At 37.6% G+C, this 108,224-nt stretch overlaps 2 protein-coding genes across 4 annotated transcripts; one reads left to right on the top strand and one right to left on the bottom strand.

The window, feature by feature from the left end:
* Positions 1-13,522: 13,522 nt before the first annotated feature.
* Positions 13,523-32,702, bottom strand: DCLRE1A (DNA cross-link repair 1A). 2 transcript variants are annotated; one of them, XM_062580634.1, is made up of 9 exons: positions 31,799-32,702; positions 28,637-30,181; positions 26,563-26,696; positions 25,463-25,581; positions 23,566-23,709; positions 22,502-22,647; positions 21,305-21,459; positions 14,910-15,051; positions 13,523-14,267 (listed from the first exon to the last, which is right to left on the bottom strand). In XM_062580634.1, the coding sequence occupies exons 1-9, from the start codon at positions 32,220-32,222 to the stop codon at positions 14,101-14,103; spliced, it is 2,976 nt and encodes a 991-aa protein (XP_062436618.1). In that variant the 5' UTR covers positions 32,223-32,702; the 3' UTR covers positions 13,523-14,100. The 2 variants fall into 2 exon arrangements, with proteins under 2 accessions (XP_062436618.1, XP_062436619.1); XM_062580635.1 differs by having other exon boundaries at positions 28,637-30,106.
* Positions 32,703-32,963: 261 nt separating this feature from the next.
* Positions 32,964-73,813, top strand: NHLRC2 (NHL repeat containing 2). Of its 2 annotated transcripts, XM_062579925.1 has the most exons (12): positions 32,964-33,372; positions 35,597-35,749; positions 43,166-43,621; positions 45,948-46,069; positions 47,384-47,513; positions 58,180-58,279; positions 58,740-58,971; positions 59,417-59,539; positions 60,529-60,738; positions 62,283-62,508; positions 65,325-65,543; positions 73,738-73,813. In XM_062579925.1, exons 1-12 carry the CDS (start codon positions 33,210-33,212, stop codon positions 73,755-73,757), a joined length of 2,154 nt encoding a protein of 717 aa, XP_062435909.1. In that variant the 5' UTR covers positions 32,964-33,209; the 3' UTR covers positions 73,758-73,813. The 2 variants fall into 2 exon arrangements, with proteins under 2 accessions (XP_062435909.1, XP_062435908.1); XM_062579924.1 differs by lacking the exon at positions 73,738-73,813 and having other exon boundaries at positions 65,325-73,602.
* The last annotated feature ends 34,411 nt before the right edge of the window (positions 73,814-108,224 follow it).

The raw sequence follows: 108,224 nt of genomic DNA, 5'->3' as shown, positions 1-108,224 counted from the left end.
GAATGTGTCTGAAGCACCTTTGGATTCTTTGGCAGTTGAACCAAGCCTTAAATGAGAAATGCAGGAACCAGGAGCATTTGGGAGAGTACAGAGCTGACCTCCTTTGGAAAAGTGTTTTTGATCAAGAGAACTGGGAAAAACAGAGAGAAATGATGACTGTGAAGGCATGTGCACACAGCTCCATGCAAACAGAGTTCACTGAAAGATATTTTTTATTCTACCAAATACTACCACGAGGACATCCCAGATACAGTGACATTTCCAGAATAAGTGTTTTTGTTTCCCAGACAAATAAATTTCCTGTAAATATGTCAATGTTTGTTTGTGAATATTCCTTGCTTCCATTAGTATCATAGAAACATGACTGATTTTCAGTTACTGTCATACCAAAATATATTGGTGTCTGATATGGACATCTGCAGGGGTGCCTTTAGTAGCTGCCAAAAGGAAGTCTTGTCCTGGACTATAGTGACCTCTGATGCTTACAGAAAGATAGTGTAATATAGATTTTATGCAGAACATATACCTGTTCTCTATATGAATATGTACACATTTGTATATATGTGTGCATGTGTGTATGTTTAGATACATACATGCATTAATGTACAGTGATAGGATAAGAAACCAAACCACCACTATATCTAAGAAGAGATCATTTTATTTTGCCAGATACTGCCAAAATAATTATAGATTTTACCAGTCATAGTGTTACTAATATTGGCAGATTTGTATAAGCTTTGATCAAGGTTGGTTTGGTCAAAGGCAACATTTGTCCAGGTCCCAGTTGAATTAGATAGACCAAATCAGACACTTTGTGTAAGAAACTGCTCTTATTAAAATCAGTGGTGGTGCCACTTACTCCAGTAATAAATTTTACAAATTTAATTTGTATCCTTGCTTTAAAATTCCATCTCAGCTTTCAGCTTTTTCTTTCTTTCTTTCTTTTTTTCTTTTTTTTTTTTTTAATCTTTACAAGATGTTACTTAGCCAAAGATGAAGAAAGCATTGGTAACTTGAAACAAAGATATTGGTACAATTAAATCAAATTGAATTCCACCCCCTATTCAAGAGAGGCCTGTCTTTTCTTCTTAAAAGAGAAGTGTTTGTGATGTGCTTATTTCTGAAGGTGGGAAGGGATCACTTTTTCATATTTCTGTTTCAGTCATGTTCAAAGGCCCTTTTGTGCTGAATCCTGCATAAAGACAGAGGGAGATACAAGTTCTAGAACTACAGACTGAAAGTGGAAGAAAAAATATTTCTTAAGAGCTCTCCTCCAATGTTGCTATAGGAGTCCTTGGCTCTGCACTGTCTCTCTGAGCACAATACAGCCCTTTCTGTCCAAAAAGTCTCTGACTGCTGGGATGACTAAGCCATAACTAAGCCAGATAAGGCTTGTTCAGCTCTGTAACTGTGTCAGCCTTTTAGGACAGTCCTTTTGGCCTGAATACTAAAATCACAAATCATCCGGCTAAGAGTACCCACTGAGGACCTCTCCCTTGACTGTTCCTGCTAAAGGTTCGCCTAAACTCTTGTTAAGAACTCTAGAACAGGAAACCCTCCTGCATTGCTCCAAGACTCCTCTCTGTATGATTAGGAAGTTCTTTCTAATATTTATCCTAGATCATCTTTTCTGAAAATGAATTGGAATTTTTTTCTTGCCTTGTTTTCAGTGAAAGCTCAATCTCCATTGTCTCTAAAGAAATCTTCATTCTCAAAGATGTTTTTTTTTTCCGCTTGTTCTTCCGTCTCTTTTCCAGAACAATTATCCCCAATTCCATCTACCTTTTTCAAGCGTTTCCTAAAAATGGTTATATGCCACTGAACTGCAACATGAAGTACTTTTTGTTTCCAGTTATGGATGAACAAAAGAGGTGAGAAAGTCTTAAAGCAAGACTTTGTAGAGAAACATTTCCAAAAAGAACTGAACTAGCAAAGAAACTGTGAATCGTACATGGTGGTGAGTGGAAATCTCCCAGTGGAACCTGAATGCATCGTTGCTGTTGAAGCAGAAATTGAGCAATGCACATTGCACCTTTCAACCAAAGAAGAATGTTACCTTGGGGCAAGAATATGGTTTGGGCAGGTTTATCAAGCACAGGATAGTTCCAGAATACTTCAACAAAGGCAGGTGCAGGGTCCTGCACCCAGAGAGGAATAACCTGATGTGTCAGTACAGGCTGGGTGCTGACTTGTTTCAGCAGGAGAGCAGCTATTGTCCAGGAGAAAGCAAGTCCTAGAACAGAGAGAATATGATGAGAAGAAAAGGTGTCCAAACTGATGTGATACCACTGAAGCTAAGTACAATAAAAATCACAGTAAGCACAAAACAGGTCACACAACCCAAGTACTTCCTCTTGGGGGTGACACCAGAGTGTTAGAACCATACATTGATCAGAGAGGGAGCAAGTCTTGCAAGAGAACAAATCCAGCTGGGGAAGGGAGTCCATGTTGACTGCATCTATCCTGAACCCAGCTACCAACAAGTTCTGCGTAGTGCAATGCGTAGCCACAGTGCTTGGGACTGGATGTTGTTTAGAGTCCCCCCAACCTGGGATACACAACCAGAGATGCTGCAATGTTTCTGGACTTTCAGCACATGGAAGCAGTAAAGGAGAGTAATATTATCTCCCATACTAGAGAGAAAATGGACCAATGGTGAAGTGGGAACACTAGGCAGTATTCTGTATTTTGCCTCAGATTTTTGAGGGGTGACCTCAGGAGATCCATTTCCTTGCACTCCCTCATTAGAATTCAAAAAGTGGCTTCACACACATTTGCATCATGCTGTTGTTTACAAAGAATTTTATCTTCACCATCAGATCCAAAAGAATTAACCATTTTCACTCCCAGAACATCTGCTGAAAGGTGCAAACACAGGTGGGGTCGGGGAGAGTCACCAGTGCCTGTCTTGTACTATGAAGAGGTGCTGATGTTCAGTGATAAGAGAAAATTCATCCTCAGTGCAGAACAGTAGCTTATGCTCAGGTGCCCTTCAGAGAGCACCTTCATGAGCAGACATTAGGTGATGCTTCTCTACAGGGAACTGACTCATCCAGGGTGTGTGCTGCTTGCAGAGAGCAGCACCACCAAGTATCTACAAAATTCTCAGTAGAATGGCTTCTGCAAGTTCTTCAGGCTCTATTATTAGTTATATTTACAAGGGTATTTCCTTGCTGGTGCTCCTTTTATCAGGGCAGGGGCTAGAGAGTGTTGCATCCTGGCAGGAAGTCTTAGCCACAGGACAATCCACCTTCAGATCTGGGGAGCTGACAGGGTAATCTTAGATGTGCTGTGGGCTTTTTTGATTGGTTTCTCAAGGAAAAACAGCCATCCCACAACCATGCCTCTCTGTAGCTACCCAATTCCCTTCTGCTGGTTAGCCAGCAGGTCATTGCAAAGAACTTTGAACGTGTGAGGAAGCTCCTAGAAATGCCACTGGAATGTCAAATGTTGCTGTTGGGCTCTTATCACTTTCTAATTTATTGCGTCATTTCAAGAAAATGAGAAGTTGGCCAAGGTTAATCCAAATCTTTCACTCAGCAAAAACACCTTAAGAGAAATCCCATCTCTGTGCTCTACGACAGTGAAGATGGTCAGCAGCCAGAAGCTATTTCCTTGCTACCAGCAGCTGCTCAGTGACTCAGCCTTCCCACTTTGAAGTCACAGCAGGGCAAGCTCTTTAGTAGGCACAAAGCTACTCTGATGCCAGCAGGACCAGACTTACAGCAGACGAGAGTCTGGCATAGTTGAATTTTCCATCCTGGAGTGACTGGAATCAAACACTGATCAGATATGTGCCCGAGAACCAGTTTCTTATATAACCCAAAAGTTGAGGACAAAGAAGTTAAGCACACAGTGGAAGTGCTTAAGGCTATGGTTAGCAGTTTTGCTAATACCATGTTTTAAAACACTGTATCTGTTATTATCGTCATTATAAGATGTGCTTCAGAGCCCTAGTCACAGGCCAGAGGTTTGCAGCCCAGGGGTCTCTTCCCTGAAGGACTCAACATGTCCTCGACTAACAAGAACAAACAATCTGCATGTCATAGCTTAGGTCTGCAAGGTCTCACTTACATTACCCTTCTCGGTTTGGCTCATTTCCTCAGTCACAATGAGGAAATGGGTTTGATAAAGCTGATCAATGGATATAAAAGCAAACTGTCAAGTGAATCAGACACATCAGATATAGCCACACGCGCTCCGTGTCTCTGGCCCTGACATTTTTAGATGTGGATGTTGTCAACATTGTCTGTGCCAAACAAACTGTGTGCTGGGGCATAAAGTTAGTTTAAGTATACATAATTCTAAGCAGTGCTTTATTATAATTACACAGTTTGTAAACAAGCCTATCATCTCAAACAGCTACTGCCATGCACAATAAGGATGCTGCTTTCAGTAATGTTTTTGTGAATGCATACAGGCCAAGTAGCCAGAGGAGGGTGCCTTTCCTGGGATATTCTGTTGTAGCCTTGCCCTAGTCAGCGTCTATCACAAACCAGCACAACTGGATGTAGGCTTGTCTCTAATGGCCTTTGAAACAGGGAAAAAAAAAATCAAAGCAAAAAGGAGTTTGACCTCTTTCCCCATGGCATAAGTTTCATTTGAAAAGTCATATATCCTCAAACACTTGCTCTAGAAGGCAAAAACAAGTTAATCTAAGCCTCCATCTCTGTAACTCCAGAAGAAAAATGAGAAAAGAGAGAAAAAAAAAAAAGATTGAAAGAACTAGAGCATATGCCTTGTCTGCCTTTATTTTTCTGTGAAATCACTGAATGGTGTGCTATGAAACCCATTTGGAAATGAAACCACATGTTTTCATTTCTCAGACTTGTCCTTTTCTACCTGGAAATGTTGCACTGGCAGACTGCAGGGAGCTTGTATAGTTGCCCAGGGTATCTGGGCACGTGGACATGCTGAGCACTGATCAGCTCCAGTATGAAGCACCAAACCTAGCATGCCTGTGCTGCAGACATGGTCTATGCAGGCATACGAAAAACAGCAAACCAAAGCAACCGCCCTATATGTGCACCGGGGGAGGTACCCTGTGGCTGAGGGTCCCAAGAACCATTGCTACATATCCACTAACCAATTCTTCTGCAAACAGTCCTAGACGGGGAACACCAGGCTGAAACTCCCAGTACTTGAATTACTGACACCAACAGTAAATTTTGGGAAGCAGTCACTTCTGGCAGTGGACAGGAGGAGAGCTGCATTTTTTGTAGGCAGAACAGACCTCAAAAAGCCACAGAACATCCTCCTGAGACCCAGCCAACAACACCACTTGTCATGGCTTTCAAGAAATCTGTCCATTTTTTTTTCTGTCTCTGTAAGTTTTCTCATAAAATCTGTTTCTGTTTCCAGTCTGTGTCTATAAAGCACAGCATAAAGCTGTTCATATTTCTCCAAGGGTTGTTAGATGGCTGCTGCTACCATCAGCTATGAAGATTGCTCAATTTTTTCACCAAAGAGAAGCCCATTTTTTTCAAGCACTCAAGCTCCTCAGCAGCCCCTACTGATCAGTCCTAGGGAAGCTGCGTATTTGATGTCAGGACACATTTTGCCAATATAACCTCATTTATATTCTAAATGTCCTTGAACTGATTAGACGCCCTGAAGGCTTTCTGGCCTTCTGTCCACAGATTTGCCCCTCCTCTATCTTATTTGATGCCCAAAATCATTCTTCACAGAAGTAATTTTGCTTCAAAGCAAATGTTCTTGTGCTCCTTTTTCTAAGAATGAAGGTGAGTGCTCGCAGGGAAACATTTCCGAGAAAGTCCCAGTAGTGGGGGGGTAGTTAGGAGGGCAGAAAATGATAGAGAGAAAGGAAAACTGAGTCAAAAGTAGATATAGACAGCAAGGGGGAGGAAAAAATGAAGTCAAAGCCTGTAAAAACCAAAGTACTCTGCTGTAAATAAGTTTTGATATATTCAATGATTTGAAATAAATCAGCTTAAAATTATTCCTAGCATCAGGCTAGTGGCAGTACCTGCTCTTCAAGGGCAGCTGAAGCATTGAAATGACTCAAAACAAATATGTGTCCAGTCTGTCTGGCACTGTAATGAAACATTGCTAAAAACAACAGCCCCATGGTCCTGGCACCCTGAGAGTTTCCATTCATTTTTATTTGTCTTGTTTAACTCCTGCAAATGGAATTCACTGATGCTGATGAAGATCAAGAGGCTAGGAATAGTCCAGAGATATTTTGGCATTGCAGCAAGGAGACGGATAATGTGACAGAATGTACCCACGCAGAACTGAATCAATAAGCAAATGTCATATCTGAGGGCAAGTCAGCCAGCAACTAAGCAAGTGCAGAGCCTCTGGGAATAAATTCGTTATGATAATCCAATTATTATTAAATGCTAGCAGGATTGCTTCTGCCAACCACTGACCCCCTTACAGGTTTGAGACACCAAGTATGGCCTAGACAAGAGAGCACCCCGGTAGGTAGTGGTGCTCTTCTCCCATGTATGGGCCAGGAAGCACATACCCTGCTTCTTCCTCAGGATCTGTGGTGTGTGTATTATAAGATCCAAGAAAAGTAAAGTAAAATGTGTATCTGAGGGCATGATCTGAACCACAGTTCTTTGTCTTAGTAACCTGCTCTCCTCAGTGACTGTTTGCTGTTTGCCTTTACCTGCTCCTGGTGCTTTCTGAGGAACAGCCTGGGGCCATGGCCAAATCTATTAAAGAGGAAGGTAAGATGTTTATTGTCCCCAGCAGACAAAGGAATCAGGCTGCTTGTTTGGAGGAACATCCTGGAAACAAAATAATAGGAACCAAACTGGGAGATGAGAGCCCTAACATCTGCTAGCTTTCATTGAAAAGTCACTGAGCATCCAGATCTGATGCTGTGTAATCACTGAAATTTCCCTAACTGATTAAGCATTTCATTTATGGCTGGTGCAGTCTGCAACCTGCTCAAATCTTTGTTCGCTCCAGCAAGCTCTGCCACTATCATATTCATTACAGACACAAATGCGGTCCTTCATTTCCTTTTCTGGACTTTCTCTTCTGTGCATTAAGCTCCTTCTGCATGCACTGTCTACCTTCGTACTGGACTCTCTGATTTGCACACTAGTATCTCCAGCTGCAATTAGTACTGTCAAAGGATTAGAAAGGAGAGAGATGAAAAAGAAAGAAGAAAGCAAATTAGTTGGCAACAGAATGAAATGGCTTGATTATAATCATTTAGTGGAAGAGCTGTTTTATGAGTTTGCTGTCCCTGCTGGCATTCCCTAGGTTCTTCCATGGCCCTTTTGATTTCATTCATGAGTGAGAAAGATCACTGATGGCTCCTTGTAGGTTTGGGTATGACAGAAGTGATATAAATCAGGCAATGAAAGCAGTAGAGTGGATAACAGCCATTTCTTTGGTTGTGTTTGGTGTGTATCTCAGGAGATCATTAATGTGGTCCATTGGATTTCACAAGCCGCCCCGTGTGCGGCCCTCACAAAGCTGATGATAGACACAAGAGTGGCTGCTGGATCCCAGACAGTCCATCTCTCCAGAGCAGGGAAGCTCACAGCAGGGTCCTGCTTTGGTCCTGTAAGGGGGATATCACCTGCTCTGCTTTCTGCCAGGGCACTGTCAGTACGCAGAGCTTAGCAGGTAGGTTTAGAAATGCCACGAGTTTGTCAGAGGGAGCAAGCATACACTGAATAACACAGCCAAGCGGCTGGAGGGGCTGTGGGGGTGCTTGCGTGGGGACGCTGTGGACCCACAGCTCCCGCTGACACAGCTTCGTGGAGTCATGCTCTGAACGTCTCCCGTTTTGCGACGCACCTTTCTAGCCACGCACAGCCCTTTGCCAAAGCAGTGTGGGAGGTAACACTACTCTTCCTGCTCCCGTGAGCTGCCCACCCATCTCCTTGCCATCAGTCTGTTAGGATAGCTTGGAAAGCCGGTCATCACCTAAGGAGCTACCTCTGAGGGTCCAGTTGTCCCAGCCTCTCCCCTTCTCCCTTCAGCACCTTTTCTTCTTTGTCAAAAATGGAGGGCTTTACAGTGGGAAAGCTTGTTGTTGTAGGGCAGAAAAACAGGGACTTTTACGTGCTGCTGGGAAGGTTCTTCAGGGTCCTGTGAGCACCAGCAGCATCCTCTGCCCCTGCCCACCCCCTGAGCCTCCCCCCACAGCCCAGCCCCAGCCCCATTTCAGCCCAGCCTGGAGCTGGGGCTGCCCCAGCTGCTCCACTCCCACGTGGCAGCTGGATGGGTCCTGCCCCACAGGCACCCCCAGCCCGTGTGGCACCCTGACAGCATTCTCAGTAACAGCTTATCTGAGCTGCTGTTATCACTGTTTTAATCACAGCATTTCTCCTTCAGCTCACTGGCTGGCCTTTCCTTGGTGAGATGACCTGAGGCGTCTCTTGCCCCAAGACATGGCATGCTAAGGTGCTCTTTGGCTGCTAAGCAAGAGGCAGTGCTTTCTCCCTGTTTAACCAAGGCATCTCCCTTGGGCACGCTGCAGTTTGCCTGATGCCCCTGAGAACTGCAACAGCAATAGAACAGATGCAATAGCCAGTGGTGTCTCCTTCTAGTACTAGGAAAATTGGCTTGGAGGCTGGCACTATCTCATCATACCTCTAAGAAGATGACAGTGTTTGCAAACATGGTTTTACTTCCAGGCGGTGTCATGTGGTAAGACAAGAAGGAACTAAGTGGGTAGGTAAGATGATTATTCATGAGAATTTCCACTATGCATCTCCCAAGTCCGGGAGATTGCGTGGACTGAAGCCCAGCAAGTGCAGACTGCTCCTCTCTGACAGTAACTTCAATCCACCTATTCACTAAGAGTCATGTAGGTAAATTAGCTAATTGCACCTAGCTCTTAGATGGTGCTTTTCACCTGCAAACCCAACTGTTATACAAAGTCTAGATCACTATTGCAATTTTAGCAATAGGAAAACTGAAATGAAGAGTGAAGCGTCTTGGAGCAATCCAGGCCCCTGTATCTCCTGAGCTTCAGTCTAGTGCTTACTGTGTAATTTGCCCTGCCTGCAGAGCTTCTTAGCAGCAGCGGGACACTCCGAAGGACAGTTATGACTTTCCTGCTTAAACTAGGGTCTTTATTGAAACATTACCAGTAGACAATCCATAAATGGTTTGCAATAGGAAGAAAGTATCTAGTTTCCTGTGGCTGTAGACACTCTTCCTGTAGAAGACCTGGGAGGAGCTGTCCCGTGAATCATTATGAAGGTACTATTAGAGAAAAACATGTTTCTGTTGTGCTGCAGAGCTCAGTTCCTCAGTCACTGGATATCAGCAGAAATAACTGAATTTCAGCTTAAGCTCCCTTGTTCAGACAACAGGTCCAACGAAAAGCAGGGCAGAGAACCAAGCAAATAACACAGCTCTGATACTGGGGTACCTCTGATTGATGAAGCCCTTCTGGGATAACTGCACCAAAACAGGAGCAGAGAAATGAGTTAGATCTTGCAGCAAGGAGTCTGCAGTGGTGCTGGTCAGCACTGCACACATGGAGGTCTCTACTGGGAGCTGACAAGGAATGGGAATGATCAGGTAAAACTCAATTTTGCTTGTCACAACACAGTTCACAGAAGTCAGTGTTTTCCTGCATGGAGAAAGGCTGGTGGACAGCCAGGAGAGGTGGGGGGCAGCAGCAGTCAGTACATGCAGAACTTTATTGTTGGTCCCAATCTTGCTGAGCTCAGCTTCAGATCATCCTTGCTGTGTCCTTGTATCACCTTTCCTCAGGTGCGTTACTTGTAGCTTTTTACCTAAGACAGTACATTTTTCCTTCTCCCATGCTTAACAATTAATACAATGTACAGAAAAAAAGTGAACAAAGTTAAATTCAAACGCCAAAGAGGAAAGCTTGCAGTTTTTAAAAACTATTTGTTTATATAAGCACTTACTGGAAATGGGCACAGACAGACCACTATCTGCTCTAAGATAGGACAACACATGTAAATGTGAGAGAGTGGAAAAGCCTCTTCCCTGCCAAAACATTCACTGGGGATTTGATAACAAGGTGCCACTGTACAAGAGCGGGTAGAGGTTCAGAGAGGGAACTAGAAACAGAAAAACGCATCTGCACAGTGCAGGGCTCTGCCTTTGCAGACCACCATTCCTTCACTGACATCCCTGCAAGCATCATCCCAGGTCTATGCTAGCTAACCACAAATCCTAAAAGGGTGAAGCATATCCTGTCCCACCCTCAAACAAGACACTCTTGCTTGTTTTGACTCTGAAATGAGAAGTAGCTGCTTTTCTGCAGCTAAGGAAGGATGGGAAAGTTTGGGGTGAATTTTTGTGTTCACAAAACTCACCTGCTTCTTGTCCCCCTCCCACAAAAAAGATCACTGTTACATTCAATAGACACAGAAAACACCAAGACAAAAACTGCATCTTTAGCCTGACATGATACTAAGGCTCTTACAAAACCCCGAGAAGCATTTAAAATGCAGTCTTGGTACAAATCAGTCCCAAATTGGTTGAAGGATGTGTTGGAAGCCATATTATCTTAAAAAAAAAAAAAAGAGAGAGAGAGAGAGAGAGAGAGAGAGAAACAAAAAGCCATTAAGCGTCAATTTAATTTGATAGCCTATACCAAGAACATATAGGTAGACAGTTCTGATTGCAGGTAAGAGATGTGCTTTCCCCATCCCAGTGACATCTCAATTCCTTTCCCCATTCAGACTAACTGACAAACTTAATTTGATGGCATGGTTTTAAAGATAGCCAACACCTTGAACTTCCCCTTAATTGCCCATTCGTACTTTATTCAGCAACACCTTTGAACTTGCCTTCCCGGAGTCCTCTTCAGTGACGACAGTGGAGCATGATACACAGAGGTTTTCATTTACTGCAGCAAGTCCATCATACATTGCCTGACTCGGTAGAATTACCGAGTTCTTCCTCTTTCCTTCCCCTCCCTCCACCCTTTTCAAACAGTGTTGCTTTTAACTCGCTTATCTGTTTATTGGGGTGATACACGATAGGAGCAGGGAGTCCTGATGGGAAACGCAACGTGATTCCTTAGAGCGATTGGCCTTGAAAACCATTCTGAGCACTCGAGAAGCTAGTGCTACGGCTGCCCTTTTGGTTTGCTTTGCCTTCTGCCCCAAGTCTGTCAGCACTGAACAAATTAGGAGAGCATCCAGCTATCTTTAGTAAAATATTATTTATGTAAATATTTGACACACATTTGATGTGAAGGGAAGGATAGAGTCTGACTATTTTACCCACTGCATACTGGACTCTGCTCTAGTTTTGCTGCAACTTAATGAAGATCAAAAATCGTCGAGTCCTTGCCTTTGAAAAATGATGCCTTCTCTGTACATAGAGCCAATGCTGTTTAACTTGAATAACAAATCTTTAGACTCCTGTAACACCAACACTGTCAAAAGACTGAAAACACACTCAACTCCTTCACATGCAAAAGCAGACCTTTCCCTAAATCCTAATTAATTACACTTGGGCCACAACTCTGAAATTAGGTTTATCATGTCTGTGCTTCCAAAAAGACTTTATATGCTGTGATCAGAAAGCTTGCCCTAGGAATAATTTAGAAAAGGAAAGAGAAAAGGTTTTATTACAAATCTTTCTACAAAACTCTTGTTTAATTAAATTGTTTTCCACATCTGCTTATATTTCCTCCCTGGTAATCTAAGCAGACACTTTCTGTGATTAACCTCCTTCCTTTACAATAAGATGAACAAAAATAATTTCTTCCTGCGTTCAGATTCTGAAAAGATTTTTTTTCCACATGAAGGCGGCCAAGCAAAGAGCTTGTAGAGCAGCTACTGTGAAGGTGGATGAAATGCTGTGGAGTTTAAGTCCACCCATGAAAAACAGCTGGTAGAAGTGCAAATACCAACCAGAAAGAAGGAGGGATGAAAGCAGCTAGAGGGCTGATGTGTGAAGACTTGAAGGAGAGCATGCAACCGAAAACAGACCCCAACATATACAGACAAGAAAGGGATCTACTACAAAAGCCATTGCACTTCTGCTTTGTGGACTGCAGTGAGAGTTTCAGCATCTGTTCCAGATCAGGACACAATTAATGGCTGAAAACCTTCAAGTCAGCCAGTCCAGTAGAGGACAATGTCAGTGAATGCCAAGCTACATTCTTACTGTGGTTAATTTCATAAAGAAGTTTGCATTCAAGCTATGATTTCCCACCCTCTTTTTGTTTTGGATGACATTACCCAGAGTGGAGGATTTTTTTTTTCTTTAAAGAGCAACAGGTTCCTGGAACAGACCCGTTGCAGTGAAAACTAGTTTATTTTTGGTTCATTAACAGAGGATAATGAATTGAATTGCAAACCTCTAACAGCACCATGTTGGGACCACATAAACATACTCACTCTGTAGGGATATTCATTCCTGAAAATGGGACAGTAGAAGCGAGAACATGCCAGAGCTGTGATTAGGGTTTTAACTTTGGTGTGCTTACTCCAGACCCCTGATACGTGGCACAAAATTGGCCAGATAGAAAACCTGCGAGGCAAAACCATGAATGAATCCTTAATGATGCAACCATTGAAGACACAACCATAATGATGCAATAATATTTTCCTGCCAACGTGAATCTCCAATTTTGCTCTGAATTGTACAAGGGGCTAAAATCAGGTTCAGTGTTTGTATAGACTATGGAAGACGCATTTTCATACACCTACTCCAACAAGAAGTAGAGTGCTAGGAATGAACAGATCAAATCCAGGACAATTAACAGTTATTGTGATAAGGGGAGGTAGTATAATGAATTATGCTTCTTAAGTCGCACATAAAACAACAACTTAGATTCCTTTAATTGCATAATTCAAATAGTACCATTTAACAATGCCATATTTCAATGAATGTACCAGAAGTATTGAGAATCAGCACAGAACTACTTTTCCACTAGTTTCACACCATCATACTATTTCTCAGAGAAGGCAGAAATAAAACGAAGTAATGTTGTATTACAGAGTTGATCAAAGACAAGTGCCTGTTCATACTACACTGCTCATTAAAAAAATGTTTTCCCACCAAAAAGCATACTGGAGATTTCAGATTAGCTTTTTTGGGGGTTGGGAATAGTCCATTATGCACAATGCAACTTTTTTTTTTTATCTCCTGGATATTTGGAATGAATATTAATGTACTGTTTGAAATTGTAATAGTGTGACTGCATACAGCCACATATCTCAGCATCATAAATACTGAGATTCAAAAAAAAGCACCACTGAGAATCTTGTAGGATTCATGGGAAAAACACAAGCAGAACCAATCTTTCTGTTACTTATAATAGTATTTGCCTTTCTTATTTTTCCAGAAATCAAGTGACAAGCCTATATATGCAATCTACAAATTAAATACAATACAGAAGGCTATTTAGAGAGCAACCACTTTATGCACTAACATCCTTACACTACATGGGACTAATCTCATACAGCCTGTGCAAACAAGCAGTATTTACATAATGGTCACTGAATATTTTAGAGGTTTGTTGGACTGGCAACTGAAGTACTGAAAACAATACTCTTCCCTCTAAATTACAAAGAACACATACACATCAAGTAGATTCTTTATTAAAAAAAAAGCGTATAAAATCTTGAGTAGAATGTAAGTAGCAACATCTTTTTTTTTAATTATTGTTCAAGTTGCTGCAAGTCCACGCCAATCCTATCTTAAGCTAAATTTTCTTTACAAGCTTTAAATTATCATTGACACAATAGCCTGTTCTGCCTAATGAAATGAGATTGTCTGAAGCCTGTATTGACATCATGCCACGTAAGCTTAGTATCACTGTTTTATTTATTACCATAACTTTCCTTCAGAAATCTTTAACCTGGAAGTGTTCTATCCCCCAGCATTTTACATCTGAGCATCTCGATGATCTTGGGAAAATAAAGAACATGGAAGAAAAAGGAGTAAGATAAAATCACTTGAAATATGCATTTGCAGGGAAGTTATTAATTTAGCTTCTAATAAGTACATTAGAAGTGTGAGATGTCCACTTTTTCTAAATACTGCTTTTTCATGAGAACAGCAGCTTAGTCCTACTCAAAGAGAGCTTCACAGAAAAATGAGGAGTTAAAGATAGGAACATCAATTCCCTATCTCCTTTGAAGTATGCAGTATTCCTTATTTTTATTTATGCCCATCGCCCTCAACCATCCAGTCTCTAAACTGCTTCTCCATCAAGCTTCTGGCTCTCCAGTCACCAATGTTTACAGTGGGGATGATCTTCTGTGGCTTCAACCATTGAACAAAACGCTTCATTTCTAGGTAACTGCTGTGTTCACTGTAAGGAATCCCTGAAACGAAACAAATCAGAGATCTGTCAGTCTACTTAGCTTGTTGAAAAAATACTTTAAAGCAGCCTTCCAGCTAAGAAATACTTCAAAGAACGTTTTAATTCAAACTGGAGATACAAGGATTTTAGCAAGGGTAAAATGAAAATCTAGACTTTATTACTGGAAAAAATACCTAGCATTCATTTTATCAAGTCAATTATCAAACTGAGCAACACATAATATTTGGTTAAATTAACATTAAATTTTTAAAAGATTTAGTTCTAGTCTGTGGGTGGAGTTAAAAGGAAGAGGAAGGCCCACATTCTCAAGTGGAATGAGATATGGAACGAAATCCTGACTCTGGAGCTGCACTGCCACCATCATTAGTGGGGCCAAGACTTCTTTCCTGAAGTCTTTGTTTATATTAGATAAAAATCTTTATTTGCAAGAGGACAGTAGGAGAGGAAAGTATGTAAAATCTGTATTTACAGGGTTTTGGATTACTCAGTCCACAAACCTGTCCTAGAGAGATCCATCTTTCAGTTTCTCACAGAAGAGTTATCAGAAAGCACTGGTTACAATGAACAGTAGGAGTTTCCAAAATAAAGATATGAAAACCATCCATACAAAATTAAATGCAGAGAATCTTTATCACACTTATACCATATATGGTGATCCTTCCTCTCGTCTGAGGTTTGATATCCACCAATGAAAGGCATGAATCTGAGTAGGTCCACCCAGTAGGTCTGAAAGCCAGAACTTGATCAAAATGCTCAGAAAATTTATTCAAGTGATCTTGCAAGCCCTGTTAAAGGAATACAGCATATACTGAAATCTACCAAATAGCTCATTACTCTAAATGGTTGAGAATTTGGTAATGAAGAGACTTCAGACTAAATTTTATTTTTAGTAAAAAAAAAAAAAATTCTTTTAATACCATTTTCCTTCAAATAATGACAAATACTTACATTTGCAGAGCACCTTATACTTTAGGATCCCAATTGCCTCACCTGAATACAAACTTATTAAGAGCGCGCATTACTGATCAGAACACAGAATTCTGACAGTCACATCCTCTTATAGATCTTGAGGAAACAGTATAATTGCACCCAGGCTACTCATTTCCTCCTCTCAGCTGCAGGTCTGGACTCCAGCAGCTGAGTTGTGATAAAAGATTGTGAAAGCCTGTTTCAGTAAAAATTGTCTGTTTAAAAGTGACACCGACATTCTGACATCTGCCTATGCTCAGAAGCACTCAGAGATAAACTAACAAAAAACCTCACAGCAAGTCAGTGCATGAACTCAGTAAGGAATCTAGGTCTTGCTCTGACCACTAACCAAGCTTTACCACACCTCCAGTCACAATCAGAAGAAAACCACCTCACATCAATTCACTTTAGAAAAAATTAAATTGAAACTTTTTCAAGTTGGCTAAGCTAGCCTTCAACACTGTTGAAGGTAGGATAGGGAAAAAGATGAGAGGCAAGTACAAGGAATATGCAATCCCACTTTTGAATAAAGTGGGGTCAGTATTATTTCAAATCAAAAATAGAAAATCTATTTCATGTGTCCTGTATAAAAACTTAAAGGCACATTCTCCATTTGAAAGTCCAATATTTTAGTTCTCCAAAGCATAAACATTATGTTAGCAGCAGGCAGAGGAATGTAAAGTAAATAAAGATTGCCAAAAGAAAAAAAAAAAAAAAAGCTGTGATAGAACACCAACTAACATGTCTGACATATGAAAATTGGAGTAGCGAAGTGGAAAGCTGCCTGTGACACTGCCACATTTAACAGCACCTTCAATACAACATGCATTAGTAACATACATGACCCATTAAACTGGGCACATTAAAGAACAATAATGAAAAATCCTACTATAAAACACATTTCATTCAGCAACAGGAATTAAGACTAGCCTCCGTGACTCTTAATGCACTACAGAATTCCTGTGTTCACTAGAATAAAAATACAACTGTAGCATTTTACCTCTCCTTCACGCTTCCTTTCAAAAGGACCAACACTGCATAAGGAACAATCACAAAATTCCATTTGCTTGCCTTGCCTCAAAGAAATCCAAACACAGTACTTCAAATACAATGATTACAACATTAACCAGTCAATCGGGTGTGCAATGTTAACACTAATGATGCAATTTCAATCTCAAAAATGTGTGTGTGCATTTCAATCACAGACATTTTTGAAAATCCCACCTTAACGGAAGCACGTGATATTACTTGGATAAGCAATACAAAAGGGGTGCACAGACAGTTTATGTGCCACAAAGACTTAAATTCTCTGGAAATGTTCCACTGCATATTCAAGTGGCAGAAGTCTCTACTTTTCACTGTTACAAAAAGTTGTTTGTTGCAAAAGAAACATATACGCATTTTAGAAAAGATGGCATCATTCCATGAAACAAATGCTTATTCATAACAAATACATCTCAAATACACCTTCCAAGTTCTTTTATTTTTTTTAGCCAATGATATTCTAACAGCTCCATATTTTTAAAATGGAAAACATATTCCCTTGCTAAATCAGCCTCCTTCAATTACCATAATCTTTTACCTACTGCATTGCTAAAGTCAGCAGTAAACTGAAGTGGCTTCCATATGGTATAAGAAGGTTCAGACATGATTAAATGGTTAATTTATCAGCTCTAACACCACTTAACCTCACTCAGTTTATTCAAAAGGAGCTATTCATGAATATATATAGTGATCTCTATATTTTACTGAGGTAAAACCCAGCATTGCAGTGAAATGTCACATCTCTTTGGATTAGTATTTTTTAAATCCTTCTTTCTCATGCATCACATCCACTTTCAATATTGCAGCAATTAATGTTTTGTTTGTCATTTGTTCAAAGGATATCCATTAAGAACATCCAAACGTTAATCTAGAGTATGTCACCTCTCTTTTGACCCCAGCAGTTACTGAAGAAAGTTATATTTAAATCCAGTTCCATCAAGTCCTATAAATAAACTCCTAGAGAAAGACAGGGACATATGTTAAAAAAGAAAAAAAAAAATCAACAGTAGTATTACAACACAAAAAGCTTATTCCTTTGCCACTGTATCTCCCCTGCCTCTGATCCCCTGATGCTTTTTCTTTCTACTTTTACTCTTCAAACTTCACACACATTAGGCAAACACTAATTTTCAAGCACTGGTTCTCTTCAAGGGGGCAGTCATAAGGCCTAGATTAAGTACATTAAATCTGCTGATAGTTGGCCAGGTATTTAATATTACAGACAGGACTGCTTTCATCCTAACTACAGATGGTGACTATCCACACAAATTCAGCCAGACAAGGATGTCACATATAAAGAGAAAAGACGTACCTTCTTTCTAAATTTGGACTTCTTCAGTAGATTTTTGGAACATTGATACAAATCTTGATGAAGTGATAGAATACTGCACTGCATTTATTATTCAAACAAATATTTGAGGATAAAAAGTGACAGAAGCATTCAAGCCATGTAACAGTCTCCTCCACTGTGGATGCATTTGTATAGAAATGTGCACATCTTTACACAGACAGCTCAAGCATGAAAGGGAAGTACGCTGTGCACTGGATTTGTTGCCAGGTATTTGGCTAAGTGAAAAGCTAGGTACAGCAATATAATTCTGAGGATGCTGGAGGTTTACAGAAATAAGCTTTCAGCCTCTTCTGTCATAAAACCACTCAGTGATCAGTCTTTTTTTCATATTGGATTTAACACAATTGTGTGTTAAACACTAATTACTTTTTGTTTGCTCCAGCTCTAGGCAAAAGGCACTCAAAAAAAAAAAAAAGTAACTAGGAGAAAGATAGAAAAAGAGGTTTGCAGTTTCCGTATTTTCCAAAGTGCCTGTGAAATTTAGGTGAGTGAGGCTCTCTTGAAACAGTGTCTATAAATCATATGTGAACAGCTAAGCTGGTTGTTCACAAAAAATAAAGCAGCTGTCTCCAAAATGAAAAATGAAAAATGATGTTCGACAATACCCCTGAAAATCAACATGTAAAAGAGCAGGAAATTTCAAATAACCCTAAATCTAGAACAGCTGGATAATGCCACTAAGAACTTTTTTTAAAAAAAAAAAAAAAAAAAAAGGCAACATACACAGACTGCAAAAATACTTCTAAAATTTAAATATATATTTGTAAAGATAAAAAACTATAGTTATGTACATTAAATATATATATTATATTCTATATATACATAAGCATATGAGTTATAACTACATAAAATTATTACATAATTATATATTACATGATTATTCAACTACATATATATAGCTGTAAGTTAAATTTAACTATATACATATTTATAACTTATTTCCCAGCAATTTGGAGAACTGTCATCACTGGAAACTTGAAGCTGAGAAAAAAAAGTTTATGAATACAGTAGAAGACCTGTGAGCAAAGTAAAAGTAGAATCTTTTTGTAACAATGAACTCATTTTTGTTAAGAACTCATGAGTTAAATTAGCCCATTCCCTGATAGATTGAATTAATATTTGACAAATAGGAGCAAGTTAGACTCAACCGAGTAGAAAGGAAAGCTGAGGCTAGATTTGATCTTGGGAACTCTCAGCTCTGGAAACATAAAGCCTTCCTTGGCTGGGTACAGTTTTATCAACAGTTATCACAAACTAGACTTCAGTCATGGTAAGCTTGTGTAGATTATGCAGCTTCTTGTCTGTCCTTTATCTAGAATCAGATCAGAGATGGATTTTTGCATTCTATTAAAAAGGCAATTGATATTAAAAAAAAAAATCACAGCTCTAAATAAGGACTAAATCTGATCTTTTGATTGAGAATACTCCCATAAGGATTTCATGGATTTGTAGGTTTCTCAGCTACATGAGTAGATTAGCCTGAATTAAGAAGTAGGACTGGGTTATTAAGCAAAGCTAATGACCAAATAAAATATAAGAGGTAGAAGAGACCTAAGAAGAAGCTAATGAAAGCTAAGGCTTACTCTGCTGAAAACTATTTGGTATTTAGTGATGAGGTCCACTAACAGATTCTGTAGTGAGTCAGTAACTCAAGATGAAATTGTGTAATCTAGCACACAAGAAAAACACACAACCAGAGATAATGACATCAAGATTTACATGGCCTATAAAAACAAGATGTATCATTTGTTATTCTTTAACTAGAACAAGGGACTCCCAGTGACCAGATAATATATCCTCAAAATACTGTGTTTCTGAATTCATGTTAACTGATGTTGCTGGAGCAGACAAATAAATGGCTGTATGAATGGCTGAATTCATCTTTAGATATTTAACATTCTCCACTTCTTACTGATACTACATATCACATCTAGTTATTGGCCGTGTTGGAAGATTAGTACTCTGGAAGTCCACCTGGCATAACTAGTTTATATGGACATAATATTACCAATCATAGCTGCAGATCACAGTCAAACTTCATACGTGACATTAAAGCCCCAGAACAGAACACTGCAGCTGTTACACCAGTACTGTAGTGCCTCAGTCCAAAGGATGTCTGTGCCTTTATCTTTCCCTGGGCCTGATGTGGGTCCGGGCATCACTCCTGGCAAGCTGCAAATTTGTCCAGAATCTCCATTCTGAAAGACGAGGCCCTGCTAGACAACACAGCCACTTCCCTCTGAGAAGTAAGGCTGTCTACAGATCCTTGCAGTTTATGCACATCCTCTACCAGAAATCCAACTGCTGAGTACTCTACAAGCACAGGGATACATGATAGAAGTATCACATAACAAACCCTGTGCAAGAAACTAAAGTGTATTGCTGTTTATTAAGATAATACAACACATTGAGCTGAACAAAATAAATCTATATGCATTTCTATTACTCATTTTCTCCCCTACTACAGAAAAGATTATAGAATAAGTTTAAGCCATTAAGATACTAAATTCCTTCTCCTACAGCTCCTGTCCAAATCATACAGCCATTTTTTCTCCTTTTTAGGTCAACTCCGACCTTGGCTGGTCCTGCAGCTAAATACTATGTTGTTATGAAGGATTTGCTTGAGCTCACTGAGTAGACCTAAGGCAGAGCAGGAAAATAAATCCAAGTGAGAAACACTGCAGTGACCATTTTTTTTCCCTTCTTTCTGGCTTCCTTTAAACTAGAACCTGCTGCTTTGCTCTAATGCCATTCTGTATTTTGGGGTCTATTTAAAAAAAATGTTTTCCCACGAATCTGTCACCTTTCCCAACTAAGAAATTCCCACAGAAATCTCCACACTGAAATCCCAGTGTCTCAGTTCTCTTGAATAAAATGTCACTAAAAGTCAGCTAAGATGAAACAGTATCTTAAACAAAAACTGTTTTATTTCCTTTTGCTACAAGTAGTAGAGAAAAGTCTTGTACGTGGAAAAAATAAAGAATGTATATTTACACGGTGTCCTTCAACCCACTCAGTGCATATACAAACTTATACACAAACAAGTGTATGTTGTACATGAGTTTTCACTGTTTTCAAGTTTCTATATCCCCATCTTTGATCTTCATCATGGGATGACAGAGAATATCATTTTATCTGTTGAAACTATGTGGTAAAGCCATGGAAATAGAACTGAAAGGAAAAGGGAGAACTCGATTCTTTCATTTTGTTAAAAAACAGATCGAAAGTTTGCAGTGCTCACAGGCTGCCTCTAAACAAAGAAATCTTCAGACAGAAAATCCTTCTAGTCTTTTTCTACATCATACAAGGTAAAAGGCAGGCCAAAAACAGGGACTAAGTGTCAAAATAAATTAATTGTTAATAGGATAGATCCTGCAGTCATTACACAAACCTGCTTCAAAAAGGCCTGCAAAGAGCAAGCCTTTGAACAAATCTCATCTCATCTTGTACGAACACTGCATTAATGTGAAATTACACTTTCTGTGCATCATGTTTGAAGACAGTTATTAATACTTAATTGCATCTCATTTTCAAGGTATTGCTGTATGTCAAAACTTTACTAAACAAATATGATCTGACAGGTGGTTAAAAAGCAACAGACAACACAGGTTGGGATGAGCCAACAATAAAGTTTGCCCTCAGGTTAATTAACATATTATATTTTCTAAACTTACCTTAAAATTAATTTGCATCATAGGAAGAACATGAAGCAAACTATTATCCCAGTCCATACTGATGAGGGAATTAACAGCTGCTGATTCCAAGCACTGCAGTGTTTTGTACTTATCACGGGACATACTTGCTTTTGAGCCCAAAACTTCAGCAATTGCTTTAGAATGAAGTTAAAAAGAAAGAAAGAAAAAATGTTAAGTGAGAGTTCTTACATTACTTGTCTTGGAGATATTCCTAGTTATTGCACTGGAACATTTTTACTATTTAAAAGAAAACTCATATTCAACAAGATACAATATTCCATGTTCTAAAATTAAAAGCAGAAAACTGTAATGACTTCAAATACACAGCTTCCTATATTTTAGTTCTAAAATTCTAGGACAATTGGAAAGAGAAGCAAAACAGAAGTATATTCTTCAGTTACAAGGTGTGTTTTGGGGATGAACTGGTATTTATTTCAAAGAAGCCAGAACTGTGTGTACTTTTTGGAATATGGGACGAACAGCCCAAGTTAACTACAGACTGAATTTCAGAGAAAGTCTTGCACCGATGACTTTAAAAATCTACTCAGAAACACAAATAGCACACAGCTGTCTGCTCTAAAAAATACATTCAGTTAATCATTATGGTTTCTAATGATGTAATTGAGTGAAGCATAGCACACAGATGATTTTCACTGACACGGAAAAGATATGTTTTGTTTTTGGGAATGCTTTGTTAAAATTGATCCCATTAAAACTGGTTACTATAAGAATTTACAAAAAAAAAAAAAAAAAACTTGAGGGAAAATGTGTTAACAAGACAGATGGTTCAAGAATAATTAAGATTGCCCCTTTGCTGTTTCTTGACAACATTTGAGATTATTAAAACTAAAGGCATTATGAAGATTTCATTTATGGTTTTTAAATTATTATCAGTGCTTTCCTCACCACCACCACCAAAGCTGTTCATTCATCTTAGTATCTGAATAGACATTTCATACATTCTGGGGGCTGTAAATATAGCAGAAAAACATTCCTTTCAGCATGCTAAAGCGGGGGGGGGGGGGGGGGGGAAGACTGCTGGCAGAATTCTACTAAATGTATTTATCTTCTTTATGTGATATTTGACCATCAAGCTTAAGAGATCCTGTAAAGGTCATTTAGAACAGTTTCAGGCAGGTATTTAGTCATTTGATGTAGTATATTTATTTTACATACCTAAAAAAATTTTTTCTTTTCCAATAGAATAGGTGCCACAGACAACTAGAGTACGTGGGTTTAAAGTTACTGTTTCAAAAGCAGTATTCACAGCAAACTGGATAACCTCTTGCTGAGAAGGGAAAGTATATTCAGGACTACAGTATCTGAGGCATAGAAACAAGATGTTTATGTTAACACTTTGTTATACAAGAACGAAGGCATGTTAGTTTTCCTAAAAGACTTTTAAAACTTCATGCACTGAGGATTACAGAAATGAAAAAGGTGTTACCTATCAATGTAATTTCAAACTATTGGCAATCTGTTTGTTAGAAAACACTGTGGTACGCAGATGAAATTGTTGCAATAAAATTTATGTTCAATATATGCATATTTTTCTATATAACTATTCACTGTCTGAAACTGACACTGCATTTTGTCATTTTTTTCTTTTATAAATACCAAATGCTCTTTCAAGCTAGATATTTGTATCACATAATAATTACATCTTTATGGCTACTTTCTGTCATGCACACAAACCATAACATAAAGTATTATTCATTCACAGAAACATATGGAACAGAAATAAAGACTGCAGCTGGGCATTAGTCATCATATACAGAGAAACAATTTTATATAGATGAGTCAGAAGAAGTTCTAATGAAAACTTGGAAAACTGACCTAACTATTTTGCATTCTTTCAGTCTCTGAATTTTCTTTTTCCTTTTTTCTACAATAGATCTGAATCTACCTAAAACCATTTGCTCCATAAACCTCTATTTTTAAAGTTGAACACTCAAAATATGAACTTTGACATCTAGAATTTAATATCACTTATAAATAATAAGGCCACTCTGGCCACTTTTCCATCACCCACTGTTATTCTCACTCCTATAACTTATGAAGAGACCAGACATACATAGATTTTTAATAATTATCTGATTTTATATAACATTGAACACACCTAATGGAGTGTTAAAAACAGAAAGGTCATTCATACTACAATTTATCTGATTCATATAAAGTCTTACTCAACTGAAACAAGGGTTATATTGAATAAATAATAATAATAAAAAAAGACCTACGTGGTATCAAGGTAAAGGGTATGGACTTTTCGACCAATCAGAGGAGGATAGCGCTCCATAGAAGGATCTGCCCTAAAGTCTCCTGTGTGTAGAATAACATTTCCAGTAGGCAGATAGAAAAGGATCATTGTTGCACCCGGACAACTTAAAAAAAAAAAGAAAAAGGATTTAATTTTCTATATCGATGAACTGCCTTAAGACAAGAGGTACACTGCGCTCCAGTAGCAGGAAGGCAGAGAGAACAGATTTTTAAATTATGGGTATTATATGCAGGCCAGGTTTGCTAGAAATTCCTAATTTCTAAAGGAAATCTAAGGTTATCCTCATGGCCATTGACAAGCTAACTTTATTTTTTGGCTAAGATGAAAAGAAGAAAAATAAATCAACAGTAAATTAATCAAGCATTAACTGCTTCTTTAGGATGCTCTGTCTTCCTCTAGGTATGACACAGATGCTGCCTCAGTTCCAGTCTCTGTGGTTCCCATTAGACTAGATTTAAAGGGGAAACAGCATGCTAAAGATTCTTATTTTGGAGAAACAGAATTGTGTTATTGCAAAAGCCATCTTCACTCCTTTAGAACTTAAAGCTTTTGCTTTTAAATTCTATTTGCAGATTTTAAACATTATCTTCCATCCAGAATTTACTGATTATAAACACAATTCTTTTGCAGGCCACAGCTACAGGGAGTCCTTTGCATCTTCTCCAGTTCTTCACTAAAAGCAGGCAAATGCTCAGACTGGGAAATGAGTGGGACTATTTTGAACATGAATCATCCATAAAGGATAAACAAAATCTCAAAAAAGAAACATTGTCAAGAATCAGAGCTAAAAATGACAGAATTGGTAAGCGCTCAAAAAACTTGAGCTTTGTGTCTAGGGTTTATATGCCTTTTAAATTGAAGCAGAGGATTGAGGAGCAAATCAAGAAAAATGAGAAGCGTCCAATTTACATAAGCAACAAGGCTTCTTTCATTCCCAGAAAGGGTTCTCAAAGGACTTCATACAATCTTATCTCTCCAACAAAAAACAAAACCAGAGATAAGTAATATTCAAACCAGCTGTGACACAGTGCATTTCAATACATACTTTAGGGAAAGAACTTTTCTTTTATCTCATAGCCAAATAAGGCACCAAGAGGAAGAAGAGCAAGGGCACAGGACTGGAAGCCAGAAGCTACTGAATACTAATTGAAACATTGCTATATATGCTGCCAGTGTAAACCTGGGCAAAATCTAACCCTTTGTCACTGAATCCAATAAAAATCTTATTATAGATCTCAACAAGGTTTAGAGTTCAATTTTTAAATTGTTGGTTAGGATGGCTGGATGAAACTGTACCAGGATCCAAAGTACAACACTCTTATTTACCTGAAGATTTCACTATCTTCAGGGGAAATAGAACATATCTGAAACCTACCCACAGAAACCTAGCATACACAAAAATCAGGTCAAGGACGTTCCCACTAGACACCAAAGACTGAAGTGTCCAGACCACTGGAAAATCATTCAGCCTCTCAGCAAATGTAAAAAGTTAAGGAACTGTGTATGGATGACACCATGGACTCATTACAAGCAAACAAAAAAAAATAAAAGCTATCCAAAAAAGCCTAGGTTTCATTTTTAAAAGCAACTCAGCTATTTCAAAAGCTATCTACTTGCAAGAAATTTAGGCTCCTATGCTCTTAAGTTACTTCTGAAATAAAAATTTGTGTTATTAAGTTAACCCAAGTATCTGAAGTATTTTTGGCCTTAATTTTTCAGGTCCACTGAAATCATCAAGATCATGAAATCATTAACTGTGTGTGTATATATGTATATATACATGTATATGTATATAGCTATTTATCTTTAATATTCTATATATACAAACACTACTCAACAAACAAAACGATACATACTGATTGGCATCAAGCAACAACACTTTGATTCCATTTACTATACATTCTGTGTCCATTGGCAATACGTGGATGTACTGCTCTTTGACTCGGAGTTTGCTCTTCACCAGATTGCCAGTTATCTGTAACGACAAAAGGATTTAATATCAAACAGATACAAAATCTTCAAACTTCTCCCCTCCCCCATTATTTATTTTAGAAAAAAAGGCTTTCTAACTCAGCCAGTCTGGCTCAGAGAGAAACTATGAGATCCTGGTATAATCAAGCCTTTCAGTAGCATTTCACCCCTCAAAAAGCAAAATGAAAAAAAAAGTTGCCTTAAAAAAAAAAGCAAATTTTTTAAAAGCAAACTTAAAAAATCCTGTCAATGGGTGATTACCCAACTGTGATTACCCAACATCATGGGGGACTGTAATCATCCTAACACTTGCTGAAAGGACAACATGGTGGGACACAAGCAATCCAGGAGACTTCTGGCATATATCAGAACTGGTTCTGTAGGGACTGACTAGGTGAGGTGCTCTACTGCATCACAAATAAAGAGGCGCTGTTGGAAATACAATAGTCTACGGTAGTCTCAGCCATTCAGAAGGTTAAGATAACTACATTTACTTAATGTGGAGAAGAGATGGCTTAAGGGGAATCTCACTGCAGTCTTCCACCATCTGAAGAGAGTTACAGAGAAGATGGAGCCAGATTCTTCTCCATGATGCACACAAAAAGAACAAGAAGCTATGGCTACAAGCTGCAAAAAGAGACATTTTGGTTGAATATAAGGAAGAAGTTTCACAGAGCGGTTAAGGACTGGAACAGGTTGCAGAGAGGTTCTGGAAAATGTTTTCAGATATTTGGAGATTGGACTGTATGATCTTTAAACCTATTCTCTTCCATGTTATTTAGTAAGGGAAACTTCACAGATCTTCCTTATCAGACAAATCAGGATAAGAAAATCTCTCACCACAGGATCCCACATTCATCTATATGAAAACTGTGTATACTGCCCCAGAAGCGGAACCTCCTCTCCTACATTTATCATCATCAGTATAACAGTGATTATAGTTGCATATGGATTTGATAATATCTAGTAATCTTGGAAATTTTACCTTATTACAGTAGATTGGAAATACGAAGTTTTTTGTTAGCCCACAATAGTGATCAGAATGAAAATGAGTGAGGAAATAGGCTGTACAGCCTTCAATTTCTCCATACTGGAAGGCATCAACTGTAAAACCAGTTCCTACAGAAAAAGAGGAAGAGAAGTGAGTCAGTAAATATGCATAGTTCGAAACTGTTTTCCATTTTGATTTTTTTTTCTTCCTTCTTTTCTTCCAAAAAAGGAAATACAGTTTAAAAAGGGAATATGGTTACAAGATATGCAATTAAAGAAAGCATTTGAAGATGAACATGGCTTGCATATGAGTTAACAGTCACAAGCACTTTTCATTTATTAAAATAAAGCTTAACAAAATGTCTGTGCACAAACAGCTTTACAGGCCACCCAAATATCTATTGTTCATATGTCACCTTCCAGAGAATGCAACTGGTTAAGCAAAATACATCTATCTATATTCAGCTGGTATTTCTGAAAGTCCATGTGGATTCAAGTCTAATATCAGCATCTTAACACAAAATACAACAGACAACTACAGCTTAAAAAAACACATTTTGCAGTCAAACTGTAGTTTTTCAACTATTACATGTTTAATTTTTCTCCTAAAACATGCTATTGTATAGTTATCAAGCAAGTGATCTGCAGTCTTTTAATACATTTGCTGAGATAAAACTTCACTGATTAGCCAATGTATATTTTCAATATGGCATTATTTGTATAAAGCTGCTGTACAGAAACAGCTGTATAAAACATAGTCCTTTTCTCTGCAATTTTTTTTTAATTCAAACATATTGGTAAATGGTCCTTTTACATTTGGCTCTACTTTCTCAAAGCCATAAAATATTGCACAGAATTAATCCATCTGCTGGCAAATACTTTTAATTTTATTTTATGCAAATTGTTCAGCTCTTCCAAATAGAACTATTTACTTGACTCTAGAGCTTTAAGTACTTGCAGCTCCAAAAAAAAAAACCCCACAGCAGTCCAGAAATTAAAAAACAAAAGCCAAAAAATCCCCAACTGTTAGAGAAGTATCAGGTTTTAAACTTTAATGAGACTGAATCACAGCAGGCCGCAGGACAAATGCATATATCAGCAATATAGAAAATAAAGTCAAATAAATTTCAAGTGTATTAACAAAATTCAGAATAAAAGTGATACAGAAAGATCATAGCAAATCAGCTTGAAATTTTTACTGTAGGAATCAATCCGCCAACTTTATTATATATAGAAAATTCTCTCAACCCATGGAACCCATGATACTGGTATAACTTTGCAAAGGCTTAAAGGTCAGTCTCCAAAAAGCAGCTAGGCATTTAGTATCACAAATACATTTCTACTTCGCATCTTCAAATTTCTATCTAGGATGCTAAAAATCAAACCGTACAACTAAGACAGACCTTTAGTAGTAAACTGTGAGGGTCTGAAGTTTTTTAAGCTGTTGATCCATCAGCAGCATCCTGTATCTCTGATAATTGTTTGAGATTCTGAGAAATTCTTGGCTCTTTCCCTAGCTATTTCTTTTTTGTTTTTATAGTTGTAACACTTAATATTTCTAATACTACTTGTGAATTCCAATAAAAATGAAATTCAGTTTTTTTATTTAGTGTAAGGAAATAATTGCTATTGACAGACTTATTTTCCAGGCACAAACAGAGTTATATAAAAGACTAATTTGGGGAATTAGAAGAAGGGAATATTAAGAAGGGATATATTCAAAATAATTTAAGAAAGTACCTTTGTCTTTCGAAACTCCTTATGTTTCTTACTCTCTTAAATACATTTGAAAACTTGTCTTTGAAATCATTTTTCAGAGACAATTATTTCACTATACTGACAAAGCCTTTGATGATTCTAATTCTGCCATCAGCTCCTGGAGACCTACACTTTCACAAAATCTGATCGACTTAGGCGGGAAAGGAAAATTCATTAGGGACTGGAGTCCCTAATTGCCCCCTAGGGACAAATGGTTACAGAGAGTAAAGAATACTGCCTAAAATGGGGAAAAAAATACAACACTCCAGACAGATTAATTAACCACTACAAAAGCAGGAATTATCTCTCACCTGGTATTTTCTTGTAGAATGGGCACTGTTTTTTCCTTGTTCTTTCCTCTGTAGCAGATGATTCTCTAAATTTCTTTCTCCACCTTCGTTGGCCACCAGAACATGTATTTGCAAAGACTCCGTTTTCATTTGAACGTTCTGTAACTGTTTCTAGATCCTCCACAGATCCTTCAGCTTTCCTTTTGCACTGTCTGGGCCTCTTTCTGTCGGGAGTAACTGGACTCGATATCTGTGTTCTTTCACTTGAACACATCTCTTCTTTGCTTTTCTCTTTTACTTTGGGTTTTAACCCAAAGAAAACACCAATGTCCATTTGTTTGAGTTCTTTGGCAGAACTGGATTTGGTATTCATACTTGCTAAAGAAACAAACTGCACTGTTTTAGAGATTGGGCTAGGACAACATACAGCAGCTGTATTAGGAAGATTTCCTTCTTTCTCCATTACTGACTGGAGATTGCCCTGGCATACTGCTTTTTCAATTGTGTTAGCAGTCATTTTATCTGTAATAGTTAACAGGTTACTTGGGTCCTTCAAAATATTACTTTCCTGTGACAGGAGAGAACTAGCACCTTCTCTGACTTGCAGCAATGGCTTGTCAGTAAGAGTCACATAGGCAGAATCCAAAGCACAAGTAAAATGGTCTTTAGACTCTTTATTACCTGCATTAGCAACAGAGGAAATCAATTCTGACTGTTCAACCTCCTCCCTAATTATATTATAATTATGAGGAAAAGAAGATTCTGTGGTTAGCACCTCTTGCTGATGCTGATTATCTACACATGCTGAATTAGAGAACACACCATTCATGTGACCCCAAGAAACAGTTTTTACACTATGATCTAGATAGCTTGATGTATTTGCTTTCTCACAGTGTTCTTTTCCTGTTGTGAAATTTACCATTTTAATACACTCATACTGATTCATCTGCTCTAAGAGAAGCCCATCAATTTCTTTAAACAATACATTGTTAGATTCTTCATTTTCAGAGCTCTGGACTTCAACTAATTTCTTTTGTGACACTTTTACTTTCTTCTCCTCCTCAGCTTCCTCTTCACTTTCCTCACAAGTACTTAGTGGAGAATAAGAAATTTCACAGTCACTGAAGTCAGCTTTTGACTGTAGCAGACTTAGCTGATTTGTATCCTTCTGACTATCAAAATCTTCTCCTATTTCACCTTCTTGAAAGGATGCAAAGTCATAAAATTCAAATTTGCAATTATTATCTCTGGTATGTATAAACTGAAGCTTTTGTTGAGACTCTTGAACGTTTGCAGAAGTACTTTCAGTGGTCATATTAAGCGATTTCATTTGTGTCGAACTCCGTACCATCAATGTATGCTCCTCATTTGAGACATTACTGGATGGCTTCTCATTTTGTGAGAGTGCCTCCACAAGAGTTGGAGAACATGTGATCTTCCTCTCTGAAGTATATATTGAAGAGTTTACAAGATAATCTCCTGCCCTGCTTGCTGCAAGTAGAAAATGGGTATAACGCTTGTAGTGGGATGGAATGGTAGAAGTACATAGTAAACCATCAGGACACTCTATGAAAAGTTAAACAGAGAGCACTGTTAATCTCTTCATAAAGATGTGCACTTGGCACAAATATTAAAATAAAAATTATATATGTCTTTTCATTTAAAGGCTTTTTCTTACAGAAGCAGTCATCATAGGATAAAAAGCACAAATACAAAACAATCTTCTATCAGCCAAGAGCTCCTGCTCTAAGCTGGCTAAAGACTGCTTCCCACCTAAAACTGAATAGCTGCTGTAAACTCAACACTAAACCTGACTTAATATACCCATCTAACAAGGAGGGTGTGTTAGCTTGTTCCAATGTGCTAGCATAATTACACAGCTTCTAGTTTAGAGCCATCCCATGTGCAAGCAACGACCTCAGAGCAGTGGCACTTCAAAAGGCAATAAACATGTTTCAAAACAAAGCAAAGCTATGTTCTGAATCAACCTGAAATTCCATTTCAAAGTTGTCCAGTGGGTTACATATTAAATAAATAAAATTAAATTAAAAAATAATTACTTATGTGCAAAAAGTATTCGGGATTCAGATGCCAAGAACACCTGAAGACTTTCTTTGTTGAAAGTTTGTTGGCCTAACTTTTGAAAATTTAAAGGTGAATGCATACAAGAAATCAGATTTTTCATTTCTTAATTATAGGAGTAAGAAATGGAAATGAAATATTAACATCTGCCTTAGGTTAAGAACACCAGCAAACTCAAGATTAAGAGCTCCTATTCCATTGCTCTGAAGGTAAAGCCTCGAGAAAAGTCAGTCCATATGAAATGGAAAGTGATTATATTAATTAACAGTAGCCTTTACTTGAAGTTTTCTGACTGTACACCTTCTGTTCTTCAAAAGTTATGAGGTATATTAACAATGTAGGTTGGATGCCTGGATCTGTTCAGATACTTGTAAATGCATGGCACTTCCTCACATAAAACTAGCTATTTGAATGTTTCAGAGTTAATTTCTCTTGTGAACTCAGAAAAAAGTGTGAGATCCTATGATCATGCCTTCACATGGCAGACAAGTTTCACAGGCACAAATATAGGAATGTTCACATATAATTCTGTAAAAAAAACTTCCAAAATACACTGTGCCAGGGGTTAACACTTCAAGTACATCAGCCTAACCAATTTCAGCTTGCAACTGTCCATAGACAACTGGAAAAATTGCACAGCAATGTGGATACACAGTAATAGAATTCACACCCAAGGAGAAACAAATTGTTTCCAAAGTAGCCATCTCTTAATTGAAAGAGGCTTTTTCTCAACATTGACTAATTGAAACAGGTGTCAAGATTGATCACATCCATTTTTTTTACAGTGGTAAATATGCAATATGCTGAATGCTTTTTATTTCTTAATTAAAGCCAGTAAAAGGGGACTTTGAAGAACAACCATTAATCTTTATCAATACTCCACAGTTTTGAAATAACATTATTATTTTCGTATCAGTTCCATGTTCTTTATAAAGAATCCAAAATCTGATATGAAAATAATGCTGATAAATGATCAATAACAACATATACCAACTAGCACCTCAGATTTTGAGCAAAATAGAAAAAGTAGAGTTTACAGCAACATTGTGTGATGTGTCTTTAGCATCTTTTTTTAAAGACCTTTTCTTATGCTACTCATACCTTTTTCCATGGATCCTGGAGTATCCAAACATTCAGCAACATGCCACCGAGGTGTCTGGACTAACAATAAAGAGAAAGGCATCTGACAGCTTGGACAGTATCCATCGTGAACAGGCTTTGCATTTTGTGAGCCTTCCTCTGTCAGGCTACTAACACTTTCCTGGGACTGCACAATAGTATCATCTTTACTTTGATCTAGATCTTGATCTGGTGTTGATCTCTGCTTGCTTTTCTTAACAGTATCATTTTTTTCCACCGATTTTTTTTTATTTCCATTTCCCTTTCTTTTTGGCCTGCACTTGTCACTACTTATTTTCTGCACAGCTGTAGAGATGCACTCTGAATTATTCTGACGCACAAACTTTTGTTTTCTAATGGATTTGTATTCCCAAATGTCCTCTTCCAGTAAAGTGTCTTCAGACATGGCAACACATGAAATATTTTCCTTGCTCTTTGGCAGCAGTCCTCTAGTCTAGTTTTCCTTCTGTTAATATGTTTTCTCTCTCCCCCTTCCTTTACCAGCTGAAGAAAAGCACTTGACCTCCATTTTAGAAGAGCAAGACTGGTCCACAAACCAAACAGCGATCCCTGATAAGATAGAAGCATGGTGACTCCCACCCTAAAAATAATTTAAGGAGCGCCTCTCTGGACATTTGCAAACCCAGCTGTCAAACAAACCCCGACGCTGTAAGATGCTGAAACATTCGCAGAGCGCGCCATTTCCTTCGGTTACTCCTCTCGCAAGCACCTAACCCGGCCTCGCAAGGCGAAGCCCAGCTACCCCCGCCCCCGACTGCCACCTCGCTGGCCGAAGCGGGGAGGATTTCAACAGAAAACGACGCAGCTGTCCGCGCCGGAGCCGCTGCCAGCAGCCGCCACCCGCCGAAGGCCGACACGGGCGGCGCTTCCCGCCGGCGCTGCCGCGCACCGCGCCCGCCGCCTCCCGCCGCATTCGCCGCCGCAGCTTCGTCACGACGGCCGCCGCTCAGCTTCCTGGATCTCCCGTAGCTTCCGAAAAAAATAAAAAGCTCTATTTAATTATTGGTGCCGTGCTCGGACTGTATCTCCAGCCCCTCGATTTTCAGGTTTATTCCACTTAAAAATAAATCAGTAACTGGGCGGGAAAAAAAAAGGCTGTGCTGAATCTGCGGAACTGAAATCACCACTAGGGATTGTCTTCGCGAATATGCTACTGCCGAGAATATGAGCGCTATATAATAACGCGGGTTTATTGGAGGCGGTCGCCCTTCAAGGCACACGGTTTATTTCGTGTTTGTGATTAGGGGATTTTTTCTTTTTTTTTGAGCCCTTTTAATTGCCTTCCCGGTGTTGCCGGAGCTGTCGAATATGGGAAGGGGAAAAGGCAGGGCAGAAAGGGCGGCGCTGCCCGTGCGCGGGCCCGGGAGGCGCCATGGCGGCGGCGGGCCTGGCGGCGCTGCTGCCTGCCCAGACCCAGCTGGAGTACGCCCTGCTGGACGCCGACGCCGCTCAGGAGAAGGAGAACTTGGTCTACCAGTACCTGAAGAGGATGGACAGCCGGGAGCGGGACCTGGCGGTGCCCGAGCTCGGCAGAGGTGGGTGGCGGGACCCGAGCGGGCCAGGCCCCCTCGCGAGCGGAGCGGAGCTCAGGCCCGCGGGCGGCAGCAGCTGCCCTCGACCCCCGGGTCTCCGGACCGCCGCCGGGTCCCGGGACCGAGCCCTGGCTCCTGCGTCTTCCTTGAAGCCTTGTCGCCTAGAGAGGCGTTTTACTACGGCCCGGTTAACTTCAGGCCTCGTTAACTACTTTTTTTTTTTTTTTTTTTTTTTTTTTTTTTAATAAAATACTTGTCCTCGTTGCAAGAAATATCCTGAAAGAATGAGCAGGAAAAGACGAGCGCAAAGAACCCATTTATAAGCGCTTTGCTAATGTTTGTAAAAATGTGTTCTTTAGAATTTGTCTTCTAAGTCTCTGATATGTAGCTTCACTGTTTTATTATTTTTAGTGAAACATTTCTTCTCTCTGAAACATTTCTCTTCTCTGCAGTGTATTGATATCAGCCCTCAGACACTCAGTGGTCTTGCATTACCCATTCTGTCAGCTTCCTCTTGAGCTCCTGTAGTTTCATTGCACCCTTTGAGATGTTTCCCAGCTCTCTTCCTGCTTCTTAACCACATTTGTCAATTTTCATGTTTTTGATTAATACAAACCATGCTGGAGGTGTTTCCCTTTTGCACGCTTCTATATCTCTTTTGCGCTCAATGTGAATCAAATGTTAAGTTTTGTAAGATCTTTTAAGCCCTACTTGGAGTCCTGATAACCTGGTGAGACACTCTGGATGCATGAGAGCTCACGAAAGAAGTTTACAGGACAAAGACCTAAAAAGATAAAACTTCAGGGTTAAAATCACATATCGTGGAACTGAATTCTGGGTTAACTAATGAAGTAAAGTTGAATACTCTTTCTGTCTGGATTAGGATTCCTGAACTTTCACATTTGTCATTAGTGTCATTTCAACTTTCAGCTTTTTTTTTTTAGCTTTTTTTTCCCAGCTCTTGTGTTCTTTTCTGAAAGCAGCTCAGATAAATAGTCAACTCTTCTAATTTGCAGTATGTTTTGATGAAAGATGCTGTAGTGAAAAAGGGAGCAATACCATAAAATAAATAACCTACTCTTTTAAAAACAAAACATTTTTCAAACTGATGCATAATTTCCTCAGTGTACAGTTTACTGAGTCTTATTATTGTCACCAAAACAATGACTGTGTGTGCATCCATTTATGCTTATATCTATGTAAGTAGTGAACAACCCTTCTCTTAATGAAGCAGAAAACAGACTTGAGTAGCAATAACTTGTTCTGGGGATGTGGGAAGTAAAAATTTAGTTTGTTGAAACTGTCGGGGTGGAATTTTTGGATATTTTTAGGTTCCCAAAGCACACTTGTACATTTTTTTTAAAGTAGCTTTTCAAAAAATAGTTTGGTTATGATATATCACACCTATATTTTCCCCCTTATTTAAAGAAATGTTGAGTGATAATAAGGGCCGAACATATTCTAGGATTTTTATTTCCTGCCTTGATACCATTTTCTTATGAGATCAGAGGAATATTAGTTACTTCTTTGTATGCACGTAAAATGAGAAAACACTGCCTTAATGTCTTGTATCAGGTGGTTGAAAATAAACAGAAGTAGTACCAGCTGTATCTGAAAGGGTTTTAATTCTTCAAAATAACAAATAACATCATTAATTTATATCTGTTATTTCAGACTGTTCAAACTCAAGATCAAAACTCTAATTACAGAAATCCTTCAATAGTCTTTGATATTAGTTCTTTACAAAAATGTAAAATCTTCAAAAGTTCAGCAGGTTTTTATTTGCTTACTAGCATGTATTTGTTGAATTTTAAATAAATAAGCATTACCCATATAACTTTCTTAGGGGCTGGATAATGTAGATTGTGCTTTACAATAGATGAAAATTGTTCTGAGGCTTGCATGTACTTTCCATTAAAAGGTACCTATTTAAATATATAATCTATAGTTTCAACATTACATTAAATCTTGTTAACTTAATAATTTTGCTTAACAGTACTTTATATCTAATAAATTTTGTTTGCTAATTATGAAAATTTGTAGAGCATAAAGGTGAGTTTGATAAATGTAAGACTTCTGTTTGCCTTCCTACCTGGATAGAAAGTGATGTTGAACATTTTTAAACAATATTAGGAATGTTGTCTGTTTTCATGGTAGTTAGGTATAAAGGTGTTCCTTGCCCTACCTTCCCCCCCTAATTTGGATACCTCTGTTCTCTGAATTCCAGATTTACAGTGGCTAAACACTGAAAGTCCCATTTCTCTTCACAAAGACCTTTGTGGAAAAGTGGTGGTGTTGGATTTTTTTACTTACTGCTGCATCAATTGTTTGCACTTGCTGCCTGATCTCCATGCCTTAGAGCACCAGTACTCTGATAAAGGTAAAAGTGCTTTGGCTTGCTTAGAGTAGAATTTCCTGGCAGTGCTGCAGGTGGAGTAGCTGAGTCATTTTGTTACTTATTACTAAAAGCTGGCAAAATTTCAGGGGAGCCTAAATGTCCTATAATCTTTTATCTTACCTAGTAAAAGTGACTGTACCCTCATCACATTTTAAAATGGAATTAAATATGGTAGCTATTGTGTCTGTATAATTAAAGAATCTGATCTTATGAATACAGCTATTTGAAAATGCTACACAAGGATGTAAGAAAGCCGCTCAAAATTAGTATATGTATGTAACCCTCTGCCTTTGACTTAGGAACCAGCTCTGAGCAGGACATAGTACAGATAGTAGAATCGATGTAGATAAAATTACCCCCCACACCCTCTCCCGACCCACCCTGTTCTAACCAAAATAGCAAGATACATAAACTTGATTTAGGATTCTTTTGGTATTCCCTGCAGCATCACCTTATTTTCCATTAGTAGTCATCTTTGCTCCGGAGAGAGATTTAAGAACATTAAATTCAGGTCTATGAAAAAACCTCCATCACTCTGTGATTAAATAAAAATGCAGGACAAGTACTATTTAGAATTTAGTCTCTTGCTGTCATGATGACTAGGCAGAGGTGAGATTTATTCTTACAGAACATTGCAGCAGCCACTAACTTACCAGGGATAATTTAGTAAGCTGAACAGTGAGACTTGAAAAAATATCACCTTCAGTCCTCAAAAAAATATATTAAATATTATAATAGAATAGCATTACTTTATAATGCTTAATAAGGTTCTGATTTTCTATTAGCCTTTCTGATTGGTTTTCATTTTGCCAACATTTATTTTCGTGTACTGCCTGCTTTCACTGGAAAAAGAAATCACAGTTTTTCTGTAAGAAATGTCACTGTATATTGCAGGATTTACATAGTGCTTTACAAAACACTTAATTAGACTGATTTTTCTGCCCTGAAAAACTTAGCTGTTTGCTTCAGATTAGTTAGAGATGTGCTATGATGGTTTCAGATATAAGGAACTTAATATAATGAAAAAACTGGCATTTTTAGGGGAAGGGAAGCTCTTTTAAGTGGGGAGGTAGTTAACGAATTATAAATGGGCTGCTCTAAATATCAGGTATGCTGGGAAGAAGGTCTAAATTGAGATTTCAGAAGATTACACTGATTAATGATAAACATTCTGTACTATAGTGTTATTGTATTCTGTAATACCAGTATATCTCTAATCTGTCTTTTTAAGACCAAATTGTTAAAACAGTTGATTACGGAAGGTTGGTTGTTAACAACCTCTCCCTACAAACTTGCTCGTTAAAATACTTGAACAGTTCTATTTTCATGTAGAAAAGGCTAAAGCATTCTGAACTGAATTTGTAGTCCAGTTGTTTTTTTATATATAATTTGAATTATATAAAGCTTCCTGTTATAGGAATTACTACTTGAAGAAAATACTTTGCTGATGGATGATATGTCTTTTTTGTATTTGAGTTATCCTATTGTTTCCTGCAGGAACTGGTGATAGAAAAAAGATATTTGGGATGAAAGTGGAAAACTAAGGTGGAGATAGAAGGAAATGAAAACAGATGTGTGGGATGTTAAATTTAATGTGGTAGGTAAAAGAGGCTAGCAGCTGGATTCAGGAAGAGATTAATATGTTTGTATAGTTCAAACAAAAAAGGAAGATAGAATTTTTTTTTTAACTGTATTTTTCCCTTTTGGTTTTTTTTCTGTTATTTTCATGTGTATATTGTGAATCTTTGATAGATTTTTAAATTAAGTATTAATTGCATGAATTCTAGCACTGAAGTAGTATAAAGCTATAAATGGATATATGCATGTATACAGATACCGAAGCAATAGAAGTCGAGGGTTTTTTTAAGCTGTAGACAAAGACAGGGTTTTATGTCAATGTGCAGTGGCTGCGAGAGCTGGGCCTCTTCAGCCTGGGGAAGAGAAGACTGAGGGGAGATCTCATCAGTGTGTATAAGTACCTGAAGGGAGGGTGTCAAGGGGACGGGGACAAACTCTTTTCAGTTGTCCCATGTGACAGGAGAAGAGGCAATGGGCAGAAATTGAAGCACAAGAAGTTCCACCTGAATGTGAGGGGGAATTTCTTCCCTGAGAGAGTGACGGAGCACTGGCACAGGTTGCCCAGAGAGGTTGTGGAGTCTCCTCTGGAGATCTTCAAGGCCCGCCTGGATGCAACCCTGTCTACCATGCTCTAGGTGACCGGGCTGAGCAGGGAGGTTGGACTAGATGATCTCCAGAGGTCCCTTCCAACCTTACTGATTCTATGATTCTGTGATCTTCTCTGAAGGGGGAAATTACTTACCAGTCACCAGGGAAAAGAGGTGAGGAGAGCTAGCTTGAGAAAGTTGAGAAAATAAAGGTCAGACAAACAAGGTTAAAGAGGAAAGGATATCTGACGTATCAAAAAAAAAAATCCATATACAGTAATGCAAGTGTCTTGGTGTTCAGTGCTTTACACTGAAGTTCAGTCTGTTTTAGTTAAGGGAAGTCCCTTCTGTTGGGCGGAGGGGAGCAGCTTCACTTTCAGTTGGATGGTTCTCCAGTGTTTGTCACCTTGTGATTACACAAATGCTAATTTTGATGCAACTGAATGGCAAAATCACTCCTTTTGAGAGCTGCATGTCAGGTTAAATAGATAGTGAAACTGCAGCTTTACCAAACTTTACGTGTATAAATATAGGATGTATTTGCACATTTCATCTATATATTTACAGTGCAATGGAAGTGAGAGAGTGTGCTGACCTAGAAGACGATATTATTTGGAATGGAAACAATCATCTTATTTTGCTAAAGCATTTTGTCTCAAAGTGCTTTTAGATCTGTAATCTGTTGTTGGAATATCTGAAGGAATGTTTCCTGTATTTTTCTGCTTAACTGAGGACATGTTTCGATATAGATATAATTCATAGCAGTGTCTTTTTCTTTGACTCGATATCAAGTACATAAACGTTTGATATTCTGATAATGTTTTTATTGTTCTTATGGTGTAAGTACCCTCTTACGCAGGAGTATGTTGGAACGTCAGCAATGTGATAATCAGACATGAGATATGCAAGCACAAGAAGCTGTTTTAGGATGATCATAACCATCAAATATGTTTTTGTGCATATGTACACATTTTTATTGTGTGGAACTTCAGTAGATTTGTCTAGAAGACTAGTTTCCATAGAATTAAATAACTGCTTAGCATCTTTATCTGATATGCTCTTGCTGCTATCTTCAGTGGTGCTATTTCTGTTTTCATAGTGACATTCAGAAAGTTATTTTAAACCTCAGTGCATATTCGGTTCATGTTATCAGCAGTCCAGAAATGACTTCTATAAGAGGGAGTACTTTTTATATATTCAGAAATAGCTTGGCAGAAGTCCAGTGTTATGCTCTGGTATAATCCTGCAAATAAAGCATTTTAAATGGTATGCATATTAATATACCCTGAAGTAACATTTGTGAGTTCACACAGGAGTTTTCCTCATGAGGTGGTGTTTTGTCTTATTTGCGCTGTATAGGTGTTGAAAATAGAGTTATTCTAGCTTTGTTGATACTTCGGAAGGACAAGTGTAAGCACTGCTGCTGATGCTATTACAGTGGAAATGTTTCACATACTGTTGGAGTTCAATGGTTTACGGTATTAGGACTTCAACTATCTGATATTGCAACATGCTGTACCTGCAGGATTAACAAAGACTGTATCAGTTACAGTGGTTTTTGTAATCCATGAACCTGTTTTATTTAGCTAAGTTTCATTGCTCTCCTACTGTGCAGTTCTTTATCCTTTTCTGTTCTCATCTTGAAATACTGCCATTCCTGGACGTGCTACACTTCTCCATTGATACTGTGTTATGGTTGAGGGAGGAGAAAGGCTAGAAGAGAAGAATTGTTTTCCATTTTTCTGTAACCAAAGAAAAAGCCAACCTGAGATTGAATTAGTTTTTTAGGAGGAAGGAAACTCCTCTGAGCTCGAATAATATAACTATTTAAGACTTGAAACAACTGCCTTTCGTATGTTTCCACCACAAAACCAACAAAGTAGATTATTTAAAATAAAATATGGATTTTGCTGCCAAAACAATAATGATGCTGGCAATCCTCAATTATTATAGAGATTTGCTCATGTGCAAGCAATAGAGTGTACATTACAGCAGAAAATTTCTTTCCTTGAATAGGTGTCAGACAGCCATACTGTATCTTGGAACACTGAGTCTCTTTTCAGAACAAGGGAGTATTTATGCTTTTTTTTGTATTATATACTATAGTAAAAAAAGAGAATAATTACATTTTTCTGTCAACTTTTTTGTATGTGGTTGTATTTCAACTATTGTTGAAGTTGTATGTGGTACTACGGGGTAGTCAATGATCTGTTTTAAGTAACTATAGATTTAAGCTTCAAAACTTTTAAAAGTACAGTGAAGGCACTAGAAATGGCAGCATAGTTGTTCCTGGTGGGAATGCTTTCACAAGTGGAGCTGGATTTTTACATTAGAAAATAGAGAAATTGAATGTGTGTTCCCATACTGCCAGCAGTTTGGAACAGCAAAGAAGAAAACATACTGTTAGGATTAGAAGGAAAACTGTTGGGAGGGCAGCTTAGATAGCAAAGCTGTAAGGATTTAGTAACAGCTGAATTGCAGAGACTTCTTACGTGTGAAAAGGAGAACCTTAAACTATACTGGGTTATGTGTTTTTACACACACAGTTTATTAAAAAAAAAAAAAAAAAAGCTCTCCAGAGCAGCAGGAAAGGGGAAGGTATTTGCAGCTGTGCTTTTAGGTAGACTGAGGAAGAATAGCCTGAAGAAAAAGAGGACACAGTCTTAAATTCAACCCAACTCAACTGGGATTGCTATTTTGGCAGTAGACCATTAAGGAATTTGAAATACTGTAGAAAAAAACAATGGCAGGATTTTGCAAAGGCCCAAATATAATCAGTAGCTCCAGGTAAGGGAGTCAAAGATTTCTTAATGGGAATGGGTTTGTATAACAGGAAACATTCTCTATGTGCTAGGAAAATCAAGAATCGGGAATTTAAGAAGAAAACCCTCCATTTTAGAATAAATTAGTCAAATTCAATGTTGGCATAATATGGCATTGCTGACTGATTTTTAAGTATTTGCTGAAAGAATGAATGGCAGTGATTTTACTCAGTTAAATTGAAGGGCCTGTCTGATCAAAAGCAGGTAGGACTATAGAATTGAGTAGGAAAAAAAAAAGTTAACAGATGGCAATCACTAATGATAGTAGAGCTGTCAAAACTGTCTGGGAAGAGCAGATTATTCAGATAATAAAGAGTAAAACAGAGATGTCCAGCTAACCAGACTCTACCATAAAGAGAAAAACAAAAAAAAATAATACTATATTCCATTCCAAACCATGTCCTTGGATGTAATTGAAGTATAAGCGTTATCAAAACTGGATTAGATTGAATAATGTTTCTTCTCTCCCCACAACCTTACAGTGCCTCCTTGGCTTTGTTTACTTTTGAAATAGTTGCTGGTTGTATTACTGAAAAAATACGATACTACAAGGAATCCACCTGTAGACTTTGGTGATTGGAGGAAGGAAGGAAATTCTACAGATGCTACTGATAAACAAAATGCCAAATATTTTTATAGATGTGATGATGGCAGCCGGGGGGGAACTACATTCATTTTTGTTGTCAAAATATTTTCTAATACTGAAGTAAAATTAACTGGGAAGGGCATAAACTATAAGAATATTCCTATTTCCCATTTAATTTCACTTAGAATGACAGAAAAGGTGAAAATTTAGAACTTTTATTTGCATAAAGGTGAAAATTTAGAACTTTTATTTGCATAAAGAAATAAAAAGATCCCAGATGTTATTGTGGTTCCAAAATGCTAGTGCTACCCAGAAACATGAATAATTTTTGAAAATGTAGTAAGGTTAAGTTCTGGTTTAAAAGTGTTTTATTGCAGCTTTCTACAACCGTATGGTTACTGCTGTAACTTTTTTTTTACTTTGGTTAATAAAAATCTTAAATACTTCATTCTATCATGATGACTGTGAGCAACAGACTCTGTAAATGAATATGTTCTGAAATTTAGTCCAGTGCTACTCAGATACCCAAAGTTTTAAAAAAATCATCACAGAATTGATGGCTTACTTTGGCTATACGAAGGTTATGTTTATGCTTAATAATATTCTCTAAGTATGAAGTGAGATGAAGTATAATACTGATGTCTTGTATATTGCTTGCTTCATTTGGTAGAAATTTTGCAAGTAAAACATATGTTAAACTCCTAAAAAAAAGGATGTAAACTTCCTTTTGCTTCTAGAAAGTTTTGAAAAGTGACTTGATTAAAAGAAGGCTCTTCATTGTTTTCTGTTGGGTAAGTAGGGGGAATGGAAAATTTGGGGCTGCTTCCCTGATGTCTACATGTGGTAGGAGTAAATTTGCTTTTACCACATGAATAAAAACAGCTAAAGTCTGACCTGTAGATTTTTATCTCTGTGCTTGATTTCGTGAAACTGAGAAAATAGGCAATTCAGAGAAGCTGATTGCTTCCTTGTGTGCTTTTGATGGATTTTAGGATTGGTGCTGTATATGCAATGTATATAACTTTTGTTCTTATGCAACGCCTTTCATATTAGGATCTCAAGTGAAGTTATCCTTACTATGGAAAACCTAAACTCTTGGTTGTCTTTGCAGGTCAAATACAGAAATCAGGTTAAACATGTGAAGAGGAGGGGCAAAAATCCATAATGAATCTTTTCTTTTGAAAAAAAAGGAGGTTTCAAGCTTGATTTGTCACAAGCACTATTTGTCATAGTTTTCAGTGCCACCAGTTTAGTTGAAATATAGAATACAGGATTGATTTTATAAGCTTACGTATTTTTTCACTATGTATCTTGAGTTAGATATTCCAGGATAACTCCGCACTTCTAGAGTTCAGTGTTGTATTAGTGACTTCTAGCTAATAATGGAAGATAATTCGTTTTCTAAAAAAGGATAATTGTGTTGGGGAATGAAAAAGCAAAGAGGAATGGTAAACACTTGAAAAAATAAAGTATCAGGTGAACTGTTCAGCTTACTTTTAATTATTTTGAAAGTATTTTCTTCAGCCTTTGTATGCTAAGGTTCATGAATTAAGAACAATTTATGCTGTATTAAATGTCAGCAAACTGGGGAAGTAGTAGTACTCAAGTTCAGTAACTTTACTGATAATTTATTTTTGAGTTTCAGTGTTTTGTATACATAAGATATGTATTCCTACTGAGAAGTAATCATTTATTATTTGTTCAAATCTTCTTTCATTCTGGAATGCAGTAAGTCACATAGTGAGATAACTGTACCTCATTTTAACTTTTTTATTGTATTGAAATATATTTATATCTGAATTCAAATCTTTATTTTTCTTTTCAGATGGTCTTGTTATTATTGGTGTCCACTCAGCAAAATTCCCAAATGAAAAAGTTTTGGATAACATTAAAAGTGCAGTTCTGAGGTATAATATTACCCACCCAGTAGTAAATGATGCAGATGCAGTACTTTGGCATGAACTAGAAGTGTCCTGCTGGCCAACTCTTGTCATTCTTGGGCCCCGTGGAAACATGCTGTTTTCCCTTTTTGGAGAGGGACACAAAGAGAAGTTGTTTTTATTTACTTCTATAACACTAAAGTTCTACAAAGAGAAAGGACAAATCAAAGATAACAATATTGGAATAAAGCTATACAGAGACTCCCTCCCACATTCTCCCTTGCTATTTCCTGGCAAAGTGACTGTAGATAATTCAGGAGAAAGGTTGGTGATAGCAGACACTGGACATCACAGGATTTTGGTTATCCAGAAAAGTGGACAAATTCTACACACTATTGGAGGTAAGGCTATGCAAGTTTCTTATGGTAATTTTATTTTATGAGTGGAGTATATTCTCTGGGGCTACTAGCCTGATTCTTTTCTTTGAGCTTTTATGCTGATTCTTTTCTTAGAGCACCTTGCATTTTATTTGTATTGGTAGCAAAAAAAAAAAAAAAAATCTAAAATAACTTTTAGTGGATACTGGGGGGGGGGGTATAATACAGTACCATCAATAGGATTGCACTGTTAATGCAGCTGATTTAGATGTCTAATGTTTTTTTCTATGTTTTTTGCTAGTTTTAGTATTTTTTTATATTGTGTCCAATGTGAAGCACAAATGGCATATTCTGCATTCTTACGTAAGAGTTGCAAATGGGTTTAGATTTAAAGTAACATACACCCATATACCTACCAGCAGCAAAGCATGGAAAAGAGACAATAACACTTCCCAATTAAAAAAAAAGTAGGGTTTTTTGTTTGTTTTTAATCCAATCCCTCAGTAGTATCCCTGTCTGGTTTTGAGAGGATCGGAGAGTTATTGTTAAGAACAGTGGTGTTGTACCAGTGCATAGGCATCTGAAAAGGAAGTTACCTAAATATTTATGAACAGGCTTATGTTCTCATCAAAATTCAAGTGTAATGTGTAAACAAGTTATCCAAATAGAGAAAAGTTAAGCATTTAAATTTTACTTTTATTACAAACCCTTTATTAGTAATTCTACAGTAGTGTTTCTACTTTAAAAATCTCTTTGTTTTGATAAATTACTATCAATTCTACAATACAAATCAAGAAAATTCAGTTGAACTTGCTCACTTATTATATGACTTATTTTTTCATAAATGAAACATTCAGAATTGTTCCTTCATATCTAGTATGCTGGTCGAAAGTACAGCTTAATGCACCAAGTAAATAGCTGTTAGGACAGTCCATTTACAAGCAGCCATTATAGACAGGTTTAGGAAAGGTTTGTATCTTCAAACTGTTGAAAACAATGGTTCGTTTTTGTCTGAGAATCAGGACCAGTATGTTACTTAATCTAGTATTGACTAGGTCAGTACTGACCCGTGGTGGGAATAGTACAAGCTTTATAAAAATACCATTGGCACTGCTGTTTAAGCAAGGAGGAAGATCTTTCATTATTTGAAGAATACTCCATTAAATAGACAAATTACCCTAGTTAACCTGATAAAGACATCAGCCTTAATGGCCTTCTGTAAGGAAATTACAAAAGAATTTCTTATGATAAAACTCAAGGAATTTGATTTCTGTTTGATTTGTGAGATGAAGCTTCTGTCAACAAAGTACCTTTTTGTGTTCTGGGATATTCATTAAACAGCAGCTAAAAGGGAAGTGTCCTAACTTCTGTGTTGATACCAGCTGTGGAACTGTGTGCTCTTTAGGCATTTGGACCATGGTGCTTTCCTTTGGTAAGCAAAGGAAACTAGTGGAGTCTGCCACAGTAGCACCCTTGCCCTTCCTGTTTATTAATGTCTAAACTGTCTTCTGATAGTTAGTTGTACAAGTTGTGTATTTTAGTTACTCAATTAAATGATTCTGTGCTCAGAAAGTAATATAATGAAGCTGATCATACAGTAATAAATGTGGGAATGCACAAAGGTTAAAATTACTATAAATGATGCAAACATAATAATTCATATATCTAAATGTCTTCTGTTGACACATACTGCTAATGCACTTTAAATGTTACTCCCTCTAAAGTATGATGCTTATCTTCATAATGTTTTATTCAGCTCGTGTTTTTTTTTCCTGTCTTGATTATGCTATGCAGAAGACCGTCACTCCATCATTCTCACTGTTCCTCCACATAGTTAGTTCTATGTCATCTTTCTGCTAGTTATTATTCATGAGAAAACACTGCTGCACTTTGTAACTTGCACCAAAATCTAAATCATTTAAATTAAATTGAGTTTTGGAATTTACGTTTTTTGCTGCTGGCCTGCTTTGATGCAATCAGGAATAAAAAGACAGAGTTTCTTATTTTTGTCTTCTCTTTTTGCTGTTGTTTCTTAATGCAGTGAAACAGGAGCAATTCAGACCCTTATTAAGACCTTTCTTTAGAGAATAAGCCAAAGATGCAGAGAACTTACGTAAAAAGAGTGAAAAACGTAATTGCACCTGATTGTTGTCATTGTTGTCACAAACCATAGTGACTAAAATGAGACTACACAAAATATTAATAACTTAAGCTGTACAAGGTGCTATGAAAGCATGAAGTACCTTTTAAAATATGTAATTATCTTTAAGATTTAAATATACGCACTTTGATTATTTTTTAAGTTCCTTTTTTTAAAATGACTTTTGAGTTTGCTCTCTTTCATTGATAGGTCCAAACAGCGGAAGGAAAGATGGAAGATTTTCAGAGGCAACTTTCAACTCACCTCAAGGGATTGCTATAAAAAATAATATTATTTATGTTGCTGATACAGAAAATCATCTAATTAGAAAGGTAAATTTTCCATAAAACAATTTAAAATTTGATCTATTACACCTTATCCCACCCACACAGATGAAAATTTGCGCCGAATGAATTATTTTACAAATACCTTCTGTATCAAGAAGGAAGGTTAGACTAATATCTGATAAATAAATGCTGTAGTGAAGTTCATTTTCTGAAGAGCTACATTTTTACATCCTTTCAAATGGAGATGATATGCACTACTTGTTCTAACATAGCTAGGTTTGTTTTTGTTTTCTTTTTTCCTAGTGTTTATTGCTTATGTTGTGAGAAATGTCTTTTTTTTTTAGTATTGGAAGCAGAACTTGTTTGTGCTTCACTTCCAGAACTGTCAAATTCTTATCTAAAGTTACTGTTCTCTTATGGTTCAGTGGACTTCTACACCGTTGTTACTTAGCTGTTGGGGTCTGCAAATGACAGGTAACTGGTTTAATTTGAGAATTGTCTGCATGTGGATTTTTTGGATTAAGCACGAGTGTTTAGCAGGTAGGAACGTTAGTCAATATAAATTGTAAGTGGTTTGGGTAACAAAGATAGTGCAGAGACAGATGAAGATTTGGGCCATACAGCTTCATCATTTTTCATGGTTTCTAAACATGACATCAGGATATCCCAGGATTAAAGAATTAAGGTAATATAACAGCTATAGGTACATGCTTTCAACTGCTTATGTAAGACACAAGCTATGTAAAAGGGAGGCATTTATTGCTACAAAAGTTAGAAGATGCTGTGTCAGTAAGACTCTACTTTTTTACATAATCATCACAATAAATTTATGAGACTTACTAGAAGTGACTTAAATACACAGAAAAAGTGAGGGAAAGAGGAAGACATTTAGGTGACAGAAACGAAATAAGTATTTTTCCCTCCAGGGCGTGAATTATATTTATGTCTTGCTAGTGAAATAAACTGCAAAAATTATTTGCTTTGTACAGATTATTATATAGAGAGATGTGAAGTACTGTTACAGTATTTGAGTTTTTATAGTATATTCCATTAAAACTAGTTTAAAATGAAACAGCCACATTTGTTGTCCATCTGAACACTTCTCTGGAATATTTTTACTTTTTTTCCAAAAGTTAGACTTAACCTTGACAGACTAGTGTTCTTTATGTGCAGTTGGACATAAAAGTCCAGTGCAGTTTTTTCCTCCTATGTAAAGAAATACCTGAAATTTTGGGGTATTTGGTTTCTTCTTGTCAGCAAAGATTATCTGGTTTTGTGTTTTTGACATTTAGCTCAGATTATCTGTATTGATTCAGCTTGCTGTTGTACACTCAATTTATATAATTTTGTTTCATATAGATTGACCTAGAATTAGAGATGGTGAGCACTGTAGCAGGTGTTGGGATACAAGGTGATGACAAGGAAGGTGGAGCAAAAGGAGAAGAACAGCCCATCAGCTCTCCATGGGATGTGGCCTTCGGAAATTCAGGTATTGTATCAGTTGAGATTTTGACTTGTTTTATTTATACGTGCGTGACTATTTATTTTCCCTTTTTTGGTAATCTGAGATACCAAAAAGCAAAGATTTACTTTACTGTATAACTGAGTTTAAAAACAGTGGTTTCTTCAGAAAAAATATCACCGTTATCAGCTGAGATCAAGTTTCTGTTTTGGGTCCTGAAAAAATGTGGACCTCTATTATCTGAGATAGAGGCAAACTTTTTGTAGCAAGGTATATAATTACTGTATCTAAATAGAAAAGAAAGTTGTGATTGCTGTTGCTAGGTTAATGCTTTATGCCAGCATCACTAAAGAAGTATATGCGCTTTATAGGAAGTGCACATTGTCTGTAAGTTTCTTTTCTTGACTCCACAGACATTCTGACTTTTTGTAAATATTTGAGTTTGTGACAATATTTATTAACGTTCAGGTGACATAAGATCATTAGACTGAAGATCATAGTAGATTCAGACTGATAGCAGAGGCGTTTCTCAGGAAAAACCTTGCAAGTTTCAGAGGTAAAAACAAAATCTTTGTATAACAGGAAAGATGCAAGTACCGTCTTCCAAGGATTTAATAAGCTTTTTCTCTCCTGATCCACCTAACACATACCTGAGCTTGAAATCATGTAACTGTGATGCTGTTAACTGTTAGGAGCTATGAGTTAATATTCTTTCTCGTTTAGTTTTCATTTCAATATAATTTAAGAGTTGGAACTGCAAATCTCTTAACAATGAGCAATGAATGTTTAAATGTGGCATAAAACTCTGTAGCCAGCATTTTTGGTGTAAAATTTGACGGCTAACACTGGGTTTCCTTGAATCTGCAGATGAAGGGGTAAGGAAGAGCATAACAATTGTGGTATGATTTATGTTTGTTATCTTTAAATTGGAAGTGCTTTGCAAGGGTAGTAATTAGAACTTTTTAATGACCTGAAAGCATGCTATAATCTTGGATGAGTTACCCAGGAGAAAAAAAAAATCTTTGGATTTAGTTTAAGGGAACATAAAGCTATTTCATAAATGCAGAGTGTTGGTGCAAATATGTTCTCAGTGTAGACAGTGTACTATGACTACTAAGACAAACAAGAGGCACCAATTTTTAGATTTAACATTTTTACTAATGTGTCTTTACAAAAAAAGCCCAGCGCTATATTGGAAGTCCCTACCAGTGACCTTCACATGTGGTCTATGTTAAGGATATTGTGGAAGGTACGCGGAATACCTGAGAGTCCCACCAGATATGGGTGACTATAAAAGAGTTGCTGCATGAGTTCTGAATATTATCCAATCTGATTGTGCTGATGTGGTCCAGTAGACTGTTATGTGGTCAGATGCTATGGTTTTCATGCTATCCTGAACTGGCAAGCTGATCTCTTTGGGATGTCGTGGCAAAGCTGTTTCACAGATCAGCAAGGAAGGAGACTAATAACTCATCATAGGTTATTGCCCCAGTGCTTCAGAAGCTTAAGCTGATTAACAGACCTGTTTGAAATACCCTGTTATTTTACTTACTGATTTTCATGATGCTTCCTTTTACTTCTGCCAGTATCTGAATGTCTTGATATTTTTGAGAGCTCTGCTTGTTAAATGAAATGTTAATTGATATGATTGTTACCAACATGAACATAGTCATCACTCAATCAGTCATTTGTAGAGAATTAGTCATCTGTACCGTTTAACATTGACTACTGAGTTTTTATTACTGTTTATGAAAATCAGATCTTCTAAACTCTGTTCAGAGTATATATTCTTTTCATATTCAATTAGATCCTAGCTGTCAGTTGTGTATTTAGATCTCTATCAAAATACAGTATAACCTGTGAGTTAAGAGGAGTGAAATCAATTTAATTTCCTTCTTTGAGAGGGTAATAAGCCAAATACATAAAACTTTTGTTTTTAATTTATTTTTAAGACTTTTATTACCAACCTGTGTGAGCAAAAGAAGCTAGGGAAAAAGACTTAATGAAATTACTATAATACTTACATAAAATTGTTAGAAAACTGTGACCAGAGAGACTTCGAAACAGAGGAGTATATTGAGTACAATGTTGGCAAGAGTCTGTTTCTGATCCTGGTAACACCTGAGTGGACAGAATAGCCAATAAAATGATGAAAAGATGTTCAAAATGATTTAGATTCCCTGGAAATATGGCCTGGAAAAATTTGATGTAACTTACTGGTGTAACCTAGTAGGAAGAAGGACTGGGTCCTTCACATATAAAGGAATGATCAAATGTATAGAAAACTGCTACCATGTGAAAGAGAGTAGTTTTATTTTCAGATCTGTGGTGGGTTGAATTGGCAAAAATTTGCATAGGGGGAAAAAATAGGTAAAATTTCCTGCCTGATGAAGTTGTAGAGTATTCTCTTTACAGGTATTGAAAAATGGGTTAGACAATCTTTCAGGAATGAGCTGGATGTATTTAGTATCTCCTTAGAGAAGAATAGTGAACTAGATCACTTTTTGGATGCTCTTTCAGTCATTATTATTTGGAAGATTTGCACTGTTTCATCCTCTCCTTGGAGTCCATGGTAGTTTGTCACTAAAAGACATTTCTTCCTCTCCTCCTCACTGACTGTTACCCTGGAGTAATATATACCCTGGATACATACTCCGGGGTAATGTGTTGGGGAGCTGGATTTTAGTTGTTTCAAGATGAATTCAGTTTTGAAAAGAAAATACTTCATGTGTGAAATCAGTCAGCCATTTTTAATGTTGGAGAAAATACAGAAATACTTTTTTAAAAAAAAAAAAAGTTTGCATATAAAACTATAATGGGACAGTTATATTAATTATTGAGATGACTTATAAAATTAACCTCTTGGCACTGCTGCCTTCTCCCATTGTCTTTTGTTTTTGCAGAGAAAATGTGGGAGAGTTGGCATAAAGCACAAACAAAGACTCTTTGACTGTACCATCTTAGGGTAGAGCACCTCAATCCTGCTTATTTTAAGATACCTTCCTTCTGTATTCCCAGAGACTGAAAATCTGCTGCAGAGAACCACCTCAGTTCCTCCCTATCGCGTTCTTCTAAAACAGGCTTGTATTGTCAAAGCTTAATTAGTTCAGCCGCAGCTGCTCTTCTCAGTGTAGGCTTCTTGAAACCTTGTATGTGGCAGTATCATGCCACATTTGTTTTAATAGATTTATAGCTGTTTTCTTTCTGTAAATGTTTTATGAAAATTAAGTGACATTACAATGGTGAATTTCAAATGGAGTGCTTATGGTTGAACTCTGCATAACAGTCTGTATTCTCTGGGTTTTAGAGAGTCATTCTGGGGGATTTAGCATGCTGACCTAAAATGAAATGTGTCAAAATATACCCAGCAATGGTGAGCCACTAGCAAAAGTACTTGATGTGTACACATCAAGTGTTCTTGATGCCTGTGCAGAATTTTGGCAGTGTCAGTGTATAGATTGTAAAATAGGTGGTTTTTAGAGGGCCAGGACTCCAGCATGCACTTAAATCACGAGTTTCAAGAACCTGTTGGAGGAGTCAAAGGAGGTTTAGATAGACGTGTGAATGATGTAAGCATCTAAGATGTTGTCTCAAGATACAATGCAAACACAACAAAAATGTGCATGAGTAACCAGGATTGTCTGTTGTAGCCTGCAATGCATTTGCCTTCAGCATAGATATAGTCACGAGCTGCAGTAGCTTTTATGTGTGTGTGTGTGTCTGTGCGTGTGTGTGTTAAGCATCAAAATAGATTATCACCATTGCAGTAGAATTTGTCAAAGTTCTACTGTTACTGGAAATTGCTGGAGACTGGTAGGCTCTTCTCTTACTCTCTGGTATGTCATAGCGTACATTCGTTATTCAGCAAATGCGTAGGAAGCACAGCTCTGTAGGAAGTCTTCCTTGTCCTGGCCAAACGTATAGAGCTCTGTTCCTGGGCAGAGACCCAGCCTTCTGTTGGTTATTCTCAGTGTGCTGTCCTACCACAAGTAGATATGCTGTTGTTAGCATACCGAAAAAATAACTGTGTTAGTGTCTACTAGTGAGTTTGGATGGATGAGTTTGTGTTTCAGAAGTTACTTCTATTTGCATCCATACAGTGATGCCCATTTGTATTATCCTTTTTTACACATGCTTATATACATCTTTGTGCAAGTTTGAGGAGGCTGCATATAATGCAAAAAGTTACAGTTCATTATTACATATTTATTAGATTGACTTTTGTGTTAACTGGCATGGCATAGATTTCCATTTTCCTTAAATCTATATATGTTAAGCTGTGCACAAGAGGATTTTTTTCAGAACCTAGATCTACGTTTTTCAGATTTCTTTTTAAACAAATGATGCTTCCGTAAGCCTCCTTTTAATGCCCAGAGCCATGCTGTCTAGAACATGAAAGGCAGAAGAAAGAAAGCTTAGAAGTTTAAGCTCTTTGTGCTGTGCGAGATACTTACAGTATTAAACAGCTTATACTAACCTTTTTCAAAATCTCAAAGGAAAAGGTTACCCTCCTAAAAGATGAACTTCTTTTCCATATCAATCATGTCTCTTAAAACATTACTTCTCTACATACAGTTTAGAGTATGTATTGGTCTATTAAGACTTCATTGTTTTCATTTGTTTATTTTAATTTTAGATTGTTGTGGGATGAAACAAACTTTAATTATGGTCTAAAAGATGCCATTTAAAGAACTAAGAAATATCCTTGCTAATCTTAGAACACTGTATTCACAATTGCTTTGATTCATTATTGCTTTGAGATGGTTGATTTCAAAGATATGAAGTAAATACACGGTTTAGTTATTGGATTCCAAAGGACATCAGTCCTGATCCAGAAGTCATGTAAGTCATTAGATCTGTTCCTGACATCTGGCTTGAAGGTTTAGGAAGATTATTTTGTATTGTCAATAGAGAATAAATCACCTGTAGGTTTGAGGTGTAGTTTTGTGAAATTGTTTAAGTGAATGACATTTTTACATTAATTTGGCTCCAAGTATAGTAAGAATTGGACTTCTCAGCTTCTTACGCAGTTCAGCACTGTGGTATCTAATCTTAGTGTGATCACATTGAAAATATTTTTGAGTGTATTTTGAGGATAAAGTTTTCAGATTAACAGACAAGCAAAACCAAGACCTGATAACATCTTTACCAAAACCAACTATATCCATTAGGAGTCAATTTTGTGATTGGAATTTGCTTTGTATACATTTGAAAGATAAAAATATTCAGAAAAATGTAAATGAGGGAGCAGATCATTTGATTCTTAGAACAGATATTACCGAGTATCTCAGCATATTTCTAACCAAGGCTCATAGTATTTGCATGAGATAGTAAGCTTTGTTTCCCCATTTTGTATAGAAGTTGAAGACTGAGGCAAAGAGTTTAAGTGGTTGTTAAATACCATTTAAAAGAAAGTTGACACAATTGTTTCCCTTTAAGGTAGGGGAATTAATGGAGACAAAACAAAGGCTAGGATTCAGGCAGACAATATTCTTCTTCATCATATTTTTAGTTACTTTAGTTATGGCCACTGAACTTTGTTTTACCCTCCTTTAAAATTCATGAGTGAACTCCATGGATTAAATTCTGGCTTTGTTGAAGCTGATACTGAAGTTTGTATTGGCATAGATTGTATAGGAAATGCATAATATAGGGCTATCAATTTCAAAATACATTATTATATTACTGTGTGTGGAGAGGTGGGCTTTTTTTTTTTTTTTTTTTTTTTTTTTTAAGATTTCTCTATTGTCCTGTTCTATTTTTATTCAGTGGGTGTTGAAAGCAAGTGATACTTAAATGCACAGCTGATGCAAGTGTTAAATGTTCCTGATAGCTGTATTCTTACTGGAAGAAACAACGATGACCTGTGCATGGTGACATAACTGCAAAATCCAGTCTTCAATTGCATGTTTGAAAGCTATTTATAGAAATTCCCAAGTACAGCATTGACCATGCTTTCAATAAATGAGTTGGAAATTTGTGCTTTAATATACGTTTTACATAGATTTTATTTAAATGGAAGTGTAGTACCTGTCATCCTGGTACAATCTTTATAACCCTTAAAAAGCCAAAATATGTAAGATTTTCCATGCTTCTGCTAGAGGATTATTTAGAACATTCCAAAGTAAAGATTTATTTTTTCTGAATTATTCATAGTGATTCTTCCATAATTTTACCAAAAAAGTAATAACCAATTAACTCCCTGGGTGAACTGAGCATGCATCTTAACTATCTGATCTTGAAAGTATGCTATCTATGTGTCTTTTTCCTTTTAGTCTTGTCTCATTCCAATGTTGATGCTGTAGCCCTTGTTATGTGAAAGGAATTTCCACTGGTAATAGCTGAAAATAAGAACTGGTTTTTGAGATCATCAGGGATTAATTTTGAATCTTATTTCTTTACAACTCAAAATTTGAATTACTCTAAATAAATGTTTTACACTGCATGATGCGTGGTGCAGACTCATTTGGAATGCAGAAGACTTCATCTTTTCAGCAATTCCCCATGCAAGGTACAAACTCACAGATACCCCGTTCAGTTTTGTTCTGATGCAAGTTCAGTTCAGAAAATAATTTCTAAAATATCATTGGCATTTAACAGCATTGTTTGTTCTTCTCTTGTTTAATCCTAAATTTACTTGTAAATGAAGTTACTTTTTCTTTAAAATACTCGAAATTTCACAGGAAAAAAGTAATTTCATGATTAAAGATAGTGCTAAAGTTAAGCAAAAGACTTACTATAGTGTTTCATTCCCTTATATGAACTGTTAAAGGAGAAATGTCTTCTGAGAAACATGATATTAAAAAGTTGCAATGAAGGACTGCAGTGAAGAGAGTATTATCTAGGAACGTTTTGGGAGGACTTCTAAAGCACATGATTTTCCTCTATATATTGTCTGAATGGGTCAAACAATCACTTCCCTATTGAATCCCAAAGAGGGGCTGATCAATTTAGCAGAAATTTTCATGTGTCCTAAAGTAATTTGTGATAGGTTTTGTCATCTCTAAACAGCTTTTGTTCCTGCTCCTAAAATGGCATTCTTCTGAGATTTGTGCGCTCTCTCTTGCTGAAGAAAGAACACTGAATCTCCAGTCAGATTCAATTTATTAAACTTGCACTGACTTAAGTGAAGATAAGACTTATTTTCATACGTGTCTGTAAGCAGGATACCTTGTTACATAAAAATAGTTCCAACAGATTACTTCTTTAAGGTAAACTTTTTATATGGGAAAAATATTTTCAGTTAGTCTATTTAGAAAATGTCAGTGCTGTCATCCACAAAATGTGACTTTGATTCCCAGACTTTTAACTCCTGAATTGGAAGTAAACATGCAGTCCCCAGACAGGGAAACTGGAAGTATTCAGTATTCCTGGGAATGGAATCCTTGTAAATAAATATTGCTGTTTACTGCTACTAAAGAAAGTCTTTCTCATCCTTTATATTAAACAAGGAAAGAATGTGGCATCCTGCACTGAGTATCTGAGTAGGTACTTATCTGTGTTTTCAGATTGACTTACAGTTAGCCTTAGAAATGTCAACATTACTACTGACATTTTTAAAATTGAATATGTATAGGAACAGGACTGTGAATTGTTAAAAGCATGGATATGTAACAAAGGCAGATTTAGGAACTTGAAAAGCACAGAAGTAAAGAATAGTATAGTGCTGCCATATGGAACAGTAGTGCATTCAACACTCTAGTTCGTTATGTGAATCTTTGTAATGTAAGTGTTTCGTATTTACAAGCCATACTTTGCTTTAATACAGAGAGCCCTAAAGATAAGAAAGTACATATCCTAATAAGGAGAAACTACACTGAATTTTAAGAACAGCTTGAGATAGGTTGGAATGTGGCTCTTAAAAGAACAAAGTAATTCTTTTACATTTATTCAATTACGTTGTTTTGTAATAAGTTCTTTTGAAAATAAATTCTTTCCATTCAAGGATGATAAGGAGTAGTTGGTGGCAATATCATAACTTCTGGCATGCTTGTTCTCCCTGTCCCCTCCTTCTCCTTTGAGAATAGTAGAAGGGTGATGCTGGTGACACATCCCCAAATTGTTTTCTCCTCGAAGAAGAATGTTTTCTCTCTTCTGCTTTAGAACATTAAACTGTGTGGTGTCAGGACCATCATGTGATAAAATAGGCAACCACAGGCATTGTTTTTACTTTTCTGTTTTTTTATAGCTTTCTGGTTAAAGCTCTGACATATTTTTTCTGATTCAGTATAAGCATTCTGTTTCCATTATTATAGCTATTACCTTTGTTCTACTGGCTATCTGGAAGAAAATATTTAACTTGCATTAAAGTCTATAGCAGTTATAAGTCTTTCTTATTTTTCTGTCTTATTCTCTAGTTGAAGAAAGTCTTTTCTCTATTGATCTTACGTATTCAGTAAAATTTGAAATTAATATTGATACATTTGTCTTGTATTTTGTTTGATGAGCCTTTCAGTGTGTATAATTGGAGTAAGGTGTCTCTTCAGTTTTTCAGCTTCTGACTGTTAAAAGATAGTTCTCAGTGTGTGGAACTACGAAATTTGATTTATGCATTAGATTTTCTGAAGTGCTCAGCTCTATTCTTACTGTTCCATTTCATTAGAAATAATTAACAAAGCATTTTGAGATCCTTCAGAATGAAGTGGATAGCGTAAATGCAAGTTTAAAAGCCCATTTTCTGAATTAAGCAGTGATTTTAGCACTGCTCATTCTGGGGTACTCAGAACAGTAGCATCTGAAAAATGCAAGCTATGCAGCATAGAAACAGAAAATCATGGGAGTTGAGCATGTGCTATTTAGGAGGTAGTCAGATGATTGCCTAGCCTATTTTCTTAATTAAGTCCCTTTAAAAAAAAAAAAAAACAAAAAAAGATTTGAAACTAAGATCATTCTGTGGTTTGGGGATTTTCAGGGGATATTTTTTGGCATTGCTGGTACTTTCTTAGCATCTCTTATGATTTGTAGAATATTTGTTTTACAGCTCATTTTGTGAACCTTGCCACTCATCAAAAGTTTTTAGGTGCTGTGGAAGTTTAGCTTTTATTATTGTGATTCCAGTTTGCATAAAAACACAGAGCATGCGGAGATGCAGGAGAGATTCGGCAGAGCTCTTTTTTGATCACATGCTTGGAAACGTCTGTCTTGATCCCAGAAAAAGAAAAGAATGAAGATAAATTCCATTAAAATCATATTAATACTACTCTTAAGAGTGCTTACAGTAGGAGGAAATTGTTTCTGTAGATAGAATGGTACTATTTTTTTCCTCTTCTAATGTATGATGTAAGAATGCTTGAGAAGTGGAAAATGCAAGAATCTCATTTTGGAGCACAGTGATAATTTTATTTCAGAAGAGTGATTTGGTCTAACTTTTCAGGTTTAAAAGTTTGCAAACATCTTACATAAAATTATTTGTATTCTGAAACTACAAAATATGAGGAGCTGCTGTTTGTTGCAAGGAACAGTGCTATGGGACCCACATTGTTTTATAAATTCATAGAAGTAAAAAGTCTTTGTGAGCATTTGGAAGATATTTTTCAGTTAATTGGCTAATAGTTATTCCAATATCTGTTACGTTTTTTTAGAAAAACTTTTTAATTTTGTTTCTGACTAGATGAGACAGTTCTGTAGTGTGTATAGACTAGTTCAGTATTAGGAAGATAACTCTACCTGTTTTAATAAAGTTTTTAAATGTAAATTTTCTGTTCCTTAAATTTTTCATAAATGCTAAGTAAATTCATTTTGTTTTTATGGCCTTTCACTACTTCATGCATTCTTTGTTATGCTGCAATATGATCTGTTTTAAGCTGTAGAGCACTTACTTGTTTTTCTATTTTCATTTATATCATTTTGTTTGGAAAATAAAGTTGTCAAGCTTTGTTTAATTTTACAAATTTGGATTGGTGAATAATAGTTTTATACTTCATGAGCTGAAAAAAACAGATACACATTTGAACACTTTTCGGTCAGAAGGTCCCTGTTCTACAGGAACACGGATGTCTGCATTTTGCATTTGTAATATCACGTATACAGGTGTACAGGAAGAGATTATCACTTGGAAACTGGTTAGAGGAAAAATGGTGATTGCACACATCACACCTAACCGTTGAATAAACAGCAGTTTTTACTTTCTGTTGCATTGATCTACATGACATTCAAGCACTGGATTCTGTTTTCTTGAAAACAGTCATGTACCTTATCTTTACTACCATTAGTATTACCACTAATTTCAGTGGATTACTGGGATAAGAGAACATGTGAATTTGCAAGATAAAAGATCTGTAGTTAAAATGAGCATATGGTCTGAAATGTACTGCCATATTATTTCTCATAAACCCTGGAAACAACTGCCAATAATAATTTGGATTATCGAACTTTGTCAGCTAGCTTAATAAAAAAAAATACATTTTTAACAAACATATATAAATATTTATTGGCCAGTATGAATCCAAAAATAGGTGAACCCAACAACAAAATCATGTAAAACAGCAAATCTCATTTGAAGTGTTGTCTTTACCAGAGATATCAAAAATAATTTTTTTATAATCTTGGAAAGAGAATAGAAGAAGAAAAGCAGAATGTCTTATGGCAAAAGATGTACTAGACTGGGAATGTCAGGGCTTGTTGACTTCTTGATTTTGTAAAACATGTCCAAAGGATTTTTTTTTCCTCTGGTTTTTATACCCTTTTTTAAAAGTTTCAGGCACCCAGGAAGACGATGTTTTATGGATAGCCATGGCAGGCACTCATCAGATCTGGGCACTGATGTTGGAAGGTGGGAAACTACCAAAGGGAAGGTAAGCAGCTTTAATGAGAGACATAAAAATTGCTGTTTGTTTGATAAATAGTGTTCAAACCCTGAAGAGAGATAATCACATTAAAATCAAAGTAATTTTCCTAAGCCTGTACTTAGCTTGAAGTTTACTGCTTTTCTTCAGACTTAAAAGGCTTGTGTACTTTAAAGTCTGCCTGTTTTTTTTTCCCTACATAAGTTAGATAAATGGAAGCTGTTACTTTTGCTATAAAGCTATGACTTAGTAAGCTACATTAGTATAACTGGGTGTTACTTTGCGTTGCATTTCCTGATGAATGATAAACTAAGGTGAAATAAAAGTTAGCACAGAGGCAATTCAAAGAATTCTTTGTGCTGCTGTACGGTTGTTTATAACTCACATGCTTTTCCTGTAACTTCAGTTTATGCATAATGTCTGAAGCATTTCGAACTTATTCTTGGTCTTGGATACTGTTTTCCTTCAGCAATTTAAAGAAAGGAACCTGCATTCGATTTGCTGGGAGTGGGAATGAAGAGAACAGAAACAATGCATACCCGCATAAGGCAGGCTTTGCACAGCCTTCAGGTCTGTCTCTGGCTTCTGAGGATCCATGGAATTGCCTTTTTGTAGTAGATAGCGAGAGCAGCGCTGTGCGAACAATCTCTCTGAAAGATGGAGCAGTGAAGCACCTTGTAGGAGGAGAGAGAGATCCACTGGTAATCACTTCAAACTTCCCCACAATGCCCTGCTAATATTCCTAGAGCCTGACCTGGAAGAGCCACTTTTGGGGTGAGCGGGGAGCAGATCAGTTTGCATGGCCATCCATTTCTTAACTTTGCTGATTGGAATACAAATATGTGCCAGTCACAGTGCTTAGATTGTAGTGCAGATTGTTGCTGCAGGGATTCACTTATTTATAAAACAGCCGACCTGAGATGGCATTGCCTAGTTTTTAGTCAGCTGTATTCATATTGATAGTTTAACTGTCTTGGCCTCTATTTCCATGGTCAGCATCATAGTTCCCAGTTCTTAGTATCCTTATTTCGAAGTTGTCTTACTTCTGTTTGCCAAAAAGTCAGTTCATTTCCATTTAATTATAATCATTTAATTTTATGTCAGCATTGACTAATCAAATTTTAATTTAGTAACATACTTCTTTAGAATTTGTTTGCCTTTGGTGATATGGATGGAGCAGGCATAAATGCAAAGTTGCAGCATCCCCTAGGAGTAACATGGGACAAGAAAAGAAAACTGCTCTATGTGGCTGATTCCTATAATCATAAGGTAAGCATACGGGAGCATATTGTGTATGGTTTTACAGTTCTTACCACTATGGGAGATTATTTTGGGAACATACAAAGGTTGTGTTTGGAGGAGTTGAGAAAACAAATGATATGTGTTATTTTGTGGATTCTCTTGTTTTTTCCCTTGTGGTTCTTTCTCTTGAGTTATTGTTTTGTTATCACATATTATTGTATGGATATGATGGCAAGTTTGCTACTGCAGGTTTGCTAAAATTTGTAGTCCAAAGGACTTACTTTTGGACTTCCTTAAAAAAGCTACGTATGGTTTTGAGAAAGAAATACTATGCGTTGCCCCCATGGAACTCAGAGTCACTTCAGATGTAAGAAAGGTTGTGTTGTGTGTTTCTCCTCATGTGGTGATGTATAAGCTTTTATGCCTGTAAGTTTGTTAACATTTACCTTGATTAGATGCATTAAGAAAAAGTAACCTGTTTAATTTGAAGAGTAAAATATATACACTAAATACTCATTAAAGTTTATACGGCAAATTACTATTTTTCTTGAAGCAATAGCAAAATAAACACTGAAACTGCATTTTGTACAATACTTGAAACAAAATTTAACGCACTCATTTTTAGAAAGAATGATATCAAAGTTAGCCTACCAGTTTTGTTATACTTCAACCACTTCTCAGATCTTTCCGGAAAGGTAGCAAATATAAGAAGAATGTGCTGTTCAGCATACTTACATAGCATGGGATTATGTAGCTTAGAAATGATAAAAGAGAACACTAAATGGAGACCAAGGAAAGCAGTAAAGTCCAGCAGGGAAATAAGGGAGAAAGAAGGGAGATATTTTTATTAAAGGATGATAACTAGCAACGATATAGTTCCGAGGAAGGATGCTTGTTAGCTAAGATACTGAAAGTTAATGCTGGCTTCTGAAAATGTTGAGTGTAAGATAATGTAGAACTTTTAAGTATTGGTGAATTTTTTTCCTCAGGTTGGTTGGTTTGTTTATTTATCTTAGATTAAAGTTGTAGATCCCAGAACGAAGAACTGCGCCACTCTGGCAGGCACAGGAGAAGCAAGCAATGTTACTGCTTTCAACTTTACACAGTCAACTTTCAATGAACCAGGAGGCTTATGTGTTGAGGAAAATGGCCGCTTGATGTATGTTGCAGACACAAATAATCATCAGATTAAAGTGCTGGATTTGGAAACAAAAATTCTTTCCGTGGCAAGTAATATTTATTAAATGTACTGATAGTGGGGTTTCTTGGTATAAATTACTATTACAGACTTTGGGAGGTGGTATAAAAATCATATAGCTAGGGAATTTTTGGTACAATAGTTATATTCACATAATATTTTGTGGCAAAATATTAAATGGTTTGGCAAACAAACATTGTTTATTAATGCATTTGTTGAAAATGTTTAGTCTTTGAGAAGGCTGCGTAGAAACAGAAAGTGATGATCCTCTAAATAATATGGAAACGTGAGCTACCCTAAAAAAAGTACAGTGCAGTTTTGCACTGAAAAATCACTTCATGAGCCCTTGCAACTCTCTTTGGAATGAGTGGAAGTTGAAATCGTTTGCCAAGTCATGTAGCTAAGCCACAAAAGATGATTTTGAGAGATCAGCCACTTCAGGCATGGTATACAGATGATCAGATTATTTTCAGGACACACTAGGGTGTCATTTATGCCAAAATTCAGCTATTCTACATTTACTACTATGTGAACTGTACAGCAAAGTAAATGTGAGGCACCTTACCCCTTGTGCTTTGTGTTTGCATCTAGATTACCTTGCAATATCTTTTTTTTCCACATTGTTTTTACTAGATCTTTTATCTATTGACATCATTGTCTCTAATTCTGCATCTGTATGTCTGATCTTTAATTATTTCCAGAAGCATATAGAATATTGAGATACATAGAATAAATTGCAACAGTGAACTGGAGAGAAATGTCCTCAATAGATTACTTAATATGACTGCTATTGAGAGAGCAGAAGAGCTCTCATTACTCTCTTGTAGGGAATTCTTCTAAATCTTTCAGAAATGTTGGTACTACAAAGTTTTTTTTTACTATTACATTGCTAAACATTTAAAACTTATTTTTATATGATGTCTAACTTTTCATTATATGCAATGCAGAATTTTAATATTCTTTCTCTTGGGCTTCCAAGTTGTAAAATCAAAACCCCTTTCAGAATTCAGCAGTGCTCTCTTTGCTTATACCACATGAGGGCAAAACAGCTTTGAATTCCTGTCCATCTTACAATGGCTCTATGTCTTACTGTTTTCATACAGGTATGACAGAATGGTCAAACCATCTTTCTGTAGGTTTAAATTTTCATAGGAAATGTAACATTCTGAGAAATAATCCTTTGCTTTACTGTGTAATCTGCATGGCTAGAATCTTGGATTTTATTACCTAAGGGTACAGGTACCACCAGATTAAGAGAAAATAGCTTTAATGTTTGTTAAACTAAAAATGTGATGAAAGTATACTGTAAATAGTGGAAACTCCTAAGCGGTAGATTTTATGATTTTAATAGTGAATATTATTTTTCTCAATTTTATATATCAATTTTATGTATTTTTAACTTTTAAAAATTCTGTCCTTTTTTATTTCTGTCAGTGCAGTACTGGTGCATTTGGTCTTGTCTTATGTTAGTTTTCCTAACACATCAGCTATGAATGTGTGATTGTATTGTGAAAGCCTACTTGTGCTACGGCACAAATTAAAATTAATATTTTGTTTGATTTCTGCTGATAGTTGCCTGTCCTGAATCCAGAAGCATGTGATGTTCCAGATCATCTTTCTGTACAAGGGGATAAGATAGCAAACCTTCCAAAACTGCCTAAATCTGCACCAAACATTCAACTTCCTTCACTGGCTGTAACTCCTGGCCAGACAATTCAATTTCTGTTAAAGTTGACTCTTCCTGCAGATACAAAACTGCATGAAGAAGCACCTAGTTCCTGGTTCATCACAGCAGAAGGTAAATGCCTGTGTTGTCACATCAGTTGAACAAGAACAGATAAGATATGATCATGACATGCTTACAACACAAGGAGTCTCAATCTCACGGACCAAAATATCCCTAGAAGGCCTATATGACATTGTGATGTGATGTATAATATTTAGAGTTGCTACTTTTAACAGCTGGAGTGGGAAGATTAAGAAAAAAACGATAATGGCTGGTTCTTGCATGAATTAACACGTGCTACATTCACTTTTTTAGAATTGCTTGGAACAAACTGCCAGTGAGGGTTGGCAAAGATACTGTTCCCAGAACAGTCAGGCTTTTTGATTTTTAGATGCTTGCTTTCTCCACTCTGTCTCTATGAATAGATCATCCCAGGCCTAATGTCTGTGTTTTTCTTTTTTTTTCTTTTTTTTTGAGAAAACTTAGCACAAACCTGAAGTATTTTCCTGAAGGAGATTCACTTATTTTTCTTTTTCTCTCTTCAAAAAATTATTTGAGGTATATTTTTACCTAACTACTTTGAACCTACTTTGTTGTGGTTCATATTTTCATATTGAATTATTTCTATAACAAGGCACAAATTCTTACATAAGAGGTAGATTGTTATATCAAGGAAACAGAAATGACTGGCCTTTATTTCAAGTTCTTTTGCTGACTTCCTGTGTGACCTTGCACAATTTTTTTTGGTCACTGTGTACATTAGTTACTGTAAAATGGGAATAATACTATTTCATGTCACAGAAGTGTTGTGAAGCTAAATTAATCAGTATCTCAACTCTTAAGTATTTGAAAAGAATGCAGAGAACCTGTTTTTGTGGCCTGTGATTGCAGTGATTTAATTCCATCCATCATTGCTGTTCTTACACTGGAGATTACTGTGCCCACAGGATAACTGGCAGAATGGAACATGTGAGCATTCCCTACAATTTCCTTCAGTATAAAAATAGCAAGGTTATCTGAAGCTCCTCCTTGGGCAGGGTGACCATTAATGAGTGTTTGGAGACAGTGTTTTCCAGTGTTCCAGCTATACCCAGAAGAGAACATGTATCGGTGTCCTCGAAAGTACCGTACGAAAGCTAGCATATAAAATAACCTACGTGTTTTTCAGATGCTTTGTGTGGTGAAACAATTTTGCCTGATTATTGAGTTACTCAGGTGCAACTCCTTTGCTTTAACACATTTAAACTCTAGAAACAAATTTTTGGTCTCACTAGGATGTTAATGCTTCTAAAAGATACCATATACTATGGCACTGTATGTCTAAGTAAAACTGCTGCTGTAAACTAGTGTTTCTGGGGATGAAGGCAAGACACTTAACAGGCAGATGCTGAGAAAAAAATCTGAACCCTATAAACACATCTGCTGTTAGTCTCTAGGTTCCCTAGAAGTATGTCATGCAGCGTACCGAGTACTTAGGAGGAAGTGAACAAGTTACCCACTAAGCAGTACAGAGCAATAGAAAGCCTAATCAGCTGTTTAGAGTTGCTAAACAGTTAAATACGTATATTTGTGCAAATGTATATAGGATGTCGTTTTTCTTTGGTTTTCTTTGACAAGTTTTGGATATAGAAAATGTCTCATTTGCACCTTCAGATGATTTTTTGGGAAGTCAGAGAGAAAACGCTTATATTTAAATTATTTTTCACTCATTTATAGCACTACATTGGAAAACATTCTGTTTTAGAAATGCTACTGGATTTTAAAATTCTGCTAATTATTAGTAATTATTCTCAGGCTGAATTGTCTGTTACAGTCTATTTATACTCTTAGTAGTCATTAATGCATGCAGATGCGATTGAACAGATCTAAAACTAAACATCTTATCTTTTGACTAGTCTTTTGCTAGCCAGCTTTCAAAGTGTTTCTTTATCTATGTGGTACCTTAATTGGATGAGTTGTTTTTAAAACAGTCAAAATATTGTTTAGCACTGCAATTTGTTCATGTACCTTGTGATTTGAAGAAGTTTCTTGTCCCGATTTGTACCTTTAGAAGAACACACAGACTTTTTCCAGGAGTATCAGCATACATTTTGGCCTAAAAATCTCCGAATATTGTTGAAGCAAAGAGATATGTCATAGTTGCAAGAGTTAGTAAAATTGCAGAATTTAACCAACTGAAACTCAACAAGCCTTTTCAAGCTCATGTATTCTAGAGCCAAGCTGTAATTATTTGCTGTAAAATGCCAAAAAGAACACTTCATTCATCTCACAGCAGAATACAGAGTACAATGCGTTAGGTGCATTTATTATGCAGTTAGTTTTTCAGCTCACATACTCTTAAATATTTAAATAAATACAAAGCTTGGGTCCCATTGTAACAATCAGCCTGAACAGTAGTAAGTCATAGCAACCCGCTTATAAAACCAGCATTTCTGTTTGGAGATGTCATAAAGTACATGCAGTCACCTTGCCTTGAGTGCTAAGCCTCTGATACAAATCTGTAACAGCCCATTAATTTAAGGAGTTTTGATTACATATCTCAGAATAAATTTTAATACTCTTTTTAGAGCTTATAGGACAAATTGCAGACGCATTGTATTTAACTAAGGTATACTTCTTAAATCAGAGCTATGGATCCTTCCACCTTTAAATGACAACCAAAAGCACTTATAAATCACTTTTCCTTTTTCTCTGTGACTGGAAAAAACAGATTTTTCTAATTTCTCCTAGTATTGCACAAGGAAAGAAAGACTATGTTTTTTGATAAATAATATCAATGTTTTCTATAGGTTTTAGACACAATGTTGAATGTCCTAATGATAAAACCTGTTTTTTTTGTTCCTAGTGAGAAAACCTGTATTTTTGTTTTTGTTTTCTGTTTTTTGCAGATAATGCATGGTTGCTTCAAGGACAGTGCCTGTCTGGAGGAATTAAGGATGTTTCCTGTCAAACTCTCATTCCCTTTCAGTTACCCAGTAGCTGTCTATCAGCTGAAGCTATCCTGGCTATCAAAGCATGCCTCTATTACTGCAGCAAAGATAGCAGTGCCTGTATGATGAAAGGAATCTCATTCAGTCAGCCTTTACAGATAGCTAATACAAACCGAGGTAGTTTGACTCAAGTTGAACTGACGTACTCATTTTTAACTAACTAATACAAAGACAACTAATTTCATACTTTATTTTAGCGTTTGATGTTTCTGTAGGAAAAAATACAAAAAGATAACTTCTCTCCACTGCTCATTTTCCTACAGCTTATGAAGAAGCTAAGTAATATGCTTGATAAATCGAAGTATAATTCCTCACAATTTAACATGAAAATGTATAATCACCACCTCAGTTCTTTTCATTACTGTAGCAGCAATAATGCAGTAACACTCTAGATTCTGTTGCGTTGTGAACATTATGCCATTTGGAGCAAAGAGGAACTATTTCAAGAGTACTTTTGGAAGAAGTAGTATTTCTTTGTGATATTACTGTAATAAGTTCTTTGCACTGTGTGTACCGGTAGAACAGCTAGATCGTTTGAACCAGCAGTGCAAACTGCTTTCATGCCCTTGATTTCTAACAGAATGTCACAACCAGTGCTTGCTTTCTCCAGGTTATAAAAGAATTTTTCTTATTTTTCAATGTTGGCATTTATGATGTATGTATTTTGAAAACACATCTTAAACTAGGTGCAGCTTTAATTTTATGCAAACTGTGTTTTACTTAACTAGATATGACCGCCTTATATGAAAAGCACAGTTTCATGAAAAAAATTCTGTGAAAGAACGTGTTTAAGTCCTTCAGAAGCATTTCATACTGATTTCTAACAAAAAATGTGCCTCTCTCTAATGTGTGTATTAAAAACATGTCAGAGTTTTCCTGTTATCTACCCATTTACATTTTATAGTAAATTGTAGGTAATAGTTGACTATCTAAACCACAAAAATTAAGCATCAGACATTTCAAGAAGGTAAATCACCAGTTCTTCCCCCTTCTGTGATTCCTGTGGAAAGACCTGTCTTGCGAACGCTTATGGTTAAGAATGGTATTGTACTCTTGAAATCTAATTCAAAGCCTTTTAAGTCATTTGTTATAGTGGCCTCTCAACCAGAACCATACATTTAATGGTGGATTATTCACATTCATATTCATTTGTGCAGGATCTGAGCTTTTGCTAGTAAACTGGTATTCTAGTCTTTGAACAAGGAACTTTAAAACTGTATTCCAAAAGCATTCAAAACTGCATTCTGCCTTTGCTGTTTAAATGTTTTGCAAGTAAAATCCTATCAATTTGCCATAGCATATAGCAGGAATACTGGAGTGTGTGTGAGTTTGAATTGGTAGGGTTTCCACTAGGCTTCAGTGATGCTTAGATTGGGCTCAGTGCTTGAATCATGAAGATCCGTTCTAAAAAGATGAATTTATCCAAAGTTTGAAGATGCACTTTTTACATATGTTTTGAAGATAGACTTTTATATATATTATGAAGCACCACAGTAGTGAAAGAATTAAATAGCTTTTTCTAAAAAAAAAAAAAAAAAAAAAAAAAAAAAAAAAAAAAAAAAAGAAGAAGAGAGAGAGAGAGAAAGCCATTGCTCCTGACATCTGTCAGTAAATCCTCAGTATGATTTGTTGTTGCTCTTTGCTACTTAGAAGCTGATTGAAATGTTGGTCATGAACTTAAGAGACTTTTGTTTTAAGGAAACCATATGCACTGGTGTGTTTTCCTTCCATTGAAATGCCAGCCAATCTGTGAGCTCTGTAGTACAAGAAATGATAATTATCTCATCTGTTAACAAGGCAAGGACTGAGATATTATTTTTCTTGTGTTTTTTAAGCAACTTTTCTGGTATAGCCTTTCAGTTTACATGTAGTCTTGAGGAACAAGATTTCCTACTTTGTTCACAGTTTGTAAATACTATTTGAAAGATGAAAGCAAAGAAACTGATCCAGATTTTTTTTTTTTTTTTTTTTTTAGTAAAACTCCTTCTTTCTGAAATGCTTTTTGGTTAACTTTGGATGGTAGCCAGGAAGCCTTAGGTTAGCTTCCAATCAGTTCATACTTTTTCTATTGCTTACTGAAAAAAACAAACACTAGTTTCACGAATTCAAAATGCTCAATTCAGCTTTTACTGTTATCTTGAGTATATCACTCAACAGATAGATTTGTTCTCTAAATTCCAACTAGAATTATTTGATATTTGTCTATTTGGCAAGATAATCAAATTTGACCTGTTTAACTTCCTGTATTCAAAAAAGTAATCCATATGTCAATATATGTTACCTTAGTGGCACTTTTTAACATATTGTTGAAGGGGGAAAAATTGTATTCCTACCTTTCATTTAAATATAATATGTAGCATTTAAATACAGTATTGTAGATACATTTTCTATCCAAACATGCACACATTTGCACATTTAGATAAATGTGCATAGATGTGTGCTTAAGGGTCATAGCTGTTTTGTTTTTTCAAGTCTCAACTTAGAGTTATTGTATATTTGCATACTCAGAACCACTGTAAGCTTATTGGGAGAGGACGTGAGTAGCAGCAGGAAAACTGTTGGGTAAAATCAAGCTGAAGTCCTGGATGTGACAGTAAAGGACCTTTAAATATTTAGTCATGGCCAAATTTTAATAACTGTATTCCAGTGAAAACAATTACCGCTTAACTAGCAAAGGACAGGAATATATCCATTTGGACCAAGTTTTTCTTTCTCTTTTCTTTTAAGTCCATGTCTTGCAGCAGTGAACTGAATGTGAAAACAATTTGGTGATGCTAGTCCAGCACCAAAAGCTTTTTCATTAAATTTAAGAACTATTCTCTGCTTCCCTCATGCATTTTTCATGAGCTTTGTAAAGATACTATATCCTTGCTACTGTTTTGCTTTCACTGCTATAATGTTTTTATGCTAAAAATAGAAAACAGAGGCAGAAGGTGTGGTTCCGTCTCAAAAAGACATACCACCTATTATTTAGAAGAAAAGCTATATGTTGGAGATAGCAGAATCTGGTGGATTTTCCTACCCAGATCAATTCCTCCTGGTCCAGTCAGTAGCAATGCTGAACATGCGCTCCTAGTAGGTACACTTATGTGTATGTGTACAGAATACACTGTATACAGACTACACACACAGGCAGCTGCATAGACCAGCACAGCCAGAGGGATGTCATTTACTGACACCCTCCTAAACAGACACAGCATTCGCGAAAAAAGGAACAGCATGAACAGCCCCCTCTTTGGATGATCAGGATTGAAGTGGAATGTATTTGTATTGAGAGATGTATGTATATACATGTGTGTGTGTGTGTGTGTATATGTGTACACCTACATACATTATGGGATTCTTCAGTAATTGCTCTTAGGCACTTGATCTATCCAGTAGCTGGCCTCCAGGCTCCTCCAGCCACTGGCACCTGAAAGTGTGAGCCCCTGTGGTTTGTTTCCCCTCCAGTTGTTGCTCAGCGCTCTTCTCTAGCTCACTGGCTAGTCTGTCCTGAAGCTTTTATAGCATACACACATAGAGTAGAGAATACACCTCCCTCCAGAATAGTTGAAAGTAGAATTTAATACAAATGTATGCTAGACTGGTGATCAAACTACAAGACTTGATCAAGACAAGTGCTGAACAGTCATGTTTATACTCAACTAGCCTTTTTTATCCTCTTTTCCCTGTACCTTCCTGTGCTTGTTCCTCCTCACTCCACCTGGATCCCTCCCTTTCCTGACCTTTGATCTTCCCCTAAACATCCTGTAGTAAGTTTTGTACTTAAGGGACCCTAAGTCCCTTTAAAGCACCCCAAAAACATAGTCCTGAAATGCTTTTTCTCCCACACCCCGTAGTAAGTCACCCTATACCCTACATTAGCCCTAATGCTTGCTCTCCTAGAAAGCTTTTTTTTATGAAGGAATATATAAAAGTACCATTAGAACATCTTAGGAATTGTAATTTAATTACAGTATGATTATTTTTTATTAGAAAAAAACAGGAGGGAAGATGATATGTTTTATTAACTTTTTCATATTGTTTGAATTCAATAATATCTTCATATAGTTTGTTTCTTTATGTTGAAAAAGGGTTGGGAAGGATACTGGCTGTGTGAGCTTATTGATGTAAGCATATTTCATGCGTATGTATTTAGTTGATTTCCTTTCTGCGTTCTCTTCTCACATGTTATTTTGGGCTGTTCTGTTGGATGCATCCTGTCATAGTCACTGTTTTGCCCCTCATGTCTTCCACTTGTAGAACCTTGTGCTTGTATAATACTACAGCAATGTAGTGATTCAAAGCAAGTACAAACCAGATGTGTGATACACAAGAAGGTAGTTTTATAGCATCGTATAAATCTGCTATAAATCTGAGAAAAGGTATATATGGGTTTCAGTATATTGTATATATTCTTAATGCACTTTTCTTTCCAGTGGGCAAATCTTGTAGTTGAAACTATGGGTAAAAGTATTATTTGTGAGAACATAGAGAGAAATATATTCCTTATCTATTGCTCAGAAAAGGGAGATGATCAGAATCAAGTGATTTTCCTTCTTGTATGGGGAAATGTCATTCCATTCATTTGATTATTGTTTATTTAAGCAAAGATAGAGGTATTACTGACTGCTTTTGCAAATTTTCTTGAATTTTTCGTTCCTAACAAGGTTTGTTACATAGATGAAGCACTTAAAACTCTACAAAGTCAAAAATTATTTAGCTGAAAGAACTTACAAATATCTCTGCTATTGTCTGCTAAATTATTACAGTCTTATGATGCTTAACTTTCAAAAATCACTGTTACTCATTAACACTTACCTCAAAGGTACATTGCAGCTAAGGTCCCACAGAAGTGTATGCGTAAACTGTGTGTTGCAAGTCAAAAGGAAGTTTTCCTTCTTGTATAACATGTGACAGATGTTGTAACAGGCCATGTGCATGTGTTCTCCAGGCAGCAGTTATGTTACCTGAGGAATTTACCACACAAAGCAGCTTATCACCTGCCCTTCCTGACAGTAACTCTCTGCGTAGATCTGCCAGAAGAGTTGTTCATATAATCAATTAAAATAATTCATATATGTTAGCAAAAATCTAGTATTTTAAGTGAAATTTAATAATTTGCATTGGAATAGGTTTGTTGGGGATTAAATGAGCTTGTTTGTCCCCAGATAGAAAGCTGGAAGAATGCTGACAGTTATGGATGGTAACCTTTACAGTCATGCAAAAGTGAGACGTGGTTATTTTGAATTATTCTGCCACGTCTGTATTTGTATTCTACAGCAGATCATAAATATAAAAAGATTTCCAACAATATTTCTATTTTCAGTTATGTTCATATAATCAAACTTGACCACTGTCTTCTGTCAGAACCACCTGTTCCTGTTTTTTGCAGTTTCTGTACTCTTATATGTAAAATCACTTGCTCCTGTTAGGGATTCGATTTCCAGGTTTATTTTGGCTTCTTTGTCATAAAATTGTTGTGTGGGGTTTTGGTTAGGCTTTCCTAACCATTTCCCACAAGGGTGAAGTCCAGCCAGTTTCTTGATACCTCAGAGGGTACAAAGCAGGACAGTTACCTTGTCCACTTTTCCCTGCTCCTGCTTTAGGGAGGCGGATGTAAATAGACAGTGCAGTAGGGCTGTTCCATATAAAGCTGATGTTCTCTGGCAGTGCACGCACAGTGGTGCAAATGAGTTGAGAGTGTGAGGATGAGCTACACCATGACAGTGATTCTCAAAATGTATAGACTCAGTTTCTGAGATTAGCTACTTCCAAGGTCCTGTTTACATTCTTTACAATCTTGCTCTGTACTGAAGGCAGCAATGTTGCTCTTACTCTGACTGCAGAAATCTGCCATCATCTGATCCAATAAGTATTCTTTATCTTGAGATAATTACAGGTAATAATTACTGAAATCTAGGTGATATCTGGACACTCCCCCACTGTTCTAGGTAGCATTTGAATAAGATTATGTTCTCATGTCAGCTTCATGAAGCTTTGTACTGATGCAGCTACCATCAGCATTTTTACCATTGCCTTACTATACGGTAAGATGGTACAGTTGTTTCGAGACCTCCCAGAGAGTCCCAGCAAACTTGAGTGGCCTATGCAGGGATTTTGATGGCTCTCAGTTTCAGGAAACTTCAGTGTTACAGAAAATACTTTGAGTAATAGGTGATTTGAAAGATACTCCAGCTTGCTTTCTTGGTGCAGATTTTGCTTTTTATTGGAGGTTAGCATATTTGTGTCGCAGCTGAAAAGCTAAAAACCGTGGGTTTAAGTTGGGGACTGTCTGTGCAGCTATAACTACTATTACGATTGTCTACTGTATCTCTTCTCTCTTCATCCATTGCTTTCAAGCATACTGGAGAACATTTTGTCCAACTGCAGGCCCCAGGGCTAAGCAGAAGAGTTGCAAGTGTTTTTCAAATCTTACCTGGTTCGTTTTGCAACATTGACAATTTTAAGTTAAAGAAACACCACTTGTAAAAATCTGTTCTTAAGTCTACCTTAATTTAATGAAATTTAATGTTTTGGACTCAACATTCCTCAGTTAAGCAATATTGCACACAAAACTTCTCCCCTTTGGAGTAAGTATTTAGAAACACAACCTATCTGGCTGTTAACAGACGTCATAGTAAACAAGATGACTTCCCAGTTTGATTTTACATTACCTGCATTTAAACAATCCAGTCCAGTAATCTGTCCTGAGAGTTGTCTATATCGGATAACTGACTTCCAAATTAAAAAAAAAAAAATGGAGTTGAGACTAAAGTGGAGGAACAAAACTACTAAGTGTTTTACACGTTTAAATGTTTAACTTCAAAGTTATCCAATTTCATTTTTTAAAGGAGGATTAATGCAATAAAAACTTTCTCATATGTAATCATTGTACGTTTGTTAAAACCTGTAATGGGCTTATTTGATTTTATAAGGGCACTAATAAAAATGAGATAATTGTGAAACTGTAGGTGAAATCCTGGCTTTTTAAGGTTAATGGTAAATATCTTTTGGGCTAGTAGTTCAGCCTCAGATCAAAATATCACGTTTTCCTTAAGTCATGATGACTGAATAAAATATCAGTGCCTTAAAATATTTGAATGCATATATTTACAGAACTGCTGGAGTATTGTTTGAAATATAGTATTCATTTAACCTTCATGGTTTGTAAATTTGGAATTTTTTTAATTCTATATTAATTTGGAAACTGTTAAGAATTTTCCCTCTTCATTAGATTTTTCAATGAAGTAGAAAGGAAAATGCTTTCTGTTCAATCTGTTCTTACTAAGTATTTTTCTGTAAAACATTTTTTTATCAGTTTGTGAACCTGCTTCTGAGACTGTTCTTACATTTTTATGCACACTTCAAAACACATTTGGCAGGGAGATTGCAAAAATCTTGCTGAAATTCTGATTTGAGTAAAATGAAGGACAAAACTTTCATTGATCTAAAAGGGTGAAGATTGTTACCTTGGTATTTGGGTGTGAGAGGTTTGTTTTAGGGTTGTTTTGTTGTTGTTTTTTTTACTTGTTCTGAAGAACAGCAAAGATGCTGTAAATGGCAGAGGGTTGTGCATACAGGCAGCTATGAAGGGTCAGGTTCTCTCACTGTGTAAAACCATATAACTTCATTTAAATTCTGATGTTGGGATGTCTGAAAATCGCAGCAGTTTACCACTGGTGAAGAAAGTCACATTTGAGCACTTAACACCCTATAAATGTCTCAGTGTTGTTTATGGGGAAAGGGGGGGGGGGATTTTCTTTTGTTTTCCTTTCTGGAGTGTTGCATTGTGGACATTGGAATATTTTTGTTGCTGTTTAAGATACTAAACATCTGTTTTTCCATTACATGTGATGCAAAGCCTTTTAAAAATCTGAATATTTGAAAGATGTTTTATATTTACCGCTGTGAAGTGTACACAGAATTAAACTGAAGGCACTTCATCTGCAGTGGATACAGTTGTTCACATGTAGCATTACCTAATAGAATTGTTAACAACGTCCAAGGATTATAGTCCTTTTAAATAAAAGGTATACATCCTGTAATATTATGAGATGAAATACACTGTAGAAGTTGCAGCCTCAGATATAAATTTGACAAATAAACAGTGATTAAAGAATGTACTTTTTCTCTAGTAAAACATGCTTCTCCCTGTAAAGCTTTTTTGTGGAAAAATAAACATTGAAAAAAATTATCTTTTACGGCTTGTCTTGTCTGTCAATGTTTATATCAATGTAGGTGTGAAAATAATAAAATAGGTATGTCATAAGGGTGACAGCTTTGTTAAAATCCTTTAACTAGCAAGTATTGTTGTTTCACATTTCACCAGGCTCTGCAGACATTGAATGATTGGTTGAAATCCATGACCTGAGGTTCTACAAAAGAGTATATGGATGTAAGGACTCCCCAGCTTCAAATTTACACAGTGATCTGGAAACAAGAGGTCTGATGTCTTTCCTTTCCGCACATGAGAGCGATGAGGAACGGTATACTGCCCGCGTCGTAGACTGGGTATTGCGGAGGTAGCAGAGCTAGCTTCGATACTGGAAGAAGTCTAGCTGCATTGAGGCTCTCCCTGGAGATTTTTGGCAATAACCATATGCTTGGTTTGATTTCCCCCATATCTCAATGGGGGGGAATATGCCTTCCCCTCGCATTTCTGTCTCACTTGCCTAGGGAGGTGAGCATTTTATTCTGTTCACAACAGTAGCTATCATAGTGAAAGCATTTAATTTGAATAATTATGGCTGAATCACATTTCAGCAGCTTTGAATAAAACCCTTTGGGATGCTGAGTATTAATGTAGGCTTTTCGTATGCACTGATACAACTGAGGAGCAATACCAACATGCCTGAAAAGATGATCTCTTACTTATGACTCCAATCATGTTTTTACTGATACAGTGATTTAGCTTTAATGAAAATATTGTATGCCAAAAACTCTGGCTTATTTACCATAGGTGAGCCATATGATTAGTAGTGTAGTTATGTTGATTTTTTTTTCTCTGCTAAAAATTTCTCTGTGTATCTATTCAAATACTTAAAGCATTTACAACTCCTACCTATAAAATTTGATTAGTTTTCTTTGATTTCTATCCAGATTAAGTATCAGCTTAGCCTGATGCAAGTCCCACTTGGAAAAACATTCAGACAAATTTATTTGCAATTTCTATGGTTTGTTATAAAGTGCATATAAAGCTTCTGCCAAACCCAACCAAATTACACAGGGTCATGTGATCTCTCAGCATTTGCTTCAACTCATAAAGCAGAAAGTTTGCTTGCTTTTGGACATCCCTTCTGAAATGAGACCTTCCCCCCTCCCCACCTTTCACCTAAGAATTATTGAAACGGGCCTGTGCATCCTACGTGCAAACCCGGAGATGCTGACGCAGGAGTGGGTGCCGCTGTGTACAACGGCGTTTGTGTGACTCTGCTGGAGTCGCTGCCCTGTTACGGATTTCCGTGATGTCAAATTAGCTGTTCTAGGAAAGGAATCGTCCTTTCCTCGTTTCTGAAGGTGGAGGGAAGGAGCCTTTTGTTTGAAAGTCACCAGCGGGGCCAAGATGTTTTCTAGTTACTGCAAGGGACTCTGCCATCTGCCTCCTAGAAGAATGCCCAGAGATTGTGTAGTTGAGGCTTTAGAAGGCTTCTTTCCTTACCCTATACTTCCAGTCGAAAGTATAGTTTTCTGAGGCTGCTCAATGTTTTGACCCTGCTGCCTCACCTGAATTCTGTCTTTTTGACCTGCCACGCCAATACTCCTTACACGTAATCTTACTGGAACTTGCAAAGTGGTTTCTGATGACTGTTGCATGCTGCCTGTATGTAGTAATACTGTACCCTAGTTGTATTTGGGGTCTCAAGAACTTGTTTATGATTCCTTGCCCCTTCTTAAGCATAGAAATCAAAGCAGAGGTGATGATTTCAACTTTTATATGTGAAAGAATAGCTTTCTAAAGTTAGTGTTATAGGAGTATGTATTTTCTCTTTTTTGAAAAAGCATTAGCAAGTTGTAACTTAGTGAAATCCCTCCAAGTTTTTGCTATCTTAGGTATTTCCTTAAATGGACTATGTGGGACTATTAATGCTTGGAGAGCCTAACAACAGGCTGTAAATAATGGGTATACTTTCCAGAAGTGGAACAAACTGCAGTATTAGGGAGTAGTTAGATGATAATGAAAAGATTGCATTGGTAAAACCAAATACTTTATTATATCAAATTTGTGTGTGCTGTATTGCTATTTTTAAGCTCCTCCTATGCAATGTTATTTTTGATCTTTGAAGCTGAAGTTGCAATGACAGTAATTTTGGAAGCTGAAAGTTCTAATGTCATCTTTATATACTAATGAGAAAGCAGTAAGTCAGGTTTATTATCTTCTTTGTATCACAGGGCTTGGAAAAGCATATCACTTCCCTAGCGATGTCTGAATCCTAAGTCTGAAATGAGTGCATGTAAATATGAAATGTTTTAAGCAGAGCAAAGTACGATACACAGTCTAAAAGCTAGTAGCAAGTATAATAGTTAAAGCCCGTGCACTTTCCCTCCCTGCTCTCTCCGTACAGACAGTGACACGCTAATGATTGAATAAAGCTGTAATGTTTTAAAAGATGTTGTTTGGGGTTATGATACAAAGATCCTTAAGAATGAGAGATGTAGCTGTTCTTCGAGATCTTAACACAGTAGGCAAATGGATATAAAATTTAAGTGTGTCAAACAGTGCATGGGAGCATCTATATTTAAATGGCAGTTCAATCCAAGGGAAACTTGCTGGGTGCTACTGAAACACCCATCATTTAAATTTTTCTCCTTTATGCAGTTGAGTGAAGAAGATGGATTTAATTAGCATTTTTGCCATGCTGTTAGTAGTGCTGTAAAATGCTGATGTTATTGTACACTTGAGTCAAGGGAGGATGTGGCAGAACTTCTCGGACCTTGTATGGAAAGTGTGGCAGATACACTGGGACTCTCAGAAATGGAGTCCCAGTGAAGAGTGGCACGATTGTATTTGCTTCACAAATTTATTAGTAATTGTAAAGTGAAGCATCTACTGAAGCCTTAGAGGGGTAGTAATGAAATTAGGGGATTATTTTGTTTTTTGTTTACAAACAGAGCAGTTCACAGTAAGTTTAAATTCAGAGTGCATCAAATGCAAAAAATAGAACTTCACTAGGAGAAGTGAAGAGGTGGGGTGAATGCTATACTTTTTAACATAGGTGTGTAAGCATCTTTTCTTCTAATACCAAGAGCTTATATAAAAATATTTTTTTAAAATCAACGTTAGTGGATGGAGAGTCTCAACAACTTTATGAGCTGCTTCAGGTCTATGTAAGTATATCCCCTTTCACAAAGTTTTCTTATATGCTTAGTAACGGGGTCTCCTGTTTCACATACCATGGTAGTGTAATCACTGTGATGCCATTCATTACCCTGCCTATCATGGGTTTGACCTTGCTTGCAGGAAAGACTACCTTACTGTAGGCATCTGACAAGACATATACATTTGTTTTTGAGGAGCTCGAATCCTTCCTAGTAATTGTTTTCCATTTTCTTCTGATATGCAGAAAGCTAATGGTGTGCCTCATTACAGCAGACAAGTGAGAACTGATTGGGAGTCTTTTAGATTTAATCAGTATTTGAGTTTCTCACAGTCTTGAAAGATATTCATATTTGTGATTAAAGTGGTCCCCAGAAAGTGCTGAACAGCTATTTGGAAAAAATCCCAACAAATTTATGTTGTTAACCTAGAACACATGAATATTTTTATCTGAGAAATGTTTATGGCCAATTAAAGAAATTTTCAGAAAAAGTTATTCTATGATCATGTTGTTCTAAAGCAATTCTGACTTTTCAGCTTGACAATGTGTTTTGAGTACTGTTACAAGCAATGATATAGCCCATCCATTATTTTTATTACTCAAGAAAAATAGGAAAATCCATTAGGATTACACTGTGGGACCTCAGTGAGGCACTTCAGTAGTGCGTATCATCATTAAAGCGTAAGGAAACCTCAAACTGGCAAGAGACTCAGATTTAATAGTAAATTTGACTCTCTGATATCACTATAGGAGTGCTGAATCCTTGGGCAGGATAAATCAGAGTTGTTCTCTTTAGCAATATATTTGTCACATCACAGTGGGCCCTGAACATTTTCAGTCATTCAGAGGAGTCAGTCCATCCCTGGCATAAATCTGTGGTGATGGAGAAAGGAGGCTGTGGCCACTGTTACTCGGAAGACTGAGCAAAACGCACAGGTTCCTAAGCACATGTGCACCTAGCCAGTGCCTCTGGCCTCTCAGCTAGTCCTTTCTTTGCCTTCATATTTGCCTTCAACCTGAAACGTCCCTTCAGCTGTCCCATTTATGAGGCCAGACATTTCACATGGTTCTGATAGTATCTTCAAGAGAGTATATTAATTTTCTTGCTTCTAATGGGGCAGTAGAGTTTATACATTTCTCCTAGGCAGCAAATAGGTGTATTTATCATTGTGTAGCTGGGCTCATCTCTTCAATGTTTATTGAGTTTCTCCTTAGTGATTATCACTTGATCCTTTTCACTTTACCTTCACCTCTCTAATTTGTCTTCTTAGAGCTTGCAGCCCATTGAGTATCAACTTGTAGCACTTTTTCTTCACAAAGGAAAAGTAATTTAGTCTCATATTAAAAAAAAAATAAATTGCTAACCTTTCCATCCCTTTCCCCTTTCATGAAATGTGCTATTAACAGTAGCTCCTGCTTCCTCTTTCACTTCTGTATTACATTCCCACTAATTTGGCTGTTCCCATGCTGACCACTAAAATTGCTCTCAGTAAGGTTTCTAATGATCTATTGCTCGTCAAATCTCTCAAAACTTCTGACCTGTCAGTTACCTTGAACACATGCAACCAGCCTTTCATTTTTTGAAATCTTCATTTCTCTTTGCTTCTCTACTTCTCTTTATTCTGGCATTCTGTTTACTTTGGAAATTCATCTTGTCGTTGGCCGAATAGTCCTCATCTTCCCTTTCCCCAGCTTTCTGTGGGAACTGCACCGGGCTCTGTCACTGCTTCTTCCCTCTTCTCATTCAACACTTTGTGTTGTACAAAGTTCAGCCATCACTTCAGAACTCTGTCTTTCTATCAAAGCTCAATCTCTGCCTTTATCTCTGACTTTTCTGATAATCAGTATAGCTAAAAGGAACTCCTAATTATCTCTTCACTGCTCTTTCTTGTTGCTCCCTTTCGCAATCAAGCAATCATGCTGATCACCTAAGGCTTAGAACTTCAGTGTACTTTTGGATTTCAACCTCTTATATTTCAGCAGTGTCTGGATCTTGCATAATCTTTTTACACCTTTGAACAGTTAAAGGTCTCCGGACCTCGTGTCTCAATTGCTCCAGTATCCAGTATTACTTGTGCAAATGCAACTTTAAGTATTACCCATAAACTGAAGATTGAAACATTAATGTGTTAAATCCTACTGCCATCTTTCCCTAGTTGCTCATTTCAACCATTTGCTGCACCTACTCATTTTGAAGACCATTCACCATATGACCATTGTATTTACATCCTCTCTGTGAGTTTTTATTCATTTTTGAAATATTAGCTCCTGCTTTTGATTGTTCCATCTTACTAGACACCAGTTTCTACCTACTATTCTCAAAACAAGTTCTCCAATGCTCCCCTTCATTTTCAGAAGCATTTCCTCAAAAATGCCAACAAAGCCTCTCTATAACATTCAAAAATATTGACAAAGTGTTGACAGTATTTAGGTCCCTATGCACTAAGATCACTCTTAATCCAACATCATCTCACTGGTTGCTGTTAGTCTCTCTCTGTTGTCTGCATAGTATCATTTGCTGATTTATGTTTTATATGGATGGTAAGCTCCTGGTGTATAGGGCATTTTCTTCTTATGTGTTTACATAATACCTAATGCAACAGAGTTTATCTTCTTAAGAAGAACTCCTAGGCACTATGGTAGTATAAATAACAATAATAATAGTTAGTATGACAGATTTATTTCCCCAGCAGTGTATAATCTCAACAAAACAGCTTTAAAAATAGATTCAAAAGCCAGTATAATAAATGAACTCTACAAAATCTGAACTTCTACTTCCATCATTCCAGTGGCTTGTTCTAGACTTTCTTTTCATATACAAAACTTGCATTGTTTTTCCTCCTAAAGCTTCAGAAATGTACAAGCAATAAATAAAAAAGCTTCTTGAACTGGGAGATTAAGTCATTAGTCCAGGAATTCCGGAAGGGCAAATGGAGTTCAGTTGAACTCGATGTCTTTCCAGGTTCCACCTTTAAAGGGTCTAGAGATTTTATCAAGCTTGTTATATGGATGTTTGATCACATGTTGAAAAAATGTTGAAGTTGGCCAGAGAGACAGCAGTCTTTATTTATCGGCTTTTTTAGTTTGTTCTAGTGTATAAAGAGGTGATTGATTAGAACATATAGAAAATAAAATAGTAAAAGACATGGGGCTGAATTCTGCACTGTGGTACATCTGTCTCACTGAAACACAACAGATCCTAGCCACATGTGAGTCAAGGCATGAGTCTTTCCAACGTAGGGTGTTGCAAAACCACTCTTTTCTTACCGGTATTCACTAGGTGATTTTTGTTCAGTCTGGTCAATGAGAAGCAGTACCTTGATACCAGCAATGACAAACCAGTAACATGCTGTATGCTGAGTTCATGGCTGATAAATGTAGTAGTACACTACACCAGTCTGAAGGAAGGAATATGGTCAGGACAAGACTGAAGGTCAGAAAACAGGAGGCACCGTAACACGGAACAGAAGGAATGGGTTCCACATGCGCTAGACAAGCAGAGCGTAAAGCTCGCAGGCCAGGCTTGAGTCTTCTTGGTAGCCTGGCAGTAGCGAGGCTGAGCCTGAAACATGATCTGCCAGCACCACTGTCAAATAATACAGCTCAGAATACCCGTCAGGCAAGAGCTGAACTATAATGTAGGAAATAAGTTTATAGCTGATGATCTGGTATTGTGAGGCTACAGCAATAAGTTTTATATACTTTCTTTGTATATAATCATACAGCACTCAGAAAGGATAATTTATATTTTTACAGCTTTTTCCTGACCTCCTTATCATAATGGCAGAGCATCTTGCATTGTGTGTTGGTGAATATATATGACTGGGAGCCATCATTTGTGGTTCGTACTTTCTCTTATCTTCTCCTCTGAAGAAGACATGGATTGGCAAGAGAGTGTTTGTAGGAGCTGAGGTTTGTGGGGATATGTAGTTCCATATAGGAGTTTATAGCTGGTTTTGGACAAGCCCAAACTGCTAAATTTAACCTTATAATGGAAATCTCAGTGAATGATCAGCATTCTTTCTTAATATCTGACTTTTTTATGTTTAGCATTGAACATCTGGAAGATAATGAACAACTTCATGACTTTAACTTGATATTTGGAGCTGAAGGATTCACTTTCCTCATCTAGATATGTGCTGTTCTGTATAAGCTGTTCTCTCCACATTTCTCCACACTCTGCATCAGAAGCTGCCTCCTACCACTCCCATATCCTTGGAGGATGCATCCTAGCACTGCTCCTGCAGAGTGGCATGGGATGGGGTAAAACTTCAGAAGAACTGGGCAGTGGGAGGAGGATTTTTAGCTGTTTGGACATTTCCTCTGAAGCAAGGCAGTGGTCTGAATCCTATTAATGCCAGCTAGATGACACTGTTTTATGAGAAGATTGTCTCTATGAAAGAGGGAGACATGTAAGACCTTTCATTTGCTGACTTTGGTGCAGTTCCCAAAACAGTTACAATTTCATGTTCAGTATCAGACTGTTGCTGTCCAGGGAAGAGGTTATTATGAAAGGCATTTATAACGGAGGCCAGTAGTCTGCCAGGATAGGAACCTTCTAGTCAGCCAGGGAAGGCAGAAAGTGTTACTCAGAGATGGTGTTTTGTGAAAGCTTAGTGTCAGTGAGGAATCAAGGAGTACTCTCGTTGCGATGTAAATACCCAGACAGATAGTCAGGAAGCTCTTTCTTGGGGAATTTCTGCAATCATATATAAATCTCCTCCTAGCTTGGCCTGGTTTATTCTTATCCTAATCCTGAAGAATTCCTGTCTGATATTCTAACCTTATTTTTGCATGTTTTATTAGAACTAACTTACCAAGCTTCATTCCAGTATGCGTGGGATCCTGAGTTTAGCCTTTCATTAAAAGTTGTCTTTTTAACTCTTTCACATCTTCTTCTGGTGGTTTTTCTTTTTAAGATAATATGGTATCTGAATAAAATATTGGAAGGAGCAATGTGAGAGAGATGGAGGTAGCCTCACAATCACAGGCCCTGGTTCTCATGGGGGGCTTCAACCACCCTGACATCTGCTGGAGGGACTACACAGCAAGGCACAAGCAGTCCAGGAGGCTCCTGCAATGCATTGGTGATAACTTCTTGTCACAAATGGTGGAGGAGCCTATGAGGAAGGGTGTCCTGCTGGACCTTGTCCTTTCCAACAGAGAGGGACTGGTTAGAGATGTGAAGGTTGGGTGGAGTTCAGGATCCTGCAGGAAAGAAGTAAGGCAACAAGCAGGATTGCAACTCTGGACTTCAGGAGAGCAGATTTCAGGCTCTTCAGAGACCTGCTTGGAGGACTCTCATGGGTTAAGGCCCTAGAAGGAAGCGGGGGGGGGGGTCCAGGAGAGCTGGCTAATATTCAAACATCACTTCCTCCAAGTTCAAGAGCGGTGCATCCCTATGAGTAAGACGTGAAGCAAAAGGGGCAGGAGACTTGCATGGGTGAGCAAGGAGCTCCTGGCCAAATTCAGACAGAAGAAGAAAGTACACAGAATGTGGAAGAGGAGACACGCTACTTGGGAGAATTATAGGAATGCAGTCAGAGTATGTAGAGATGCTGCGAGGAAGGTTAAGGCCCAGCTGGAATTGAGTCTGGCAAGGGATGCTAAGGACAACAGGAAGGGCTTCTTCAAATACATCAGCAGCAAGAGGAGGAGTGGGGAAAGTGTGGGCCCGCTACTGAATGGGGCAGGGGCCCTGGTGACTAGGGATACAGAGAAGGCAGAATTACTGAATGCCTTCTTTGCTTCAGTCTTCACTGCTAAGGGCAGCCCCCAGGAATCCTGCAGCCTGGACGTGAGGGAGAAAGTCTGGAGAAGGGAAGACTTTCCTTTGATTGAGGAGGATAGGATTAGAGACCTTCTGGGCAGGCTAGACATGCACAAATCCATGGGCCCGGAGGGGATGCACCCACGGGTACTGAGGGAGCTGGTGGATGTTGTTGCCAGGCCGCTCTCCATCATCTTTGAAAAGTCATGGAGAACTGGAGAGGTGCCTGAGGACTGGAAGAAAGCCAATGTCACTCTAGTCTTCAGGAAGGGCAAGAAGGAGGACCCAGGCAACTATAGGCCGGCCAGCTTCACCTCCATCCCTGGAAAGGGGATGGAACAGCTCATTCTGGATGTCATCTCCAGGCATATGGAGGAAAAGAAGGTGATCAGGAGTAGCCAGAATGGATTCACCAAGGGGAAATCCTGCTTAACCAACCTGATCGCCTTCTAGGATGGAATGACTGGCTGGGTAGACGAGGGGAGAGCAGTGGACATTGTGTACCTTGACTTCAGCAAGGCTTCTGACACTGTCTTCCATAACACCCTCCTAGAGAAGCTCAGGAAGTGCAGGTTAGACAAGTGGACAGTGAGGTGGATTGAGAACGGGCTGAAAGGCAGAGCTCAGAGGGTCGTCATCAGTGGTGTAGAGTCTAGTTGGAGGCCTGTGGCTAGTGGTGTCTCCCAGGGCTCAATACTGGGTCCCATCCTGTTCAACTTTTTCATCAATGATCTGGATGAGGGGACAGAGTGCCTCCTCAGCAGGTATGCTGATGATACCAAGCTGGGAGGAGTGGCTGATACACCAGAGGGCTGTGCTGCCATTCAGGGAGATAGACTGGAGAGTTGGGCAGAGAACCTCATGAGGTTCAAAAAGGGCAAGGGCAGAGTCCTGCACCTAGGGAAAAAATAACCCTAGGCACCAGTACAAGCTGGGACCTGCTGGAGAGCAGCTCTGCAGAGAAGGACCTGGGAGTGCTGGTGGATGACAAGTTGACCATGAGCCAGCAATGTGCCCTTGTGGCCATGGAGGCCAATGGTCTCCTGGGGTGCATTAGGAAGAGTATTGCCAGCAGGTGGAGGGAGGTGATCCTGCCCCTCTACTCAGCCCTGGTGAGGCCTCATCTCGAGTAGTGTGTCCAGTTCTGGGCTCCCCAGGACAAGAGAGACATGGAGCTACTGGAGAGAGTCCAGCGTAGGGCTACGAAGATGATCAGGGGGCTGGAGCATCTGCCCTATGAGGAACGACTGTGAGAGCTGGACCTCTTCAGCCTGGGGAAGAGAAGACTGAGGGGGGATCTGATCAATGTGTACAAGTACCTGAAGGGAGGGTGTCAAGGGGACGGGGACAAACTCTTTTCAGTTGACCCGTGTGACAGGACAAGAGGCAATGGGCAGAAATTGAAGCACAGAAAGTTCCGCCTGACCGTGAGGGGGAATTTCTTCCCTGAGAGAGTGACGGAGCACTGGCCCAGGTTGCCCGGAGAGGTTGTGGAGTCTCTTTCTCTGGAGATCTTCAAGGCCCGCCTGGATGCAACCCTGTCTAACATGCTCTAGGTGACCCTGCTGAGTGGGGAGGTTGGACTAGATAATCTCCAGAGGTCCCTTCCAACCTTACCCATTCTGTGATTCTGTGATATTTTTCCTTTTCTATGAAGTGGAGGAACTTGAAATGTAAAACATCTCATATATGATATTAACACTGGGAAATTAGCACCTAAGACCATAAAGTTCAAGAAAAATCTAAAGGTATTACCATGGCCTAGGAGCTTAAATAATTGTTTCAGATTCCTTAATCTCAGTCCTAAATTCCTAAGAGTCACAGACACATCTTTGAAGACTGCAAATTATAGCTAAGGTAACTAATTTTAAGTACTTTTGAGTAGTCAAGAATGTAAGATGTGGTTATGTAACCAAAACTGTCTAAAACACAAACAGACTGCAAGGGGGGTCTTGTCTGTTGTCAGTGGGATATGAGAATACTTGGTTCAGAACGATTATGTATCAGTTTCTGAATCCCCTAGACCAGAGTTCAGCACTACCATTGTTGGTACTGGCTTAATAGTACTTTTGGCAAGCTTCTTCTCTCTGTTGTTTCAGTAAATTTTAAATTTCTGTACAAAACTGACAACTTCAGTGACATTTTGATTTTTCAGTTACAAGAATCTAAACAAAGTATTTGAGCCAGCCTTCTGTGAAAATTTATCTTTTTCTTTCTGAAAATCTATAAATCTATTTTTTTAACTTAGGTTGAAAATACCTTTTGTTTTGTGTGTTTTTTTTTTTTTTTTTTTTTTTTTTTTTTAGTTTTTACACCTGAAATCATATTTCATCCAATACAGAATGATTTTTTTGTTTATTTTCCAGTAAGAAATAAAACTCATTTTTAACTGTCAGCTGTCAATATTCCCCCACAAGCAAGTTTCTTGATCGATATTGTATAGGACAGAAATAGGGATGTTGTGTCCAAGCCTGGGTACCCCAGCCCGAATGTGGCAGGCATAGGCCCCCCATATAACAAGAGCTCCCTGCCCAGAAGAACTCAACAATTTGAGAATTAACTAAGAAACCAGAGCTGGCCATTGCAAGCAGAGGGAGCGGTAAGCAAGAGCCCAGCATACCCTGGTGTCCTCTGTCACCATTCTCTGCTCTCTGTCACAGACACTGTATATTAATTTGAATGCATTCCCAATCTGGCCACAGTCTACAGTGGTACTAGAAAATTAGATAGTGACAGGAAACATTCCTGGACACTGGAGCTTCCCTGTTTGTACCAGTAAGTTGTAAGAACAGTCCTCTGCATGCTTGAGACTTAGAACCAAAACCACGCTAAATATTTCGGAGGTATGGTTCAGGGCATAGCAGGGGGGGGCACTTCGCAAGCATTCCCCCAAATCTGCACACTGACGGGGTCTAGTTCCACTTACGCTCTTTCATGCTTGTTCATCTCACAACCAAGGAAAGGTCCTAAATAGTTTTAATTCACTAGTATAGACAGTTTCTGTGACTGAATACCCTAGACAAATCCTGCAAAGGATTTGTTTTGGAAGACTGTGAGATTTGTAGATTCTATTTGTTGATCCCAGTTTTTCAAAAACTATATTCATGCTTCATTGTCCAGGAACATCCTTGCTGATAAAAAAAGAGTTTACTCACTGTAGTAGAGATCTGCACATAAATAAACACATATCTGAAAAAGCATAGCCTACATTTTTCATGTGCCTAGCAAAACTTTGGGGTGCTATGTCCCGTTTTAATAGGAATGAATGATTGAAATTACAGATTCTTTCTTAGATGCCCATTAGAGCTTTTTAAAAATTCTGCTCTCTTACTTACTTAAAAACTGTGACCGTAGACCACCCCCTCTCCAGGAGAACTGACAACCTGTTATATGCAGGCCTGTTTGATGACAGATATGTGATTATGTTTAAATAGCCCTGTCATAAAAAGTATTTCCTATACTGGTTTTTTGCTTAGACTGGTATTTGAAAGGCTGCATTGCATTTTCTGCAATTTTAATGAAAACCTTCAGTAGGGTGAAAAAGTAGTTAAAAGCCCTGAATAAGCCTGTAGATTCCATTTACCGTATGAAATAAATATGTAAAAATACAAAAATAAATATATAAAATATATCTGAGGGTTTGTCACAGTGGCAAAACAAGCTCCAGTCATTTCAAAAATGCAGGCAAATTTAAATCTCACTTCTAAAGAAAGGCTCATGTCTAGTGTCCTGCTGTTTTAATTCAACAGCTTCAGATCTGATAAGAACATGTTATTATGCAAAATATCAAAGTTTATATACACAACTTCTTAGAACAGATTCTGTCAATGCTATGGCAGGTGCTCAGTATGTGTTGTCAAACTTTTTATGCATGCTGGTTCAGTAGTACGCAGGAAGGCACTGTCCACTGTAAAATGCCCTATAATCCTACTTCTAAGGGACTTGCACTAATTCCCATCTTTAATCTTCTGGAATCCTTCTTTTCCTTTAATTTTGAAATCAGTGAACATATTCTCAGAGCACATCCTTCAGTAAACACAAAACGAAATCAAATAACCTAAACAGCATTAAGTTGAGAATTAAACTATGTATCAAGCAGGAATCTAGCACTGCGATGTTTATCCGCTGTAAAGCCTTTCGTCTTTGAAGATCCTGGGAGCGCTCTAGAACTCCCAGAGTCTCAGCTGAGCCCTCAGTTCCAAATATTTTTAAGTAAGTGGTTTAAATGATACCTCAATTTTGGGACACCAATCTTAATATTCCCTTAAATGCATCTAAATTTTAAAGGAAGGCTGTTCAGTGCTTTCTGAATAGCAGACTGTTTTCCTTCAGGTGTCTACAAACCGAGGCAACAGGGATTGGTCGTCTTTTAAAGTGTAGTACATATTTTTGATGTGTTTGACTACAAACCATTTAAAGCTGTATAATGTTAGGTCTTCCGCATATATTTAGAAGGCTTTGTTTTTGTGTTTGATATAAATCACAGAACAAAATGTATTAGCAAAAATGGCAAATGGAGATATCAGCCTATACGCAAAGGAAATACTGGAAGATTTATAATCATTTAATTTTTAAAATGAACTTCAACATAGCTATGCTAACATTTCCCAAAATAGATTTTTTACATAGGTAGGCAATTCAGGGGCTCTCAGATCTTCTTTGGAAATGGGTTTGAGCTGCAGAATCACTTGAGTGTTTTGGGGAAAAAAAAATAAAAAAAATAAAAGTCTTCCTGAATCATAAGTCAACTTACAGCAACATAAAAGATCAGTTGGACATGTCTGTAGCCTATGCCACAAGCAAGTTTATTTGAGTGAGCCTGTCTTCACTGAGGGCCACAGTAATTTAGATTACTTTGCAGCTGCTGTTGACTAGAAGACTACACAGCTTCAAGGTGGTAGCATGAACAGAAAAAACTTGCCTGAGTTGTATTACAAATTCCAGCCAAAGTCTTACTGAGAAATTTTAGGTAACTTAACCGTTTTTTTCTACAAAAATAGAAGAAAGTGCTTCAAGAATGCTGTTTTTAAGAGTTTTGCACATTGCAAATGCTTACCAAATACTTCCACAGCTTTGGAGTCCAAAAATGATTTTCACTTCCCCATCTCTTTTTATTTTACTTCCTCTGACAATGGTGTGTGCCTCAAAACTTCGTATTGGTTTGCAACTAAAGCTTGACCTTTGCTGTATTTTTCCTCAGCAAGTAACACTGCTAAAATTATGCAACAGACAAGAAAGAAAATGAATCATTCAGCTGTGAAAGACTTTTGAAACTGTAGAAAAATACACACATGGGCACAAGGTTCTAGAGTTGATTAAATCACCACAATTGCAAATCCTTAGGCCTTACCTCATCATAATGTTGGTTTAAAATCCAGAGGAAAGACCACAAGTAAAGTTTGTAGAAGAGTATACAGAAGTGTGAGAGCAGAGCAATACACATGAACAGTAAGACTGTTTCTGATAGGGCATGTGGTGGGGAGGACCGAAGCATCATAGTATTCAGTATTTCAGATTCCATGAACATAGATTACATTTTCAATCAGAGTATGTCTACCAAAAGTCTGCTCGTTCATATGAGACACTGGGATTCTTGCTGGCTGGAAGATTTCAAAGTAGGAAGAGAACAAGCATTGCCCACTTTATACACACCTATTATTAATGGCCTCAATCTACTCAGTAGCCACGAAGCCACTCTCCAGGAAAATGCCATCATAACTAACTTGCATTAGATTGACTTTACAGAAAGGTAAAACACTGAGAAAAGAGGGAAACAGAAGTGCCTTTGAGCTGGATGTTCCAGAACTGAGCTGAAGCCCAGTGCTGAAGAGACAGTAACAGCAGTTTTTATGCAGCATATTTTGTACACAAATGTGGTTAATTTTGAATAGCTGCTGTCAGGACTGTGCCTGTTCTGTGAAAGAAAGGACTATACTTCTCCACCCCAAACCAGAAAGAATGTGCAGAAAGCAAAGATACACAAATCAAAGCCAGCCAACATTTTCGAGATTTTATTTATGTTGGGAAGGCAAAAGACAGAGCAATCTTTCTAGATTATTTTCATAAATTAGAATGATTTAAAAATATAGCTAGTCGACTCAGTGTAGAGACCTTAAGCTGTTCTGCCAACTCATCTAAGCTGTCATCTGCAGCATCACTTGCTATTTGGTTACTAAATATTCTTGGAATTGAGCATTTCAGCATGCTACAAGATAGCCAAACTGTTTCATCTGGTTTTGTGTTGTCACTTTAAAAAATGGATCTGTGCTAATAGAGAATGTGACTGAATAAACAATTTCATTTGCCTTTTGGCCTGCTCTTGAACTTGGACCTCGGACACAGTGAAAGGCCAGTGCTATCTGCATATCAACTGCAGAGAGAAGTCGGTGAGAGCTGTATGGTTCTTCAGGTCATTATGGTTCAGGGACACCATCTGAAGCTGAAAAGGCTGATTAATGTGACAGGGAATGAGCAGTAGAAAGGTAACAACCTGGGATTCTAATCTGCATTTGAGACTCGTTACAGTGGAGGAGGTTTTCCAATTTGGTGCAGGCTGAGACAGGAAATTTCTCTCCGTATGTCAAGTGTGTCTTCCACTGTTACGATCTGAAAAGTGGGGTGATGACACTGGCAACTGCAATTAAGAGAAACTCAAGCTGGATTTCCAAGAGTTGAGTGAGACAAGGCTTTGTGGATGTGTGGTTGCAGTTTTTCACATGTGCTTGCCTTTACTTTGTACCTTTCCTCTGGGAGGTCATTTAGGAGCTATACAGTTTTACAGACCAGCATATTATGTATCACTTCACCACACGGAAACATAAACTCATGAGGAATATGGCATACATAATAACTTAAAGGTTATTGCTTTCTGCTGTAACATCACATATAAAATAGGGTAACTATCTTAGCCGGAATCTGGAGAGAATTCCCCTCAGCTTTTTAATGACCAAGAAATAGCAGAGCCTTGTACTGAAGCCTCATTTGATGAAAGAATAAGTAATTTAATGTTGCTAGGTTAGATGTTAGGCTTGTGCTTAAAACTGACCTCTAAGAAGACTCAGTAACATGACCTATTCAAAGTCATGCATCCCACTTTAGGGAGCTATAATCCCTACACTGCAGAGTTGCCTCACCCCGCAGGTGCTAACAGATACCTACCCTTGTAAATGCTTGAGGGCACCTGAATGAAATGCCAGGACTTCCCTATATGATAAAAAGAATCTAAGTGGGACACTCTTCTCTCCTCACTGGCTGCACAGGAAGGTTAGGTGCTTACAAAAGTCTTGCATGGGGAGTCTGTCTAAAATCCCTTTCCTCTCTTGACCATAAGCACCAGTCAGGATTGCTCATTATCCATCCTCCACTTGACGTTCAGAGCATGAAGTCTGACTCAGAGGCCAGGCATCTAACCGAGCAATGACTCACTCTTATTCAGCTGGGGTATGTCCAAGTCAAGACTTGCTATGCAATGGGTGTGCTCAAGTAGGAGTGGCCTGTTTGGTCTCCCTTGTTGTCCCAGAGGGAAAGGAGGTGCCAGCACCTCAGTATCAGGGCCCTTCTAAACACACATGGGTGCCTAAATATATGCACAAATATTTGAGCAGTCATAAATGGGGATGGTGGTTAGGTTCCTCTGGGGTTGGTGTTGGTGGCATACAGGCATTCTGAATCGTTCTCCATGACTAGACTTACACACGTGAGTAAGCAGTTGGAATTTCTCCCTTAACCACAAGTCCTTTTTATACTTTTGTCCACTTTTTTTACATTTTCTTGAGCTTTTAAATTCTTGCCCTGATAGTCTTTTCTCTTGATAAGATCCAGGATTTAATAACCTTTTTAAAAAATAAGAAAGAGACAAAATTAAGAGCCTAAGTTTTGCACAGTAAAGTCAAATACTTAGTTGCTTTTCCAGGCTGAGCTCATCATGCTTGGAAAACCCAGGACGTAGCTTTGTTGGTCCAGTTTTTCTTTAAAGTGTTTTAACCTGATGTCCAAAACAAAGCAGTAAATTAGATGGACCTGTCAGCCGAATTCAATGTCCTTAGCTGAAACTTGGCGTGTAGCTCTGCCAGCTCAGTTATAGGTTTGTGATGACTATTTGGCTTATTACTGCTTTCTGCGACTTTTTTTTTCTTCCTCCTTTTTCTTTTCTGCCTTAAAATACATTTTCCATTACAACATTTTAGAATTGCACCACCTTACTAACTTCTCGTTTCTCTTAAATTTTCTAGACACCAGAATCACTTCCTATTAAACTTGCACATTTCTTTCTGTTACTAGAACACTCTTTTAAATGTAAACTTCTTTGTTTTGGAAGTATATGGAAATTACTGTAACACAGAATTTCACTTTTCTCAAATGAGACTAAATAAATTGTCAAAAAAGGTACAAAAGTAAATGATCCTTAGCAACACAGAGACATCTTCTAGTCCTTTTCCATCGCTGAGTTCTGTAATCCTAGGATTTGTGATAGTTTTTTTTTCTCTAGGTAGATCTTAGCTCAAACACTGAATAACAAAGTGTATTTCAAAGATTAAGTTTTATCAGTGCACACTTTTGGAGTCACTTTACCTCAAAGTTAATGCTGCACTATTTAGAATTACCAAAAAAAAAAAAAAAAAAAAAAAAAAAAAGTCTTTAGAAAGTTAGTTTGTTCCCCTTCCTTTCTCGTATAGGCCATAATGATGATATCAGCACTTATATAAATCCTATTCTCTGCTTGCTTGTAACATCTGAAATGCTACATCCCAAATTTACTCAGAGGTCATTAACGTCTTGAGAGGGATCTGAGCTGGCATGAGAGAAGGCAGCTTGAATTGTCACCGTATTCTCCATCCTCAGCTGACTGAGAGCAGTGCTGATTCAGGGACTGCCAGAAGTGCTTAGACACTTCGCTGCCCTTTCTCCGGATTCTGGAGTTGCTTTCTTTTTGACAACAATTCTAAATTGCAATTCTCCAGCACAGAAAGCAATATTTAGTAATCTTTTCTTGAACTTGCCATGATTTCTTCCTGAATTTTCTTCAAAATCCATCAGGGAAGCACAAACAAACAAAAATACCTAAAGTGAAATTTTTTCCTGGGAGTAAAAATAAGCTAAGGTAGCTTTATAAAAAAGGAGAGAACGATTTGAGGAAAGTTGGCTTTATTAAATTCTGCTGTAAGGTTTGCCCTTAAGTTTTACAGGTCACATGAACACTAGCAACACTTCTGTAGACACTTCATGTGCGTGTCCTGTTGATGACCTATGTTCCGAATAAACCCCAAGGAGAATGAGATCATACACTTTCAGTTGCTTACAAAAGGAAGCAAATTTGAACCTCCCAACGTCATACATTCGAAAGATTTCCTACAAGTGATGCTAATCTAAAGGCATGTCTTTATCTATCTCTCTGATACTAAATGAACCAGAATTGGACTACCCAACCCTTTCAAACTTACAGTCATTTCTTAGTCAAGGTAGAATCCCCATCTTATTCATGACAGTGAGAATTCAGAGTACTCCCACTATCAGCAATTTGCATCGAAAGAGTAGGGTTCAATCCTGTAATGATGTGTGTGTATCTTCATTTAAATGTAGAACTAGCTCTGTTTTATTTGTTCTATTAAGTATGAAGTGCTGACATACAGGTTGGAAGTGAAAGTTTCACCTCTAGTCCTGGCAGCTCTTGTATCAAACTTAGTATCTCAGATCTGTTCCTATGGTTCTTGGGGAAGAATATCTTTCATATCTGTTTAAATATTTCTTCAAACATTAATGTATCAAATTTCAGTCATATCATGGTTATAGCTGTCTCAGAAGGACATACCTCAGGTACTAAAGTATGGAGGGAAAATATCTTGCCCACAAAAAGAAAAGATTTAACAAAATTCAAAATGAAATCCTAATCTCTTTTCTAGTCTGTGCTTTTATTATAGCAACTTCTTTTTTTCTTGGAGCAGAGGAACAACAAAAGAAAAATAATCTAATGCAGATTTTACCTTCTGCCGGGTAGTTAGTAAATAGCAGCTCCATAAAGTCACTGTCCTATACACAGGGAGTGACTCATTAGCAGAGTGTCATGGGTTGTTTGCTCTTCTGATCTGCTCCTTCACAGAGCTGCATCTAGAAGCCTGCTTGTTTACACAGGATTCCTTCCCTGTTTGCAATGTTCTGTTAAGAGCAATACTTCTCACCTTAATTCTTTGCTTCTGGGAGCTACATTGCAGTAGTCGGCTGTGAGGAGACACCCAGTCACTGCTGGTGCGGAAATCGCTAAGGTTCTAAGAACAGACGGATGATCCCACGATCTGGTGATCTGTTTAGACGGGATAATTAAGTAGCTTTTGAAGCTATTAACATTTTCAAAAGATAGTAGCAACGTTCATTTTGGAAGGGCTACAGACTCACTCCGCAAGTTTTCAATCTTCAAGCAACTGCAACTTTCCAGAGTTACCTGGTGTTTCCTGCAGTATCCAGCGCCTGCCCGCGTCGGGTTCTTTACCTTTTGTCTGTGTGCTTAAGGGATAGCAACCTTTATCTGCAAGAGCAATCTCTCTGTTGCCATCGTTGAGCAACATACAGACACAGAGATGGCCATGAGATGACCTCTCAGTAAATTAAAGAGTTAAGGATAATCTTGTAATTAGGAACAACTTGACTTCATATTTTTACCGTATCAGTCTCTGACAGAAAGGTCTGAATGCACATGAAGAAAAAAAATTATCTTTCATGGCATTCACAGATGGTGATTACTTTAGATCAGATTTTATGACTAAGATGTGTCTTTAATAACAACAGCGAACTAGCAACAAGTAGAGCTAGCAGCAAGTAGAGACTGGAAAAAAAAAAGAGGGAGAGCACCCTCTCTCTCTCCCTTAGGCTTCAGCTAAAATTAGTTAAATTGAATGTTTCTAATTTAGCACAATTCAGCCTAAACTTTAGAAGTGCAAATACTCATATAACATTTCTTACTTATTTTCACTCAAAAGTTTGGATTAGTAATTACTATTTTTATTCTGGCAATGGATACAGACTACGTATCTAGGGATTTCAATGGCAAATCTTCAGCAGCACCGAAAGCATTTGTTTTTCTTTTTGCAGTTTGGCTTTATTGTGTACCTTTCCTATTTGGTTATTCCACAGTTTGAGAAAGCAAGCATTAGGCAGCTCCCTATACATTGTAACTCCCATTACACATCAACATTCCTAGCTGGCAGACTATTAGAGATTAAATGTCAACTCACAAGTACTGTACAGAGAATGGAAAGGGGTTGATTAAAAGCTGCATTGTTTGATTAACCTTTGTGTCTCACATTTGAAAATTAATGATAATTAAGTTTAGTTTCTTGTAAACCTAGTGATAAGTGTCTTCTCAGAGTATTTGAGAGCCCAGAACATTGTTATTTACTTAGTGCTGAAATTCTTCTAATCTATTTTTAGTAATTTATTCACAAATCCACATCTTATTAATTTTAACATTTTTGTAGGACAGTATATTCAATACAGAACCAAAGTTTCACCATAACTACTAACTAGTAGTGCTTTAGAACTTTAGTATTTCAAGTTTGAAATGGAAAGCTGATGTTTTGTTCAATACTATAATTAGGTGATAGCTAAAGTAAAATCCCTAATTATCAAACACTTCTAACTTCTCTGTCCTTTTCCTTTTGCTTTCTTTTCTATTATTTACATGGTTATGAAAACTTTCAGTGGAACAGAATTGTCTTTAGTAAATTAATTTGATGATGGTAACTTTTCCATAAGCCAATAATGCGCATTGAAGACTTAGAGTGCATTTTAGGGCAATCAAAAATGTGGAAAATAGCAAGATATCAGGGCACTCCTCCTCTAAATTATAGGCTGAGTATTAGATTCTGCACTCAGCCATGCAGGTGCAAATCCATTAATTTCAGAGCAGCTGTTTCAGGTTGATATTGATGTGACTGACATCACAATTTGGTTTGGGAGTTGGATGCTTGGCAAGTAGTACCTGACGCCTTCACTCGTCCTACCAATCACTCTCTTTTCTACTGTACTGAATTACAACATGCATATTGGGTGTGCAAATAGCATATCCCACATCCATTTCTTTATATTGTAGCAGCATGTCTGGAGATCTGAGGGATGTATCTGTGAGTAACATACAGAAATATTTGGAAATCTGTTTCAGCTGGTTTCATCTAATGATCCCTGAGGGTTGGTGAAACACCATGTGGGACTCTGTGACCAAGTTTGTGTTGGTCAGCTTCAATTTGTGATAAATAGATCTGTGCGTCCATCGGAGAATATTTTACAAATATGCACATAGGAAAAAGATGTAAAACAGTGATTTAGTTCGTTTTTTCTCCATACGTATTTTGTTATATTTAGCTTTAAGCTGGATCACATTCCACTTAAACTGTTTTTATATGCTTTGGTGTAATTTTCAATATTCCTGATAGATCCCAAAGGAACTCTAGGCATGCTAGAGTTTATTTATGCTAAAAAAAATCATATTTGTTCTTTCAACCCCATTTGATACACCTTCTGAATCAGCAAAGTGTGAGGTTTTTTATTTTCTTGAAGGACAACAGAAAAACACATTTAAATCATACAGCGTTAGTGAAGGAAGAGCTATTATGAAAAAAAATTGACACTTATTTGGCCAGATCCTCAGTTGGGGTAAACTAGAAAATCAGTCTGAAGTCAGTACTAACTCGCATCAGTTGGATATTTAAACTGTATACTCTTAATGTTTCATTTGAGGAGCTCGGTGTATAGAATAAAAGTGCATGTTGGTACCATCATTTTAGAATGTAAAACCCAAGTTACAAAAAAACTGTAGATTTTCCCCCCTAGAATTAAAAGGTGACATTCAGGAAGAGATCCCAGGAGTCCTTTTTTCTAAGTTTACAGCACTTCCTTTGCTAAGGCTTAGACTGTAGGGACAGGGCGTTTAAACCTCATTTTGTCAGCCTTTGCCTCTTTAAGTGCAGCAAATAGGAGTTTTCAAGTGGTTTGAAGAGCTTTCTGGTTTGAATCTTTTAAGTAAAGGAAAACCATCTCATTTGTATTGCCTTGCAAAGCTAGTCCCAAACTCCTACATCCTCAGTGAGCACAGTCCGTATTTGCAAAAATTTGCAGATAGGTTTAGATAAATTTGTCTGAGTAACAAAATAACATGAGGATTAGGAATTGCCTATAAAATGTGAGCTTTGGTAATAAAACAGAACGTGTGGGAGTTCTGCTCTAAAGCAGAACTAGTTCTTGGTGCAGGGAGACTCCGTGAATAAACCTCTCAGCATGTTCTCAGCATGGTATTAAAATCAAGCTCTTCCTAATTTTGGGTTGTCTTTGCATGGATGTGGTAGATGAGAATACATTCATATTTAATAGGTATGAAGGCCTCCTGTGCTTTTTCAGTATTATTTCAGTAATAGTGGAAAGGACAAGGCTTTGAGAAGGCAGAGAGAGATGTGTGTGTACTTTTTCACTTGAGCTGTGATTTTTGAGGCCATCTGCGTTGATATTGTCCCTTCTTGCTGCAGATCGCAGACCCAGCTGTGGCAGGAAATACACTTGATCTGATAACTGCCTGATTGTCTTGTGACAGTATTTCCAAGAAAAAGAATGAGGTTTATGAAATCAATGGAAAAGACCTTTAGAGCTGTGTTGTCTTCCACAAAAGACTTGATCTCTCTGATCTTCACCCTTCCACTATCAATGAGGTCATTACAGATAACGTGAATTTAAAGCGGAAAAGATCTGAACAATTTGCTTTGTTATATTAGAAACAGGCCTAATTATTTTGAGATTTGGTGGATCTCTATGTAAACTATTGCAGGCTGAACTGAAATCCTTTTGAAAAGTCATGTCTTATTCCCCTTTACCGTTTCTTCCATTTGAGTACTCTGATAAGTCACATATATTTGTGTTAATTAGGCTAGTGTTCTGCAATCTCTTTATTCCTTTTTTATTTTGAGGAAGAAAAAACAGTCAAGACAGAGTATCCCGGGGACCAACCTGCAATAAGCCTTTTATACCTCCCTAACAAGTAATATCACCACAGCCACACAAGAAAATTACGGCAAAGAAAATATCTCTTGTCTTTGATCAAGGGATCCAGGGAAGACTGTAAGTCACAGGTATGTGGAATAGGAAGCATATACATTATATGCATTATCTAGGCTGTGGGCAATGAAGTGCTATCCCTAGCTGTAAAGTAAGAACTTTGAAGTGCTATGAAAAACTACAGAGTAAGAACTTTGTTATGTGACAGCTCAGTTCAGTCTCAGAGTTTCTTCAAGCTGCTGTGAACATTGAGATTTCTAGTGCTCCCTCTACGCATTCTCTAAAAATGGAGTTTAAACTTCTCTTTGGCAATTTGTATTCACTGTGTGTACATGGTAAATTGAAGTGATACTTCCCTATCAACATTTCCCTGGTGACTCAATCAGTTCCTAAAGAATCTAATTAAAGTAATTGTTCATGTCTCTTTGGGTTGCAAAAAATCCTTCTGAACCCAAATGGAAGGAGTTCTTTCTAACCAAGCTCTTTGTTAGGTAGAAACAGTGAAGTGAATGAGTGCTTGGTATGGCATTTCTCAAGTTCTGCCAAGAGGAACCAAAGGCTGAGAAGCACGAACTGTCCCTCTTCATCTCAGTCTGTCGTTGATATCTAGCTGAAATTCATCTTTGTACATGTGCACTGTGCTGGCCACAGATGTATAGGACCTCCTGTTCCCATATGGTTTCTCCAGGATGGAGGCCTGTGTTATCAAAGCTGAAAGGATTATGTTTGTGGTCCCTCACAGGTATGTAACCACATAAAGAGGTCATGTCACGGAGTGACTGTACAGCCACTCCGCTCTTTGCTTGCTAAGTGTTACCAGAAAGGTCTTGTTTTTTGGTAAACTGGTCAGACAAAATCTGATTACCACCACTGTTTTCTTCACCATTTTTGTCCGGCAGTCTTTGTATTATTAACTGGTAATAACATTTCTAAAGCTAGAAGGTGAAAGGAATTGATACTCAAGCTCATATAAGAAATTAACTTGATTTTTCAAGGACCGTTTCTGTGAGCTTCTTATTGCCTTTCTCCCGTCCTTTCCTTTCTGCTGCTGGAATACTTGGTGATACTTGCCAGTTTGATCAGCCTCCTCTGGGCTCTCTCTGTCTCAGGGATCTGCCAAGAACTGTCTAGCGAGCTGTAGGTTCAGCTAAGCTGCTGGCCTGACTGCCTAGGCTGGAAAATGTTTTCTGTGGGTTCAGCTCTGTATCTGTGATTTAATGCAGTGCTAATATTAAACATCCAATGCAATATAATGTTCTTCTAAACCAAGCAATAACCTAGGAATGGGTATGTCAAAAAGCTGGGCATCCTCTGCAGGAATATTTTCCATTGCTGATCTCTTTTTGTCTGCTCCTACTGCCAATGACACACAGAGTAGCATCTTTCCAAATTGTTTTGCTTTGATTTCCAGAAACAAAATTATCTAAGAGTGACAAGGGCATATTTCTGCAGTAGTCTGTAAAAAGGCTTACTGTTGCCATCTTTCTCTGCTCAACCTTTGTATATTTTTTCCATAACTTGTGTCTGTAAGTATTACTGATATCCTTTACTCTATAGGAAAATAAAGGTGTTTTTTTATTCAGTGTATCTCCGCTCCAGTAAAGTGATTTTATTTTGAGCAAACTGAAGAAGAAATGTTTCAGGGAAACAAAAATTTTAATTTGGGGTCAAACTGAAATATTTCATTCACCTTTAAGCTCTACTTTTAGACTAATTTTCTGGTTATTTAATACTCTTTTTTAGATATTTAAAATTAGGTACATTTTTGCAAAAAAAATACCTTTTGCAAAAAGGAAAACATCAAAAAAAAAAAAAGTTTCAGTGTTTCCAAGAAGAAACATTTCATTCAAGCACAGTCAAAGGAAAATGTTTTAATATTTAAAAACAATTCCTTTGATCAGCTTTTTCAGCTATAAGGTGTTACTGAATTCAACCCAGATCCACAAAAAGCATAAGTTCTCCTAAAAATCATCTCATCTAGATGAAAGTGCAGGCTATGTGATGCCTCACTCACCAATCCTCCTGTAGTTTTCCAGCTCTCTCGTTTTATATCTTTCCCACCTTTAAACTAACGGTAAGGGCAGACCTTATCACAGCACTCAGTGCTATTTTTTTTCCTGATAAGCCTTTGTAAGCACTACATGTGTAAACTGAGAGCAAGCATCTGCCATCACTTAGCATGTCTCTTTGCCACCAGGGCCCAGATGTGCAAATTCAGCGTCTCACACCCTCAGTGGGTCGTAGCACGAGGAGAACGGAAATTGCCTGACTGCAGTTAGTGGGAGAGGGTTGTGTTAGGGGGCACAGAGACCCAAGCCTCTTGCCATCAGACCCCAGCTGGGCCCATTTGTCAATGGCAGCGCAAGCTGGATCCGAACATCGCTCTGCCCTCCTAGGGGAGCACTTACTGGAGGTCTGTTCTCCTGCCCACCCTCCGTTCAGCCTCTCTCCTAGAAGTACATCGTATATGATGACATAGGTGGCCGTTAAGAATTAGCCTACATTCCCCAGATTCACCTCTCAGAGACCAATTAGCAGCCTCTGATGAAAATAACTGTTGACCACAAGGAAGTTGGACAGCATTCAGACTGCTGCCTGAATAGCAGTCTTTGGGTATTGTGAGACTTTTCCCATATGTGACAACTCTGTCGCGACCAAATGCCTTCTCTCTCATGTAATTAAAGGCATTGCTGTGTCACTGTCGCTGGAGAGGCAGGATAAGTTAGTATTGTGGAAAAATGTACTCTGAGAACCAACACGACTGCTTCTTTCCCTCTCCAGAACAATTTATCAGTTAAAAAAACCCAACTCTTACAGTTTTTGTTTAATACTAGCAAGTACTTCAGAATGCAGGTGAAAGCTGCCCACTATGATCCACAGTATCATCAGTGCCTTGCTATGGAGGACTGTGTGGACAGACACAGCATCATCTCAATAAATTTCTCAGCAAGAAACAGGGAGATGCAGCAGGTCAGCTTGAAATGCAAATTAAGTTTGTGTGATTCACAGCCATTGATGACAGCTTTTCCCCAGCTCAGACTAGATCTTCCCACTTGTTCAAGTGAGATGATTTTATTGCAAAGAAAGACACTCACAATGAGTTATTATCACCTGAAAACTTCAAAGCTAAATAACAACTTTCCAGATACATGAAAAGAGGGATTTTAGATGAAGAAGCAGGGTCTACTAGGGACTCGGATTTATTCCTGACCATGCTGTTGCTACAGCAACATTTGTCAGCCATTTGTCTACTTCTTTTCCTTTATCTGTCTTGTGTATGTAGATTGTAAGAACTCAAAGTCATAAATGCCTAAATAGCTATATGTGAAACCAGCACAGTGAGTTCTTATGTTGCTTTGATCTAGCAGTAATCTTGGAATGACTAAGTAGTAATGCATGAAGAGGGAGAGAAAAGAGATTATCCGTCTAATAATGGTGAGGTACTGGAAAAAATGTAGAGGGAACTGAGTTTTAGCTCTGTTAAAAGCCATCAAACAAAAAGCTATTCAGATAGAAACATCAGAAAGTCAAGTAAAGGTAAAGATCAGATGAAGGTCAAAAATGGTGAGTTCCAAACCGTTATTCTGCACAGAACCAAAAATACGTTCTCCGAGATGTTTAGCCACAAGATCTGAAATATTTTGTAACAAACTGATTAGATGTTGAATAAGCCTAAAAGAGCAGAAGGATTAGGAAAGAAAAAAATGAAATGGAAGGAGGAAAAGAGGAGACTTTGGGGTATTTTTTTTGTGCAACACCAGTTTGTGTCATTAAGGTCACAGCACATACAGGCATTTGCTATTTACTTTGCCAGAGGTAGAAGAACAATCTCGTACCTGTCTCTGTTTGAAGTTGCTAAGCTATAAAACCACAGGTTCCACAGGTTCCACAGCAGGCTCACAGACAGGTATGATTTGTTACTGCCTCAAAGGAGTCATATATTAGTCATGAGCAACAGCAGCTCTGCAGTGGCCCTCCCAGAAAAAGGTAAAGGAAGAAGGAGAACACAAATATACATGGCAGACCTAGACAAGCCAATATAGTTATGCTTGAACACTGTTGTGCTTGAGCACAGTTTCAGACTGTGGATTTATTTGTGCAGAGCAATTCAAATCATGGGAGTACGGAGACCTTAGAGACCCTCAGGTGAAGACGCCTGTAAGCACAGTCACAGGTCAGCCTCTTTCCGGTTCTGGGGTTTTTCTTCCACATAAATGTTGACTCAAAGTGAATTATTTTTCATACTAACCCACAGAAGTAAAAAAAGGAGCATGACGTAGAACTTCTTTTAAAAAAAATCACTACATATGTTAGTTATATGTTTTTTTCTTTTCCTGGAGATTTCTAGAGGATTTCAAAGTTCTTTTTCATGCTTAGATCTGCTTATCCTTCAGAAAGAGATCCATGTGCTGCCTGCTTAAGAAATAGCCCAAAGGCAAAGCTCCAGCCATAGTGCTATACTCACAAATGAAATGGTTTGGCCACTCATTGCCTTTTTAGAGGATTATTAACACCAAACCTACCTTGATAAAACATTTTTCAAATTAAAAGTTAGTAAAAGTGTCTTTGCATCTGACTGGAATACCTTTGCAGAAAGCCTGCTGTTCCAGGACCTAGAAAAATAGTGAACATTTGAGTTTGTACCTTTGTTTCATAGTTAATTTATTCACAGCTCTAGTGTGCACAGTCCTCTCTGGAGAGGTAGTAACACTGATAATAAAACTAGAATTCATAGAATTCAGTAAGAACCCTGCTGAAATTTTTGATGGTTCTTAGAAGATCTAAATGTGAACTACGTAAGTAATTTTCTCCAAAACTTCTTCAGTTTCTCTGTATTTTTGAATGACTAGAGAGATACATCATGTGAGAAAGTTTTCTGATAATCTACTTAAGGAGTTATCACCCACCTTCAGAATGCAATTGGAAATGGATGGTTCACTTTGGCAGTTCGCTGCATCTGTTGTTTCTGCTGAAAGATCTCCTGCAGTGTCACAATAATATAAGACCTATGTGAAAGTTCAGTTAATGAAAAGTAGGAAAATAGCAAATTTTAGCTGAGACAAGCTTAATAAAGTCATGGAGATTTTTTTATGTTTCAGAGTAATTGAACTTCCTATGACAAACTGCAATTAGACTCTTATCTAAAATGGTGAACAAGGAACCTTCCTGGCAAGTCCTGCTGTAAACATTCAAGTAGTTCATTGATTCTATTCTTGTCTCTCGGTATGAGTCACAAGGCACGTTGGTCATACCTCCGTACATGGACAAAGGCAAATGAGACAGCAACCCAAATAATATGTGTATGTTTAAATTTAGCAAAAGATTTTACTTCAGGCTATTAATCAAATTGACTCCTGTATTTTGAACTAATGTTGGGAGGTACGTTGAATTTTTTGTGACCTAATTGTATATGTGCAGGTGCAAAACAACTGACTACACCTGCCAGTGCTAATTTGCCTGTACGATTTTGTATTCATCCTTAGTTAACTCAAACATGCAAGGAAGTGCCTCATTTGCACCCATGTAGAACAGAGGCCTTCCGGATATCTGCCTTTCGTGGTGCTGGGTGGTGTAACATCCTAAACACATTGTAATTGTGCACTGTCACATGAAACAGCCCAAATCTTTCTCAAGGTTACTCTGTGGTTTGCGATACATACCATGCGGGAGAGCTGGAGGGATTGAAGAGCCACCCTCTGCTTTTCCTGTGGCATCCAGATGTTGGCATGCACCAACAGATGTAGGGTGAGGAGAGACTTAGAGGACACACACTCAAACCGGGAAGCCTGCCTTTCTGTAGGGCAACCGGCCCGCAGGAGTGGTGTCCAGTGGTCGGGTACGGGCTAGCTAGCAGAGGCAGGTAGTTCCGCGCTCTGCCTTCCTGGGACCTCTGTCTCCTAATCTATAGGAAATTTACCTAGAGGTTTAAGATGGCACTGCTGCAACTGCTGCTCCCCCTCCGCTCTGGCAGCCACCGACAGGCTCTGCCCGTCGGCAGCAGCTGGGCTGGCGGAGCGGGGCGGACCGCTCCCCGGCGCCAGGGCTGACTGTCCGGCGCGAGGGAGAGGGCCTTGACACGAGCCTTTGTCTGAGTGCTCGGCAGTGTTTGAACGTTAGACGGGAGTACGTTAGCCAGCGGTTAAACCTTGTTGTGGCAGGTTAGGAACCGTTTTGTGTTCCTATGTAAAATCAGGATATGCTGTCAAGGCAAAAAGTCAGTCAGCTCCAAAATGATATGTGTTCACAAAGGTAATAAATAAGCTCTCTTTAAAACGCTCATTCGCCTTAAAAGCATTTCACGGTTTATTCATGGTGAGGAAGTTCTGTCTGAATTTTCAGACAACTGGGGTCTTCAGAATTTATAAACGTGAAAAAAAATGACTTCTATTATCACCTGTGGGAATGTTTTTAAATTAGGTAAAAAAGGGAAGAAGAATGGTGTGTAATTCCAACAGTATTTTTGAATTAAAAGTGTCCTTTCATACCTGCTTCCACTGCAAGACAGTTTTCTGTGGGACTGTTTTACCTCCTTCTTCCCTTAAACAGTTGCTACATTTTCACTCAATGGTAGGAGAAGAGGTTTAACTGTATCTCTTACAGGAGTACATGAGGGTTTCAGTACTCTGAGTTTATGAATCTCTGTGCGCTATGTTTATCATTACTAAAGATAGAAATGAAATAACACCAATCCACTTACCAGTATTTAAAATGTAATTGCTCTCCGGCTTCATCAGCTTTTCTCCTATTATTCCAAGTGGGAAAATTATTTGGTTTCCTGTATGTTAGCTGTCTTAGGAAGATGTGTGTGTGTACGTGAAAGTCATAAATGCTTGGTGGCCTGAACCTTTATAACTATTGTCCTTTTGCCCACTGCAAAGTGATTAGTTCATTACCCCAAGATATGCAACTAAAGTAAACAAGATACACAGTGAGATTGTTCTGATTTTGGCTTAATTCTCAGTATGTGGGGTCCTTTTTACTCTGGGAAACATAAGATATTCTTTGCTGTTTGCAGAGCTAGTGATAACTTGCTCCACTGAGGACAGAGAACTTACGTTAAACTTGGTTTCAAAACATTATTTAATCTTGGGGCACTATCTAGGATGGTCTCTGTTTCAGCAGAGGTTCAAGTTCATGTCCCTTCGATGCTGTAAATGGAGCGTGCCTGGCTTGCTGACGCAGTATAAAATGTACTATGTGCTTTTATAAGAACAATTTAACAAATTATCTGAGGGTTAGCAAGCTCTGCTTTACATGCTGAAAATTCCGAGGGAGTGACTTTAAAAGCTAGTTTGTGTTCTCTTGCCTGTCCTCAGATTTCATTCACCTGTATCGTCATTCTTGTTTCTTTTGCAGATCTAGAACATCTGGTTATCTCAGCAGAATTTATACACACTTGGACCACGAAGTTTAAGTAAGAAACAGGAGGCAACCCTTATCCCCGTGTTGATCCCCACTGTAGCAAATACTGCTTCACATGGGAACTGAGGTCCACCTTCCCTCAAGGATCAAAGCCTTGATGTTGCTCTAATATGATTAAAGGTAGTAAGAGTGTTCTGTCAGACATATGTATGTTCTCTTTCATTAACAAACATTAAAGAAATGGGTGAATTTTTTAGTATATTTAAAAATATTAAAGGAAATATTAATGGTGTCTTCACAGTTCTTTACTCCTTTCAATTATTCACTGGATCAACTGAGAGGGGTTTTTTGTTTCAAATTATGGTATGCTTTTGAATTTCAATAGGAAAATGTTTTGAATATTTCAGTTTGGCTTGTTATTTTCTGTCTATGTCTTATTTTTTACTGTCTTTTTACATAGTATCCTTTCCCAGTAATGGAAGTGTTAAACCTTTCTATATTCACTGCAAATGTCAGTATAGTTAAGACATGATTATATCCCAAGGACCAGTCAAGTAGATATAAAAGGTGTTCAACATGGAACTTGGTGTTGCAAGACTTTGATACATGCCTTTCTGTTCCTCCAAAGTTTTCTGTGATTTATCTTCAGATCTCTTTACACTCTATCTCTTCTCATAGATCATCTTCAGTGTTGTATATATCATCCTCATCCTGATGGGAAATATAGCACTACATGACTTAAGAACTTCTGAAATACATTACGTGTCCATTTAGAGTAGGTAGTGCTTTTGATGTGATTTCTTTTCTATATTAAAAAAATTAAAGACAAGGGCAAGAAATTAAGTAGGAGGCATTGAATTTACTGCAGTAGTCTAATTGCTGAGTCATTTTTTCTCCACACATCTAATGCTAAGAAGATAAATGTTTCCCAGTTATAATGAGAAAAGATATAGCACTCCTCAGAAAATTTTCCTATGTGCAGCAGGTTATATACAATGCTGAAATCACAAATTTACTGTAAATTATCTCTTAAGGACAACAACTAGTCCACTGGAAGTGCTAGAATTCTAGTTGAATAGCTGGTTCTCACATTAGTAAAGTGATTTCTGTCGTAAATTTTCAGTCATAGGTGGTTTATTTTTGAACAGCTATAAAATAGCTTTTTATAGCTTTTTTATAGACAATTTCTATAGCAGAAAATAATATTATGAGATGAGGCACACACACATATTGGAAAGATCTAGGTATTAGCCTAGATGTATGGCAGAGTCATCAAAGATAAGAATCTTACCTTTCCCTTCCAAAACAAGTCATGTAGGTGATTTGTGATTGATTCATTTTGGATTTCACTGTTGCACTATGAACAAAAAATGCTGTCCCAACAGAATCAGTAATATCCAGGACAGAGAACTTAATGCTGAATTTGTGAGTATTATTTTCAGTATAATTAGGTGAGGAAGATGATCTATTGCTTAAAGGAATACATTGAGAATGCAGATGCCTGGGCTTCATTCTCATCTCTATCTGGATTACTGAAGTCATCAAGAGCAGTAACTTCATTCCTCTATGCCTTAAATCTCCTTATAGGAGAAAGACCACCATTCCCTGTCTGACAGAGATCAGAGAATGACTATATGAGATATTTAGATAATCAGGAAGACTATCTAATGAGTAAGAAAAATTGAAAGTGTTCAAAGAACCTTAAAGAAACAAGTTCATTTGTAGCCCTCAGCTACAACAGAGCTATCAACAGAGAAGTCCATTTTGATTTTAATAACTGCTTAACTATCAAAGAAAGTTTCAATCCCTAGTTAATGCTCTGTCTTATTCTGCAGTAAGATATAATGCTATAAACATCTTGATATAACTTCATCCTGTAACTATAAGGAGTGTTACTTTCTCTGTATCAAAATAAGGTTTTCAATAAACAGAGTTAAGGAGTCAGGAGGGAGCTACTGAAATCTTTTTGAGCCACACAGACAACATCTAATTGCAGTTATTTTTCTTTATTTTCTATTCCTTAATGCCTAAGTTCTTCTCTTGACTTTTGCAGCAAGCAGTTCCCACCTTAAATTTCCGTTCCCTTTTCCCTCTTTACTTAACTCTGAGATATCAGAAAATGTAATCAGCTCAGCAAATACATTACCAGTGTTGTCACAGAGCTGGGAACTTGCCCTAGTAGGATTACACCAGCTGCTTGGGGTGACTAGTCTGTCAACCAGCTTGACAAATTAATTTTCTTTTAACTGATTAAAGATGACTGCCTTTTAGAACCTTAGCTGCAGAATTTTGCTCTTATTATTATTACCATATGAGGAACTGTAAGTGATGTTGAAAAAGATGGGAAAGTTAGTATTTTCAGATTAGTCTGAGCAGCAGTTATTTTTCTTTTATTACTCAATTTATTGTATTAAACTCTCATGAGAGATGGACAAAATAGGAGAAAGAACTAAATCTTATACAAAAAAAACATTGAGCCAATCCTACTTTGTCTTGTACAAAGCAACCGGAATTCTGGCCCCTCGGACTGCAAAAGGTTTACAACGGAAAATAGGAGGATTTGGCTTATTGTTCCTAGGGATTTATGTGTATAAAATAATGCAAGTGTATCTGACTGATTTTTTTTTTTAAACTGGAGCCTTAAATCATAAAGCTTAACCCCCTGACAGTCTAACTTGGTACCAACTGCTCAGTAGTACAGAATTACTAGTGAGTATTTCTGCCTCGCAGGGTCAAATGAACTTTGACTAGTTACCCCAGACAGAGAAGGAAGCCCATTGATGGAGTCATGTGGAGCAGAACAGTAAGTTACTACAGGGAGTGATGCTATAAGAAGTCTTCACTATGTCTTCCTCAAACTTAAGCCTAGATGGTGAATTTTCAGCACTGTTCTTTTCTTTGGTTCCAATGCATACTGAGCTGCCTGCACTGAACTGACCTAAAATGTTCCTATTTCCCATCTTTCATTGTGTTGGCTGACAGAGTCCAGAAAAATTACCACTGTAAATAGGTTTACAACATTATAAGGAGAAATCCTGCAAGATGATGAGAGGCTGGTTGCATGGTGGAGCACCTCATTAGGTCAGGAGACTGAGGATGCAGCTCCTCTTCTACTCTTGAGCTGCTGTGGCCTTCCAGCCTGTGTAACATTTGCCTCACAGCGTTTCTTCTTCCACAGTCTTTCTGTCAAAGCAAGGGAAGTACTGATCACATCAAACTGTATTTCTGTGCAGCCTGTCAGTTGAACCACAAAAGTTGTACCCAAAGGCTATTGAACACTGTTTATCCAACACCACTCTGAGAGCTCTGAAGAAAGGCACAGACAAAGACTAACTCCTCATTTCTACTGCCTGTCAGTGTGCCTGACTGACATAAGGGCTGCACTTGGTGACAAAATCAGACTCTCCATGTTTGGGAAATGGCAGGATTTCACAGATCTCTGCCTATCAGGTTCGATCCTCTTACATATTTGTGTTATGATGCCGTCTTTAATTATATGGTCACATCATTTTTCTTTCCAGAAGATTCCTTCTTCTGGAGTGGAAGGCAGCTAAGGTAAGGAGGCCACAGTGATGGGTGTATCATAAATCTGGCAGTCAATCAGCAGTGTTCAGGAAGAGAGCATGACTATACCTGCTCAGTTTTCACCAAAGAGGTCTTAAATGCACAGGATGCAGCTAAGAACATAACAGGTCACTGACCAGATTTATGCTTCTCAAAGAATTTAAAAGTGGCTTTGTTTCAGTCAGGATGATGAACAGCAAGAGCAAGCTCTATGGTGTTAAGAATTGCAGGAGCAAGTGCTTATCTGCAGGAAGATTACAGAATTAGCAATTGCCCAGTAGAGCTCTCCAGCTGGGGATGTTGTCTTTAACCATGTCTATCGCAAACTGTAAGAGAAAGATGTAAGAAACCCCGTATTAAGCAAGATATCTGAAAGAAAGTAACTTCCTAGCTTATCATTCAGCTAATCTGCAGTGATATCATAGCCTGCAAGTTTGTATTTCTTCTAATGTCTTGGGGTTGTAGAGGATCAGTGTAACCTGGAGTGGTGTTGTTTATCCATACAAATGTCCAATCAGCCTTTGAATCTCACCCTTGGCCTAAACTATCTCTCATGGTGATGAATTCTCACCTATTAAATGTGTCAGAAATATGTGTGAAAACCAGTGTTGAAGGTGCTTCAAGTCTTTGCCTTTTGAGAGCAGAAGTTATCTGACATGACAGCAAAATTCAGATGGTAATGAATGCTTTTGTGGGGAGAAACTGTCAAAAACTTCTGTTGACTGAAAGGATTGAGTTGTGTACCTTCATACTGTTTTACTTAGAGGTAATTGT

This window comes from Rhea pennata, chromosome 7 (assembly GCF_028389875.1).
Source record: "Rhea pennata isolate bPtePen1 chromosome 7, bPtePen1.pri, whole genome shotgun sequence".
NCBI lineage: Eukaryota > Metazoa > Chordata > Aves > Rheiformes > Rheidae > Rhea > Rhea pennata.
Note: the sequence above shows the minus strand (reverse complement) of the source record. Positions and strands in the feature narration are given on the sequence as shown.

What these genes read in the sequence shown, in the direction of transcription:
- DCLRE1A (XM_062580634.1), bottom strand. Translation starts at nt 32,222, where the DNA reads ATGTCTGAAGACACTTTACTGGAAGAGGACATTTGGGAATACAAATCC. An exon ending in ATTCTACAAGAAAATACCAG is followed by an intron (nt 26,697 to 28,636) that starts GTGAGAGATAAT and finishes CTTTTTCTGTAG; the next exon opens with GAACTGGTTTTACAGTTGAT. An exon ending in AAAAGAAAAAATTTTTTTAG is followed by an intron (nt 21,460 to 22,501) that starts GTATGTAAAATA and finishes TTCATTCTAAAG; the next exon opens with CAATTGCTGAAGTTTTGGGC.
- NHLRC2 (XM_062579924.1), top strand. Translation starts at nt 33,210, where the DNA reads ATGGCGGCGGCGGGCCTGGCGGCGCTGCTGCCTGCCCAGACCCAGCTG. An exon ending in GGGAAACTACCAAAGGGAAG is followed by an intron (nt 58,280 to 58,739) that starts GTAAGCAGCTTT and finishes GTTTTCCTTCAG; the next exon opens with CAATTTAAAGAAAGGAACCT. An exon ending in GAGGAGAGAGAGATCCACTG is followed by an intron (nt 58,972 to 59,416) that starts GTAATCACTTCA and finishes ATACTTCTTTAG; the next exon opens with AATTTGTTTGCCTTTGGTGA.